Source organism: Myotis nattereri (assembly GCF_964212035.1).
Source record: "Myotis nattereri genome assembly, chromosome: 16".
In the NCBI taxonomy this organism is placed as follows: Eukaryota; Metazoa; Chordata; class Mammalia; order Chiroptera; family Vespertilionidae; genus Myotis; species Myotis nattereri.
The window spans coordinates 36,409,269-36,518,245 of record NC_138091.1 but is presented as its reverse complement, the minus strand read 5'-3'; the positions used below and the strand labels follow the sequence as shown (position 1 = coordinate 36,518,245).

The window sequence follows — 108,977 nt, the reverse complement described above, 5'->3', positions numbered from 1 at the left end:
ATTGCTGACTGTTAACTATCCTGCACCCTCTCCAGTAAAAGAAGTATGTGCCTATCATTTACTTTTTATCCAATCCCAGAGGTTGCCTCGCTTTGCTTTCTCCCACCTCCCTAAGATATCACCAGTGGGTTTTACTAGTATGTAACCCACTTACGTCTCCTCTTTTGATTGCAGCGTATACCGTAAAACGATGCAAAACTGCCCTTCTCCAGAGCATTATTTCAATCTGTCGAGATTCTGCTTCCCAGCAATTGTCCACAGTTTGGCTCAAATAAACTCACAAATTCTTCACAGGTTTGAATGCGTTAACACCCTCCTGGGGCGATATCCAATATTGGAAAGGTCTTGGGCTTGTTTCCTCAGTCCCTCCACCCTGGACCTCAAGGCCATCCCCAGGTCCAACCTGCTTGTGGCTCGAGGGCACCCTGACCCTTTCCTGCATCTCCCAAAATGGTCCCCCTGTTGGAGATAAGTTTCTTTGGGCCTGCTTCCTTTCCACCTGTTTTCTTTCCACCTTTCTTGTTATTGACCAAGGCCATCGCTTTTCTTAGCAAATACTCTAAAACCAGACTAATTCAGCAGTAATCCAGTAGTGAAGGTTTTCTTTTGGTGGTTTTTTTTTTTTTTTAACAAGGAACTTTCAAATCTATAATTTATCTAAGTGTGACCAGAGAATAAAATCTTAAATTAGATGAAGATTCAAATGGTGTGAACAGCAGGAGTGAGAGCCTCCCCAGGGGAGGGGCGGGGAGAGCAGGGAGGCCTCCACCAGGCAGCAGCATCATCTCCTCCTCCTCCTCCTCCTCCTCCTTTTCCTCCTCCTCCTCCTCCTCCAACCACCAGTGTGATTAACGCCATTTGAACTCTGGGGTTTTCCTCTGCCTACAACGTGCTTGCTTTTTCTCCATGCACCAAAATCCTACCGACCCTTCAAACGCTAGCTCAAATTTTACCAACACCTAACCTAATCACCCAACTGGAAGGGATATTTTCAAACTCTAGGAGAAACATAGCAGTTACTCATCTTCTCTCTGAAAGTGGAGAGGGGAGTGGAATTAATATCAATCTTATTTTAAATTTCATTGTTCTCCCCAATTGTTTCCTTGCCCCCTTTCCTGTGAGGTGATTGTATGTCCTCTCCTGTTACTATGTAATCTGGACTGCCCTCCCCCTTCACTCCTCCACTGATATTTGGCCTGGTCATGTGAAAGTAATGTTCCTTTTTCCAGACCCCTCAAAGCACAGGTACATGGATGTGGTATAGGCATGTTTGAACAGAAGCTTTAAGAGGCAGCTAGAGTTTCTACCACTTTTACTTGTGTCTTCCCCCAACAGAATGGCATGCCCCTATGAGACTATTCCTTTAGCTGAGGCCCCAGAATGAAAAAACACAAGGAGGTACATATATGTATAACATGAGCAATAAATAGACATTTATTGTCTGAGTGACTGATAAAAGGGATAATATATATATTTATATTTATATATACACACACATATATATATATATCCCACGTTCAAAGGCTGTTAAATCACAGTTTACCCATATCTTCAGAAAAAAATCACTTCTACTGTCGTGATAAACAACCTGCTTCCCTATTTATAATGGTCTGGCCCTCTAACAACTTCAGCGCAAAATTATAGCTAATTTGCCTACAAACGTCATGTGGTCATAATAATCTGGCCACTCAGTGTGTTTTTGTGTGTGGGTATATATATATATATATTTCTTATACAGTATGTGTGAAGTTTTTTACACAGTGCTTCACAAATAGTGGGCATTCATTAAATGATAGATAGTAGTATTTATTGCATCATCACCATCAATGCTTTTGCTACACATTATTTTATTTCTATATGTAAAATAAACTTTAGCAGCCAAACAAACACTCTTCCCACTGACATTTTTCATTTTCTTTCCTTTAAGATACAGGATAATCGAGAACTGACAGGAACCCAATGCCACTGTGGTCTCTTGATACTGAATGATCACATTTGCCTACATTAAATTGAGATAATGAATGCTAGAAACATTCTTAAGAAGGTCCATCATTTAACTGTATATAATGTGATATTGAGTGTTCATTCCAGATAATTTAATCACCGGGGGTAGCTAATGGCTCACTAATTCAGGCCAAGAAAATACATCCTCTCGCTTCCTCCCTACCCCTCCCTCTTGTTGAGATAGAGGTCCCCTAAGTAATTCAGCACACCATGTCCACCATACAGAAGCATAGAAGGTAGAATGGCATAGGGAAAGAGAACTGGATGAGATTTCAGAAGAGTTGGGTCCTAATCTTAGCCATCCTGTGTGACCTTAAACAAATTCATTAACTTTTCTGGGCTTCAATTGTTTAATGCAATAGTGTCCCAGGCAGGATTGGAAATGAGACTCAGATACCTATAGAATTTATACAAGTCCAAACAGGAAAATAATACATGATCTGGGAGCCAAAGGTTGGAAGCTGAAGTGCTCCTACTTCCCAACATTCCCAGTGACTCCCCCGGGGAATCTGAGCTTCCCACCCTCACAACTGTAGGCTCTGCAGGGTCAGAGGTCCTGGTCTTCCACAGGGAAAACTTCCATCAGAGTACACACCCAGGGTTTCATTAAATTGTAAGCTGTGGCTGCTACCTGAGTACTTTGGACCCAGAGAGGAGCAGGCAAGAAGAGAAGGTACTGTCTTGGCAGGAATAATGAGCTTTAATCATTGGCAGGAAGTAGGGCTGCTACCACACAGCAGGAGCAGGGAGAATACATTTGTCACATGGATATCTCTTGGTACTCCCTTCTGTTAAAAGACAGGGACATCAACCCTAGCCTGAGAAAGTGTTTTAGTTTCCTATTGTTGCTGTAACAAATGACCACAAACTTAGTGGCTTAAAACGCGGCACATTTATTATCTTACAGTTCTGGAGCTAGCCCCATGGGGTGTTAGCAGGGCTGCATTCCTTCTGAAGGCTTGGAGGGAGAGGCTGCTTCCTTGCCTTTTCCAGCTTCAGGGTGCTGCCCTTGTTCTTTGGTTTGCCACCCCCAGCCAGCAATCATGTTACTCCAACCTCTGCTTCCGTTGTCACATTTTCTTCTCTGACTCCTGTCTCCCAGTTTCAGTTATCATCCTGTGATTGATTCCGCTGGGCCTACCTAGATAATCCAGGATAATGTCCCCATTTCAAGATTCTTAATTTAATCACAGCTTCCAAGTCCATTTTGCCATGTAAGGTAATAGATTCACAGGTTCCTTGTATTAGGACATGGTCATCTTTGGTGGAGGCATTGTTCTGCTTACCACAGAAGGACATGGTGACCAGGGCACAGACTCCTCAGGGAAGAAGACCTAGGCCTAGGGTGACCCCACATCTAATGGCTGACCCAGGTGGGCAGATAAATATTTAACATGGGGCAACTCTCATGGTCCCTTTTGGTTCCAGAGTTGCCCTTGTGGTCAGGGGAGGCTGCTGTTGGCCCTGCATCACAGCTTGACGTCTGTTTTGTGCAATCCTGTCTTTCCCTTCCACAGTTATTAGTCCCAAGGACACTGCCTAAATACCTCCCATGCTGAACTCTGCCTCAGAATCTGCTTCTCGGAACCCAGCCTGTATCTTCATGCCTGCATTAAATAATAAAACCTAGCAGTAGGTTTAATAGCTTTCCTACTTTAAAATAGAGGTACATATAAGTGCTAGTTTGAAATATTTGTGACACATGTGCTGGGACATGAAAATATCTATTAGTGACAAAGTCACAGGTAGTGTTAATACTGTATTCATTATCGAAATGCTAGATTCCAATAGAGGTTGTGAAAATAAAGATGATTTTTTTTCTCTCTCTCAGTTTGAGGACCCTCTGGTTAACAGCCCTTCTTTTTCTACATAGTGGGGGTTTAGTTAATAAGTCCATTCAATTGAATGAAGTAAAGGATACAGAGAAATGACATTTCCTTAATACTGGATCAATTAGTCTTAGATTCCGTTCTGTGTGACAAAAAATCAAAGCAGCTGTGGTATACACAAGACAAAATTTAATTTCTCCAGGAGTAGGAATGAAGGTCTATTTTAGGAACTCTGAGGCCTTCTTGGAGCCCATTTCCACCTATTTGATTTCTCTGTCATCCTTAGCTTGCTGCCCCATAGCCCAAAGTGGCTGCTTGAGCTGCTGGCAACACATCCCCAAAAGGAAGAAGCAATAATGAAGTCCTTTTAAGGACAGTACCTGGAAATCACTCTTGACATTTGTGCTAACATCCTATTGACCAGAATTTACACATGGGCACACATAGTTGCCAGCAAGACTGGAAAATTTAGTTTCTATTACAGAGGGCCTTGTGGCCAGCTAACTACCAGCTACAGGGGGAGAAGATGTTGAGTAGTAGCCACAAGAATGCTAAGAAGTCACCCCTGCCCCTGGCTACAAATTTCTCCCAGCTACAAATGAGCAGCCCATCCTTTCTCTTTGAAATACTTTTCTGAAAACACTTTCCATAACTAGGCATTTTCTAGTGAGATGACTATTTCAATATTTTCAATGATAAAGTCAGGGGTCCAGATTCACAATATACTTAGCCTCAAATGTATTTGGTCTGCCTAATTGTCTTCTAGGTAGGGTGCTGAGATGAGTCACCTAGAGTCCTCTTTCAAAGCCAACGTAGAGAAATATCAATACAAAGTAGGAAGTGAGAATTAGCCTTACAGACAGTGCTTCACTCTACAAAAGAAAACATCACCAGATTCCCCTAAATGTCAGTTGCCCCGTTGCAGTTGAAATATGAGTTGGTTTACAATGCAAGTTTATGAAAATCTTAATTATATAACGCGAGGCAGATCCATGCCTTAAATTTCTCTGGACTTAACTCTTGTCATTATTGTTGAGGCTCAAGTTTTTCTTTCTGTCTTCATATTTCCCGAATGCCTCTTACCCACCTCTACTTCCCTGACTGCCCTGGTGCTACCATCACCCCTTGGCTAGGTTTCCTGGGTTCTAGCAAGAAGCAGGATGAACTGCAGATGAAGGTTTCAGTTACACATGACTCAGCGGCACAGCTCTATTGTCAAAAAAGAAGGATGATCCTGGGGCCCAGAAATAGGAACAGGGCATAATGGGTCCATGAGGTCATCCTCTCCTTATATTTGGCTTTTCTCAAACACTGTGGATATCCCTACCTAGGGGAATGTCGGATAATTTGGGGAGCGCTCATAGGGGAGCCCCAAATACAAAACTTGAAAAAGTTAAACAGACATCACTTCACCTAGTCCATGCTATCAGTTGCAAAACCCCACTTTGTGGAAGATGTACTCAGAATTCTAAAAGTGGGATATAATGTACAACATGATGACTGTAGTTAACACTGTTGTATGGTGTATTTGAAAGTTGCTAAGAAAGTAAATCCTAAAAGTTCTCATCATAATAAAAAATTGTAACTGTATGAGGTGATGGATGTTTACTAGATTTATTGTGGTCATCATTTCACAATATACACATGTCAAGTCCTAGACTTTATTTTTTTTTCAAGCTGTTCTTTATTCAGAGTAAATGTCATTATCATTTCTTTTTCTAAATAATACCAAGTTCTAATGACTGTTACTTCTCTGATTTTTTTTTAATCAGAGAAGGAGGTGGTGTATCCTTTCAACAAACATTTAAGTGCCTCCTCTATGCAGGGAATACAGTGATGGCCAAGACCTCAAGTTGCTTACAGAGTAGTGCTTTGTAGGTGACTTAATAATTGATAATGATCTTACCTATTTGGGGTTAGTCCATCTGAAAGGCTATATATTGTGTGATTATAACTGTGTGACATTCTAGAAAAGGCAAAATTATGGAGACAGTCAAAGGTCAGTGGTTATCAGGGGTTGGGGGAGAGGATTTTTAGGGAAATGAAACTATTCTGTATGTTATGTACATTCTGTATGATGGTAGATATGTGTCGTTATATACTTGTCAGAACCCATAGAATGTACAACATCAAGAATGAACTCTGTAGACTGTGGACTTTGGGTGACAATGATGTGTCAGTGCAGGTTCAGGATTGTAACAGAGGCACCACTCTGGTGCTGGGTGTTTGATAGTGGGCAATGCTGTGTGTGGGAGCAGGTGGGGTATACTTTCTACTCAGTTTTGCTGTGAACCTAAAACTACTCTAAAAAGTAGAGTTCATCTTCTGGGAGGTGGGTTTAGGAGCTGGGTAAAAAAGGTGAAGGGACTGAGAAGTACAAGTTGGTTGTTACAGAATAGTCATGGGGATGTGAAGTACAGCTTAGGGAATATAGACAAAAATATTCTAATCACTATGTATGGTGTCAGATGGGTTTGAGACTATCAGGATGACCACTTAGTCAGTTACATAACGTCTAATCACTGGGGTGAACGCCTGAATCTAATATAATGTATGTCACCTGTAATTGAAAAATAAAAAATTATTTAAAGTTAAAAAATAAGAAAAATAAAGTCCATCTTTAAAAATTTTAATTAAAAAAATGGATAACTGCAAAAAAAATTGGTCATTAGATACTGCCTGGGGAGTTTGTAGCATATATTCTTTAAAAATCTAAGTAACAAATTATGCTCTTTAATGTTAAAGGAAAGTCCCCGATGAAGTCAGTGGGTCAGCTAGGAGATTGAATTCTGAGGTAACTGTGTCCTATAACTTTTTTCCTAGATCAAAGACTAGCTATGTTTTTAAATATTAACTAAAACCTATCAGTCCCATGTCCAGCATTCCAAATAAACAATTGCCCTTCAAGGGCCCTTGGGATTTAGCAGCTCAAGAAGTTTACCTATTTCTTTGTCCTAGAACATTTTGAAGCACCAGGCTGCCCAGATTGTTCTGGTAACATGTTGTTGGACCAAGCTTGCTGCATCTGTGTCAGCAACTGGCAGGCCGAAGACACCATGATTTCCTGCTGTTCCTCCGTGAACCAATACAGACAGTGTCCATGCCACCGGCTGACACCACAGAGAAGCCCTCTGGGGCCAAGGCGCTGTGCTCCTGTCGGAATGATTGCTGTGTAGTCTGGCTTCCGGCCATCAGAGAATGAACCGTAAGTCACTCTCTGACAGGCAGTCCTTCCAGAATGATGCAGATGGTCTGTTGTAAACACTGCTTTGGTACAATGTAGTTTTACATGAGTTCCCGGGTCCTGAGTCTTAATTCATAGGTAGCTCTGAGTGCGCTCATGCCTTTCTCCTGTATTCTGGGAGAAATCAAAATGGAGAAATTCAGAACATTGATTATAGCGGTCATTGGCAGGACTGAGAAATTTAGGGTTTGTACTTCACGTTTTTGAAATACAGATGATCCTTATTATTCACGATTACATGTGTGCGAACTCGCTTACTTCCTAAAGTATATTGCGATCGTTGGATCTGTGGAGAGTGGCAAAAAAGCTTGATTGGTCCAAGTGTGCACCTTCCCAACTGAGGTCAAACAAGGCATTCCTTCTGTTTTCTCATTTCAGTTCTCATCCTGTGAACAGGTATCCTTTGCGTGGTCTATTTAGTGCCGCACTTTTTGCATTGTGGGTTATTTTTTTTGGCGATTTCATTGTTTTAAATGGCTATGTGATATTTCTAAGCGCAAGATGGCTTTGATGTGCCTCCCAGGGAAAATGCGTGTGTTAGACTGGAACAGTGTTAGAATGAAAATCATTCAGGCACAAACTACAGGACTGTTGGCTGCGAGCTCAACCTTAATGAATCAATGGTCTGTGGTAAATTAGGTGTTTTAAAACAGAAGCACACCTAAACCAAGGTTATAAATGATCTGGTTGATGAAAAATGTCACCCGAGGCTTAGAGGAATGGAAGCTGGTATTTCCCCTGGGAGCAGTGGCTTACTGTTCTCTAGTTCAGCGTTTTCCGGGACTTTATAGAACAGAACTAATGCGAATAACGGGAATGTGAGTGACGGGAACCATAGTTTGGTAGAGAGGGACAGAGGCCTAGGGCAGAGGTCCTTGGCACGGCAGACGTGGCCCAAGTCAGTGAGCTTGGTCTTATTCCTCACCCTCCCTCTTCCAGTGCTCTTGTCCAGTCACATTATATTCTCTGTAGGCCAATGAATCCCCAAACTCTCTCTCACTTTTGTGCCTTCATAAGCCTGAGTCACTCGCTCATCTCTGCCTGAATAATTCCTATTTGTCCTTGAAGACTTAGCTCAGGCAACCCCTTCTCAGAAGGCCTCCCCTGAGGCCTCCCTCTCAGGGCCAGGTGTTGCCCCTGGGGGCCCCACTTGTCACACTGGAGTGTGATGGATTGTGTACATGCTGAGTATGATGCCCTGGAAGGCCTAGACGGTCTTTTATTCACTTTTGTACCCTCAGCCCAAACATAGTACTTGACACATAGTAGGTGCTTCATAAACAGCTGATGAGTGGCTGGCAGACTGGATGGATAAAAGAACAACTGGATGAATATGTCTGAGAAATAGGGGTTAACTGTGGAATATAGCATAGCTTGGGAGCTCAGTTTATTAGTAACCCAGAAAAGTGTTATTACTTGACAAAAAATACAAAACAAGTACAAACCTAAGGCAAATAAAAGATATTGCAGGCCTGCCTGGGTGGCTGTTGGTTGGAGCATCGTCCTGTACACCAAAAAAGGTTGTGGGTGTGATTCCCAGGTTGGGGAGTGTGCAGGAGCAATAGATCAATGTTTCTCTCTAACATTGGTGTCTTCTCTCTCTCCCCCTTACTCTCTAAAATTCAATAGAAAAAAAACATAGGCTTGAGTGAGGATTAAAAAACAAACACACAAGATATTGCATAAAACATTTTTAGAGACCAGGAATGGAAAAGACCATTCAGCCTGTCTCTTCCGGCTTTCAGAAAATCCTGAATCATTGTGTAGACTGAACAGCCTTTTATTAAATACCACTCACTCCCTTTTAAGTTCACTGTCAAACTTTATTGGATTCTGAGAAGGACCAGGAGGAAATGTGGATGGGGAGCAGCAGGGGGCATCTCTCCCTTGCCTCCTCTTGCCCCTGTCTTTTGATTATAGCTGATCAAGAGTCAAGAGGCCAATAAGAGATCAGCAAACCTAATAATCCTCTGATAATGATTTTTTTTAAACTTACAGACATATTCAAGCTGAATTGAAATTGTGCAATTTCTCCTGCCATTAGCAAGGATACAGCAGAGGTTCACACACAGGCGCACATACACACACATATATACACACACTTCCCTCCCATTCTTGGGTACATCGCTCTTTTCTCTGTGTATGTTGCTTGCTATTTATCTTCTTAACTTCTCCAAAAACCCTTTACCAGCCCCTTGTGCACTTCTTCTGATTGCTTAGGTCATGGATGACTTTTTAATGGGCAGGCACAGGGTCAGCCCAGAAAATGCCTTTTGGTGCATTCAGGATGCCAACTGCCCATGCTTTTCTCATCCTCCTCTTTCCCCTGTACCTCCCTGGCTGCCGGCCTTCCAGGCTCTGTGGTCACCTCATCAGCCTCTCCTGTCATCTGGACTGTGCAGCTGAAATCCTCACTCTGTCCTTTCTTTGGGGACCTTCCTTTGGGGAGAGGGCGAGGCTATGACTGGCACAGTGTTAGAATGAAAAATTCCAAACCGAACTCGAGAGCCTCAGCAGCTCTGCACTGACTGTAGGAACTGTCCTGTTCAGTCCTCTCATCTCACAGATAGGGAAACTGAGGCCTAAGGAGGGAAGGCACTGAGTGACTTAATGGCAGAGCTGGATTCACACTCAGACCTAATTGTTCCCAGTTCAGGGTTTGTTCCTCTGCAGCAAAATGGAAATGGTGCCCTCTGCAAAATGGAATGTTTTGTGAGAACAGGGCTCTGAACTGGGGGAGATTTTGACCCCAGGGACATTTGCCACTGTCTGGACACATTTTGGGTTGTCCCTGCAGTTTTCAGAAGCGGGTTTGGATCATGCCCCGTGCAGGGCCCTGCAGTCCGTCTCACGGATGCGCCTGTGTGACTGCTACCACTGGGGTTGTGACCTCACAGCAGCATGCAGTGGGGGAACTCAAGGCAGACTTTTTGTTTGTTTCGGTTTGGGGTTTATTTTTGTGTTTTGTTTTCAGGTTGTGAATTTTGCATTACTTGAATATAGGGTTTCTCAAGCATGGCACAATTTTGGACCACATAGTTTTTGTCATGTGGCTGGTCCTGTGCATTGTAGGACGTGTAGCAGCATCCCTGGCCTCTACCCAGTCGATGTCAGTGGCACCTGTGTGACTATTTTCCCCATGGAGGAACAGGTGAACTTTTTTTTTTTTGAGATGTAACTCATAGACCATACAATTAAGTAAAACATTTCTATGACTTTGGTTGTCTAAACACATACTCCTTATTCCTCAGCCCCATCCAGGCCTTGTTGATAATTGGTACTTAAATGTTTGACCAATTGATTTGACTCTGGGCTGACCTCTGAGAGGCTTTTACCTGGACTCAGTGTGAAGGTGGGATTCTTGGGAGGCGTGTGTATATGCTGAGGTCCATGCAGGCCAGTCGGGCTGCTCTCCTGGTGAGCACTGGACCTCCGGGTGTCCTGCAGCTGCATGGGGTCATGTGACCAGTTCAGACCAACGAGCTGTGAAAGGAAACGATGGATGTCACTTTTGGGTTAGAGCAGTGGTTCTCAACCTTCCTAATGCCGCGACCCTTTAATACAGTTCTTCATGTTGTGGTGACCCCCAACCATAAAATTATTTTTGTTGCTACCTCATAACTGTAATTCTGCTACTGTTATGAATCGTCATGTAAATATCTGATATGCAGGATGTATTTTCATTGTTACAAATTGAACATGATTAAAGCATAGTGATTAATCACAAAAACAATATGTAATTATATATGTGTTTTCCGATGGTCTTAGGCGACCCCTGTGAAAGGGTTGTTCGACCCCCAAAGGGGTCGCGACCCACAGGTTGAGAACTGCTGGGTTAGAGCATGTGATTACTTGTGGGAGCCCCTCCAGAGTGCGATGAGGGTGGGATTGTCAAGATGGAGCCTCCTTCAGTCAGGTGCCTGAGGGGTTACAATAAGCTCCAAGCTCCCTCCTGACCCTCACAGGATATGTAACATGAGTGGAAAACAAACTTATTTTCAGGCCATTGAAGTTTGGGGGTTATTTGTTATTGCATCATAATCTGGCCTATCCTGATTCTTACAAAGTGCATACACAGAAATCAGCCTGTAGTCACAGGAACCATCCCATTCAAACCAGCCAGTGGAGTCCATTCAAAGGCAGAGATAATCAGGGGTTAAAAAAAAAAAAAAGCTCATAAAGTTAATTAAAAGATGTTTTATTCAGTTAAAAACACCAGCAAACTAAAAAAAACACACACACACACACACAAAACTTGTTTGTGTTATGCTTTAGTTGTTTACAAATTCAGGCGGGTGAAACAGAGCGTGAGCACAGTGTGTGCCCTTTCTCTGTGCTGAGTGGTGTGGGGGATTGGCTGTCACAAAGTCATAGAGGGGCTTTTGTGTCCAACAACAGCATCTCGGGGCCCACGTGCTTTGCTTGCTCATCCACAATAACTGCTTTCTCTTGCAAGTTAGGGCCAGTTGGGTTTGGGATATGAAATCAAAATCATGATCAGAATAAAACAAGAAAAATTGTACTAAACATGGTACATAGAGGGGCCTCTGTCTCTTTAAGGAAGACAAATGTGAAGATCCAAACTAAACCAGAAAGAGTGACCAATGACTGAAGCAATTCTTACCCTAATTCCCTTGGTGCCTTGAAGTATTTGCTTCCAGGTCCCTGAAGGGCAGAGAAATATAAAGCTAAGATCATTGCCCATTGACGATCAAAGACATGGAAAGATAAAGCATTTTGTAGATAAATGCACAAAAGAGAAAAATGAGATTTAACATTTCTGTAGTTAAAAAAATCAATGGCTTAAAATCTAAGCCTTAAAAGCAGAACGGAGGCATACCTGTGCAGGATAACTTTTCATTATGCTTTTTCTTAAATAGTTTGCAAACATCAGATGGAAACTTCGAGTGTTGATTAACTTTTAGGATTCCTTATTGCCAATGCTAATGTAGCTGGTAGAAATTGGCAAAATGCTCAGCTTCTCTGTGGCTGTTGCCTCATTTGTAAAATGAGGGGGGTGAGAGCAGGGGTCTCTGAGCTCTAAAATAATAAAATAAAAATCAGATTCTTTGAAAAGCAGCATCCTGGAGAGAAATGTAGGACTATCATTTTTGTACAATGATAGCCTTTTCTGAGACAACTGACCTCCAAATCTGACATTTTAAAATCTAAAATAAATTTCTTCCAGATAGGATCGTTGCTAGAAAAAAAACTTTCTGGTGCTTTGGAAATGAACACCTTGACAGGGTCAGAAGCTGGTGCACTCTGGGCATGCGCTGTGGACGGCAGCAGCTAGTGGAGAGAAAAAGCGAGTGAGAGTCTCCTTTGGCACCACCCCATCCACCCTCCCTGTCCCAATCCCCGTCCCAGTGCCCCTTCCAGAGGGAACATTGGCCAGTAGGGAGGGTATCTTTCCTGATTTGGGGGTCGGCATATGCATCTATATACATACACTTAAGAAATGTATGGCTTCACTTGTGCTTTTTCTTTACCTCAGTGAGATTATACTTTTTTCATGGAAACCTTTTCATTTTTCATGTGGATCTATTGCATTATCTTTACCTGCTGCATAGCATTTCATGGTTAGATGCACGGTATCATTTGGCCTTTCCTGTATTGACGCGTTTGCTCTGTTTGGGCATTTAGGTTGCTGCTGGTTATTACAATAGGGTGAACACCCCTGGAAATCGAGTGCAAGGATTTTGATAGGGTGGATACCAAGCCGCGGAATTCGGGTCAAGGGGCAGCCACAGTGTCATTGTAATCGATAATACTCAAGTGCTCTCCAAAACCGTGGCTTCAGGTCACACTCCCACCTCCTCAGCAACCCCACCTCCAGTGCCGGAGCTCATTAATCTTCATCATTCACTCTGTTGGCAAGTGGCATCTCTTTGTTGTGCTCTGTTATGGTTGTTGTAGTAGTTGTTGTTTACTTATTTTGTACTAAGTTTAGGCTAACAGAAAAGTTGTGAAATCTCAAAATTCTCATCGACCCTTCTTCACCCAGCTCCTCCTAATATCAGCATCTTATGGAACCATAACACAGGGATCAAAACTAAGACATTAACTTCAGAGCAATGCTGTTAATAAACTGCAGGCTTTATTCAAATGTCACCAATTTCCCCACTCATGTTCTGGTTGTTTCAAGTCTTGTATCCCAAATTACGAGAGCTATTGAACATCTTTTCATATTTTTTTTGGCCATCTGTGTTTTTTTCTGCAAAATGCCTGTTCAAATTCTCTGCCCATTTTCCCTGCTCCTCTTGGATTGTGTGCCTTTTCCTAATGGTTTGTGGAGGTTCTTTATTTTAGAACTCTTCCAATCTCACGCGGCTAATTAGGAGCGGAGCTGGAAGAGAAGGCAAGTCTAACCTATTTGCCTGTTTCCACTACAAACGCCTTCGGGATTCTCTAGCATCTCAGTTGCCTCCTTTCCTGCTTGGTCCGTGCTCAGTGGCCCCCCAGCTGGCAGAGGCCACAGTCTTGTCGGCACCTGTCAGAGAAGCACATGGGGCTGAGGCTGCTACTTCTCATTCCACTCATCATTGCTGGGCTAACGATGCTAGAGGCCATCCGGGGTGGGCCTTTCAGCTTGCTCTCCAGAAAATCTCATCTCCCTTGGCCCTGAGGCAGGCTGCACAGAACACTGGCTGCTGAGGCCCACGAGTGCACCATTTGGCTGACTGTCCCCTCCTTAATTGCTGTCCTGGCACTCATAAAACCTCCTGCACTAGCAGAATGGAAGCTGCAGAAAGGAGCTGTTGGAGACAGTGCAATTCCCAGAACGCCGTCCAGGGTGCTCAGACCCCTCTCAACGCACTCATCCTCTAGCTGCAACTCCGGAAATGGACAGGAAATGGCGAGCAGGATGAGTGCTGCCACGGGGGGTGGGGGTGGGATAGGCAAAGGCATCACTTTTTTTGGCTTCTCTGGTCTCACCCAACCATTGGTTCCTTGAGAAGAAGGGCCATGCCTTGATGCCTTGTTTCTTTGATGTTCTCCTTTTGGCTCTCCTGATCTTGTCCTTTGTAGTTACTCTAGACAAGGATGAAGATGGGGTGGGAACATCATTTGTTCCTAGTATGGTCCCAAACATTTGGCAGAGAGGATGGTGAAGTGTGTTGAATATATGTCCACCTGGAATGTGACCTTATTTGGAAAAAGGATCTTTGCAGATGTAATTAGTTAAGGAACCTCAAGATGAGATCATCTTGGGTTGTCAGGGTGGTTGCTAAATCCAGTGACAAGTGTACTTATAAGACAAAGGGAGGTTGGAGGCACAGAGAGGAGAAGGCTGTGTGAAGATGGAGGCAGAGAGTGGAACTAGGGAGCCACAAGCCGAGGATGCCTGGAGTCCCCAGGAGCTGGAGGAGGAAAAGAGGTCTTCTCCCCTGGAGCCTTCAGAGGGACCAGGCCCTGCTGACACCTGGGTTCCAGACTTCTGGCCTTCAGACTACAAGAAAACAAACTCCTGCCCTAGTCGGCTTGGCTCAATGGATAGAGCATCAGCCTGCGGACTGAAAGGTCCCAGGTTTGATTCTGGCCAAGGGCACATACCTGGGTTGCAGGCTCGATCCCCACTAGGGGGCGTGCAGGAGGCAGCCAATCAATGATTCTCTCTCATCATTGATGTTTCTCTCTCTCCTCCCTTCCTCTCTGAAATCAATAAAGAAATATATATTTAAAAAAAAAAAACAAAGAAAGAAAACAAACTCCTGGTGTTTTAAGCCATCTGGTTTGCGGTGATTTGTTACAGCAGCCACAGGAAACTAATACAGCGGGAACCAACCAGACGCGAACACCCACAATCCTTAAAGGGAGCATCTCCCCCGCTGTTGCCTGAATAGGACAGTGAGGGCCACAGGGAGAGCCGACATGCCTCTGACCAGCACCAGCAAACCTGGATGGGTCACAGTGATATGTGGCGGCCTGTGTGGCAGTTTCTCTTTGCCAGCCTCACTGGTGGCAAGTGGAGAGCCAGACACTGGCTCTTCATCATGGAAATAAGATCGGAGCTTTCTCTGTGGAAAACTGAGGGCAGAGGGTGGGGCTCTCTTTGAGCACCTGTGTAAAGTGTCCACCTCCTCCCAGGACCCTCCAGGACCCTTACAATGTGCTTTCCTGACAAGTTCCCAGGCGAGGCTGTTACTGCTGGGTCAGGAAACACTCTGAGGCCGCTGCCCAATAGCAGTGCTTCTCAAACATTAGTAAGCACACAAATCACATGGGCATTTGGATGCTGACAACCCTTTGTAGTATCTCCCCTGACTCTTCAAGCCTCCATCTCCAGCCACAGCTGGGCGAACCAGGGTTAGGAGTCAAGGGCCCATGGGCTCAACAGCCAAGGACAGGACCCCGAGCAAACACAGTAAATCTAAGCCAAGCAGATCCTCTCTCTTGAGATTCTGAGTGGTATCTGCACAGAGACCATTGCCCAGTGGTGGTGATCTTGGGCAGAGAGGCCATGATATAGAGTTGGTGCCAGGAGCAAAATGAGTGTGCAGAGAGGCAGCTGGCTCAGGGAGGAGAAGGGAGGAAGCAGAGGCAGAGACTATGCAGGCTGGAGAGGCAGAGGACGGCTTTGCTTTCTACAGCTTTCTAATTCCCAATTCCCATGAGCCCCACCTGGGCTGTTTGCCTTTGCGTTCTGAGAAATCCCATCTCTTTCCAATAAGCTCCTCTTTGTGCTTGAGCTACTTTGAGCAGGTTCTTGTTCTTTGAAGCCAAAAGCGCCTTATTAATATGATTATACCCTCTTCCACCCTCTAGGTCAGTGGTTCTCAACCTTCCTAACGCCGCGACCCTTTAATTCCTCATGTGTGGTGCCCCCAACCATAAAATTTTTGTTGCTACTTCATAACTGTAACTTTGCTACTGTTATGAGTCGTAATGTAATTATATATGTGTTTTCCGATGTTCTTAGGCGACCCCTGTGAAAGGGTCATTCGACCCCCAAAGTAGTTGCGACCCACAGGTTGAGAACTGCTGCTGTAGGTACTGTGAGACCCTCTGAGTCAGGAACCACGTCCTGTTTACAGTTCATCTCCAGGACCTTGGACAGGGCCCTGCGATGGGGCTGGAGCGTGAGGACTGAATCCGGGTGGGTACACTGTGCTTAGGAATTAGGGCAGTGATGGCGAACCTTTTGAGCTCGGCGTGTCAGCATTTTGCAAAACCTTAACTCTGGTGCTGTGTCACATAGAGAATTTTTTTGATATTTGCAACCACAGTAAAACAAAGATTTATATTTTTGATATTTATTTTATATATTTAAATGCCATTGAACAAAGAAAAAGCAACCAAAAAAATGAGTTCACGTGTCACCTCTGACACACGTGTCATAGGTTCGCCATCACTGAATTAGGGGAAGGTGAAGGAAGCACCGTCCTGAGTGGAACAGAGGCGTGGCGTGGGGATGAGCATGTGTGGAAGACTACACAGTCAGAGCTGTTCAGAGGTGGAGTTGGCTGATAGGGGAGGCTGACCATGAGCAGCCTTAACTACCAGGCTGGGCAACAGTTGGTTTGACAGGCAGTAGGGAGGCATCGAGGTCTTTCCCCTGGAGGAACAAGAGTAGTTGTGTTCTTTTCTTTAGTGAGGGATCTAATGGTCCAGGTGAGAGGGGGTATCTTGAGCTAAGTCTGTAACGATGGGAAGGATGCAGTGGACCCCAGAGATTTTTCTGGTGTAGAATTGACAGGAAATGGTAACTGGTTGGATATTGTGCTAAGTCCTGAAATGAAGACTATTCCATTAATAAACCAATGTGTGGAAATAAAATTTCAACCTCATTATTAATCAGAAACATGCAGATTGAAAGAGATGCTGCTTTTTATCTTATCAAATTGGCAGAGATGCTGGTGACGGTGTGGTAAAATGGTTGCTTTCATATTTCACAGCATACACAGAGGATAAATGGACACAAACATGACTTGGAAAGTAATTTAGCAAAATAAATTACCACCTTTAAAGATTTTTCATATCCTTAGTTTCCAAGAAGTAAAATTATTAGATCTTACAGAAATCTTCTAAAACATGTAGTTTCCAGCCAAATACATTTTTCACAGTGCTGAAGAAAACAGACCAAACATATACTAAGACAGTATTAAATTTATGTAGTTCTATCTGCTTGGACTAATACTGGCTCTGCCCAGCAGGAAGGAACTCACAGGCAGGCTGGAGTTTCACTGTTTTGCTGTGTCTGTCTCATCTGCTCTGATGCGAGGTGTTTAATTCCCATCCATAGTGCTGGGCACGCAGGCAGTCTATACCAAGGGATGTCTGTTAATCTGTGTTTTAGTTTCCTCTTTTAGCTTCTATATTCAAATGACCACAAACTGGGTGACTTAAAACAATAGACATTGATTCTCTCTGAGCTTATACGCCAGAAGTCTGAAATCAGCATCTCTGAGCTGAAATCAAGGGGCCAGCAGGCCAGTGCTCTTTCCGAGGCTCTAGAGGAGAATCCATTCTCTGCCTCTTCCAGCTTCGGGTAGCTGCTAGCAGTCCTTGGCGTGTGGCCACTCCAATCTCTGCTTCCGTAATCACATTGCCTTCCCCACTTCCTTTCTGCCTCCCTCTTAGAGGACCCTTGTGATCACATTTAGAACTTACTAGAAGAATACAGGACAATCTCCCCATCCCAAGATCTTTCCCTTCATCCCGTCTTCACAGTCCTTTTCCGCCCCCGCCCCCTTCCATATGAGGTAACATTTGCAGGTTCCAGGGACTAGGATGTGGATATTGTTAAGGGGACATTATTTAATTTACCAAAACTAGCTCCAAGGATTGAGCAAGGTGGGTCGAGACCAGATCCACCGCTGGCTCACACTGTCGCAGCTGCAGCCCATGGAGGGTGGCCCGGAAGAGAACATGGGCTGCGATGGGCCAGCATTCTCGGGAGGGCTGCCTCTCTTGCCCGAGTTCAGTTCATTGTCTGGGTCAGAAACTGCAGGCAGCGGCGAGACTGTGCATGGGATGGATTTTGAGAGGCGGAGGACTTTACCCAGAAAAGTCCTTTTCTCTCTGGACCCAGCAGCCTCTACTTTAAGATCAAATATGTGGTGGGAAATTGGGACCCCATGAAACAATCCCATTAAAGGCAGGCGTTTGCATTCTAGAAAGGGCTCTTGTTTATGAAGGATTCTCGGGTCAGTTTCCAGGCTCTTGGTTGCCTTGGCCTTGCCACTGGCCTGCTGTGTGACCTGAGGCAGGCTGCTTTCCCTCTCTGTCTGCAATTCTGAAAAATCCTGCACGGTCTCTGTTCTCAGTTCCGGGGAGTTCTACACGCTCTTCAGAGGCTCAGACCTTACACACTGTCCACCCCTCCCCCCAACTTCTCTGCCATTCAAGTCCTTAAGAAGCTGGGGGAAGCTGCTCAAAGGCATTTCCCAGAACAGCTCCTCGCAGTCCAAGGTTCTCCCAGTAGCAGCTTGTTTCCCTCTCCCGCCCCCCTTCCCGGGGTCCCATCATCCTAGGTGGGCTCAGGAGTGAGCCATGAAACCTGGACTCAGACCTGCATGCCTGGAAGAGCCCTAGAGGCTAGAGAGTAGGTCACAGGAAGCTTTACTTCTGAAAATAAATGCAGGCAGTGGCGAGACTTTGCCCTGGAAAGGAAACCAGTGGTGGGCAGGGATTTGTTCACAAACAAAATGAAAAATGGCTGCTGTGTGTGGGAAGGGGCATCTGTGGGCCTACATGGCCAAAGACTCGGGGTGGTTGGACGATATGGGAAACCCACCTCTGAGCAACGGGCCAAGTGCTGGGGATCTGCGAACCCTTCCTCCTGGTGGCCTGATTCTCTGGGATGGGATAAGGTCAGGGCATGGACTGTCTTCCACCACTGAGGACATTCAGTGATGCCCTGTTAGGGCTACTGCATTTTACAAAATACCAAAATTCTCTCAGGACACCTCCACCTTCTCACAACCAGCTTCTAAAGCAGCGGTTCTCAACCTGTGGGTCGCGAACAATGAAAATACATCCTGCATATCAGATATTACAAAATTACAGTTATGAAGTAGCAACGAAAATAATTTTATGGTTGGGGGTCACCACAGCATGAGGAACTGTATCATTAGGAAGGTTGAGAACCACTGTGAATCTAAAGGGTTAACCCTGAGGCCTCTGAACTCTGCGAATTCGTGCACTGCTGGGGTCTAGCCTGCCTGCCCCCGCCTGCCCCTGGTTGGAGTTGGGGGGCTTCTCGGAGGCAGGGACAGCCAGGGGGAGAGGCCAAGGGCCTTCAAATATCACCCTCATTGTAATTATTCCAAAGTTCCCTAATGGAATGCTCCTGGGTGTGAGCTCGCCTGCTCTTATTGTACCTACCAGCAGGTGGCAGCATAGGAGCTGTCAAACTTGAAGATTCCAGGGGAAAAAAGGCACAAAACCTTCCTGTTTTTGTCAAACCGCAGAGGGACCCCTCTTCCCGACTCTGTGGTGGTGGTGACCCCATGAGCCACCAGGCACCCACCTATACACCACATCCCAGTGGGCATGGGAGGGGAAGACCAAGGGAAGAGGATGGATCCACCTCTGGGAGCGCAGCCCCGAGGAACTGGAAGCTGATTTGGGAAGGGTAACATTTGGGGGCTATCACATTATGGGTGTCACTTCATGAGATAACATGTATAACTAACTGTTGTTAGTGCTCAGCAAATGTTAGCTGTTTATGCACACACCTCACCTCATTTGATCTCTACCACAAGCCCACAGGGAGGTCTTAGCAGCTCATTTTACCAGCGAGGATATGGAGGCACAGTGGGGTGGCCTGAGTTGGAAAGTGTCAACACAGGGCATTGAACCCAGGTCTCAGTGTCTCGGAGTCCAGCCGTGTCCCCTTGCCTAGCTGAGGAGATGCTTGATGCTGACTCACCAACTTTCCTTATCAAACATCACACACAACTACTCAGCGAGAATGGAGGGCTGTCCCTACTGAGGGGCACAGGCAAAGGAGTGGGTAGATGCAGAGTTTCCCGGGGAGACAAGTTTTGCAGCCCAGGCTGTGTGGAGGGGAGGGGGTTGTTGATAGGAGCTGACCCAGCTGCTGGGCTGGGAGGCAGAAGAAGAGTGTTGTTCTGTTTCTGCTGTGTCATTGCTGTGTGATGTTGGGCAAGTCCTGATGCTCCCTGGGCGTTCCTTTCCTCTTTTGTGGATTAGAACAGCTCATGGGTCCTTGCTGGTTCTCACTGTCCAGGGAGTCCAGACTACCAAGCGCTTCATTGACTGAAAAACCAAGCCTGTGCCTATTCTGTTCATGGGGTTCTTGCTGAGATTAAACAAAACCACAGAGATCATTACTGGGCAGCCTGAGCAAAGACAGCCTCAGGGCTGGGACTGGCCACCTGGACCCCTAGGATGGCCTTGGGAGACTATTCCTCCCCTGGCCCATCTTAGGTTTCACCTGTCACAGGTTGGGCTCTTCAGGGAGCAGATAGTGAGATGAGTTCAGAATGCAAAAGGAGAGAAGGAGAAGGAGGAAGCAGGTGAGTGCAGGGGGAGCCATCAGACCGGGATGCAGGCCTGCCACCGTCTCTGCCAGCCCAGCAACCTGGCATCACTCCGCAATGCCTGCCTGTGAGAGGAGGAGCTTTGGGCGGATGGCAGCTCCTGGTGCTGCTGTCTTGCTTCATCATTAGCTGGCTCTCCATGTCCCCATCTCCCTGAAGAGCAACTTGGGCTGGAAAGCTGAGACAGCCCCTGCAGGAGGCTGCTGGCCAGCCATCCTCCTCAAAGAGGGTCTGAATGTTGTGTCTCAGTGTCCTCCTCTCCAGAAAAGGGCCACCCTGCCCTCTGGGGTAGGAAGTCCAGGCATCAGCACCCCCACTCCCACAGGCCCAGGATAGCCTGGAGGGGAAGGCAGGATCTGAAGAGAATAGCGGAATATGTCAGAGCCCAGGTGTATGTGTGTGTGTGTGCATGTGTGTAGTAGGGTGTGCACAGCTATATGGGAGTGTTCAGTATCTATATGCTCGGGTGCACGTGTGTACGTGTGTGTGTGTAGGGTGTGAAGGTGCACATGTGTATGCATGCCTGAGGATACAGTATGGATGTGGGCATGTGTCTACATGCGTATACATGGGTGTACATACTCATGTGCAGTACCTTTGGTCCTCTGGCATTCAGGTGGGGGCTGCCAGTCTGGACACCTCTGACTGGACACCAACTGGGTTTGGTCCAGTCCCTGGGAAGGGGACTGGCAAAGGGAGGCTGAGCCCGAAGCTCAGAGGAGCGTGGCTCTTGGGCAGGGGACCCTGGGTCATCACAGAGCAGCAGCAGCAGCAGCAGAACTATGTGCATTTTGGAGCCCAGGCTCAGCCCCTGAGGTTATTCTCCCCGTTTTGTAGAGGAAATGTTCTTGAGTGTTAGCTTCTGTTGGGTAAAGCAATAAGGACAGAGTCATACTCGCCCTTTTCTTAGCCTGTGGTGTTCAGATGTGGACGGGGCCGGAGCTTCCCCCAGAGAATCCTCTCTTTGGTGCCAGGCATCCGCCCCACTGCAGGGAGCTCAAGTCCAGCATCCTCAGAGCCACCCTGACGGCAGGTTTCTGGGAGAGAGGAGCTCCCTTGTCCCCCAGGCTGGGAGTAGGGGGGTACAGAGAAGCTTGGCTCTGTCCGGCCTGCCTCCTTGGGCCTGGCAGGGGGTGGGGGTGGGGGGAGGAGGATGTAGCCCATCCCTGGCAGGCCCAGTGACGCAAATCAGCAGTAGGGAGGCTGCCTGGCCTGGGGACGAGCCAGGGCCTGGGGAGGCCCCTCTGTCTAGGCCAGATGGCCCCTGGCTCCAGTAGGAGGGACTGTCAACACCTTTGTCAGGGTCCTGGCCCTGGTTCCTCATACTGCCCTTGTCTAGCCCAGGCCTTCAGGTACCAAGGGAACCAGGAAGTAGGGCTTTTTTTTAAAGATGCCCATTAGTTGAACCCCCTCCAGCCCATAACTCCCCACCCCCAGTACCTACCCAGTCCCCTTAGAGTTGCATCTCCACACTCACCAGGCCCTGCAGGACCTCAGGAAGGTGGCCTGGGCATCTTACCTCGCAGTGTCCCCTCTTCCCCTATGGTTCAAGATGGATTAATTCCTCATTCATTCATTCATCCATTCATTCATTCGTTTCTCCAACAAACATAAATGGAGTGTCTACTAAATGCCAGGCCTTGTTCTAGGCCCTGGAATTACTCATCTGAACAAGACAGAGTGGTCTCTGCCCTCATGAAGCTGACAGTCCACTGGGGGAGATGAAAAAACTGGCGAACAGGGTATACAGTAACATGATTGAGGCTGGGGGGCTAGTTTAGAAAGAATAATCATGGAAGGCCTCCCCCAGGAGGGAGCATTTGAGCTGGGACTGGAGGGGAAGGGCTGGCCAGGCCCAATTCTGGGGGAGGAGGAAGGAGGGCAAAGCTCCAGGGAGAGGAGCCAGCTTGTGGGAGGGCCCTGTGTGGGAAGACAGGTGTGGTGGGATCTGCTGTCCACTCCCGAGTGATGGTAGGGTCAGGAATACCGGGCATGGAGGGAAATGGGAAGGAAGGCGGGGCCAGAACTCGAAGGCCTTGTAGGATTTGATTCTGAAAGGCTTTCATGAAGGGACACAATATAAATAGAGTTAACATTCATAGAGCTCATCCTACATGCAGGCATATTGTCAATCACCTTACATAAACCAACACATTCAAACCTCACGAAAACCCTATGGTGGGTCCTATTATTATTCCATTTTACAGATGAGGAAACTGGGGCACAGAGAGGTTAAGCCATTTTCTCAATGACAGTACAGGTCAGTAGTAGAGCAGGAATTTCTGGTGGGCAACTGGCTTTCGAGCCCTAACCATTGTGCCACACTCCGCACAGGCTATGATTCTCTGCAATAACCTCCTCTAGGAAGCCTTCCCTCAACCCAGAGTTTGTGTACTCTGCTGAAGCAACATCTGGACACCATATGGCCTAACAAACTGTGGGAGTGTCCCGTATATAAATGCTGCAGTGTGAGTGTGTACGTGTGTGGCCCCAAGAGATCCCCTTGTCCATGCACCTGTCTTCAGGTGGACATGGCATTATAAGTCCCGTTTTGAAGATAAGACTATTGAGACCCAGAGGGTTAAGAGACTTGTCGATTATCCAGAGTCAATGAAGGAAGCATGGGAAATAGAGCCATGGTCTTAATTCTTCCACTCCAGCTCCAACCCTTCTATCTTCCACTTTAAGACAATTCTCAGGTTGTTTCTTGTCTGTTTTCCACTTCCTATCCACCCCCCAGCTAGACAGCAGCCTCCATGGGTGCCCATCACAGGGTAATGCACGCAGCAGGTGCACACTCAGTGTATGTGCAGACACACCTGGGTGTGGTGCTGTTGTCCAGGATGCAGTGAGCAGGGTCGTTTACTGGAAAGGAGGGAGGTGAGCTGATGCTGGAAGGACGCTGAGGAATGTTTTAGTGAGCCAGGGAGATGATTTGGGGAATCTGTCTGGAATGGGAAGGCATCCCAGCCAAAGGGAACCGCACGTGCAGAAAGAGAGGGAGAGGACACGGTGTAGTCAAGGAGTAGTAATGGTTCAGTTGGACTTGAGCATGCAGAAGAGATGGGCAATGAAGCTGGGATGGGCTGCAGGGACAGGATGGGGCCTGCCAGGCTAAGGAGCTGCGGCTCTGACTTGGGATGGGTGTTGGGGGGGAAGGGATAGAGGAAATCACTGCCTGGCAAGCTCTAGGAGAATATCTTGACCTAGCTGCGTAACTTTGTGTAAGTCGTGTGCCCTCTTTGAGCCTCAGTTTCCCCCTCTGCGTGATTTAGGGTGGTGCCCTATTCTAAGGACCCTCTGGGCCCTGCGTGGACTTATTCCATGGCTGCTTTCTCATCATCCTAACAAACAAAGAGGCTCTGCTGGGTAGATCTGGAAAATCTTTAATGCCCCGATTTCTTTTTGCCACGTGTGTCTTTGCTTTGCGATATTCTGCCCACCCTTTTGGAGGCATATGTCTTAGGGCCTGGTTCACAAGGGAGCCTGGGTCGACATGCTCTTCTTTACCTTAAAACCCTTCCTTTTGTGCAGCCTCCTCCAGGGCAGGTCAGCAGCCTGGGCCTGGGCATAGGCGTGGGTGTGTGCATGGCCCAGCTCTGAGGGTGATGGCATCAGTGGCATCAGCGGCATCTGCTCCTCTGAGGTCCTGGGGGAGGCAAGAGACAGCTCATCAGAGTCCAGGTTGGCATCACTCCAGCCCTCGGAGCTGTCACTGTAGCCAACCAGACTGGTGGCTCCGTCCTCAGATGTGGTGACATTCCTGGCTGTGTCCTCCCTGAGGTTGCCATCTAAGTCCCCTGCCAAAAGGTTGGTGGCCCCCTCAGGCTCCCTGGCTGTGTGGACGTTTGCTGTGTCCTCCTGCTTCTGCTTAGAGCCACCTGGATTAGTGCCACAGAGCCCTGCCACGGGCTGGGCGGGTGTCTTAGCTCTGCCCTGGCCAGTCCAGAAGAGGGTGAGCTCTTGGCGGCAGGTGGCCACGGCCAGGCTGGTGAGCAGGGTGCTGGACACCAAGTAGAGCAGGGCAGGCTGGCCCATCTGCGTGAGGACCATGGCAGCAAACGTGACCAGCAGACCCACGGCGTAAGCCACGGTGCAGGCCATGAAGTAGACCTGGCGTGAGCGCATTTGCACATCAAAGCGATGGCAATAGGCAACCAAGAAGCCTGGGACCACGATGTCGCCGAAGCCGAGGATGGTAAAGTGCTGGTCACACAGAGTCAAGGCCGAGAAGCTCAGCTGGGGCACTTTGAGCACCATGGGCAGCCTCTCGTGGCTCAAGGAATCTGCCGGGCCTGAGGCTACCTCCACCATGATGCTCTCGCCGGTCCTGGTGAAGAGGGGCGTGATGAAGACAAAGAAGACATCGAAGGCCAGCAGGGCCAGCAGGAAGAAGGTGCAGTTCTTGAGTTTGGGCAGCCGCACGCGCTGCAGGACAAAAAGGCAGTAGGCTATGCCCAGCGCATCCTGCAGGAGCCAAGCCCAGCGGTCCTCGTTGCGGTAGGCCACCCAGAGGCCGGTCACCACCGCGCATAGGCCGGCCAGCAGCAGTAGGGGCAGCCGCAGACAGGCCCGGCGGCCAGGCAGGGGCCACTGGTATTGTTGCAGGGGCAGGTAGTGCAGCAGGGGGGCCATGCAGCCGTAGAGGCCGGTGCCCGCGCCCAGGCCGAAGATGGCAATTGTGACATAGACAAAGGAGTCATAGAAGAAGTAGAGGAGCAGCATGATGGAGCAGGACATGGCGACCACTGCTCCCGTCATGGCCAGCGTGAAGTCCACGGGTGTGTCCTCATCGTCTTCCTCTTGCCTCCCCTGGGCTGCCCCTGCTTCCTGCTGATTGTGACCCTCGGGCCCCCCTCCTCCTCGGGCCCGGCGCCGCTGCAGCCGATCGGCCTCGGTCAGGCCAGCCCAGTAGCCACCCATGGCCACGGTGCCCAAGGCCAGGATGAAGATGACCACTATGTTGTAGTCGAGGATGGGCTCTGGAGGCGCGTACAAGGCCACTCGGGCCATGGCGCCCCCGTGGGTGTGGCCGAGGATGTCCAGCATATCAGAGTATCGGAGCAAGGCCACCGGGATGGTGAGGTCTGGCAGGGGCTTGTGGGGGTCCTGGGACGCCAGGGTGGTGTCTGCGCACTGTTGGCCCCTGGCCCGGCTCACGATGAGCAGCCCATGGGCGCCTCGGCCCTGAGCGAGCCAGCCCTTAGCGTAGAAACTGCAGTTGCCCCGCATGACCATGGCGGTGGTCCGGTGGAGGGGCCGCTGGCTGGGGGAGCTGGGCTGGGCTTGATGGGAGAAGTCCTCGCCAGGGCACCAGGGTGCCGAGGTGCCATCATACAGGGGCAGGAGTGGGGCGTGGCGCAGGTCCCGGGGCAGGGTGACATAATCCGAGTTGAACAGCACGCAGTAGTCCTTGCTCCAGTTCTGTGACACCACGTGGACCACGCCATACTCCCCCTGGGCCACTGCGCTGGCGAGAAGGAGGAGGAGGAGGAGGAGGAGGAAACCCAGGCACGCCATCCTCCTCAGCCAGCCCAACCTGATAGCTGCTCACAGCCCAGCTCCCTCTCCCCGGGGGTGGGTGTGGCCCTCTGTCACAGAGCAGTGTGGCCTCCCATCCCAGAAACCAGGGCCACACCTACCCAGTCATAAAGCTGTGCCCCTGGGACCTAGGACACTGCTGCAGAAAACAGGGTCCCTCTCAGGTCCTGTCCCCCAACACCGCCTCTGTGTAGAGGGGTCATTGGGTCCCTGCTTTCTGCCCAACCCCAGGTGGGGCTGAGCCAGGTAATATGAAATCACATGTGGGAGGATGGGGTTGAGGATCCCAGACAGGATTCGGGACCAGCGTCGGCCCCTTACCCGCTGGGTGACCCCGGCAGGTTCCTCTCTCTGCCCCTGTTTCTTCAGCTGCAAAGAAATGAGGACATTGGGTCAGAGAGTTCCTGAGACCCCGAGCTCCACCATATTGTGGACTTTTGTTGAGCTCCCACAAAGTGCCAGATACTTGACCCGTCCTCATTGTGTGCCTGCAAGGAGGTATTCCTAGAGGCTGAGCTGGCCTTCAGATCCTTTCTACCGCGAAGTGACCAGAACTTTTTTGCCAGCCTCCCTTGGACTTAGGAATGGCCATTTCTTGCCAATGGAATTCAGCAGAAATAATGTGAGCCCTTCAGAGGGGCTCCGTGGGCTCCTTGTCCATCTCTTTCCCTCTCTCTCAGGGCAGTCATGGACACGTGTGGGTCATTGACTGTGGAGAAGAGGACATTGTCCTAAGGGAGGGGGTGGAAGGAACTGGGTCCAGGATGTCCGCATGGAGCAGTGGCACGGAGTGCTCATTGTGGACGGTGATCCATTATCTTCCTGAAGCCATTGCCTTATTGTGGTCTCTGTTACGTTAGCTTAACACTCACCTGAACACCCCCGTGTTGTGGGTGGGGAACCTGAGGCTCCCTGAACGCCCCAGGGCTTCTGGCCCTGCAGCTCTGCTCTCTGCCCCAAAGCCTCACCTGCTGCTTGTGTGTGTCCTTCAGGCCCGAACCCCAGTGACATCTCCACCAAAATAGCCCCGCTTCTTAGCATGTCATGATCACAACTCAGGATGTACTGTCTTCAAAGCACATATCACAGTCCTAGGTTTTTGCTTGTTTTTGGGTTTCCTTGTTTATTTTCCGTCTCCTACCGGTTGAGATCTGTGAGGACAGGAACCTTGTCTGTTCTCGGCCGCTGCTCCTGGATTCTGGTATAGACAGTGATGGCAGGGAAATATGCGTGGGATGCACAAGTGAGCGACCCTGTTTTACAGCAGAAGGGACTGAGGCACAGGGCAGCGAGAAGACTTTCCCGAGGCGCCTCATCAGTGGTAGAGACGAGATTCATACCCAGGCTGTGGTATGACCCCCAGCTAACCCCCTGGCCTGTGTGGTGTGCTCAGACCTTGTGGTCAGCCGCTCATCCCCGTTGAGTGGGACTGGGTGGGAGGTGGGGTGACGGAAAAAGTGGATTCATGAAGGGAATCTTTATGAAGTTACCTACAGACTTTACACATTGTGTTGGTTCCTCGTGTTGCCTCAACTAATGATCACAAACTGGGTGGCTTAACACAGGAGTTTATTCTCCCACAGTCTGGAGGCTAGAAGTCTGCTATGGACTAAGTGTTTGTGTGTGCCCTCCCCACTCCCGCCCCAGTTCCTATGTTGAACCTCTAATTCCCAGTGTGATGGTGCTTGGAGGTGAGGCCTTTGGGAGGTAATTGTGTCATGAATGCGATTGGTGCCCCTATAAGAAGAGACAGGAGAGAGATGCTCTCTCCATCCTGTGAGGACATAGCAGAAAGGTGGCCGTTTGCAAACCAGGGAGTGAGCTTGCACCAGGAACTGAATCTGTTGGCACCTTGATCTTGGACTTCCAGAACTGAGAGAAATAAGTGCTTGTTGTTTAAGCCACCCTGTCTATGGTATTAGTTATAGTAGCCCGAGCACACTAAGAAAAGTCCACAATCGAGGTGTCAGCAGGGCCATGCTCCCTTTGAGACTCTGGGTAGAATCCTTCCTCTCTCCTCCTGATTTTGGGGGCGGCTGGCAATCCTTGGTGTTCCTTGGCTTGTAGCTACATCACCCCAATCTCTGCCTGTGTTGCACATGGCCTTCTCCCTCTGTCGCTGTCTCTTGTCTTATAAGGACATCAGTCATATTGGATTAGGACCCAGCCAATGACCTTACCATAACTTGATTACGTCTGCAAAGACCCTATTTCTAAATAAGGTCACATTTACAGATACTGGTGCTAGGACTCCAACATGTCATTTTTGGGAACACAATTCAATGCATAAAACACATTTTATTTTAACTTCCAAGGAATCAGCATACAGTCCCTGACCTTCCTCAAGACCTCTCCTTTAGTTATGTGTCCACCCATTTAATTCTGTGTCACCTTTCTTGTGACACCCACACTGAGGGGACGCTGTCTCCGTCGTCCAGCCTTGGACTCTTTGAGGGGGAGGGGGAGTTTAAAGGACCTTGCAAAATGGTTGACAAGTGGAACTGTATAGACTTTGACAACCTCTTCCCACCCAATTATTTATATCTGTCTCACCCACACCTCACTTGACAGCTATTTTTTTGTCCAACTCAGATGGTGTCTTTCAAACCATTCAACTGAGTTTTCATAAGGAACAACGTCGCTTGTTGTTTGTGTACTTCTGATTCATCCATTAATATAACACTTAATTAGATTACAAACCAGTAATTACAACGACAAGTTAACTGTCAGAAATGCATTAGGGAGTAGAAGCAACCGACTGTGAGTGTAGTCTGGATGGAGCTGGAAAAACATGGAGGAGGTGCCGGCTGCCCCGCTGCTGGGCTCCCCTTGCAAAGGGAGGACTGGTGCTTTGGTCGGGGCAGTTAGAGAAGGGGCACTTGGCTGAGCCGTTCTTTCGGAGTGTAGAGGTGTCTAGACTGGGTGCGCCTCTGCATCCGAGCACCCAGGTGCTGGGCACAGCAGGCTAGCCAGCCCCTTACTGAGCTCTGTGATAATAAAACTCTGCTCCCTCCCACCCCCCAGTTACTGATGCTCAGTCTATTTCCTCACTGGGTCCCCCACTGTCCACTCAGGGTGTCTCAAATCTTGAAAAACCAAGGACCAGCACACCCATTGGGGTGGCTGTTATCAAACACTTGGATCATAACAAGTTTTGACAGAAACGTGGAGAAACTGGAGTCCTCATACGTTGCTGTTGGGAATGTAAAATGGTGTAGCCCTAGTGGAGAAGTTTGGTGGTTCCTCGGGAAGCTGAACAGAGTTACATTTGACCCAGGAGTTGCGCTCCTGGGCATATATACCCAAGAGAATGGAAAGCGGGCGTTCAAAGGAGTGAAGCTCTGATTCAGGCTCCCACAATGTGGATGCACCTTGACAGCACTGCGCTAAGTGAAAGAAGCCAGTCACGAAAGGACAAGTATTGTATGATTCCACTTTTATGAAATATCGAAAACAGGCAAATCTGCAGGGACAGAAAGCAGGTTTGTGGTGGCCAGAGGCTGGGGGGATGAGGAATGGGAGTGAGTGCTTAAGGTATGGTGTTTCCATGAGGAGACAAACAGGCTCTGGAAGTGGGTGGTAGTGAGTGCACTAGTGGCACTGAACTGTGCATTAGGACACGGTCGAGATGGCAAGTTCTGTGTTATGTGTATTTTGCCACAATTAAAAAAAGAACAAAATGAGGCCGGCTGCAGCCCCCTTCAGGGGCACTGGGCGCAAGACAGGCTTGTTGCAGTTCTGGAGGTCTCTAGAGTCATCTCCAAATGGTGATCTCGGTGGTGTTTCCAGTGTACTGAGAGCTTTGAAAGATAATGCACGGCCCAGGCATCTCTTGCCCGCAAGCTGCAGGGCTTGGTGGGATGCAGAGGGTAGGGACTAGGAGACAATGCTTAGAGATGGAGGAGGACTGGGGACGCTGGGAGGCGGGCAGCCGGTGGTCGCTCTGGAGGCTGGACTGGGATCCACCCGAGGCTCATGCTTTGCGGACACCAACTCCTACATCCAGCTTCGTATCTGTTTGTCCACAAACTGGGAAAACCAAAGAATTTCCCGAGGGAGGGCATTGGAGGGGGCAGCAGGCCAGGGAGGGGTGCCCTACAAAGAACTGCTGCATAGGGGTTGGACACAGTGTAGGTTAAGGGAGGCCAGCTGGGGTTCACATCCAGCCATGCCACTGCTGGGTGCTCTTGGGCAGCTCTCTTAACCTCTCTGGGCCTCACTTTCCCCATCTGTTAAGTGGGGATAATAGCACCTGCCTCAAAGGGTGGTGTGAAGAGTAGATGAGGTCAACAAGTGAGGGGCTCAGCGGCGCTTGGTGCCCGGTGAGCACTCGATGAATGACAGTGTCGTTGGTGGTGAAATGCAGAAAGCACCCCCTTCATTTGGACCAAGGGTGGGCTGTTGCGTTTGAAGTCAGGGCTGGATGAGATGATCCTGAGGCCAGTGGCACCCTCGCAGGGCTGGGCAGCATCTGGGTGGATGCAGAGACTCCAGAGGCTTCTGGTGGCCTGGGCTGCACTATTTACAGTTAAGAAGTGGAGGGGTGGAGGGTGTTGGGGAGATAGGGAAGGAAGGCTGGGAGGCAGGACATACACAATCCTCATAGCTCTCACCCAGCTGGACTCAGCAGCTGGACGCTGGTTGGGCCATCTCTGGGCTGGTCCCATTTTCCCCTGGGACACATCCTCAATCGGACCGTCTGAAACACTGAGGCCTCCTTGCTACCCCCCCGCTCCCCGCAGCTGCTTTATCAGTCCTGGTCTCCCCAAATTCAAGCCTAGTGACTTTAGTCAACTGAGGGGGTAAAAAGAGCCCTGGACTTGGAGCCAAAGGACTGTTGATCTCAGGTGAGTCTCCAAGCCTCAGTTTCCTCAGCTGTAAAATGGGCTAGTTCCTACCTCCATTGGCTAGTTGAGGGTTAGATAAATGTTTTAAAGGATTCGGTGGAATGCAAAGAGATCTACAAATGCCCACAATGAAAGAATTATTATCTGGATTCCAAAACCTCCCTCCTTTCCTAATTAGTATATTCCCCAGATCTGACTCCCTCCCCAGTCCTGGTCCTAGGGGTCTGACCCAGCAGCAGCAGGGGACTGAGGAGGCTTGAGGGGAAGCTGAGGATCCCCCCAACCCCCGAAGGATCCTATTATCACATTCAGGGAGGCAGGGAGGGAGAGCCCAAAATGGAAAATCAACCCACACTGTGGTTTCCCTCCACTGCTGATCTGCGCCTAGGAGGGAGGGTCCCCAGGAGAAATGGACTCAGGGAGGGCAGTTTTAGGGGACTGTGGTCTTTGGCTTGAGAGAGGGGCCTGTACCACAGTGACCCCACCCTGCAGCTGCCCAGCCCCTCCCTGAAGTGTAGTGACCTGTGTGTCTGTTGGCCCATAGAACCACCCCCACCCCCAAGGGACCTCTCTTCCCACTCCACCCACAGGCCAAACCTCAGGGCAGAATGACCTTCAGAAATCCTGTTTGGGGCCTGCCTTCACCCTGGTCCCAGAGCCCAGAGCACACACGGGCCGTGGAGGGTTACACTCTGGGCACCTGCCCTGGCATAGGAGCTGCAGTTCTTCGGGGCCCAGATGTTCCCAGCTGTGCTTGAAGCAGCCCCTCTGCCCTTACAGTCTCTGGATGGGAGGGGTCCCAAGGCTCCTCTGGACCAGCCCCTGCCTGTGCAGGGACACCTGTAGCTCCTCTGATGACGGCAGCCTTGGAGGTGGCTCCCACGGCCTTCCAGGTGCTGAGCTCTGAGCTGAGCAGCTGGTGGCTGGCATTGGGGTGCTGCTCATCTGCCCCTCACACCGGGCCTAGGGCCGAGTGCACAGTAGGTGCTCAGAGGGAGCCCATCAACTAAAGCCACCAGGAGGCTCAAGCAGGAAAGGGGGCACCGCCCCTGTCGCCCCCTCAAGGAACCTTATGTATGCAACCCCCTCATAGTCCCCCAGCCCATCCGTGGGAGGCCCCGCCCCCACATCCCGCGTTTCCCAGGAAAGCCTCCCTTTCTCACTTCTCCTTCATGGGGTAGAACGCAGAGTTGAGGAAGATGGTTCTGTGTGGCCATTTGAGACCCATCAGCCACTTACGGTCCCTCCTGCCAGCCAGGACTCTTTCTGGGGCTTCTCCCCCCAGTTACTCTGGAAGCTGTTAACCTGTGTCCCCTGGTCCCCTCCCCATGTCTTCCCCGTCTCTCTACTTAAGGGGACAGAGCTGGAGTTGGCAGAGCAGGGTGCCCACATGGCCTTCAGGGACACCCGCAGCTCCTCCCTGGGCCAGACCCCCACCCACTGCACCTCCCTTCCCTGCAGAGAGCTTCAGGGCGCTCGGTACCCATCATCCTAGCCAGTGCTGGTGTCCGACACCACGCGCCCTGTGTGCAAGTGTGGTCAGAGACCCCGCGGCAAGGCCCAGCTGCCCTGGCCCTGTGTGTGCCGCTGGGAGTTTCATTGTCCCTCCCTCCCCTTTGTCCCCCAGGACACCGCCCACACCGGCTTCCACCGCACCCGGCTGTGACTGGACGCTCTCTCTGGGCCTCCTTGTGGCCCAAGTGGCCATGGGAAGTGCAGGAGGATTAGTGACCCTGGTAGCAGCCTTCACCCCCTGACTGAAGGAGCTGGTAGATAAACATCCCTCGATCCTCGATGGGATGGTGGAGGCGTGTGTCCCACTCGGCTGCCCGAGTGTCCAGCAGGATTAAGTTTCAGCTGCCCAGAGGGGTGATGGCCTGTGTGCACTTACCCTTCCCGCCACCTTCCTTTCCTGGCCCCCACCCTCACCTGCTCCCTGTTTCCACCTGAGCTTCTCCCCTGGGGCTGGGACACTCCATCGCCATGCCTTTGCTCAAGCTGTGCCCCTGCCCACGATGTCCTTTACCTGCATCTTTCACCCACAGCCTGTCTCTCCCTACCACGCACCCCCTGACAAAAGCTGTCCTTATCACCTGGGCCAGCAGGACCCACCTAGTCCTCAACCAGCCCTCAGGGCTCACCTAGCACCCCATCCTTGATGGGTGTGTGTGTTTACCAGACACACAGAGGCCCTGAACCCTCAAAGTGGCCTCCATTTCTCTGCAGACCCTTTCCACCCAGCTCCGGCACAGTGCAGAACTTCACAGATGTTGGTTGAAAAGATAAATATTATTACTTACATCAGCCACCCCCATCTCCCAGCCCTGCACCCCCAAAGCCCTGGCTGTCCAGTGAGGGCTGGGCCAGTCTATGCCTTGGGTGGATGTGATCAGCTGACCCAAGGGCCACTTGTGCTGCTCCAGGCACTGGGGCCTGAGGGTCCTGCCCTTTCTCCTATCTTTGCGTAGCTAACAGTGCTGCCCCAGAGGACATCCAGGGGCAACAAGCTCTCTGTGACCAGCAGAGGGGCTGCCCAGAGGCCAGGTCACTTCAGTCAGCAGGCTGGATGGTCCTCTGCATTCTCCGCCCCTTCACAGGGAGACCGGCTTTGACTGGGGCACACCCCAGCCCCCATCTTCTCACAAAGGTGGAGACACCTGGGGCAGGTTAGAGAAAGGGAGCTTGTGTGGCCGGCAGGGCAGTAAAAGTCCAAGGGTGCAGCAATGCAGGGCATTTCTGGTGGCAGCGCCACAGGGCCAGATGATGTTCTGGTGGCGTGGGAGGATTTCTGGTCACGTAGCCTGATGTCTGATGATGCCACCGATTTCTAACGTCTCCAGGGCTCTGACAGCAAGCCTTGGTTCCCAGCGTTGTTGGAAGGCATTGCTAAGGCCTGGAGGCATTATCTCTGTGGTTGGGATGCTGTTTCAAGAGTTTCCCATGATGCCCCTGGGGCAGCAAATACCCCCACAGTGCATTGGCCACCTTGTGCTCTGGGAGGACACCTCTTGGAGGGACCCCTGTGCTGCTTTGGATGGCCTGGCTCCCCATTCTCACTCCACTCGCCAGGGAGGACTGGGGGCCAGGGGGAGCCAGAGGCCCTGGGCCCAGCCGAGTCCTATAGCTTATTTTCCAATTGCCCCATGGCCCAGACTGTGGCTGCTCTCAGAGGCCAGAACTCCTGCTTAGCTGGGGGTCAGGGAGGGGCCTCCCAGGTCTCAGGGCCAGTATGGGGTGGGGAAGGAGCTGGTCCCCTCCAGACACGGCCTTCCAGCTCAGACCCCTGTGGACTGCTTGATGCTGTGAAAGCTGACACGGGTTGGGGAGGTGGGGATGGACATGGCGCGGGCCACCCGGGCGCGGATCGAGTGCTTGTCCTGCCATCGGTGCCACCTCTTCCGGATGGCAGAGCGGACCTGTGGGCATAGAGCAGACCATAACATTCGAGCCCAGTCACAGGAGGGCCCTCCCTCCCTGAGGGCTGCCACAAGCAGCTGTCAGGCAAACAGCTATGCAGGTGAGCAGTGCACAGGTGTGAGGTGCACAGGGGGCCACAAGAACATTGGGTCTGTTTTCTCAGGTGTCCCGAGGAAGGAATGCCTTTTTCTAACCCACACAGTGTCTTTGCCGTGAAGGACCCCTACCCTCAATCCACATGCATCCCCTGCCCTAGGGCTCAGCTTCCTGGCTTTCAACAACCCATTTCACAGACCCTTTGATAAGGCTGAGTCCCCAGCTCTTCCCCACTCCCAATGTCAACTGCCTAAGCGAGCAAAGGAGTAGGCTTGCCACGGCAGGAGCAGCGTGGGCAGGTGGCCCGGACCCTCCAGGGTATCCCTAAAGGAACCTGGGGGCAGGGAGGAGGCCCAGCATGTGGGGGGCAGAGGGAGGCTGCAGACCATCTCTCCTCCCATCAGGCCTCCTGCCATTCTGAACCCCAGCCGGGGGTCCTTACCTCGCTGTTGAGGAAACAGTAGAACACAGACACGAAGAAACCCTGGGGTGGAGGAGAAGGCGGGTCAAGGGGCTGGGCTCAGTGGCCCCACTCAGTTTCCGGGCAGCCCGTTCCCTCCCCCGTGTCCTGCCCCTCCAGGCCCCCATCTGGGAGAATGCCCACCCCTGGAGGTGTGGGGTGGAGGGTGGGGGGCAGGACCAGAGGGGAAGGTGTTGGTACCTGGAAGGACTCCAGGAAGGAGTTGAAGTAGATGAAGACGACCCGGGAGACCTCGTCCTCCCCGGGGTTGACAAAGAACAGCATGTAGGTGATGCCCAGGAGGGGGAGCAGTACCAGAGTGGCCTTCACAGCCTTCCTGGTGGAGGGCGGGGAAGCCAGAGTCACAGCCCACCCCAGAGGGGGCTGGGGCGGGAGTCAGTCCCCAGTGTCTGAGATGGGGGGCTGGGGTTTCAGGAGGGACTGCCAGGCCTGGGGGAAGACCCTGGGTAAGGACGGGGATCTCTGGAGCCCCCAGGGGTGGGGGACACAGGACCACTTACCTGTACTGAATGGTCTCCGACGTGGTGGACGCCCGAAGTTTGGTCATGAGGATGCGGACGATGTTGAAAAGGAAGATAAAATTGATCTGCAAGCGAGCACACAGTGGGATGGTGTAGGCATGTGTGTGTGCAAGATGTTAGGGACTTAGCCATCTCAGGTCTGGTCCTGGTCCCCCCTGCTACTCTCCCGCCACCTTCACCAGCACTCGAACATTCTAGGCAGAGGGATCCTTGGGGTCCACAGTCGGCTCTGATGGCCCCTCCCGACTGCCCCCCACCCAGGTTCTTACCAGCAGGACCAAGATCATGGGGCCCTGGTAGATGTAGTCGGTGTAAACCCCAGGCCTTTTGCCAAACCAGCACCTAGAAGGCCACAGATAGGAGGTGAGAGGAGGGGGCCATCCGGGTCCAGTTCAGTGGCATAGGGGAGGGGCATTGCTAGGCCAGGGCAGGACTGGGGCTGGAAACCAGGCTCTGGGTGCCGAAATTCCAACCCTGGCCAAAGGTCAAGCCACTTGATCCCACCACGGTGCTCAGTTATCCCATCTGCAGCATGGTCGGCATCCTCTATTATTGGATGTAAAGCTGGAAGCAGGCCGTGTGGAGGGAGATCATGGAAAAGATGTCTGAATGGAGCAGGCTTGGGCCCAACACACCACTGCCCCCTTCAGTCCCCACTGTGTCTCTGGCACAAGCCCCTGGTGGTGCCTTGCCCTGCCCCTGTCACGTAGAAGCCCCCAACAGCTAGCAATCTCCCCGTCTGCAGTGCGACCAGCCTCGAGGCAGAGCTTCCATAGATCCCACTGTCCCAGGAGGCAGACTTGCTTTGCGTTTCCCTGAGCTCCCTCCAGCAAGCTCTAGGAAGGTCAGGGGCATGAGGGGGACAAGGCGCACAGAAAATCCCACCTCCGTGCCTAGAGGATTGTCCTGTGGGCATGCAGCCCCGCAGTGCCTAGATCTCACGATCCTTCCATAAACCAGAACTGAGATCTTTAGGTGGAAAATCTTGACTTTTTAAAGATTGACGACAAATTCAAAAAACATGGTGCAGACCAAACGTGAGCTGTCTGGAGTCAACTCCAGCCCGTGGCCTCGAGTCTGGATTCCTCCTGCTGCAGTGGCAGCATCTTGCCACAAGGTGGGGCTCCAGAGTCACTCAGACCAACTTCTCCAGCTCAGGCATCCTTTTCCCTCTAGGATGCTTACTGGGCAGCTTTGGGGAAAAGTCCTTCCTCTTCTCCCCTGTGCTCACACCCACTCCTGCACACCTGCAGGCACAGACCACCGCCCAGGGGTTACGATGCTCCTGCTCAGGGACTCTGGCCCACAGTGGTGTGTCAGTTACCCGTCTCCCAGAGTCAGGAAGGATCGCCCTGGTAAGTAATGAACATAATTTTCTAGGCTCCTTGTCCATCCCAGTGAGGCTATGGTGGCTTCCCTACTCTACGATGGTGGGGAGAATTGTCACTGATGGAGGCCGCCTGGAACCCCAGTCAGTGGGTTCCTGAAACCACTATCTCAGTGGTTCTCTTATCTCAGGTGCACAGTAGAATCACCTGGGCAGTTAAAAAACATCCCGGTGCCCAGGCCACACTCTGGACCAATTACATCCAAGCCTGGAGGTGTCAAGCGTGGGCACTGGTACTTTTTAAAGCTTCCTGGGTGACTCTAATGGGAGCCAAGGCTGAGAACCCTGAGTGGAAGCCTAGTTGTCAGGGGCAGCTGGGAACACCTGTATCCATTCACTAAGGCGCCTCAGGACTTCAGAGCTGGAAAGGGTCTCTGAGATTGTCTGGATCAGTTGCTATTAAGTCTTAAGATTAATAGAAAACATTTGTACGGCATATACTATGTGCCAAGTACAATCCTAAATGCTTACTATATATTAACTCAAGTCATCCCCGCCACACCCTGTGAGGGAGGCACTATTATTAAGATGCCCATTTTACAGACAAGGAAGCTGAGGCACGCTGTAGTCAGGTTGTACAGGTACTTAGTAATGGAGCCACGATTCAGGCACTGAACAGTCTGGCTCCACAGGCAGCCGGTAACCCTCCTGTGGTTCTGACTGGGAGAGCCCAAGAGAGCAAATTGCCTGGATCTGCCTGTCCAGCCCCCCGCGCCCCCCCCCCCCCCCCCAGGCAGAGCACCCAGGGAGCCTCGGATTGAGCCCAGCCCCTAGCTCCCTCTCTTTATAGATGAAGAAACTGTGGCCCTGACAGGGAAGGTGACTGCTGAAGGCCCTGGAGGAGTGTCAGGCAGAGCTGGGCTGAGAGCTTGGACCTGGGGCGGAGGGCCCCTGAGGCAGTGAAGGAAGGAGCTGACTTACTTCTCATTGTCGTAGTACAGCTTCCCAATGGCCCAGGCCACGATGATGGGGAAAGGCACACCTGGGGAAGAGAGTGCAGTCACAGAGCCACTCAGCGGGGCCTGGAGGATCCCAGCGCATCCCAGGGCCTGGAGGCAGGCAGGGGTCCCCAGGGTAGATCTGGGACCCACTCTTCCAACATACCTCCTTTAAATGCTCCCTCCCCTCCCCCAGCTAGGGGCAGAGGGCTGTGGTGTACATTCTGTCACCCTAACCTGGCCCTGCAGCCAGCTGGCCTGGGTCTGGGTAAGGAGAGGGGAGCCTGGGATTGAGGGGGGGGGGGGGCTAACCCCAGCCAATGAGGATGAACATCCACTTGCGCAGCCGGTCCGTGGAGTACGTGAGCACGATGGCCGTGTGCAGGTAGCAGCCCTCCCCAAACATCCAGAAGAAGTTGGTCACATGGAAGTAGTTGTAGGCAGCTGTCACCAACCTGCACCAGCCCTGCCACCCCGCCCCCACCAGATATGACAGTGAGCGGGGTGGGTTGGGGGGGGTAGAGGGGGACAGGTGGGGGCAGCACCCACATCCCACCCTGGGCCTGGGGCCTCCCCTGGGCAGGATGGGCCACTTCTGTTCTGTGGGCCCCAAGGCCTGGCTCTGGCCCTGCCCCTCCCCCTCCAGGACAGCCCCACCCGGACCCGTCCTCTGAGCCCGGGCCTGCCCCTCCAGGACATACCATGTTGCTCTGGTGGACTTCGGGGCTCATGGTGAGCTGGACCACGAACCACGTGGCATTGCGCAGGATGAAGGCCGAGATGAGGTTCCAGTGGATGATGTTTCTGAGGCAGCGGATGCTCCTAGGGCCAGCAGGGGAGGTGGGTGTTGGGAGCAAGGGGAGGGGAGAGAGGAGGAGGGACAGGCCGCAAGCACCACTCCAGCCCAGACATATGGGTGGGAAACTGAGCCTCAGAGTGGGGCTGACCGGCTAAGTCACACATGGCCCTTCCTACCTGTGACCCGCCCAGACCTCAGCTCTGGGGGCAGAATCTGCCACAGCCAGTGCTCCAGGACCAGGGGCTGCCCTTCTCCCATGGGCATTCCTCCCCTCCCTGTGGTTCCAGGTTCGAGGGTCAGAAAACACACAGGCCTCCAGTGGGACGTCTCCCTGCTGCTCTCAGCCTGATGCTTTGGCCGTCCCCCCGCCCCCTGCCTGCCCCTGGCAGTTACTGGCAAGAGGGCAGAAGTGGCCCTGTCCGAGGTTTCCAGAGACCTGGGACTCTACAGCTGTTACCCCCTCCCACGGAGGCGAGGGGCGGGACTCCTCTGCCCAGCAGCCCCTGCACCTGACTTCTCCCCCTGCTCAAGGCCCAGGGACAGTGCCAGGGACTGCTCACCTGAGCCGCAGGAAGAGGACAAAGGCCACCAGGAGGGCCACCAGGGAGACGCAGTGGCCCAGGTAGTTGATGATGATAGCGACATGGTAGTGCACCTTGTTCTTCTTCTGAGGCCAGAGAGAGGGCAGAGGTGAGGCTCCCGCGCAGCCCCACCCCTGTGCCCACTGGCAAAGACCCAACGGTGGCCGGGACAGAGTGGGCAATGCTAACAGTAGCCCCCCCCCCCCCCGAGCCCCATGTGCCTCACGTTGCCCTGGAGCAGCACTGTGTAATTTGGGACTGTGTCTCCCTGTCTGTCCCTGAATCCCACTCTCTGTCCACTGCTCCGTGCTGTTGGACGAATGTCTGTTAACTGACTCTCCACATCACACAGGGACCCCATTCTGCATGCACAGACGCGTGTGCATGGCTCACAGGGGTGCTCACACACTTCCATTCAGGTCAAACTCTCTGGCCCCGGGGGGTGCAGACACCAACTCTCCAGGACTTCCTTCCTCCCCCCACTTCTGGGTGGAGCCACCACCTCCTCCATCACCCCTCACTCCCTCCTGCTGTAGCTGAAGCCTGCCTCCATCAGCGACGGGGAGAGTGGCTGTGGATTAGCATCCGCAGAATCGGTAGAGACCACAGAACCCCTCTCAGGTTCTATAATTCCCTGTCTAGGCCCCACCCCTGCCCGAAGTGAAGGGGATCCTGTCCCAGGACTGGAACAAAGTCCCCAATGTTACAACTTCATTCATTTCATACATCGATGGTCCCGAGGGATCAAGTCCAGACCCACCCATCTTCCAGATGAGAAAACTGAGACCCACACTCACTCACCCAAGGGACGTGCCTCTGCAGTGGGACCTCTAGCAGCCATCTGAGCCACACCCTCCCTCCCCCCTCCCCGGCCCCGCCCAGGGGCAGCTTCACTGCAGGGCCTCTGAGGTCCCAGGCCCAAGTGCTCAGAGGCTCTGCTCTAGGGGCTGGTTTCCCTGGCAGAAGCTTTCAGGAACCTGGCAGGAAGTCACATTAGCAACTCAGGCTCGGAGGGGCTGAGACCCAGCGAGGTGTAAATGGAGGCAGGCCAGAGAGACAGAGCGAGAGGAAGGGGGCCGTGCACATGGGGAGGGCCTCTGAGCACCTGGCAGCAGGTGCCAAATCTGGAGACTCTATGCACACGTCCAGCCTGGCGCTTAATTACTTTTATTAAATTCTCCACAAATCCGCACGGTGAAGCCCCTGGGTAATAACGTGCGGGAGCCCTGGCCCGGGTGAGTGATGAGCACAGTGTGCAGGGAGCCCCTCCACCACCACCTGCTGTGAGCTCCCCCCCAGCCCCCCAGCAGGCCGTGCCAGGGTGGTTTGGGGTGAGTAGGTACATTTATTAAGTACCTACTGTATGCTGGACACGGAGCCAGGAACTCTACAGATGTCACTGCTTTTCTTTCTCATAACTGCCCTCGGAGACTGTCCTTCTGTCCCTGTTTTTCCAGTTGAAGAGGCTGCATCATTGGCCCAAGCCACCCAGCTGGCAGTCACATTCCAGTGCTGCTTGGTCTTAAAGACCCTGCTTCCCCTGTCCCCTGACCCTGCACTTCTTGGGGGACAGGCAGGGACGGAGAACAGAGGCGCTCTCCCTGCCCTGGGCTTCTGTAGGGAGGATGGGGACTCATGAGGATGAAAGGGGAGAATTGGACCAAACCATTCAAGGGCTGCCCTGCGTGGCTCCTTGGCTTAGAGGCCCAGGCGGGGTTCTAGCCCTCTCTCAGCTGCCACATCAGCCTGATGCCATCTGAGGAGGAGCAAGCCATCTGGGGGTGGGGGTGGGGGGTCACCGTGCAGAGAGCCCGAGAGGGTGTTGGGCAGATGGCAATGTTACCTCAAGAGATGGGCAGAGATGGTCAGCAACACCCTGAAAGGTGGTCCGTGACACCCAGAGAGACACCCAGGATGTGACACTCCAAGAGACCTTAACGACACCCGAGAGACAGTCTGACCTCCCGAGAGAAAGCCACCGCTACCTACAGGAGCCGCTGGGATGCCCGAGAAACGTGTGGACACAGCCCATCCCTGGGGGCCTGACCAGCACCCTGTCCCTGTCCAGTTTGGAGACCTGAGACTGAGGAAGGTGGCGCGGTGTGGCACACTGGGGCTTTTCTGGTGGTGAGGGCTGTGGGCCGGTCTCCTCCCCAGCCTGGCCTCTGGGCGCCCTCACAACTCCCATTTCACAGGCGGCTGGTCTGCCAGTCCATGACCTACAATCAATCCCTCTGGGCGCTGGCGCCTAATTAGGGCTTATCCAGGGCCCAGAGCTGAGAAACCAAACGGGGTGCTCGGTTAATTGCAGTAGCTCCGAGAGGAAATGGGGCGTCCTGGGAGTGGGGAGGGCCCTGGCAAGGCTGGGGGCTGGCTTGTATTTGGACAGGTGCTCCGGTGATTCTTATTCCCAGGCAAGATGGGATGGAGGGTCTCCAGGGTCCCGTCCAATTTAGATCCTTCAGGCACAGGAATTCCCAGGACTGCCTGGTCCAGCCCCTCTCTTCTACACCCCAGAAGCCTGACATTCCTCAGACAGCTTGGCGCATCCTCCCTTCTGCCGCAGGCTTCCAGCTCCATGACACCCTTCTTCAGCACCCACTGAAGGGGTGGGTGGAGATGTAGGGGCAGGGACAGGGGGGCAGGGCAGCAACACCAGGAAGATAGATACACCCATGCATCTGCCAAATCTCAACCTTGAAAGTTTATGCATTGCAGCACTTGGTAGCAACCAGAGACTGAGAATAAAAAATGGGTAAATAAATTACAGTCCATCTGCAGGAGGTGATATTATGCAAATGTAAAAAAGAATGAAGCTGCTCTTTATGTACTGGTGTGGAACAACCACCAAGGTGGATGCTTACATGTAAAAAGCAAGGTGTTGAACAGGGTGTATAATATGCAACGTTTGGGTGAAAACAGAAAAGAATATAGGCACCTAATTACTCGAATATGCAGGGAATGTCTCTGGGAGAACATTTATGAAACTGGCAAAATGGCCCTAGCCGGTTTGGGTCAGTGGATAGAGCATTGGTCTGCAGACTGAAGGGTCTCAGGTTTGATTCCTGGTCAGGGCACATGCCTGGGTTTCAGGCTCCATCCCCAGCCGATCAATGATTCTCTTTCATCATTGAGGTTTCTATCCCCCTCTCCCTTCCTCTCTGAAATCAATAAAAATACACATTTGTAATACCTTAACTAATAAAGAATTAAATATATATATATATATATATATATATATATATATATATATATATTTAAAAAAAGACACTGGCAAAATGGTTGTCTCTGGGAGAGATCCCAGTGACTGGGTTGAGAGGGAGACGTTCTCTGTATGCCCGTCTGTACCTTTGAATTCTATATTATGTGTAAGCAACATCTTTTCAAAAACATTTGCCTATTTAAAAGGCTCTCCAAACGGCTTTTTCGAACGCTAGCTGGCTTGGCTCGTGGATAGAGCGTCAGCCTGCGGACCGAAGGGTCCCAGGTTTGATTCTGGTCAAGGGCATGTACCTCGGTTGCAGGCTTCTCCAGGGCTCGGGCCCTGGTCGTGGCTTGTGCAGGAGGCAACCAATCAATGTGTTTCCCTCCCATCGATATTTCTCTCTGTCGTTCCCTCTCTCTTCCACTCTCTAAAAATCAATGGGAAAATATCTTCGGGTGAGGATTAAATAAATAAAAGGGCTTTTTCAAGCTGCACTGCCCCCACTCCCATCCTCGATTCTGATATAGCCCCTGGCTGCACCTGGATATGTCGCTCAGGCGGGAGAGGTGGAAAATGGATGAAAACCTGTCCCAGTGAGCAGGTGGAAGGAAGGAAGGAAGGAACGAGGACTCCTCGCATCAGCTTGCCCACTGCCTACTGCCCACGTGGCACAGCTTCCCTCCTGGATATCTGAGCTTGAGTTCCCAGGGCCTTGCCATCAGCCTCTGGCTCCCCCACCCTGACCGGCTCCCAGCCAAGTAGCAGGCACGACCTCGGCTGGGGGCCCTGGTAGCCGCATGGCAGCCTCACCTCCTCGCTGAGGATCTCCTGGCACTCTGAGTAGTTCACGCGAGCGGCCCAGCTGCCGTTGGCCAGGCACTCTCTGTAACCGTTGTCTGGACAAAGGAGAGAGAGGCAGAGTGACCCGCGGTTCCTCTCCCAAATAGCAACTAGGGATCTATCTGCCCCTCCCCCTGTCCATCTATCCATCCACCTGGGCCAGCACAGGGCCTGACTGCTGGTGAAGCTGGGGAGAGGGGCTTCCCTACTACCCCAGCTTCCTGCCTCTTTCTGCCCCCTCGTTCCAATAGGGGCCCAGTGTGGACTTCAGCGCCTGACCATGGGGGCAGGGCTCTGCCCACACGTGCTGGCACGGTCATGCCCATGAGACTGGCCCTTGGGCAGTCTTGACCAGCTCACTGGGCTCTTCCCTTGCAAGCCCTTATGTGGTGGCAGATTATGTGGTGGGTGCCCTTCTGAGGACTTTCCCATTTTGGGGTCTCACGTGACAGCAGAAACGAATGGTGAGGTCTGATGAGTCAATCTCACTCCCCAGGCTGGGCATGATATGGCAGAAGGGTATGTGGTGGCAGCTCACGTGGCACAATGAAATGACAGGGTGTCCTATGGTGACTATTGCAGTGAGGTTCTGGTGGGGGGTCCTCACGTGCTCCACGGGGGTGAGGCTCGCAGGGCAGGTTCCGGGGAAGGCCCCCATGGGGGCATTTCCCCATGTTGGGAACATCCCTGGTAGAGGTCTCTTGGGACAGGAAATGACAGGTAGCAGGGGTGTGCTGGGGACCTCACAGGGGGTGGGTCTCACATAACAAGTGTCTCATTATTAGGACCTCTACAGCTGGCTCACAGACTGGCACATGGCAGTGGGGAGAAAAGACAGAAGAGTGGCCCAAGGAGGGGTGGGGTCTGTGCAGCCATCAGCTGGACTACAGCCCAGGACCTGTCACCGTCTAGGGATGGGGAAGAGCTCCATGGTCTGAGGCCTGGATTCCGGCTCTGGGATGACAAGAGCTGCACAAAGGGCCCCCCTGGGCGTGTCACCAGGACTCTGAAACCCAGTAGGGAAGGGACAAGAGAGATCCCAATTTCAAGTCTTCCTCCTTTGCTGGTAAAGGTAGTCCTGTCCCACCCTGTACCCCGTCCAGCATCAGTGGCTCTAAAGATATTTTCTTGACTTAATTCCTCACTCCAGGCAGAACTGGCTGGAAGGGAATTGAGTCCTGAGCCATTTCCGCTGGAGCCTCTGTCCTGCTGCAGGCCTTTCCCCAGTTCCCACTGACCCTTGTGTCATGGGGCAGGAGGACAGCTGGGAGAACTGCCTAAGTCCCAGTCCCTGAGCCTGGGGCCTGGCAGGGGCAGAGTAGTGTGTGGGAGACAGAGGTGGGGGCCCAGGGCCGGTTCAGTGCTGCTGTGCTGCGTGAGGAACTGGGGCCTGCTGGCCTCTGGGGCCCCTCTGCTCATGTGCACCAGGGAGGGCTGGACTAGCGGACCCCCAAGGGGCCGTCCAGCCTGGGAGCTGCCTCTCCGCTGGCAGCATCAGGACCAGAGGGAGATGATGGTGTGGGCGGTGGGGGGAGATGCTACTGCATCACTGAGAGAGGGAGGCAGGGTCTGGCCTCCAGGGCTGCAAAGCTGTGAGGCCTCCTTGCTAACCCTGCTCCCCAGCCCCTCTGCTGAAAGGCCGCTCACGCCTCTGTAGCAGGCCAGTGGGGAAACAGGCTAAATGGGTTTTTTAAGCTCTGCTCAGCTTCTCTGCCAGTGGACCCAAGTCTCAGCGGAGTTGAGCCTTGGGCAGAGGTGGCTACGAAGCTGCTCATTCTCTCCTAATTGCTAAATGAAGGATAAGCTACCAGAGGGCTGAGAGCTTAGTGACAGGGTTTTCAGGGGGGTCTGGGGGGAGGCAAGGAACCAGGGGATTCAGTGTCTCTGCTGTGTCTGCAAAGAAAGGGGCTTGGGGGAGTGGTTCTTGTCTAAGCGAGGCAGAACAAAGCTGTGTTAAGAGCATGGCTCTCCACCCAGACAGTCTGGGTTCAAAATCTGGCCCCGTCCCTCACCAGCCGTGTGACCTTGGGCAAGTCACACAACCTCTCAACTTCCTTACCTGAAAGACCAGAATGATCTTAACAGCTCTGCCGATTGGTTGAGTGAGCATTGTAGTTGACTATGCAGAGTGCTTGGAGCTCCACCGGCAGGTGGCGTGCGCTGTGATTGTTATTATTATTGTCTTGGAGCTGTATTTACGTAAGACTTAGAACGTGTCACTTGTCCCTATCAAAGGGGGTACTGGTGGGGTTAACAAGAGCCATGCTCTTAGCCTAAGCCCCCCATTCACACCCCCCACGTGGGGCCAGGAGCTGGAGTCCCTACCCGGCCGGGTCATCCAGAGGGACCAGGCTTTGGTGGGGAGGCAGGAGGCGATCCTGAAAGAAAACAGGCCTGACAAGCAGGGAGTCGTTGCCAGGGAGGATGCGACCTCCTTGTCTTTGATTGCTGAGCTGAGCAGTCTTCCCGGAGAATCATGGGAAAATGGATATTTTTGGAAATTCTCCCCATGTCTTTGAAGATCAGATGCAGCGGGAAGGAGGGCATTAAGGAGAAGGCCAGGAAGTCCCAGCAGCACCTCATCAGTAAATAAATTAATTAGGGTTTAATGATTAGGTGCAACTCTGGGTTCTCACTCACTATTGATCGCACGGGCATGTTCCTCATTGTTTGGCACTAGGCATCTGGAGAGGGGGATCTGCTGGCCCAACCCCCACGACTAGGGACCATCTCCCCCAGCTCCTCTCCTGGGATCACAGTGGGAAGACAGAGGAGGCCGAAGAGCACCCCACCCAAACCTCCCTCTCACCCTGCAGGTGGAGCAACTGAGGCCCAGTGCGAATGCCGAGGCTCCTTAGCCAGTTACACACGGAGCTGGGGCTGGAACCCAGGACTCCCGGCTTCCATTTAAGGCAGGGCTGGCGAATTGAGTGGCACATGCCCAGGCACGAAGCTCTGAAAACACTCACTTTGGGGCGTGTCAAGTCGTCCTTGGGGACGAGAGTGGAGGAAGCTCACAGGGAGTGGCCAGGGCTGGCTATAATTTGGTGGGGCTTCAGCTAGAGAGAGCCTGGCCAGCCCCACTCAGGCGTATGGACTTGGCCATGGAGGCAATGGGGAGTCATAGAAAAGGTGACTCCAAACAGGGGTGTGATGGGGTCAGATGCAAAACAAAGGTTAGCGATCGGGTATCTTGGACAGGGACAGTGGCACTGGGACTGAGGGCAGGGAGGGCTAGACATGAAAATCACTTTGGAGGTGAAAGGCAGGACCTGGTACCTGAGAGGGAGCGGGACCTCCCTCCAACACACCCCCATAATGCACCAGCCCCAGTGCTGCCTCCTTCCTGTAGGTACACAGCATTGTGGGTGGAGTAGCAGGAGGGCTCTGACTCTCAGTGTGGCCCTGCTTCTAAGCTTTGTGACCCTGGGCAGCTAACAGCCTCTGCCTCCATTTGCTAACTGTGAAATGGGCCTTACTAAATTGGAGGCTGGCCGCCGTGCACCCCAAGCTTTCCTCTGAGGTCCTTCTGCCCTTCCTCTTGCCTGAGGTCCCCCCACACCCCTACCAGTCTTTCTTCTCCTTCTGTGGGTTCCAGGCACATGAAGCTGCTTGGTCTGGCCGTTCCAGCCTCGTGTCTGGCCCCAATGCCTCCCCAGGGCCCTCCAACCCTTTCTTGGCTGCAGCCCCCAACCCTAACCTTAGTCCAGCTGGTAAAGGAGAGAGGGGCAGGAGATGGAACTTGGGAGCTTTGAGCTAATGAAGTATTAGAAGCCATGTCATCCATCCCTCGCCATCCTCAGAAAGGGGGCAGAGGGCCATAAGGGGGGTGGGGGGAGAGAGGGTGTGCTAAAGGTCACATAGCCTGTCTCAGAGTGAACCACCTGATGTCTGTGGCTGCCCTGTACCCTTTTGGGGCTCTGAGCTCAGGCCCACCAGACCCAAGGGCCCACCTGGGATCCCCCCTCCCCTTGGACAGGTCAGGACTCTGGCCTGCAGGTGTTGCTGTCTTAATAGGCAGGGGCTGTGAGTCATTGACAGGGGAGAGCAAATTAATTCTGAGGGTGACAGGTGACATAGCAAGGAGCTGCAAAGCCTGGAGGTGGAGGCTTAGGGCCTCAGGGGAGCAAGGTGTTTACAAAGGGATCAAATATCTGAACACTGGGTTAGTCCTCCCCTACCCCCATGCCACCTGTGGGCCCCTATGCGAGGCCAACATGGCTGCAGATCATGACTCGGAGTCCTCCGCCTCCAGGCTCATAACCTGGGCTGGCCTCATAACAGCTCTCAGCTCAGGGTTCTCATCCCAAAGTTGGGCCTGTTCTGAGGATTCCCGCCCTCCCTCATGGGGTTGTTGGAGGCTCAAGTTGACTTTGTCAACTGCAGAAGGAAGTGTCACACAGACCTGCATGCAAGTCCAGCTTCACCTCTTCCCACCTGGTGACCTTGGGCAAGTTTCTAACCTCTCTGAGCCTCAGAGGCCTCAGCTGCATAATGAACACTATCCAGTTATATACAGTGTCTTCCAGGGGTATTGTGAGAATCCGCAATGTGAACACACAGTGCCCAGGAGAGCAGAGCTGGCCTTGGTAAATGGTGGCTGCTGTATCCACGAGAGGTATTGTTATTACCGTTTTTGTCATTATTATTTCCCCCGTCTCCACCAAGTCGGTCCTCCACAGGCCCCCTTACTTGTGGTGTTGTAGCGGACACCGTAGAAATAGGCAGGGCAGGGTCGAACCACCAGCTGCCCCGCGGGGCTCTGGGGCCAGCAGGTGCCAATGAGGTCCACGGATGCATTGCACTGCAGTCCTGGGGGCAGAGACAGCTGGTGAGGCAGAGCAAGATCCCCACTCCAGTGTCCTCCCCACCTCCCGAAAGGCCCACACACACCAACGGGGGACAGGACAGGAGCGCTGGCCCTGGTGCAGAGACCGCTCATCCTATGCAGGGGAAGACACCAGGGAAGGAATCTGAATCTGATGCGATGGCACTAGGGAGCCAGAGTAGATTCCAGAGCAGAGGAGGAACAGAGATGGCAGGAGGTGATGTTAAAAGCTGAGGTCCTGACTGGCATTTAGCGGAAGGCTGGACATGCTTCAGGACCCTCTGCTCTGTAACCTGAGGACACTTTTCTCGGCACGTCACTTGGGGCAGACCTGAGCTCTCAGACTTCACAGAGTGGAAAGGAACCAGCCAACCCCTGACCCAGTCCCCCTTACACGTCTTCAGAACCAAACCATGTCTGCTCTAGCCCTGCAGGGAGGAACCAGCTAAATGAAGTTGGCCTGCCTTGCAGCTGGCCTGATGAGCACATTTACTGACCACACACTGCTTGCACTGTCGTCTGCGCTGTGCCCTGAGAGGACGGACGGAGAAGGGACCACGGGGAGAAAAGGCAGGGAGACACCATCCAGGGGAGCAGAAAGGACACTGAACCAGGAGTCTGGAACCCTGACTTCAGACCGGGCTGTGTTACTAATTTGCTGTGTGACCGTAGGCAAGTCACTTGCCCTCTCTGGACCTGAGTGTCTTTACAGTAAAATGAAGTGGTTGGATCTGATCAGAAATTCTTAATCGCAGTTCATGGAAGCTTTCAGGGTTCATAGAGACTCTGAGATTAAGTGAAAAACTTGGTCTATATGTACATTTTGCTTGGGAAAGGGACCTTGGCTTTCATTAGATTCTAAAGGGGCCTGTGACTTTTAAAAGGATGTAAGCAGATGAATTAGAAAGTGGAGTGTGTGTGTTGGGACAGAGTTGAAGCCACAGTAATACCTCTGGTCTCCAATGGGCAGGGGCTGGACTGAGCACATTTCTGGCCCCCCCTCCTTTCTCTGCCTTTTGATGCCTATCTCTTGCATAGGGCTGGCACAGTGTGCCCCGGGTGCCTTGCATAATGGGAGGGGTTAATAACCTGGGGTGGCACATGCATGCACAGACAAGCCAGGGAGAGCCATGAACCAATGTGGGGTCTGCCTCTTTAGGTCTGGGCATCAGCAGCTGCCAAGCCCTGGCTGGGCCCACCTGCCATCTCCTCCCCAGCCTAGCTCGGCCCCAGTCTCTCAGGAAACAGCACTGGATTAGAGTGGCGTCCTGTCCCTGCTGGATGCAGGGCAGTGCTGAGCAGCACTTGGACCAAATGCTGGTTTTTCCTTTCTAATCAAAGCTATTCACAGGGTGTTCGTGCAAATCAGGGCTCAAGGGGTAGAGGCCTTGAGGCCAAGTGGTTTAATTGAAAGAGAAAGAAATCTGGACTGGGGCTTTATGGCTATGAGGAGACGGTGGGCCAGGTGGCTGGGGTGGGCCAGTCCTGGCACTGTGCCACAGCACAGCGTCCCTGAATTGCTTCACGGAGTGAGGAAAGCATGTTAAGATTTTAATGTCATGGTCATGTCGATAGTGCTGAGCCCGGAAGAGGGAGTAACTGGAGGCATGTGGCCATGGGAATGGAGGGGTAATATTATGAACCATGCTCTGCTTCTGGAACTTTCCTTCATATGTTTTGTTGGATCCTCACCCACCCTACAATGGCATTATCCCCTTTGGGCGGATGAGCAAACCGAGGCCCAGGGAAGCAAGTGACTTGCCTGAGGTCATGAGTCAATGAGTGAAAGAACCAAGACACAGAGTCACGTGTTTTTGACCCTAAATCCAGTGCTCTTTCTGTGACACCACATTTTGTGCCAGTAAAGGGAAGGGGAACAGTCCACGGGGCATTGGGGAATGAGTAACATTTATTGAGGACTGACTGTGTGAAGGGCACTTTATATATACACCATCTGATTTAACGGCACCATCGGACCTTCCTCAGTAGGTTGTCCATTTACTCATTCATTCAAGTACCTCCTGAGCTAGGTACTGGGAAGATTAAATGGGATGTCATCTGTATGTCACGTGTGGCAGCACCTGGGACTCGCCTAACACACCCTCACAGTCAGTCGCGTTGCCCCTCCCTCTCTGCCTTCTCCCTCTCTTTCCTGCCTTGGACATTTCCCCAGAGTCCCTACCAGGAAGAACAGAGGGCAGGGCAGGGCTGAGCACCGGCCACAGCCAGGACCAGGCCAGAGCCAAGGCAGGGACCGGCCACGGAGCAGATGGCCCTTTTGGCCTTGAGGACCAGGCACCAGCCAATGCCCCGAGCCCTGGCACCACCCACAGCTGGTCTAGGGTTTGGGGGTGAGAATGGGCAGGGCCGTCGCTGTTTGCCCCTGGACTGTGGATTCTGTAGCACCTACTCTGTGGGTCTCACACCACCTGCCAGCATGGGTGCTAATTCTCTCTGTCTTACAGATAAGGAAACGGCGGCCCAAGCAGTCACATGGCCTAGCCAAAGTCACACAGACACCGAGAGGCATAAGTGGGTTTTGAATGTTGGTGTTTAATGTCTGCGAGGCTCTTCCCACTGCACCACAGCTGGCCCCAGCCTGGGCAGCCGGCCCTCATAGCACTTGGTTGCACCCAAACAGACAGATCTGTTCAGCAATGAGAAATACTATGGAGAAAAAATAAGCTGGATGAGGAGATAGACAGGAGCTCTATTTTAATTGGTTGTGTCTAAAGCGCACTTAAGGAGAAACCTAAAGGAAACGAGGGAGGGAGGCATGTGCATATCTGGGGAACAGTGTTCAAGACAGAGGGAACAGCAAGGACAACGGTCCTGAGGCAGGCGTGTGCTTGGTGTGCCTAACGTGCTGACACTGCTGTCACTTGGGGGTGGGGAGCGGGGCAGAGTCAAGTGGACCAATGCAACACTGGTCCTGTATCTTCCTCCCTCCCCACATGTGCACAGAGAAGATGCATGGGACTCCACACTCTCATGGCTCATGGGGGCAGTGTGGTCAGACTACCCCCAAACGCTTGTGAATGGAGGGAAGAGGCGTAGCATGGGTGGCTCCCACCTGCCTCTGAGGAAACCCTTGCTGAGTCAGGTTCGTGGAGGGGCCTGCTTTAATGAGCAGATAAGAACCCTTTGAAGGTAGCTATTCAATGCTTGTGCATGATAGGGCACTGGTGTCTTCTTCCAAGCAGGTAGCACAGTTCCCTTCCCACCAGGCTCAGGGTGCAGATGTGCTCAGCAGGTCCTTCCGAGGGAGCCTGGAGCCTGGCTCCCGCCCCAGTTATGTCGGGTCTCTCATCAGGGGTTTCTGAGTAACCAGAGTAGGTGGGCACTTGGCAGCAGCCCTGAGGCTGGGAAGCCCAGCCTCCTGTTTGGTTTAAGCCCAGGAGCAGGACTCAGCCAAGGCTGTTCAGAGAGGGAGGCAGCTTCTGAAACACACACACACACACACGCACGCTTGCCATTCAGAGGAAGGTGCTGCTGGGATGAACGGGCAGGGGCTCTGCCTGTGTCACCAGCCTGGAGAGGGTGGCAGAGGGCAGGCAGCGAGTCCTGCTCCTCTACCACCTTGTGGTTGAGCTGCCTCCTCTTTGTCTGGGCAGAGAAGAAAGATACCTTTGTAGTGTGATTCATCAGGACAAATGGGTGGGCTTCCTGTCCTATAGGTCTGTGGGCTCTTCATTTTTGCATTCCCAATACCTAGCACAGTGCCAGGCACATAGTAGGTCTGGAGGACAATTAGGGGCCATGTGCAAACCCAGTGTGAGCATGGGAAATTGCAGGGGCGACTTTGCCTCCCAGGATGATGGACCACACTAGGCCCTGGGCACCATGCCTCTCTGGGCAGCCACATAACGTGGTGGTGGCAAAGTCTAGAGTCGGGCCCACTTGCTTCTAATCTTAGAGTGGCTGCTTAGTAACTGTATGTGCTTGGGCAAGTGATCAAAGCTCTCTGAGCCTTCTGTAAAATGGGGATAAAAATACTTCCTGGCTATGCTGTTTGATGATTGAATGAGATTAGAGCACTTAGAATGGTGTCTACACTTAGTGGACGCAAAATAAATATAAGCTATCATTAATTATTGTTATTATTCATGACCTTAAGACAGGGCTTGGGACTGATGACATGGGTTCTTGTCAATAACATGATTGCATTTGTCATTAGTTAATAATTCCATTACTTTCTGGCATTGTCATATTCATGACATGATTTTATGAGTTGCCAAGTCTATGATCTGCCACATGATGGCTCCGGGGACCCACCCTCTCCCTATTCCTGGCATGTGAGAAGACCCCCAAAGGCCCCAGTTCAGTGCTAGCTGCCCCGGCCAGACGCCCATCCATCTGTCCCCACCCCTCAATCCACCCTCACCATCTGTCTACCAGTACCCATTGGTCTGGGTAGGTCTTGGTTCCAAAGACAAATAGCGCATTATCAGAGGCCATTGTAGAGGGTGATGGATTGTGTGCCATGAAGCCCCGCATGCTGGGCCAAGATGGAGGTAATGGCACAGAGTACAAATCATCGGCGCATGAATGGCATTCATCACGGCCTGTTGCCTCCAAGGACAGGTGATACCTGCAGTGGCTCAGGGATGTCACTTCTCCTGAACACAACAAGCAAATTAATGGAGCCTGACCTGGCCCTCATGTATGTGGGGCTACGGGCAGGGCCTTTCATCTCAAGCCCAGCCTCTGAGCAGGTGGCCTCCCTCCCAGTCTCCCTCCACTAGCACTCCAGACTCTTGCTCAAGAACTTCCCCGTTCCCCATGACCCAGCTTAGCCAACTTTGCAGCCAGATGGAAAATTCACCAAACTCAGCTGCTGGTCTTCAGTCAACTCTAGCTTTGACTCAGAGCATTGGGTCTTCTCTGCCAGTCCACACTCAGAGTTTCTCAGAGACTCACCTTGAACCTCCTCCTTCAGAAAGCCTTCCTGGATTCATACCCCTCCTGATCTAATTTCCCTGCCACCTGCATTGTAGTGAGCGATTCATGGCAAGTGCCTTCCCCTCACCCCAGCTACAGAGTAGGCCTTTCGGACTGAATGGAGGAGAGACCTAAAGAGGGAAATAAATCACCACAGATTGAGCTTCCCTTAGACTCGCAGGTGCAGGGAGACCTCCCACCTGCCCAGCAGCAGCATCGCAGGAGCTGGGGTGAGGGCTCAGGGGTCACACCCCAAGTTAGAAAAGGCATGGTCTTGACAAGGCAAAGCCAAAGACCTAAATTCCCCATGTAACTCTCCTATGCCTAAGTTCCCTCAGATGAGTCTTAAACTCTTGTGAACATGAAATAAGACCATTATTCAAAAGCCCTTTGTAAAAAAAAAAAAAAGTTATAGAAGTATTCGTCATATTTGCAGTTATGCAGTATTTTCACTGAGGCATTATCGAGCTTGGTGTTGAAGACGTATCTGGAAGCCAGCCTGCCTGGTCTCAAATCTTGGCTCTGGCCCTTGCTCGTTTTTCTCTGTGCTCCGTTTCCCTATGTGTACAGTGAGGATTACAGCACCTACCCGGGTTAATATAGCTCAGATACCTCTGGCAGCGTCTGGCACAGAGTTAGCCCTCTACACAGAACACAGCCTTTCTCCTCCCCGATGCCCGAGCCACAGCTCAGCCCCACGCTGTTGCCCACCCCAAAGCAGGGCAGATAACTACCCAGCACACTGCCACAAGCCCTCCCCCCTCCCCCTCCCCCCCCCCCCCGCCCCGCCCCGTGTGTGTGTTTGTGTGTGTGTGTGTGTGTGCGCGCGCGGCAGACACCGTTACCTAGTCACAGTCCTCTGGAGAGAGGAATTGCTTGGACCTTAGGGAAGAAATCTCTGCTGTTCCTGCCTTAGGGCATGGCTCTGTGCAAGAATCCTGGTGGGGCAGGTGATGGGCTGTGGCAGGTGGCGGGGCTGGACTCTTGCAGGAGCAGAGTGAGGGTACTCACCAGAGACGTTGCTGGCCGGGGACAGGCTCTCGCAGTGCTGGTCCTGGAGGAAGGCAGAGACGGGGTTCAGCCCCAGGAGGAGAAGGGCCTGTGGGCACAGGGGGATGAGGGACATGGTTAGACTGCCATGAGCAGTCCAGCCTGCAGCTTCTTGCCTACCCTCTTCTCCCCTCATCCATGTGTCTTCCCAAATCCCCCCCCACACACACACACACATACACAACCCCCTCCCCGACCTACCTCGCCCCATCCTCCCTGCCTGATCTAGAGCCGCCTTGCTCTTGGAGGGGGCTGGAAAGGAGGCTGGTAAGAGCAGGGGCCCAGATCCCCAGGGCAGGTAAATTTTCTCCCTGAGAGCTAGAGAACCCCCAGTGAGAAGGAAGGCCCCAACTAAACAATCTGCCTAGGAAAGCTGCGTCCATCCACATGGATCCCAAGCATGGCCCAACTGTGCCCCAACACCCTGGGCCCCACAGCTCATAGGTCCTCATTCTGCACCTCCCCCCCCTCCCTTTGGAGCTGCGAGCTCTCCTGGCCTCTTGTTCAGTCAGCTGCTTCCCGGCCTCATCCCTGCCCAGCTAGTGACCAGCCCCTACAACTTGTGCCTCACCATTTATCAAGCCTTTTTACATCTGTGATGGCACTTAATTCTCCCTGGGGCAGGGGTGGTTGTCCCTTTTCACAATTGAGAAAATTAAGGCCCAGAGAGATGAAGAAACAAATGCGCCTGGAAAGGCAGCTGCCCAGTTCTAGGGAGAACCGGCACCCCTCACATTCCCCAGGGACTCGGCGTCGCTCTGATTCCGGAATTCCAGCCCACTGGGAGGAGAGTGGTGTGGACCCCACAGCTGGAGGGCTGCCCCTTCTTCAGTAACACCCCACACAATTGTTGTGTCCCCTCCCTCAAGGTCACCACCCTTCCTGTGGATTTAAAGTCAAAAGAGACCTGGCGTCCAGCCCGTTTCACTGTGTTGCCATGGACAGGTTACTTGCCCTCTCTGTGCCTGTTTTCTCTGCAGCTTTTATTGAAGACTTGCACAGGGCAGACCCTGTGATCTTCACAGCGGGAAAATGAGGTGGGAGGCGGAGGGGCTTGTCTGAGTCCCACTGAGCAAATGGCTAGCTTAGAGGAGGGGCAGGGGGGTGGGTGCACAGCCCTCACTCACAGGCCGGGAACAGGGTGAGGAGAGCGAAGCATCGCCTCGGGTACAAATTTTAAGGGGGCACCAGAAAATTTAGTCTCAAGATAAATAATATTTTAATGCAATATTAAAAGAACTCTAAATTAATGCAAAAATCCATGATGAACAAAATATTCAAAACCTTTTTTTTTTTTAAGACAAGATCAGTAACAGTGCGGGGCTATATTGGCACCTGAGATAAAAGGAAAGATCAGTAATAATATTAAAATAGCATTTATCTGATTACTGAGATTTGGGGCACCTTACATTTTGCACTTGAGGAGAATGCTTCATTGGCCTCACCCTAATCCTGGTCCTGCCCTGCTCCCGTGCCTTCTGCCCAAGCTAGACTCCACCATCCCCCATCCCACCCTCCCCAAGGCTGTACTAGTACCTCCTCCCTTCCCCCGCACTCCTCTCCACTCGCCCCTTCTGGACCTCAGGACCTTCCCCCAGTCCAGAGGCAAACTGACTTGCCCTTTTCCAGAGGCGAACTTTCCATGCTCACCTGTCTCAAATGTCCTTTCCTGCCCTGTCCCCCTCTGCCCCTCCCAGTGCCACCCACTTCTGGGTAGCTGCTCCTTCCCACACCTGTCCAATGACAAAGGCAGGCCGTGCTCCCCTCTCTCCTACCCTACATTCCAAGGTGGACTCGAGTGCTCCCCACTCCCGGTCAGAGTCTGTCCTGCCACCACCTCCTTCAGGAAGCCACCCCCGCCCCTTGACCCTCATATATCACATACGTTGTCCCCTCAGTGCCCTGCCTGAGTCCTTAGTGGGCTTGTTGACTATGCACTCACGGGCACACTCCTTTTTCACATCATAGGGGTCTCTGTGCTCTTACTGAGTCAAGCTCCTAAGCACCCCCACCCAGTCCTGCACCCCCATCTGGTGCCCAGACCCCGGCTGCTCAGCAAACGGCGCTGGGTTAGCTAATTCACTCCTGGGACTCGGGAGATATTACAACGAACCCATTCAATTCTCAGGCCCCAAGGAACTTCCAACACTTTATTAATCAGTAATTAAACTTCGCAGTCGCCAGAGAGATGGCGAAATATCTTTCCTCTCATTTTCCAAGTGAAAACGCAGAATTGGAGAGAAGAGGAAGCCACCAGGCCAGCCAGAGGCTTCTGCTGGCAGAGCAGAGAGCAGTCCTCGGGGACAAACCTGCACTGCTCAGCTCAACAGTCAGCAGGAACCCAGCTCTGCTCTGTCCCCGGCTGCTCAGTCAGCTCAGGGGGCCAGGGGCTCCTTCTAGAAGGAGAATAGGACTCCCTGCCACCTCCCTCCCAATATGCACACACGCACACAGAGAATGGAAGTGGGGCTCCAAGAGGCAGCTCAGCCATAGGCAAATTAAAGAAACAGAAACACTCTATTCCAGATTATCAGTCATGCTGCCTGACATTCCACCATTATCCTTCTGACCCTGAAGTTGCTCTTTGTGCTTCAGTCTTCAGATCCCCTTAAAATACCGCATTTCATTCCCATGGAATTGCTTATCAATCAGTGCATGGATCCTGCGGGTGTCTGCACACCTGTGCTCTTGCAGGCCTTTGCCCCTCCTCAGCCTGGCCCACCCTTCGCCTGGTGAGCCCTGGTGGCCTCAAAAGCCAGCCCCACAGCCCCTCCGCTTGGCAGCACTTTCCCTCACCCTCCAAAGTGGAGCAACTCAGTCATCCCCTCCCTTTTGTACATGCGCTGGGTCCTGGTGCTCATGACACCAGCAGAGGGGGACCCTGGACTAGCCCCAGATGCATGAAACAGCCTCGAGACAAAGCACTCACGCCCCAGGGTTCTAATTAGATGGAAAATACACCAGCCACACGTCTTAGCCTCGCGTCTTAATGTCTCAGGTTCATTGAGGAAAAGAGCAATCCAGATTCATCATGAAACCAAACCAAATGCCCCAGGACAAAGGGCTAGCCTGTCCTTGGCTGGCTGCCTACAACCCTGACCCTTACATCTCCTTCTTGGGTATGATGGGTCGCAGAGTCATTTTCTACCAGGAGAGGGCTGGCTTTGCATTATGCAAAGAAAAGGGCTTCTTAATATTCCCGAACCAACCTTTCCGCTCAGGAAAGGTCAGCTCTGCACAGAACGTGTGTCTGTGCCACGTCAAGCTCTGCGGAAGGGTTTGAAGAGGCTTCTGGCTGATTCCTGAATCACACTTCCATGAAAAATCGGGAGTATTTCCTGTGTATTTCCTCCCACCATCCATTGCTCTCCTTTTCAACATTCACTGCAGTTTTCTATCTCCATCAACAGGCAATTGCCGCATTGTAGGAACAGGCCCCAGAGTTTCAAGGATGCTGTTTATTTCTTTCTGAAGCTGAGAGTTTCTTAATGGAGGGTCCTCAAGCACACAAGGGTAGGGGCACGAAACCCTGTAAGTAAATGCACAAGCAGTGTGTAATGACAACCATTTTCCAGGGGAGGGTGCCCAGCATCTGCCACTTCTCAAGGAGGCCTCACAACCCCCAAATCCCCGGAGCATATGGCAAATGGGGTCACATCGGAGGCCCGGGCCTCACCAACCGTACCTGTCATCCTCTCTGACGGCGACCCCAAAGTGGTTTGACCTGGGAACTGCCACTCTCTCGGATGCCTCCATCTGCTTCCCTCCCCCGCCCCCAACATCAGCCCTCGCCACTTTTTCTCCTTTCAGAACAATTGTTAAAATATATTTTTATTGACTTCAGAGAGGAAGGGAGAGGGAGAGAGATATAGAAACATCAATGATGAGAGAGAATCATCCATCAGCTGCCTCCTGCATGCCCCCTACTGAGGATGGAGCCCGAAACCTGGGCATGTGTCCCTGATCAGAAATTGAATCGTGACCTCCTAGTAGTTCATAGGTGGATGCTCAACCACCGAGCCACACCAGCCGGACTCAGAACAATTTTTGACACACCAAGCCTTCAGGACTTCGTAAGGTTTACCATTCTCCAAAAATGGCACCAAGGATCTGAGGCTGGTGGAGTGCTAGGCTCACTCACCTGTACCAAGGAGCACTGCGCTGCAGAAAGCAGACGGGGAGGCCTCATGCTTCCCGTTTCATACGGGTTTCACAGTTGAGGTGCTCCAGGTCACTGAGCTGTTTTCAGCTGTTGAGTGAGGACTGGACACAGTAAGCAGGCAATCCGTGTCTGTTTTTTTAAGTGGATGAAAGATGGAGGAGGGGATGGCTCAGGTCAGGACAGGGCATGGGAGCAGGGATGGGTAGAGGAGGGTGCAGGGCTGGGCATAGAGGGTGGGGTGGAAGGGGCACAGTGTGTCAGCTGCCTGCTCCGGCTGCTGGCCTTGCCCCCACCCCCAGGCCAGCGCAGAGCAGGAATTGAAGCTGCCATCCCAAATCCCAGGGTGACTTTGGCATAAAGGTTAATCACACCCAGAAAATGCTTATTAGAGACCATAAATAACTACATTGCTGAAGCTCAGTTTGGTCTTTAAAGGCACAAAGTGCAGTTTCCCTTGATGGGATGATTTGGTAATTAACCTTACAGGGAGGGCTCTAAAGGGAAAAGAGGGAGCTGGAGGCAGGGGGAGCTGCCTCCTAAACGTTCATGAGGAGCCAGGAGAAGGGGTCCTGCCTTCCCTCCCCTTCACAACAACGTCTGCTGCTCAGCTTGGGAGAGCCCCCCAAGCCCCCGTCCCCTAGGCCCAGGAAGACCTCTGACAGCGCGGCCGCTGCATCGTTTGAGAGTGACCTCCCAGCAAAGTCCCTTCCCCTTCGGCTGAGCTCTGAGTCCAGACCTGCTGTGGACTGTGTGCCTTCAGGGGAGTTAACTGGCCCCTCTGGGCAAGGAGGCCTTTCCTACTCCATCACAGGGATGTGGGCCACCTAGGGGGAAAGCAGGAGTAAGATGCTTCTGAAGCTTAAAGTCCCCTACAAGTGTCCATGTGGTCATTACCACAACTTGGTGGCTGTGGGCCCCAGAATCTTCCTGTTACAGAGGTTGGGAGCACAGCAGGCTTCCCACAGGAAAGGGAGGGGTGCAGGCCAGACCAGCCCTCCCACCCCCCATTCAGTCAGGCTGTTCTGCCTTCTCTGTAAGCTTTCCAGTGGGAAGGGCTTTTTTTTTTTTTTTCCAGCTTAAAAGGAAAGTAGTTTTGTTTTTTTAAACCATTCCATTTAGCGATCTCACTAAGACTCTTGCTGGGCTGATTCTACATTCAAGGAGTTGAAATATTCAGTTTCATAGCAACTTTCAAATATGCAACACAATATCGTTAACTATGGTCACCACGTTGCACATTACATCCCCCAAACTGTTCAGCTTAACACTGGAAGTTTGTATTTTTTCACCTTCACCCATTCTCGCCTGCCCTCCCTCCTGACCCCAGCAACCAGCGAGTCCTCTGTTCTATGAGTTCCATTTTTTACAAATTCCATATATAAGAGGTCATATAGCATTTGTCTTTCCCTGTCTGACTTATTTCACTTAGCATACTGCCCTCAAGCTCCATCCATATGGTTGCAAGAAGCAAGATTTCATTCTTTTTTGTGGCTAAATAATATGCCAATGTATATATACCACATTTTCTTTATCCACCTATCCATCAATGGACACCGGTTGTTGCCATGTCTTGGCTATTGTGAATAATGCTGCAATAAGTATGGGGGTCAGGATACCAGTTCGAGATGGTGATTTTGTTTCCTTTGGATACATACCCGGAAGTGAGATTGCTGGATTATATGGTATTGAGTTGTATGAGTTCCTTACATATTTTGGACATTAACCCCTTATCAGATATGTGCTTTGTAAGGTATAGCCTGATTCAAGCAAAGCCAAGAGAAGAAAATCTAAATAGGAAAAGAGGAAAGGTCATAAATCAAGATTTCATCAAAAAGCTGGCCCCCCTGTTACATTTAAAAACCAGGTTGCAGAAATAAAACATGAGCAGTCAGTTCTCTGAAACCTGTCTGTGCCTACAGGAGATACACCTGTAGTTACAGAATGACGATTCGGGAAGGGCAGGGCCCACAGGGAGTTGTGCAGTTTCTGCTCCGCACAGAGGTGCCAGCCAAGGTGTCAGTGGGGGTTAGAATTACAGGCTGTGCACCAGCGGAGCTGGGCCCTGAGGGGGGTGCCTTTTCACCAGCCAGAGTAAAACTAGACTGGGGACAAAGGACAGCGATGCCTTTTCTCAGCGCTCTTGACTGCCCAGGACTTCTGAGCACCCTCTTCCTACCCGTCCTGCCCCGGCCAGCCACCACCCCCCCCCCCACACACACACACACCACAGCCTTTTCCCATAACAGCCACAACCTGCCCCATCTCAAGGCAAAGAGCCTGCACTTCCCCCAAAGTGGGTGAGCAGTGAAAGACTATTCTAGGCAGACGAGAAATAATTTATTATTACATTTAATTGACTTAAGTTACTGTTGTGCAGAGAGGAAAAATGGGAATGAAAATCTCCTGCCTACAGTTCAGGGAGGGGAACATGCGTGGTGTTCCCCGCCTCCAGGCCTTCTTCCTGGGCTCAGGGTGTGCCCCGCCCCGGCCCCTGCTACTTCACTCCTCTGCTCCCCTAATGAGGCTCCCCAGCAGAGCTGAAAGCAGCAGGCTGCCTGTTTCACCCCCTGAGGAGCAGAGGACCTGGGGAACCCCGGCTCTGGAATGCACACACCCCATTCCAGGATCCCAGATATACTATACGCTTGGGTCATAAGCTCCCTGAAGGCAGGGTCTGGGTTTGGCTTTGTCCTCAGTGGAGCCTGGCATAGAGTAGGTCCCGATGCATGTTTGTTGAATGAATAAATGAACGGCCGACACAGTAATGAGCAGATTGGCTTTCACTTTCTACCCCCTTTGACCAAGGGGTCCCCTCATGATTCCCACCAGGACGTTTGGTGGGTTAATTTCGTACTCCTGCATCTCCTTCCCGGCCACCAGGGGCTCTCTCTTGCTCTTGGTCTCCATTTCCCGCATGGATCCCCACCCTGGACTCCAGCGGGGTGTGCTGAAGGAGAAAAGTGTCTGGGGGTGCGAAGTGCAGGGCTGCGATGCTGTTCTGACTCTGACAAACTTGCTCTGTGACCATGGACAAGTCACTCCCCTGCCCCTCCCACCCGTTTCCTGGTCTGTAAAACGAGGAGGGCAGGGTGTTCCCTACGCTCCTTCCCAGGTCTAACTACGTCTGGCTCCAGGATTGACAGGGGGGTAGAAACAGGGGGGTAGAAACAGACTTCTGACTTTGGGGTCAGAGAGACCCACACTGGAATCTTTTATCTGCCTCTTCCTCCCTATGTGATCTTGGGCAAATCATTGGACATCTCAGAGTCTCAATTTTCCCATCTGTAAATGGGGCTAATAGGCACGAAGTACTTATACCTTAAAGCTCTTGGGGCGATTCAACAATATGGTGCAGTTAAAACAGCATGGGGCCAGCACAGAGTGAGCAGTGAACGAATGGTAGTGATGACTGGTCTGTACAAGTTGCTTTCCTCCTGACTTGGCCTTCTCCCCACAAGCGCTCCATGACGGGTCCCCTGCCCACCCAGGACACCGACTTCCCATCACCACTCTGTTCCCAGCAGCCACCAGCAAAAATGGCCCGTGCATGACTGTCAATGATGCAGATTTGCTGGCACAGGGAGGGGTGGTGGGCAGCGCCCTGGGGCACTGCTGACCTCCCTCCCACCCCCATCTAGCCTCCTTTTCTGCCTCTCACCCACTCATTTCCTCCCCTCCAGTTAGGATTCTCTCAATATCTTCTCATAGTCTGTGCCTTCTTGGCCTCCTTGACCCTTTCCTACCTACCTTCCTCTCTCCTGGTCTTAATCTCTACGCCTCTCCGTCTTGCCTCTTTCTCTTCTCTTCGTTCCCCCTCTCTTTCCCTCCCTTCCTTCCTCTAAATCCCAGCTTTTACTGAAGACTTGCCACCGTGCCAGGCCCCATGATTTTTCTCATTTAATCCTCAGCCCCAAGGAGTTGGAGCCCGTAGTATCTTCCCATCGTCCAGATGTTCCAGCCCTGGGATTGAGCCCCTGCCTCCCTCCCACCCCCACCCCCACCCCTACCCCCAGCGTGGATCCTCCAAAAGAGAAGGTGTAGCTTTCTTTTCCCTCTTGACCTTTGGCTCTGGGCTGCAGCCTGGCTCCCTGAGAGCTGGCAGTGGGAATGGGAGGGTTGGGGGGTGGGAGGCAGCAGCAGGGCCCTGTCAGCGGGCACACAGGAAGGGTTGAGTTTGGTTCTGGTGGGAGTGGAGCCTGGCTGGGGCTCTGATCTGTCCTCTGCCCCCGGGGCTGCTCAGCAGGGGCTGAGTGTGGCTCCCAGAAACTGGGGAACCATCCCTGAGGGGGGGCACCTGCTACTCTGGGAGACAGCCGAGGTGTGTGCAGGGGACAGCGCGAGGAGACACCAGCCACGCAGGTGCCAGTATCAGCTGTGCTCTCACCTCAGCCCGCTCTCTGACACGTGTAAAGTGAGGGGATTTCACTGTGGGCCAAACGGGGTGTCCTTTGAGAAGTTGCCTATGGAAGGGGATGCGGAGCAGGCTGGGAAGGCAGAGTGAGATCATCTGGAAACTTCTGATTTCATCTAATTCACAGGCAAAGAAACAGACAGGGCCATGGCAAATTAGATTCTATTCGAAAATAGGAGTTTGGAGGCTGCTTTTTCTGGAGAAGCAACCGCCTTCCGAGGCCATGGGGGTTGGCGTAAAGGGGACTGCCAGGCCACCAAACCCCACTGAGCAGTGAGATTTAGGGCAGAGATTAGCAATGACCACGTAATTGTCCGTAAGATAGGCCATGGCCCTGTCTCTTTCTTTGCCTGTGAATTAGATGAAATCAGAAGTTTCCAGAGAGCGCTTGGCGTCCGGGAGATAGAAAATTCTGTCTCAGGCTCAACTCTAGAGATTCTGGCCCCCCAGGTCTGAGAGGAAACTCGGACTGTAGTGTTTAATGCTCTCCAGGTGATTCTGAAGGGTCACCAGGTGGAGGGTAACTGAACCAACCCAGTGCTTGTTAACAGGGCAGTTTTGTCCCCAGGGGACATGTGGCAATGTCTGGAGGTGTTTTTGGTTCCATGACTGGGATGGTGCTACTGGCATCTCGTGGACAGAGGCCCGGATGCTGCTCGACACCCTAGAATGCACAGCACAGCCACACAGCAAAGAACCACCCAGCCCCACGTGTCAACAGTGCTGAGACTGGGCTGGAGGGTTTTGCAGCTTCCTCCCAGCTCTGAAAACACCCACCACCTGTCCATCATGGGGGTTGAAAAGGAGGAAGGAAGGTGGGGAAAGGAGGGGAACTCTGGAAAGAATGGGAGAACAAGAGAAAGGGGCCTTCAAGACAGGAAGGGGCCCTGGATCGAACTCTGTCTAGCAAAGTCCATGGCCTTGAACCAACCATGTGCCCACCTCCTGGCCTCAGTCTGAGGATGAGTTCTGGTGGGAATGACTTCTCCTGGCCAGTTGGGCAGTCCTTCCCCTCACTGAGCTCCTCTGGGGGTGGGGGCATGCAATGCTGCCTGTTGCCAGGGCCAGCTCCTCAGAGGCCAGGGGCAGAGCTGGTCCGGGAGCCCTGAAGCCGATGGGGGTCCCTTATCTCTGGGGAGAACAAGGGCTAGAACCAATATGGGGCTGAGCCCTGTGAGCTTTGGGCCGAGCCCACCCTGTCTCACCAGAGCCTTCGGACCACTGAGTGTCATGAGTCTTCTCCTACCTCTGTGACAAGGTGCAGCTTGATGAGTGAGAATGAGGAGGGGGAATGGAATGAGGAGGGGGAATGGAATGAGGAGGGGGAAGGGCTCTGAGTAAACCAAAGGTTGCTGCCCCCCTGGCTATTCTGATCCCTCTACCCCCACCCCACCCCATTCTTCCTGCTTCAGTCAGCCAGCCCAGCCCAGCCCAGGCTGCCAGAAAGAACCTTTCCATCCTCCAGTCCTCACAGCAGGAGGTGCAGAGCATGGCCTGTGGCCAGACCTCAGGAAAAGTGAATCAGGAATCCCCGGCATTGAATTCTGGCCCCAAGGGAGGGCTTTAGACCAATGCTGCTCAGAGGGTGGTCAGGACTGGTGCAGGCTGCAACTGGTACTGAGTAAGCTAGTGTTTGGAAACTTTGATAGGAGTTTGTCCACACATGTTGTTAATAGACTCATCTCATTGAACGGGGTCTAGACCAAGCATGTCAAATTCATGGCCTGCAGGCCACATGCCTCATTTATTTGGCCTGAGTTAACCTTTGAGTTTGACATGCTTGGTCTACTAGAACAATTCAGATGTCGTCCAACTCTCCAGGTGAATCCTGTGGGGCAGGCTGCACAGGCATCACGCACAGTAGGCCCACCTGTCCACCTGTCCATCTGCTGCAGGTTGGAAGATTCCACGTGATCCTTCCCCACAGCTGGGTTGAGGAGCCCTACTTTAGCTGAAGGAGAGAGATCGATGGCTGGCTCGTCAGGCAAGGCCCCATGGAGGAGGAGGGTCTTGAGAGTGGTGGTTAGGTTCAGTGTCAAAGGGAGGAGTGGGGGGAGGGACCTCCCCAGTGAAAGCAGCAGGTCCCACTGGCCACATAGGCTCTCCTCCCCCTTTATTTTCTGTTCCTTCTGAACTCTGTTGGGGGTGTTCTGCCCTGGGGATGGTGGGAGGGTGTGGGCTCAGGGGGGAGCTCCTTCCCACAGATATGCACCAGCAGCCCCCACACCAGGGGTCCATGTGGGGTCCGGTTAGTAAACATCTCCATGGTAACGGGCCCACTGTCTTTCTGGGGCTCTTTGGTAGCCCAGGAAGGCTCCACTAGCAGGTTAGGGATGGGGAGGTGAATCTTCTAAGAAATGGAGAGGGGGAGGCAGTTCCAGGGAATGCTATCGCTGGCTTCAAAACCAGGGACACATGTTCTCTCTGTGTTAGGAAGAGAGTTCAAAGCAAGAATGAACAAAAAGACGCACGGGTCTTTTTCTTGCCATCACTTCTCTGCCCCTCACTCCATCTCCCTCTCCCTCTCCCTCTCCCCTTCCCTCTCCCTCTCGCCCTCCTCTTTATACTTCTCTCTCTCTAACTTTAGCCAGTGGTTTCCATCTTGGCACCACCTTTGGTTTCTCTGTGTCTGCCTGTCACTGTCTGTCTCTCTGCATGATGCCCACACTTCATATAATAACATCGTCCACCCTGAGCAGGCCCACGGGCACTCAGCTGGGCTCCCAGCGCAGGGGGCCTGGACCTGTGACGGCTGGGCCTTATACAGCCCAGGGCTTTTCTTCAGTCCTCCAGGGTAGCCAAACCCCTCCTGAGCCCCATTTTCATCCCAGCCTGCACAACCCAGCCCTTCATCCCCAAGCCTCCCTCCTTCTCCCCACTTAACTCTGTCCCCACCTTGGCGGGGCTGCTGTTCCTCTAGAAATAGCTGGTATTCCTGGAAACCATTCCTGCCAAGGAGGCTAGGGTGGAGGAAGGGGGATAATCCCTGCTGTAAATGGGGTGGGGAGGGGGAGGGTAGTCCATGCATCCATCTCTCACTCTAGCCTGTCACCCTAGGCAGGCTGCCTTCCATGTACCTGCCAGGGATACTGAACAATACCTTGTCCCAACCCTCCCAAAGGTCTCGACCTCCCAGCACTTAAAGGTTCAACTGTGTCCCATTGTGCCTCGCCATGGGTGGCTTCCAGATTGTAGCCAGTCAGTCAGCGTAGAACAACCCCCACCTCCTAATTCTGCAGCTTGGGAAGCAGATGGACCAGTCAGGCCAGTTTCTGTCCTGGGCTCTGACCTAGGTGCCCTGGCTCATAGCCAGATTGGCAGGAGGTTGGGAATGATTGACAGGTGGAGGGGGGCAGGTGCCACAATTCTCACCTTTAAACACCTCCCTGGGGCTGCTCTCTGAGGCCCAGTGAGCAAGGGGTGGGATCCTGAAATTGCCTGTGTTTCTAGGGCGGAAAGAGTAGCCACAAAGATCCCAGAAATGGTTTCATGGCTGCTGGGTGACAGATGTCAAAGAAAGCGTTTGGCTAAAGAATTTGAGTTGGATGTTCTGTGTACAAGGAACCACTTCCTAGAACTGCCCCTCAACATGCCCACTTCCCAGAAAACCCAGTGCATGTCCATATCCCCCAATCTTCTTCCCTCCTTCCTCCCTTCTGCTTTCCAGCTTCTCAGTTTTGTTGAAGCAGACACCACTTACTCTAAAATGAAATGGTTAATAATCTGTTGCTTATGTAGACAGACAAAACAGTATGGTGATTACCAGAGGGAAAGGGGGTAGGGGAGGTAGGAGAGGGTCAAGGGGGATAAATGGTGATGAAAGGAGACTTGACTTGGGGTGGTGAACACACAATACGTATACAGATGATGTGTTATAGAATTGTATCCTTGAAGCCTGTATACTCTTATTGACCAACGTCACCCCGATAAATTCAGTATAAATAAGAAAACAATCTGTTGCTTAATAGAATCCAGCTAGTTGTTTTCAAAATAATTATTTGCACCAGTGAGTTAGTCATCTTGTATTATCCTCCTTACATGTCTCTTTTTATTGTCAAATGTTCTCACATATCAGAGATGTTCGGAGGGCCAGTTGCAGGTACATCCGTCCTTTGACCTTTGAGCTCAGCTGACAGCAGGGGGCCCCATCCTTTCTCCCCAGGGACTGTCCAAAGGACCTGGGGCAGGAGATTCTACACTACCACCCACTCCTTCTTCCACTATCCCCTCACAACTCCTCCTTGTGATGGTTTTTTAAAATTTGGTAAATTTTGATAAAATTTAGTAAGATTGATTACGTGACTAGCTAATATTTATTAAGCAGCTACTATGTGCCAGACACTGTGCGATTGTGCTTAATTTCACGCCTGACATTTCATGAAGTTATTCTAATTATTCCATAAAGTAGGTTCTATTTCCCCCCTTTTTGCAGATGAAGAAACCGAGGTTTAGAGTGATAACCTAATTTGCCCAGAGCTTCATAGTAGAGTCAGAATTCGAGCCTAGATCTGCTTCACCTGATGTTTTCATTTGTATAAGGAGATGCTGACTGTCACATTGAATGGAGTGAGTGGTGGCTGGTCAAGAGAACAAGTCCAAAGACCAGCATTTAAAAAGGACTTGATCGCCCTGGCTGGTTTGGCTCAGTGGATGGAGTGTTGGCCTGTGGACTGAAGGGTCCCGGGTTCAATTCCAGTCAAGGGCACATGCCTGGGTTGCAGGCTCGATCCCCAGTGGGGGGTGTGCGGGAGATAGCTGATCAGTGATTCTCTCTCATCATTGATGTTTCTATCTCTCTCTCCCTCTTCCTTCCTCTCTGAAATCAATAAAAATATTTTTTAAAAAATAAAAATAAATAGGACTTGATGGTGTTCCTTCCAAGGGACTCTGCTGATAGGAGCCCCCGAGAATCTAAGTTTACAGGAGTCATTTGTCACTAACAAATTCATTTTGAATATAACACTGGAGCTAGAATCACCACTTGGCCTTAGCTCCAAAATGGTCTCACTCATCCAGACTCCTGTGCAGCTGAACCCTGCTGGCTGCGGATGCTCTCCAAGGAGCCAAACATTAGAGAGAGTGCAGCATGGGTTTTCCACCTGAGCTCGTCCTCACTGCCCTGGGTCAGCATCTTGCTTTTCCATAAATCTATGCCCTCTTGATAACTGGACCGGCCCGAGTCATGCCCTTCCAGGGCTGGCCATATCAAATGGGAACGGCATGGCCTGGCTGTCAGCCCCCTCTCCTGCTTTACTTCTGGTGGTAGCTAGGCCAGTGGTCCTCACACCCCATGGCAGCCCATGACCCCTCAATGAGTTCACTTATTTTCCCTTGGTATCCCTCCTGCCAATGCTCCCCTCAAAAACCCGGTTTGTCAAAGCAACAGTTTGGAAATGGCCCAAATGTGCACCGATGTAGGGATGCAAAGGACATTCATGCACAGGGAATATGCAGATGCTGACAGTCTCCCTCTGGAAGCTCAGGAATAACATGGGACAGACTCAGGCTGTGACACAGTAAGTGAGAGGGCGTGTCCGATGGCCAAACCTGCACTTGAAAAAGGGCCTGCAGGGATTTTTTAAAAAATAGGTTTTTAAAAATTGATTTTTTTTTTAGAAATAGGGAAAGGGATAGAGAGATGCAAATATCGATGAAAGAGAAGCATCCATCAGCTGCCTCCTGCAAGCTCCCTACTGGGGATTGAGCCTGGCAACCCAGGCATGTGCCCTGACCAAAATCGAACTGTGACCTGGTTCATAGGTCGATGCAGGGATTATTTGTAAATGGTAACAGCTGTGTTAGGAGGGGTAGGTTGCAATAATTTTATCCTCTTTTCCAAACTTTATATAATGAAGTTAGATTGCTTTTATAATGACAACAGCAATAAAACCAGCTCCCTCTTCAAAACTCACTCTCCTTTAATAACCCACCCTTCACACTCACCAGAACCCACAGTTTTTGAGCTACACTGGGGTCTCCCTTAGAGGAGCTGTGGCTGGTGAGTAGGTGACTCAAGGGTGCTCCATAGCCCCTCCCCTGGGGATAGAGGTAATATTTCACCTATCTCCTCCTTCACATCCACAAACATACAAGCATACCTCATTTTTCCCTCATTCACACACAACCACTCTCTCATGCACACACACACACACACACACATTTCTCTCATGCACACTCACCGCCCCCCCCCCCCCCCCCCCCACACACACACAGCACGTTTCCCACACACTCGTGTGTTCTTGCCCCAACACTCTTCCCCAGTTCTCTGTACCCAGTTCAGGGCCCCCAAGTGGATTCTTTCCCAACACTGTTTGACTTGGTGGGGACAGAGCTGGATTTTGGATTAACGCCCCTAGATTCATACTTTGATGCTGACGAAATTACCTGCGCTCTCATTAGGCAGAAGGTGAAATGTAAGTAGCTTATAATGTTTTTCTGATAAAAGCTAACAAAACAAAACCTTAGAGCCACAGTGCCTGGGTTTGAATTCTGGCTCCAACACTCAGTGGCTGTGTCACTTTGACTAAATTACATAGCCTCTCTGTGCCTCAGTAATAATTCCTACTTCCAAGGGCTGTTATGAGGACCAAGTGACTTTTTTTTTTTTTTTTTTTTTGCAAAGCAGATAGAACAATACCCAGTAAGTTCTACATGGTACATAAATGAAAGAAAGAAAAGTGACTACTTAAATGCAACCAGCATTAGCTGCCCATTCATTCACTGCCTCTCACTTATTCGGTATTTATCGAGCACTTACTGAATTCATTACCATCACTTAACCATCTAGTAGGAAAAACACATAGGCACCAACAGAAAAACATGTTTTCTTTTAGAAAAAAGTGATCATTCTAAGTAGAGATTTGCACACGATTCTAACAAAGGCCAAAGGAAGAACATTTACGATTTCGCAAGTAAACTTAAAAAGGAACAAAAAGAAAAACCCCTACAGTTCAATCCTTTGAATCCATTTAAAACATCAAATTTGGTCTGATTTGTGAATTTAGACACACTAGCCTTTTGGAGACTATTGCCATTCAATGCCATCTCTTCAACCTCTCTGGATGCTTTTCTTCCTGCCTCTCTCTCCCTGTCTTCTTGATCACCCAGAAAATAATCCTGGGTTCACCCCCAGCCCTCAGTTAATGGATGGTGAAGGGGATATGGGTTCCATTGAACCAACCCTCAGTCATTTTCTTTACTTTTTAAATATATTTTTTTTTATTTCAGAGAGATAGAAACATCAATGACGAGAGAGATTCCTTGATCAGCTGCCTCCCGATCGCCCCGTGCTGGGGATGGAGCAGCAACCCAAGCATATGCCCTGACTAGACTAGAACTGTGATCTCCTGGTTCATGGGTCGACACTCAGCCACTGAGCCACGCTGGCTGGGCAACCCTCAGTCATTTTAAAAAAACAACATAACTATTTGGGAGAAGGGGGAAGAGGATGGAAGACCCAGTAACTCGTAAGATATCACTGATGAAATGGTAGCAGTTACATTTTAAAATCTTGGTGGTGTCACTCAAACCACTTTGTGACTTGGTATAGGTACAGTTGGTTTAATAACTGATGGAAATGAAGTCACTCCCCTCCCCCCATTCAATTCTTGTGAATGTAACCGCTTTTAAATGCACTGAACCCAGTCAAGCTGGCTCAGACCGGGGACCCTGCGGAGCTTCCCGGCCGGCCGCAGCGCGGAGGCCCACCCGCCTCTCCCTCCGTCTGCTGCTTACGTGCCCACACCCTGCACTCCGGACCACTTTGGAAAACGCCGGGCAATGGCAAGTGGCTGTCACTAGCCGCGAGCCTGACTGTCGACCCCAGCCTTTTCCGACGCACACCGCCCGAGGGCTGCCCCCAACTGCCCCCGAACTTCAGCCGGCAATCGCTGGACTTGCGGTCTGGCGACTTTCCTAAACTCCGGGCGCCAGAATCGCATCGCCAGACCCGGGGCAGGAGCGAGCCGGCGCGGGCAACTGCGCAGCTCGGGGACCGCGGGTGCAAAGGCTGCGCTCCCGCAGGGCGCCGGCGCCGCGGAGGAACTGAGCCCTGGAACCCTGCGCCGGGTGCACCGTCTCCTCCCCGGAGACTGCGATATTGCTCAAAGGCTCGGAGGCAGGGGGGACAGTTATTGCCTCAGATTTGTAGCTCTTCGCGGAGGGAAGGGGCAGGAAGGGACAGGGCGGGGTGTGCGGAGTGGGGGAGTAATGCAAGGGTGCTCGGGCCGGTAGGCGGGTGGGGAGCCCATCTCCAGAGCCCCCAGTCTCGGCCCCAGGTCTGCAATGGGAGGGGCAGGAGGTGGAACCAAGCTTGCACTTGCAAAGCCTAAAGCGATTTCTCCTCGCAGAGCTGGTTACCCGGGTGGGCGGACCCCCTCCTCCGACAACATCCCGGCAGCTTCGCCACCACGATTCCTTTTGTCACCGGGGTTCTCCCCCATCCGCCCAACGCCGGCTTCAAAGGTCCAGAGAGAGGGATTTGGGCTGCCCCTCAAACCCCGGCCGCGCCCAGACCTGTGCTCAGCCCTGTCCAGAGATCCCCCCATCACACCCACAATCCACCCACGTCCCGCGCCGGCCCAAGGCTGGGGGCGGCCGCCTCGAGGGCTGACCGGCTCTGGCTTACCTTGATGAGCCGGAGCCGCGGGCGCCGTCCCATCCTCGGATCCTCGGGCTCGCTCCGTCACCGTCCTGAACGCCTGGGTCCCTCGGACATCCCAGAGGAGCGCGCGCCGGTGGCGGGCGGGGTGAGCGGCTGGGCTCCTCTGTTGCCGCCCGGCCGGGCCCGGCGGGCTCTCGCTCTCCCCTTCCTACGAAAGTCCGGCTCCCGTTTAGCTCTCGCCCGCCCGGAGCCCGCCTCGCCTCCGCCGCCTCCCCCTTGGTCCGCCCAGCCACTCGCCTCGGCTCCCCGCCCCCTCTCCGCGGCGTCCCTCCCCTCCCCTCTCTGCCTCTCCCCTCCACTTCAGTCCCTGCTCTGTGCTGCGCCCCTCCGTTCCCTCCCCGCCTCCTTGTCCTCTCCTCTTCCCTGGGCCTGCACCGAGCGCCCTAGCCGCGCTGACCCCCTTTCCCTGCGCCCCGGTTTGCAGCAATCGGCGGGACTCGCTGGCAGCGGTGGCGGCCGCCGCAGTCTAGGGAGAAGCCAGGGATTGGGGCGGGAGGGGGTGGGGTGGGGTGAGGAAGAGGACGGGAAAGGAGGCGGCCTCCCACCTCCCGCCCGACTTTCAGTAGGGGCCTGGGGAGTCCAAGGAGTTTGGGGGACTCTGGCGTATCTAAGAGAGACAGGCTTTGGAGGCTGGAGAACAGCGCAGCCCCGACTGAGCAGAGCCTCCTCGGAAACCAGGTGAAGAAATGGGAATTGCGTTTGGGCCGTTCCCGCCCCGCAGCCGGCCAGGACAGGGTCCCCGCCAGCCCTCCCTCCAGCCGGGGGCTTTGGGCCCTATTCTCTGCGCCTTTGGCATTGACGCGCCGGGTGCGTGCAGAGACGCAAAAGCTCTGCGAGGGTAACCCTTCTCATTCATTCATTTTAATTCATTCGTTTATTCATCCCTTCATTCTGCAAACTAAGCGCCTGCCCAGGGGCTGAACCTGGTAACCCCAAGAGAGGGGAGAGGGGGAGACCGCAGTGACCTGCAAGACTAGTCGGCGTCTGAACGCTGCGGAGGGGGCAGCGGGCGCGCAATGCGTTATAGCTGGGGAAAGCAGCTAGGAATCCAGGGGCAGGCGGGGAGAAGGCCACAGCGCCCCCTTTCGGCCGAGCCTCCAGGTTGGGGTCAGCCGCCTGGCCAGACCTTGGGTCTTCATCCCCTGGCTAATTAGCTCCCAAGTGCACCCCCAGCTCTGGAGAGCAGCTCACGTCTCCTCCAGCCCTTAAACGTTCCCCTCCAGCGCTTCCAGCTGGACAGAACTGACTTCTCCTACCGTTTTCCTTCCGTAGCCACTCCTGGCGGAGCACGGTTCCAGAGTGGTGGCTTTGAAATCAAACTCTGAACCTAACTGCCTTGGCTTCTGTGCCCTGCTGTGCTCACCCTCATCCTCCCTTCCATCCACTTCTCAGCACATTGGGCCGCAGCCAGTGCGTTCATGGGTCCAACTGATTCTTCATTTAGAAAGGGAGTTATTTTAAGAGATTGTTTGATCCAATATGCAATTTACTCATGAGGACACTGAGGCCCACAGACGGTGGTGTCTAAAGTCACAGAGCTGATAAGCCTAGTTTTCAGCCTCCTGATTCCCAGCTCCACCTGCCCTGATGAGGTTTGGGGTTCTGAAATGGGGAGGGACGTTGCCCTGGAAGCCAGCTGGTCACACTGGCTTAGGCACAGAGGGTGGCACTTTCTAGATGAAGCACTCAGTCTAGAGTCTTGCAAAACCCCCATCTGGTTAGTGCCCCAGAGTTGGCTTGCTGAATTTGGCACTGACTCACCCCAACCAATCCCAGAAGAGATGGGTGCACTAACCAGATTGCCAATTTATTGTTCTCGACAAAATTGGCAGGTGGTCTAGTGTAGTGCAGGTTCTGGAGTCAGCCTGAATGTGAGGCTTGGCTCTTCTGCTTACAAGCTGTGTGAGCCTGGGAAATTATTTAACAGTGCTTCAATTTTCTGATCTTTAAATATGTTTTTTTAAAAAAATGACTTTAGAGGAAGAGCAAGGGAAAGGGAGAGAGAGAGAGATACATCGATGAGGTAGAAACATCAACATTGAGATCAGCCGCCTCCTGCATGCTCCCCTCCCCACTGGGGATCGAGCCTGCAACACCAGCGTGTGCTCAGACCTGGAACTGAACAGGTGACCTCTTGGTGCATGGATCAACGCTCAACCACTGACCACACTGGCTGGGCCAATTTTCTTGTCTTTCAAATGGGGTTAGGAATACCTACCACATAGGTAGGTTTAAATGAATTATTATTTTTAAATGGCTTAGACTGGTGCCTGGTCCATAACAAGGGCGTAAAGAAGGTTAACTATAGTCACCATCCCTATCATCATCATCATTATCAAGGTGACCAGATGCTCAAATGGATGCGCAGTACGGTCCCTCCCTCTAGGCCAGTGGTTCTCAACCTTCTGGCCCTTTAAATACAGTTCCTCATGTTGTGACCCAACCATAAAATTATTTTCATTGCTACTTCATAACTGTAATGTTGCTACTGTTATGAATCGTAATGTAAATATCTGATATGCAGGATGGTCTTAGGCGACCCCTGTGAAAGGGTCGTTCGACCGCCAAAGGGGTCTCGACCCACAGGTTGAGAACCGCTGCTCTAGGCAATTATTTGTGGAAAGCAGAATTCCTGATGAGAAGGTCACAGCAGCAGGAGATTGTGGAATCAGAGGAGAGAAAGCTGGCGGGTCCTCAGGGAGGTTTGCCCAGACACTGCAGAGGCATCGCTCCCCAGCCCTGCCTGAGACCTTGGAGCTGGCTCTCCTGGACCAGCAGCTCTAGATTTCATGTTTTTCTCTGCTTATTAAACATCATCAACTTTTGTCTTTCTGAGCCCCTTAATCTTCCTCTGTCTTGATCTTTAAATATTCTAATGCCATCGATCAGGCTGTAATCAAGTCTTGCTCTTGCTGCCTTTTTGGCCTGAGATTCAGACCTTCCCTTTCTAAAGAAGTAGCTACAGATGGCACATTTTATCCTCTTTCTCCCCCTTGAGCTGAAAGGAGGAAGGCTACTGTATCACTTCATGACCTACTTATTTATGGTTTTGGCCTTGACTGCCTCAGGGGGGTTATGAGAGCCTCGTGTTTAACACCCCTTCTGAGAAAGGGTTCCATATCTCCTTTCATTGGTCCTGAAACTGCATCCTTCCACCTTCAAGATCCCAGCTCTCATCTGCTCAGATGCCACTGCCAAGGCCTTCCATGTTTACCCCCCCTTCAAACTCCCTCCTCCTCCAGCCCCTCCAGCCTGCTGGCTTAGGGTGATCTCCTCAGGGCAACCTGTCCACACCCTCCTCAGGGCAGTCTTCTGCTCCATTCCAGCATTCTCTTCCCAGATTGACCCTTCCCCCCAAACTCTATTCTGACCTCCCCCCCTCCCCCCCAGCCGGCCTTCTCCTCTTCCTGTTTAGGCCCAGACTACTAACAGCTTTCATTCCCTTAACCTGCCAGATTTGGGAAAATATGAGAAATCTGAACAGGAATAAAAGACAATTCCATGTGCTTCAGATGTGATAACAAGCAGTGATGGGTGGGACCCGGCAAGGGAGGGCTGAGTCTGCGGGATTCCGTTGGCTTTAACCATGAGTATTCTAGTGAGGTCGGCGATCTGGAACCATACTTCTCAGCCTACTTGTGCCAAAGAAAAGGCTATTGATGTTTAAATTCTAATCTATTGCAGAATGATACTATCGCAAAATACAGTGGGGATGAATTATTAGAAAAATGACATAAAAAGAAAGACATACAAATAAAAGTCCAGTTTTTAAAACTATTAGGTCTAATGGACATAAAACACTGTCAAATTGCTTAAAAATGTCTGACTGCTCACTCAGATTCTGTGCTTACCTTATCACGAACTGGCAGCAAATAGTTTGCAGACAGGTCATGCTTGGACTAACACTGGTCTAGAATGCTTCTGAGGTATGAGGTCAGGGAAGTGGCAGCTTATAAAACTGCATGAATATCAGGGGAGATGGTGTCAATTACTCCATTCATCTGTGCATTTATTCGACAAACATTTAATGAGCAGCAACTATGTGCCAGTCACTGTTGGATGCTAAGGCTAATAAAGACTAATAAAACAGGGCCCTAGCTCTCAAGATGTTCACAGACTGGAAGAAGAGACAGCCGCTTTAATGAATAATTAAAAGCCAGTAAAATTAGGTCAATAATAGACTGTGGGCATGGAGGCAGAAATAATTAATTCTGCCTGGGGTCGACAAAAAAGGTTCTACCTTTTGTTCTGGGGTCCGGAGGCAGATCTTTAATCCCACATGGCCAACTGGCATTCCATAAATAAGTTAACTTGTGTAAAATGCTTAGCACCGTTCCTGGCACATACTGAGTGCTTCCAAAGTATTGGCTGTTTTTATTATTAAATCTAATACATTGTCAATCATCATTCGTCTAGATCTACCAAGCACTAAGCTGAACTTGGCTTGGGGCTGTGGGGTTATAGGTAGCTTGGCTGAGGGAAGAAGGCAAACTGGCCTTAACCCAGCCCCTTTGTCAGAGGGAAGATCTTGTGGAGGAGGTGGGAGTTGGGTATTGAAGAAGGGGGTATGAACAGATGAAAACAGAGGGAGCCCTTCAAGGCAGGAGGGTCCCTTAGAGACACACAGCCAGAGGAACAAGTATGGGGCCAAGGGAGGAGACTGGTCTGATGGGGACACGTGATGGGTGTGCAGTGACTGGGAAGGCCCAGGAGAGGTGGAGGCAGACAGTGCTGGGCTGAGGATCTCCTTGGATAAGGGGCTTGAAATTATTCATTCTCTCATTTAGAACAACAGATAATAGCAATGCCAATTAAGGTTTGTATGACAGATGGTAATATGCAAAGCTCTTTCACAAACATTTTCTCATTTAATCCTTATAACAACCCCGTGAAGGAGGTATTAATAACCTCACGTTACAGATGAGAAAGCTGAGCTCAGAAGCTGATCCTTTGTCCAAGGTCACACAGCTGTCTTTGGCACAGGACGCGTTGCAACCTGATGTCCGCAGGTCCCGCTCCAGATATTTCCCAGGGTACCACTGAAAGGTGAACTGAGCTGAGACCCCCAGGGGGCTGGGATGCCACCCAGGATGCCTTGACTCCAGGAAAATGGTGTTCTAGTCTTTCCTTCCCCCCCCCCCCCCCTAGTGGATGGACAAAGGGAGGAGCAGAGACAAGCCCAGGACAGAGTTCGGTAGTGACAGCAGGCAGGGGTGGGCCACTCAGCCACAGAGGGCTCCTTGGGTGACCTACAGGCTTCTCCTTCTCCTCTACTCAAGTCTGAGTCTGTATCAATAGTGGGCAAGTGTGCTTACCCTGGGCACAACGACCATATTTTTGCATTTATTAAGTGTGGTTGAGAGGGCGACTGAAGGTGCTTATTTTTAAGAAAACTCTGAGAGGTTGACACCCTGGGAATGTCCTGGAAGTGAAAACAGATCAAAGGTGCCAGCCAGATGTGCAGAGTCTGAAGGAAAGGCACACACTCGTGCGCCTTTACAGAGAACTAGCATCCCTCTAGACTAGAACCCCTCGTTCTCAACCTGGTGCTTCTGCCCCCAGAGAACGTTTAGCAATGTCTAGAGACATTTCTGGTTGTAACAATGAGGGAAGAGTCGGTAGAGGTTAGTAATACCACTAAACATCCCATAATGCACAGGGCAGCCTCCTCAGCAAAGAGTTACCTGTTTCAACATATCCATAGTGCTGAGGTTGAGGCACCATGACCTCGTTAGGGCAATAGATCGGTACCATGGACAGCAGAAATCCAGGCTTTCCATGCGGCTTTGATGCAAATCTAGATTTTCTATTCTGCCTGCAAATCACAGAAAATCAAGGGCTCTCCACTCTACATGTCCCGAACGCCATCATTTCCAAAACACAGAGACCTCAGGGAAGCCACTGGGGTAACACCAATGTGGGGGTGTCCTGCTTAAGGACCCTGATCCCTGCTGGTAGTTGGTAGAGCCAGGACTTGAGGACCCTGGGGTCTTCTATGAACATTCCTCACTCCCCCAACCCCCAAGGCAAGCACTCAGCCCTCCCCCTTCCCCCTTTTTATAGATATAGTTTGTCCCTTTTCTGCTGGTCTAGTTGGTAGGTGCTATTGTTTCCCTTTCCCAGGTGGGCACACTGAAGTCTAGAGGTTAAATACACAATGTGCCTGTCTGTGTCTCTGAATTGCTGCGAGCTGCTCCTGTAGGGCGGGGACTGCTTCCCATTCATCTCAGCGGTCCCAGCCTCTGGCAAAGTCCTGGTCTCAGCAGATGCCAAGTGAAATGTTTGCAGTTCATTTTACCAGTGGATTCGACCCCAGGCTCCTGCCTCCAGGGCTGCGCACTCTGTAGGCACCCATCCTCTTCTGGATCTTTCTCATCACCAGTGAGGCACCTCCCCACTTCTGATGTTTGGCCTCACCCAGCCATGGATGGGACACTCCCCCCCCCGCCCCAAATAAGCAGTTACAGCTTTTTAAAAGAAATATGTTTTTCTTGATTTCAGAGAGGAAGGGAGAGGGAGGGAGAGATAGAAACATCAATGATGAGAGAGAATAATTGATTGGCTGCCTCCTGCATGCCCCACACTGGGGATCGAGCCCACAACCCAGGCATGTGCCCTGATCAGGAATCAAACCCGGACCTCCTGGTTCATAGGCAATGCTCAACTGCTGAGCCTCAGCCCAATCTTTTCACCCTTTCCCTCCTTTTCCCTCTGGCATTCAAAAAGACTCAGGGCAGAATGGATTCTCCCTCCAGATTCCTGGCAATGTCTTCACTGCTCCCAGAGAAGCCATGCAAACTGGTACCCCTGAGCTTCACTGCCACTTAAAATTCACAGATCAAGACAAAGAGAGACTGAGAGACACATCAACCAGCGGCAATTTAAAGAAACCCAAACACCAAACCTGTAAATAAACAGTTGGAAATATGAATTATGATTAGATGTTTAAAAGTGTGATAATGGCATTCTGGTGACGTATTTAAAATGAGTCCTCACCTTCTAGAGACACAAACTGAATGTTTACCGATAAAGTGACGTGGTGCTGGGATTTGCTTTGACATAATATGGGAAGGGGGGAAGTGAGTAGGAATATCAATGAAAGAAGATTGGCCATGACTTGTTAACTGAATCTGGGTGATGGGTACATGGGGGTTTATGGTAACATTTTGTCTATTATTATGCATTTAAAAATTCAGAGCATATGAATGCTGCCTGGGACCACTTAGGAAGCACATAGGCCAGGGTTTTATTGTATGTGAGACCCCCAAGATTCCAAAGAGACACCTCAGGGATTGAAGCTAGTGGTGGAGGAGGAAGTAGTGATGGGGAGACTGAGGGGGGAGCTCTGGTTTGTGTGAACCAGTTTACAGATTGTAGTTCTAGAGAAGCTCTCATTTTGGGATCTCATCTTCCAGAAGAGGAAGCAATTTTTCCAAGAGCAGGTGGGCAGACTCTGCACTGTACCAAACTGCCTTCCTCAGGCCTGGCAAGGCCCTGCAGTCCCTGCAAGGCTCAGTGGACCGGAGGCCTAGGTCCTGTGAGCCACAGCAGGGTTGGGGACTGGGCCGTGCCATCCCTGCCTTGAGGTGCCTGTGGGTATGCTGCCTCCCGTGGGCCACTCATTGCCTGATTTCCAAAGCCAGGCCTGTGGCTCAGAGCCAGCTTTGCCCGCTGCCATCTGGCCAGCCCCCAGTGGCTCAGCTGGATGGGGGCCAGCACCTCCGGCATGCCTGAGCCGTAGAAGTGCTGACCAGGCTCGGCCCACTGGCCACAGAGCGGCAGCTCATTTCAGAAGAGGAAGGCCTCATGCTTGCCCCTTCCTGAGTCCCTTCTGCATGACAAGACTGGCCTGAGACTGGCCACATGGCTCCATCCCCATGTGGTCAGGCAAGCGGGAGACAAGGACTGAAGTTATTGAGTCCCACGTGCAGGCCTGGTTGGGGAGGAGCACAGAGGGCTTCTGAGTCATGGGGCAGAGGAGGTGAGAGAGGGGGAATACCTATGAGATAGTTGGGGGATCCGTTCGCAGGATATAGAGCCTAGTAAGACTCATGAGGGCACAAGGGAGAGAGGCATGTCATTAATGAAGGAGGTCATTATGGCTGTGTAGGGGACCTCCCATTTGCCCTCTACATCTACCCTCCACCGTTCCCTACCTGCTCTGTGCCCCAGGGCTGACCTGTGTGATTGCATGAATGGGCTTCCTCACCCTCCCACTTCCTGGTGGGTCCAGCCAATAGGAAGACCCAGCTGTAGATCAGCAGAAGGGAGGAGAGTGAGTTGGGGAACTTATCCCACCAGCTCTCTCTCTCTCTCTCTGAGGGGTGGCCATGGGCTGGCTGTGTCCCTTTGCTCTCATGGCAACCTCTCTCCATGACTGTCCTTCAGGGTTTTGCTAACTTCCTTCTTCCTGGTCCCCTTGGCTCTAAAAACAGTTAGCTTTCACTGGCCTCAGAATACTGCATGGCACCTTGTGGTCTCCTCAGTCTGTATAAACCTTTATAAACAGTCCCTTTAGTAAACCCTTCTCAAATGGTTGGATTGAAGTGGGCCATCTGTTTCCTGTGAAGACCTTGGTTGATGCAGGCTGCTCAAAGCTGAGCTTGCAAATACGAGTACACAATGAATCTTTTCTTGCGTGTGACCCCAGTGAACTGGAGGGACATGAGGCCTCCCCAGGGAGCCTGGCTGAACAGACAGGACAAGGGGTGAAGGCAGGATGTGAAGCAACCCGAAACAAATGAGCAGAGACCCCGACAGAGGGCAGCCTGCTAGACCCATGGCTGGTAGAGGTGTCAGGAGGACCCCTGGGGGTCTCCCCAAACCTCACTGGAAGGATACGGTTATGGGGCAGGGGAGAGCAGGAGGCAGAGGGCTCCAAGGCAAAGCAGCAATGCCAAGCTCTGTCTGCGCCTCTCCAGCTATGAACTGCATGACTCCAGGGGTGCCCTGGGGCCTCGACCTGTGGCTGCTGAGCTCCCAAGGATGGGCTCCATTGGCTGGACAAGAACCTCCTGCCAACATACCTTGCCTGCCTTTCTCTGGGTTCTCCGTGTAAACATCCGGTGGAAGCCAAAATGAGTCCTGGACACCCCCAGCTCCTTGCCATGGAGCCTTCCTGCAGCTCTGCCGGCTGCCTGGTGCCCGCCCTTCTCCAAAGCAGCTAGACCCCCTCTCTGGACTCCAGGCCCACTTCTTCCCTGCATCAGGCCCCACCTTACGTAGGGCTGTGTCCCCAAACCTGCCTTCCAGTCCTGGCCCAGCTGTCCACTCCCTGTGTGACTTTGGGCAGGTTGCATCTTCTCTCCGTCTCAGTTATTCCATCTGTGAAATGGTAGTGGTGGTGGGTGGCATATCAGGGAACTCTCCTGTCCCTTTTAGATGTGCATAAATTCACGGACCTCTGTCCTTTGTCCCACTGATAGATCTTGCAAGAGAAGATAGCATGCTTCATTCATTCATCTTGTATTCCCCACGGCACCTGGCAGAGGGCCCCACCATAAGGGCTGGCTGGCTGGCTGGCTGGCTGGGTAGATGGGTGGGTGGGTGGGTGGGTGACAAATCTCCCTGGAATGGAGAAAGGCAATTGATTCCATGGCCCTACGTTGATAGAAATGTCCCCTGGGAACTGCTCAGTGTCCGCCCACTTCCTGACTAATCCCGCATGTCCTCATTTATAACCTGGTCTCCTGAGCAGACTATGCCCTGAAAGTTGCACGGGGAGCCAGCAATAATAATTCTCCTTAAAGGAACAGAGAAACCATCGACCACAGTTACCTCCGGCTGTGAGCCTGAAGGCTCAGGAGCAAGAGCAAGTGTTCATTGTATTTCCTTTTGTTGTCTTTGGATTTGTTTTTCACATAAGTTACTTTTATAATATAAAAGAAGTCTTTTTGGGGGAAAAGTCGTAATTCTTTTATAACAAAACATTTTTAAAGTCATGATATTTACTTACTTATTCCAAGAAAGGGAACATAAAGGACACTCCCTTGTCAATTTATATCCTTTGATGCATTTGGAATTTTGCACCATGGGAGTTCATCATCTATTACAAAATAAATGCAAATGTAAGGCATCGCTAACCGGTGTATAGATGTTCTTACAGAGAAATGAGGCACTTTTACATGCAGTAGCTCACTTCATCCTCACCACAGCCCTCAGGAGTGACGATGATCCCGATTCTCCGAGGAGGAAAGCAAGACCCATAGAGGAACAAAGGTTTGCTCCAGGTCCCTCCGCTGGTGTGACGTGGCATTGAGACCCACACCCAGGTTTTCTAATCCTGAAGCAAGTTGCCAAATATGCTTCCAACAGAGAAAAGCAAATTGGCATTTTGATGTATGACTCAGTCTCTGGAAGGTTGGTTTATTGTGAGTCAGCGTTGCCAAGCTCCATCCCGTTGGAGGTAGCTGGAATAACATAATTCCAGATGCTGCAGAGCTGGGTCCGAGACCCCCCCCCCCCCCCCCCGCCCGAACTGCAGACACGAGGGCACCTCGCCTGGATCCTAGACGCCTCAACTTTGTCTTTGGAAATTTTACCTTAAATCTCACTGCCTCTAGGAAGCCTTCACCAGTGCCTCAGGCGGCCCTGTGGGCTTCCCCTTGCCACTCGAAACAGCCTGCCCCAAGTCTGCTTTCCCCACTACACGCTAAGCACGATGTCTTGTTCACCACTACAATCCAGCACACCTGGCCCAGAGCCTGGCGCAAAGCAGGAGCTCGATAGATACTTAGCAAATGGATAAATAAACCGATGCCCAGGCTCCTGCTCCTGCCAGGACACCCTACTTGTACTCCTTGTGACATCCTGCATCTGTGCCAATCACCGGTGCACAGGGGGTGCGTGTAGCGGGTACTTACCGGGGATGGGCAACCTGAGGAGTCTGTGCTTGCCAACTCCAAGTCCCTCTCATTTGAGGACATGCTGTGGGCAAAGTAGCTGCTCATCTTGTCCCCCCCGGCTGCCCACCCCCAGTTCTAATTTCCCACGTGGGGGCTCTGGTAGGCAGAGGAGACACTGTCCTTCTCTGAGGTGCCGCTCCCAGGGTGGAGTGGAGGTGGCAGTGGAGGGGACAGGGCGTGGAGGCCCCAAGTGGCTTCCAGCCTCCCCTGGGCAGCGTGACGTCTGGCATTAACTCGCAGAGCTATGTCCACTTTGCTCATTGCTACGCTTCCACCATCTCTCACCTCTCCCTGTGCACATCCCTGCCTCGCCCCGCCCACCTCCTGAGCTGCTTCTCCCAGAATGACAGGAGGAGACCAAAGGACACCCCGGTTCCATTCTCTCTGGACCTTGTTCAGATTTTCAGTGAGCTGCAGCTCCGCTCACCCCCTGAGCCCCACCCCAGGCACCGCTGCCCCTGCCCGCCTTCCCTCCAACATCCCCTCCCTGACAGCCCCACCTCTCTTCCACCCTCCCTCATTCTTCCTCTGCCCCTCCCCCCACTCAGCAGCAGGATTTTTGCTCCACTGGCAATTTCAGCATTTCTAAACCCTGGGAAAGCCCGGGCCCACTAATGAGCTACAGCAGGGTCTCCAGGCCGTGGTGCTGCATTTATTAATCTTTCACTCTGGCAGGTCCGTCATTGACTTCCCAAACCCTTTCTCATCATCATTTCGGCAATCCGATGGAGCCATTTATTGGGCCCCCGTGTGGCCCAGGCTTCACAGGAGAGGTGGTGGTGCTGGGGATGTGGCCCTTTTTGTGTGGAGCTGTAATCTTGCAAGAGCAGCTGCAACGTCAAGGTCTCCAGGTGTGAGAGGAGAGGTGGTTGCTGTGTAGCCAGCACAGCTGGAGAATGGTCTGGGTCATGCCACCAGCCAGCTGTGTGACCTTGGGCTAGTGCCTTCATCTCTCTGGACCTTGGTACTTCTATTTGAAAAATAAGGGGTTGAATAAGGTCAGCATTTTCCAAACTGCAGTTTTATAATTCATTATAAGATGGTGAAATGGGTTTAGTGAGTCAGAAGCAGAATTCAGAAAAGCCACAGATCAGAATCAGTGCACTGCACACAGGAGAGGTGAGAAAGTATTACATAGACAAACTTCTTTCAGTTGTGGGGACATGTGTACATGTGTGTTTGCATGTGGGTGCACATGTAGATAGAGTCCTGTGTGTGGTTGAGTGTGTATGTGTATGCATTGTGTGCATGTGTGTTTATGTGTGTTTTATGCATCTGTGTGTCTCTTTGTGTGTGTGTGTGGGGGGGGGGGGGTCACAATATAGAGTGGATTTCTTACCAGGGATCACAGTCAAATATTTTGGAAAACACTGGTGTAGATGGTCCCTAAGGCACTTCTGGCTTTGATGCTGCGTGATTCCAATGCTGTGAGACGAGGGGAGGGACCCTGAGGGACTCATTCTAGCCAGGGGACAGGAGAGGCTTCACAAAAGAGACAGTGGAATTTGTATTTTCAAAGATGAGTAGAATTTCAACCAACAGAGAAACGTGGCGTGGGGACGGAGCAGGGAAGAGGAAACTGCATTCCAGGCAGAGGCACCACTGAGCGAAGGACCAGAGATGGGACTGTGCTTGGTCTGCTCGGAGAACAGGGAGTCCTGCGAGCCTGGAGCAGGACATGCCGGGAGGTGCGGAGGCTGGAAAGGTGGGCAGGGCCACAGTTTATGGGGGCCCTTGACTTCCACGTGGAAGCTCCTCATAGGGGTGGTAGGGAGCCAGGTGAGGCTTTCAACACCCTAACATAGTAGGCCCCTCATGAGGGACCCTAGACTCCACGCTCCTCCACCTCCAGGAAAGGGCTTTGTAGTCTCATTTATACTAAGATGTGGCTGACTGGCAAGACTTCCCGAACGACCTGTGTTATAGGAATGGTTGGTGTTTTGCTGTTGGAAAGTGGCTCTGAAAGAGGAATTTTGGAATTTTTCGAGCTGGACCGGACCTTAAAAATAACTTATAAGTGATTTTTTTCCAGGGGAATAATTAGCACTTAGGGTCTGACAAAGGATTGCGGCTCTGGATGTGCCGCCTGATGGTCTGTGAGGAGGGGTTGTGCATTCATGTGTTGGCATTTCAGGGACCTTAATGTGTGTGAGGACATTTGGGACAAAATACTGGAAGTTGAGTCCACATGTCTGAGAATCTAATACATAAACAGATGGGCTCATTGATCGCTCCTTCTGCAGACGAGGAAGCTATAAACCAGGGAGAAGTGACCAGACCAAGGTGACAAGTGGGCTGGCACCCATTCCTAGCCCACTGTACTCCCGAATGATGGTGTGCTGCTAGGGGGGTTGGTGGGAGAAGGGATAGTATTCTGGGAGACCAACCAGAGAGATTGCTGGAAGGTGGCTTCCTACTCAAAAAGCCGGTAGGATTAAAATAAAACAGTTCAGCCTGGCTCCCCTCCCCCACAAAAGGCAGCTCCACCCCATGCTGCTGGATAATCCCTTGACTGTCTCATCAATTAAAGCTAGGTTAACCCTGACATTGACCCCAGCACCCAGGCAGGACCTGGACCCCAGACTCATTTCCTTCCCGGCACCAGCAGGGACTGGATGCTGAGCAGGGAGAGGTGAACCCAACTATTTTTAGCCCAAGAATTGGTTGCCAGGGACAGAAGCTAGTTCCCTGCCTGATATCAGGGGCGTGCCAGTGATGCTGTTTGCAGGGCCTGATTGTGGGGTTGTCAGCACTGCCGGCCGGGGTTCAGTCACCCTGTCATCGGAATTGAGCTATCTGCCAATTCCTTGGGCCAGGGGAAGGGCGTGGGGTGGAGAGGGGCGGGCCCTGTGCCCTGGGGCTATGCACTCTCCCGGTGACATTGCATTGAGAGTCCTTGAGCCCTGGAGGGGGGCAGAGAGGATAAGAGGGCTGGAGGCTGGACTGAGGACCTAGCAGGAGGGGCTGGAGCCGCTGGGGCCACAGTTTTCAAGACTTTCTTGTGTCGGGAAGATTGAGGAAGCTTCTGGTATCCGGGGAAAGGGGTTGGGGAAGGATGGCTTGGACTCGTGGCATCTTAGGGGAAGGCTGGACTCAGGCCTACTTTCCTTATTTAGAAACCTGGAGTAATGATGCAGAACCACCTTATGGGAATGCTAAATGAGCAAAGGAAGGTTGAATGCCGCCGGCCATGGGTTCAACTTTCCTGAGACGAGCTAAAATTGGCTTGATCGTTAAAGCAAAACTCTGTGATCAGGCACCTAGGTCTATGTTATTCTTTACAATTATTTTTTAAGTTATATCTATATATTTTTAATAGATGCCACAGAACTTGCACATGATGCAAAAGTCATCCTGAAAACGTCCCTCCCTGCCCTGCTCTCACCGCCTCAGTCCTCTCTCCAGAGGCTCCAAGGTTGTCCGTTTCTTGGTGCCCTCCCAGAGTCTGTTTAGTCACATAAACAAGCAATCTTGGCTGCATATTCTTTTGGTTTTGTACAAACATGCTTATATAATCGATGGCTACTCTCCCCTCCAGGACACTAGTAGTCAGCCCCCAACACAAAAGAACAAGAGGAAACACAGTCCTCTACCCACCAGGCTCAGGGCAGGACCCTGGTCCGGGGCATCAGCCCTTTCACCAAACCTGCAGCCATCAGTGACATCAACAAGGTGGTAAGGTGGGAACAGAAGTGACCACCCTGACATCTGCTGAGCCAAAGGGATGGATTAGCTATGGCCTCTCCCCACCTGAGTCCTTTCCCTGCTTGACTGTGAACACAAATGCAGAGAGAAAACCCAGCACTCATGACAACTGGCGTGGTGTTGAGGAAGAGACAGGACAGGTTCAGGGGGACCTGGAAGCCTGGTGACACCCTCCCACCCAGACAAGCCCAGCTGCTGAACACTTCAGGGCTCCTCCCTAGACCCCAGCTTACTTCTCTGTAAAATGAAGGTGCTGTACTAAATTCCATTGGTGAATGTGCACTGAGCACTTACTACATGGCACGTGGTAGGGAAACGAACTTGAGCAACACAAGGTTCCTGCCCTCAAGGAGCTACCTGTCTAGCGGGACACAGGCACAACCAACTCCACGCAGTCAGGGCAGAATAGAGTGTTGTGTGAGGTCCACGGGGCAGATGAACAACTGGTTAATTCCCCCTGAGGCGGGTAGGGAAATACCACAGAGAGCCTGAGGGCATCTGAAGTGGGCTTCAAAGGATGGGTAGGAGTTTTCAGAGGGAACTCGGTGACCCTGCCAGTATCTCCAGTGCCGAAATTCTATTCCCTCATCTACCTCGGCATTTCCAAACTGCATCCTACAACACACTCTAGTATCCTCAAGGTGTGAATTCAATGCCCTCAAGAAAAAGTTTCCCTGATGCAAGAGGTTTGGGAAGCAATGAGTTCAAATTAAACAGGTTTCCTTGCTGCAGAACTCCGCAGAGCCTCACTGTGCTCATTGCATTGTGAATGTCGAGGAAGGGGCCAGACACTAAGGGTCTCCCTTCCTCCCTCTTCTCATCTTGAAGAGTTGAGGAGTCCAGCTGGGAAAGGCTCTCCCGGGGCAGGTCTAGGTGAGTGCGGGCTCTGGCATCTCCACAAAGGCCTGGGCTGCCTCCCAGCTCCTTGCCTGCCAGGCAGCTGCAGCAGCTGACTATCCATCCACCCAGGAGGCCTGTAGGCGCCCAGTCATTCCTAGAGGGCTCTTGTCCTGCTTCCCTCCCACCTATACCCAGGCTGGAGGCCCCATGCATGCTGAACAGGCCTGCCCCTCAGCAAGGCCCAGGCTGGGGAGCTGGGGGCTAGATGGAATCCCGAGGAAGGTGAATGCTTCTTTCGCCCTGGCCATATGTAGCTGCCTGCGTCAGGACAGGCTGCCTCTGCTGTCCCTGCCCCCATGCTGCACCTGCCAGGGTGGGCATTTGTGGGCAGCACGGACGGGGCCTCTGCAATCAAGGTTCTTACCTGGAAACCCCATCGCACCTCAAGAGAGAGCAGAGTTGGACAGGAAGGGAAGTCCAGACCAGGGAACCCAGACTGACGCCTCATTTCCCTCCCTTCCTTCTTTCTCTCCCCTGTCCTCTTCTCCTCTCCCTTCCCCTCCCTCCCTGTCTGTTCCCACCTCCCTTGGACATGCACCGAGTGCTCATTACATACAGAATTCCGCTCTGTCCCTCCAGACTGGAACTTGATGCCCACCACACTGGATGCACTAGCAGAGGAGAGAGGGGCAGGCTGCTTTGCTCCTAGGATAAACTAGCTGGCATTTAAGTGCCCAGAGAGGAGGCATGAAGGAGCAGGGCCCAGGTGGGCCCAGAGAAGGGAAGCAAACATTACTCAGAGCTTACTAGCACTGTGCATGTGCTAGGGGCTATTACATGCACTACGTAATTTCCTTGGCTCCAAAATGCAGTGAACGTAGTGTCATTATCCACGTTTTTATCCACAAGGGACCCGAGGCTCAGAGGGGTTATGCAGGGTGCCCAGGGTCACACAGGAGTGATAGGAGACCAGAGGCTTTTGATCCAAAGTGCCTGCTTGGAGGAGAGACATGGAAACAGGTGTTGAAGGAACTCATGGGTCTGACTGCGGGAGAGGCTGGTGAACTGGGGCTGAGGGGCAAGAGGGAGTCTGTGGGCACTGGCCTGGCTGGAGCTGGCAGAGGTGAACTGGGAGGAGAGAAGGGGTGCTGAGCAAAGCTGCTGGCAAGAGGAGAGTGTGGGACTGGCTTCCCAGAAGTGGTTCCTCAAAGACCCCATGACAGAAAGATTTCTGGCCACGGGAGTGGAAGGGACGCTGAGGAATCCTTAAAAAAGGCACTGAGACCATAAGCTCTCTGATTTATCTGCTGCACGTTATGTAGTGGGTATTGATTTTTTCTTAATACAATTTCATTCTGATGTTTTAAAAAAGAAAGGTGAGAACAAATGTGTGTGGAGACAGGGAGCTCGGCAGCAAAAGGTTCTCCCTGGCCACCCAGGGGTTCCTCCTGGAGGAGGGGTGGGGCCTGCACTGGGGGCGGCAGGGGGCTGGGCATGAGGAAGACACGGTGTTAGAAAGTGCCCAGACTTCAGTCCCTGCCTGCTCCCTTCCCTCCCACAATCCCCTCTGGGTTGGAGCAGACACCACTTCCATCGGGCGTGACTCTGCTCAGACACCTGCACTTGACCTTGGAGGCCTTTCCTGCACTTCCTGACCACTGACTGCCTGGGTGTCCACATCACCTCTCTGAGGCTCAGCTTTGCTGCAAACGGGATGATGCCACTCTGTGAATGCTCTGCCTACTCCACCTGAACGCTGTGATTACAGAAAACAAAAGCACTTTGCAGAACCTAGAAGTTCCCCCGCAAAGGCAAGGGGGGCTGTTGATTCCCAGCCCTCTGCTGGGCAGGCCTCCTCCCCAGTCGCATGCCTCCCTCACTCGCACTGTCCTGTTCCCCTGCCCACATCTTCCCCATTTTCTGTTCCTGAAATCAGGTGGCACCAGGGAGGCAGGACTGTGCCCTGGAGATTGGTTTCTCTTTGACCACATGTCCCCAAGTCAGATAGCTGTCCCCACAGCGCCTACGTCAGAAGGGGAGTTGATTTCTCAGGAACTGCCACACTCGGGACATTTTTATTTTATAAAAAAAATTTAAATTGTGGTAATAGATACATAACAAAATTTGCCATCTTAACTACCTTTAAGTGTACAGTTCAGTAGTAACAAGTACATTCATGATGTTGTGCAACCATCACCACCATCCACTCTGGAACCCCCTTTCATCCTGCAAAACTAAAGTTCTGTCCCCATTAAGCAATAACTCCCCATGCTCCCCCCTCCCCCTCCGAACCCAGGCACTGGCAACCACTATTCTACTTTCTGTCTTTTTGAATTTGATTACTCGAGGTTGCTCTTAAGAGTTGAATCAGACAATTTTTGTTTTTGTGTGACTGGCTTATTTCACTTTGCACATTGTCCTTGAGGTCTATCCGTTCTATTGTATCTGTTAACACTGCATTTGTACTAGTATAGTCCCAACAGTCATTTCTGTTGTCCCTTGACTTGCCCTTCCTAGAGTTGAAGGTCTTCACTCATTTGACAAAATTGTGATACAGGATTAACACATGCCGACGAGAATGCCAGCTGCTGGGATGGGGGCTTGGGGCAAGGACACAGTTTATGCTCCTCTCTGCCCTACAACACCTTTCCAGGGCAGTGGTAGTTCATACTCTGCTCAATAAGTAGTTATTCAGTGATCGAAGAGGCATGCTAGTCTACCATCTTCGGTGTTTTAATTTGTGAACACCCCACCAATCACCCAACCCACCTTCTCTCATGCCTTTCACCTGGCTGGCTTCCAACTGCAGACACTTTGTCCCCAAGCCCCTCCTGTGTCCCCTGAAAGGCCTTTTGCTCAGTTTGTTCTCAACCCTGTTTTCTTGCTGTTCCGCACTGCAGGAGGAAGACAAGAGCTGGAGAAGGGGGGTCAGGGTTCGGCTTTTGGCTCTTGATTGGGGTTGGGAAAGGATAGGTGAGTGTGGGGGTGGGGATCAGAGAGTCGGATGTGCTATTCTGGGAGACCTCCTTTCCACCAAACCACCTCCTCTCTGCCTTCTGCTCCTGAGGACTGAGTGTACACATATAGAAAGCGTACCTAAATGCACCTGGCCGTGTCTCTGAGTCTCCTAAGGGAACCTGTTAAAGTAGAAATAATATTGATGGCAAGTAAATGGTGTTTGTAGCATTTTTATCATACAGTAGATTCCATCCTTTCACTATACTTTTCTAACTTAGTTGACCTACATGCAAGTACATGTTTTTAATGTTGTCTGTCTTCTGTGCTCTTCCTGTAAGTTTGCTATTAAAATACATTAAACTAAGAAAAAAAATAGAAATAAACTTTAAAAACACACAGATTCCTGGCCCCCTCCCCCCACATTTACAGAATCCGAATTTCTGAGGATGAGGAACCAGAACTCTTAATTGCTAATAAGCTCCCCTGATAATTCTGATATAACCAGCTTGGAGCTGGGAACCACCAGCATAAAGAGGAAAAAGTCCATGGAGGTGGACAGCCCTAGATCTAATGTCAGTTCTAGCACTTATTTACTGTGCAACCTTACAAAATTAATTTACCTCTCTGAGCCTCATATCCACACCTACCTTATAAGGTGGTGGTAAGAAATACATAAAATGGGGGCACTGTGCCTGGAATTCCCAGAACCCTAATAAGTGGGGAGTTGATTTTACAGCTACTATTACATAATTAATTTATTATTGTTGTTATTGTTATTGCTACTCACACACCTCACAAGCCCATGCTGAAGTTCTAAAGAGTGCTGTTGCCAGGCAAGGCCCCTGGAGAGAGTGTCTCTAGTTGAAAGCCAAACAGATAAAAGGCAGCAATGGAGCTATTTGCTAGATGCTGGGCTCAATGACAGTAAAAGCTCCAGGGAGACCAGAGAGATGAAAGGAAGGGACTCGCCATGTTGGTGATATTACCCTGTGCAGTGACAGCTGCCAAGTGCACTCACCCCAGGTAACTCTAGGCGCTGCCACCCAGCAGCTTTTGTGGCAGCAGCAGAGGCTTCGAGAAGCTTCAGGGCAGGAGAATCACTTGGGGGACGTTCCTCTGGGCCGGAGCAGGGTACAGCTGGCACCACTCCAGAGCCCCTGCTCCTGGCAGGCAAAGGAGGGGGTCTTGGAGCAAAGCCCATGGTGACAGAAGGACAGGAGGCCATACCGGACTGAAGAGAGATTTTTAAGTACAAGTCTCAAGACTTGGCTGCCAATGTAGCCTCTTCCAGACTGGGCTGAGGGCTTCCCCACGTTTCCACCTCTGTTGCAGCATTTACCACTCTGCCCTGATTGTTGGCTTGTCTGCCTCTCCCACGGGGTGGGAGTGACTTGTCAAACCTCATCTTGCATTGCTGTCGCCTCAGGCCTGCACTCCTGCTGCACTGGCCTCCTTTCTCTTCCTAAACCCACTGAGCTGCTTCTAGCCCCAGGCCATTTGCACTTGCTATGCTGTCTCTTCAGTCTCCAGGTCTTAGAGGGCCCTCCCTACTACCCCGTATCCGAAGTAGGCCACCCAGCTGTTCTGCATGACAACACCTGCGTATTTTCTTTAGAGCACCTATAAATCTAGAATCATCTTGCTTATTGACTATGTACTTGATTATTGTCTATCTCCTGTGGAGGGGAACATATAAGCTCTGTGGAGGTAGGACTATCTGCCCTATTCATTCTTCATGTCCAGAATCCAGACCCCAGTGCCTGATACAGAGTGGGAGGTCGATGCATATTGTTGAATAGTCTCATTATCTAGTTGAATAGTTTCATTGCAAGTCTTAAGATCTAGCACAGTGCCAGGAACCAAGAGCTGCCTAACAAATGATCGCTGAATAAATAGATGACACCCTCTCAGCCGTTTCTGAATGATTATTACCAAGAATTCTTCTAGGAGTGATCCTAGGACTAGAAATCTACTTATTCAACAGTGTTTATTGAACAATTACTATATACCAGGCACTGAGCTAGGCTCAGGGGGCACAGCAGAAATCAGAATCCCTTAATGGTCTACTTATAGAGGAGAGGAGGTAAGTTGGGGAGAGGGATTTTCTGGGAGGTGCATAGAGATGCTCTCAATATCCACGTTTCTTCCCATCCTTATATCTGACTCCTGGGATGTTCCAACATGCCACCACCATTGTGATTTGCTTTGCAGGCTTGGGGTTTGCTGGATTTAAATGTTGGAGAAGCAGGATTCATAGGCAGGGTCAAAGCAGCCAAAGCTCAGCCACAGAGCTTCTCCCTTCCCCCCCCCGTCCCTGTCTCTCTCCTTCAGCCCATCTACAACCTAGACAGCCTGCAATCAGGCACCTTCACTATGAAGACTGATGGTACACAAAAGGGGGTGGAGAAAGCTTCTGCTATGCCTGACTTTTGTGGTAGGAATTTAGAGTCCTCGGTAACTAGATCAGCACAGCTCTGTTACGCTACGCCCATCAGCCAGGCTGAGGCAAAAGACTCCTAGGAGGGCCTGGAGTGGGTCCTGGGGGCCTAGGACAGCCAGCTGGATGAGGTGCCCCGGAGCCCTAGGGGTGGGCTTTCCAGCCAACGTGCTGTTGTTGAAATTGGGTTTTCCAGGTTCTCACTTTTTATTCTACACTGTGCCCAGCACATGGGAGGTGCTCAGTATAGACTGGCTGAAGGACTGAAGGACTCAATGAATGGATGAATGGATGGATGGGTTGTTTTATATATTTGGAGGGAAAAAAAACCAAAGACATCCTCCTGATTTCCTGTGGTGTGGTTAGCTCCACAGACCAGACCTCAGAAATTTATTAATAAACCAAATGATCAATAAGACACCACCCAGAAGTACATAACACACTACAGAGCAGTGACCAAATTGGCTTTGGGAACAGCAAACTGTACCAGACAAATTTAATTTCCTCTGCAGTGATAGAGTGACGGGCCTCATTGGTGAGGGTGAGAAGGAGCTGTCATCTGTCTTGATTTCAGGGCGGCTGTTGGTTCAATCTTACATGACATTCTCGTCAACTTGCCAAGGAAACACTGCCTGTTTCAGCTTCCTCCGGGGGTGGACAACCAGCCTGAGGCTTCCCGCCCAAGGCCCTGTCCCCATGTCAACTCCACATGGGCTCTGGGCTGTGCATGTCTTCACATAGGGGACCCTCCCGGGTGCTCACACACTGAAAACATAGAGAGGTTCAGATGCAGACATGCATGCACACGTATGTGGGTAAGAACATATGTGCACAAGGCCACATGAATACACACATGTACTTGCAAGCATGTGTGTATCATATGGAGATCAGCATGCCAGGTATGGGTCATATGTAAGCCTCAGCATTTGAGTCTGAGAACAGGGTGGGGCTGAATTGCTAATCATGTGTTAGATGACTGATCTTCCTAAGTGCTGTCTGATAGAAACAGAATTCAAGCCACATACATAATTTTAAACTTTCTAGCAGCCACATCTAAAAAGTAAAAGAAACAAATGAAATTGATTTTAGACATATTTTTGCTTGTGGCTGTCTTTATTAACTCAGTATATCCTAAACATGGTCATTTCAACATGTAATCAATAAAAACTTATTGAGATATTTCATTCTTTTTTTATTTTGTACAAAGTCTTCAAAATCCAGTGTGTACTTAACACTTACAGCACATCTCAATGTGGATGTTAAATTCAGACACAAGTATTTTTCATGTGAAAAGGTAGATTCGCATATCCAAATGGTCCCAAGCATATTTAAAAGTTTTCAGTAATTGAATTGAGTGTCAGTGCCACATTCCAAGTGCTCCATAGCCATGGGGGCAATTGGCTACCAGTCTGGATAGCAGGGTTGAAGCCCCAGCAAGCTTAGGAGCAGCAAAGGTGGTTCAGGGTAGGGGCGAGCATGAGTCTCCAGGATGTGAGCAGGGCTGTTGAGGACAGGACATGGTGGACTCATTCATTGGGTCGCCAGGAGTTGGAGCCAATTCAATGGCACTTAACACCGAGGTAATGGCTCATCTCTGCTCCAGGATGTTTGTGGCTGCGGTTCAGATGACTACGATGGCTGGGAGCTGAAACCGATTGGAGGGTAGCCTGGCATGTCTCTCTCTGCTCAGTCTCTCCACGTGGCACCTTGGGCTTCCTTATGGCATGACAGCCCCAGGGTAGTTGTCTTACATGGCAGCTTAAGGGCCCAAGACCCTAGGCTCAGAAACTGCAAGGTTGTTGTGATCTTGCCTTAGAAGTCCGAAGCATTGCTTCAGTCACATTTTACAAGTCAAGCAAATTCACTTGGGAAAGCTCAGATTCAAGGGGAGGGAGGGACGGAGTTTATCTCTCTATAGGAGAAGAGTGTGCATTCATAGAAAAGGAGGGAATGGACAGCAGTCCCCTTGGGATCAAGCTAACCCTGCCCACCACCCGGGGCCAGCAGCTGTGTGTTTTATCAGCTCTCCCACATTTGTCAGCCCAACAACCTTTCCTTCTGCAGAGGCCACAGTCTCAGTGACATGCTGAAATGCTTGTCTTACCTATTTAGCCAGAACAAAAACCCCTCAAGGATTGAGAGCATCTCTCTTATGCCTCCTTGCCCCGGGCCTTGACATTTTGGGTTCTTACTTTCCTAAATCGGTGGCCCTGGCCTGATTCCATTGACCTTCCACTGCTGGCCACCCACTGCTCCTAGAAACATCTTTATTGAGTATCCTGGTCCCTGGGGGTAGAAAGATAACTCATGGACTCACCACCACAGCTCGAGTTGCTGAGACAGACGGAAGAGGAAGACGATGTGTGGGGTGGACATTGTGGGAGGAGAATGACTGTGGGAAATGTGACCATGGTAGGTCTGTCTGATCTGCTGGTGGCCATCTGAGTTTATGCTCTTGACGTGGACACATGCCATCTCTGCCTACAAGGCCCCCACTCCTGCATTTCCATTCAGTGTTGCCCTTGCCTTACAATACAAACTGCGCTAGAGAATTACATTGCTCCTGGGAAGGGAGGTGGGGGAGCAGAGAGGTCGAGATAAACAACATAAAAGGAGATGGAAATAGCAGTATCTTTAGAGAAACTATTTGTCAAAATATTTCTAAATAACGATGGCTGGAATAGGTCTACGTTCAAGTCCTCGTGTAGAAATACAGGCCCTTGCGCTGAGAGGGTGATGTATCCGATGTATTCTTCTGGCCCCTGGCAGAATGCAGAGGCACAATGAGACTGGCCATGCAGAGCAGAAACTGCTGATGGAAAAGACGATTTCTGCTCGGGAGGGCAGGGGCTTGCCTCTATCTGGATCTCTTTCATTGCTCCACAAAGAGCCCTTTCTTCTTCCCAGGCCGCACTAAATAATCACAGCCAGGGACTTCTTCTCGCCCCATTTCTGAGCCTCTTCAAGTGTCACCTGGTTAGCAATAAAATTCATACCTGGAATAGTGTCTTTGACCTTGGCCCAGTCTGCACGTTGCCTGGCATTTTGGTGGGATTCTGGGAGAAATAGCTTGGTTTGGAAATGTGATGGAGATTGAGGGCTCCCTGAAATGTTGGCAGGCCGTACCTAGAGGTTGGATTTTCGTAACGTGTGTAAGTTTTTACTATCAGGTGCTGTTAGATTGGAAAGTGTATTGTCCAGAAGGAATTGCATAAGCTCCCCTCCCTGTACATCCACCGACCACCGTGTTTCTCTGGCATTTCTCGCTTCCACCATCAGAACCGTACCCTGGGGAGCGGGTTTGCTTGGGGTTCTGCCTGCCCGCCTCCCCACTGCCAGGTCTTGGGTCCCCAGGGCCGTTTGCCTTGTTCTTGGTCTCTGTGTTCGTCTGAGTATGCCTCGCTGCCCTGGCCTTAACATTTTGGGTCCTTTGCTTCTAGAATCAGCGCTCCTGCCCTGGTCCCCATCAGCCTTTGGCCACCCATTGCCTGAGTGATGCCGTGTCTCACAGAGCAGATGGTACAGCTTGGAAATGGGGGCTGGATTCAAATCCAGGCTCCATCACTCAGTAGCAATGGGACCGGGCAGGGTATTTAAGAAGCTAGAACTTGTGTTTCCTCATCTCTGAAACAGGATTCAGAAAACCTCCTTGCAAGGTTAATGTGAGGATTACCCCTTTTGCAGGGCGAGGGCCTGGCCTGGGGAAAGCATTCAATCAACTGCAGCTCCCATTACCCCCTCACCTTTACTGCTGATGGTGGCCGTGGGGAATCGCTCCGTGTGCTTTAGCTGTGGGCTGCTGGCCAAGGCCTTGTAAACGAGCTCACTTAGCTGCACAACCCGAGGGAGCCGATTGAGAGGGGACTGGGAGAAGCCATCTAAGTTATGGAGCTCCTACCACATTTGGGAATTTTGCTGGGAACTCACTGAATCCTCAGAGATGCCTGGGAGGGAGGCCCAATTATTGTGCTCATTTTACAGAAGATGGAGTAGGGACTCAGGCAGAAGGAAGGTGTAGGCTGAAAAGCTGGGACCCACACCCACGACTGGGCCTGGGCCCAGGTGAAGGGTGCATTCCCACAGAACCAAGAAGATAACAGGTGACTTGATGCTGAATCTATAGACCCCTGAAATCCTCAGCCTGGGAACAGATCAGAAGCAGAGTCTGGGGTGGGGACGACCCTGCAGGTGGAGGCTGGGGTAGGGAAGTATCAGGGCTGCAGAGAGATGGACAGGTCTATTTCACTGTGACTGGCACAAGTCTTGATACACATCAACACGTTACCCCACCTGCCAACTCAGCACGGGTTCCCTGAACAGGGCACCCAGGCAGGAGGAGGGAGCGGAAGACAGTGGTGCAGGTCAGTAGAAAGGGGCCCTCGGCCTCTAAGAACCCCACACTGGAGTCTGTCCAGTCTCTCAGCACCTGCTTCCCAACCCCCCTTCCTGCTTCCTTCCACTTGCAGCCACCTCCCCAGTAACTCTGACTTCTCTCATTAACACTCAGTGTCCTCATCTTCTGAAATCACTCCTTCCCTCCTTCCACTGGGATCCAAGACTCAGAGGGGCTACTCATTGGCCTGGGCACCCACAGCAAGTCCACTGCCAGGCCCTGTTGCTGGCATCCTGAGTTCTGTTCCCTGCCACACCATGCTGGTCGGGCTGCTGACTCCTCCGTCTGAGGGCAGGAGTCAAGGACTGTTCTTTCTCCTCCCCCAGAGGGGAGATGGTACAGGCCCTTAAATGACAATGTTTGTCCTCCCAGTTTTAGGCAAGAGTCCCATGACTGGCTTTCATAGGACCTTTCACAGCCCGGCCACTCAGGGGAATGCGCACTATCTCCAATCTCCCCGAGCTGTGAAACCAAAATACAGAAACAAAGGCCCGTCCTCAGGGGCCCTTAATCTCTCGGCCAATCATGGTCAAGGAGCCCTCTTTCCCTGATCACACATGCCAGGCTCAGGTTTAAAGCTGAGGGCACAGCACACAAAGAGGGCAGCAGAGCAGGTGGAGACAGAGCTATTGTGTTGCCTATTTAGTCTTGGGGTCCCAGCCTGGCCTCCTAGGAGGGGCAGGGGGCCTATTTTACTGGGGTTGGCAGAAGTCCTACACATCCAGACTTGTTAATCCACCAGCCAACTCAGCCCGGGTCTCCCAGGCCAGGGGCACCCATGCTAGGAGGAAGGAGCAGGAGACAGTAGAGGTGGTGGGAGGGTAACACAACAGAGTAACAGAGGGGTAAACATCCAGGTTTCACACCCAATGATACCTCCCCCATGTCCTGAGATGGCGGTGGGGCTAGGTGATGGGTAGAGTTGCCGTAGTCTCTGCCCCTGCTCCACAAAAGCAGACCCCAAGCCCTGGCTCTCCTGTCCCGCTGCCCTGTGACTGGGCAGGCTGCTCCAGGGAGACCCTTGGGAGTTCCCTGGTGAGCACCTGGTCTCCTGGTTTGGGATTAGGTGCTCTGCTCTGGCATTTGCTGTTGACGAGGATGTGACCATAGGAGACCCATCCTTGGTGCTGAATAAGTCTCAGACATGATGACACTCACTCCTCACCCTCATTAACCAGTGACACCTGGTCTCATGCAGCTGCATGTGACAATATGCTGAGTACACCCACCCAAACCCCTGGACAAGAAGCTTCCGTGGGGAAGAGGAGAGGGAGAGGCCAGACTTCTGGTGGAACGAGGTCTCATCCAGCCCTGCCGTCCCTCCTGGCCAGCAGTTGCTAGAAGAACAGGTAGAGAGACAATATAACCGACAGGCTGACACTGGGCTTTGGTATTGGGTGACTTTGGGTTCACATCCTGGCTCTGCCACTTGCTGCGGCTAACCTGACCCCTCTGAGCTGCCACGTCTCTGTCTGTAGGAAGGTGAGAATAAGAACAGGGTCATAGAGTTTTCAGTAGATCAAGTGAGGTCCAGCTGAACAGCCATCACACAGGGATGTAACAGGGTATTACTAAGTGGGAATTACTACGAAGGCACATGGGGCGGAGCACAGAGAGTGTCAGACAAATGCTGCCTAGCAAGGATGAGAACATTCTGGGCTGATGGCACTGCTTCCGATAACCAGGGAAGCCTCTCACTTCATTGCTGTCCTTGGAAAGACCCTCAGAGTGTCTCTGGAATTGCGGGCACCTCACCTACCTGCAGAGAAAGGGAGCCGGGGAAGGGACTTGCTCACGAGCCCAGGACCCGGGCTCCCAGCAGGCCCCCAGCAGCAGCAGTGCAGTCCCTTGCTGTGCCCAAGGCAGGACACATTCCCTCCCTCGGAGGAGCTGGAAACTGCTGGGTGCCTCTCCCAGACTCTGTAATGACGTCTGGAGCAGATGGCAGGGGTGGGTGTTCCTGGCTGGGCTGACAGAGCCTCATTTGCCTGGAAATTCCCTCCAGTTCCAGGGAATTCCTTCCAGATGTTCTCACCCACAGCCCTGCTGAGCAGGAGCAGGGGGGAGGTGAAGAGTCAGAGAAGGAAAGCTGAGCCAGCCTATACATAGACAAAGAAATAAGCCACCATCGGGCCAGTCCAATAGCCTTATTGCGCTCAAGTGCCTGCTCACCACCACTTATACTAATCCATGCCTCCACTCTCAGGTAGCCGTTCCTTTGGGTGAGCCATTCCATCTCAGGGAGTTCTCTTTCAGACCGTAATTTCCCTGGGAGGGACAACACATAAATCCTTGCCACTCACTCAAACTGTGGTCCAGCAACACCGGCATCACTTATTAGATTCTCTGGCCCCACCCCAGGTCTAATAAATGAGAACCTGCACTTTAACAAGATGCTGCTGCACTAAATCACTGTTGCCCCTTAATTTCTAGAATAGCCGCATGAGGTCAGGGGCTTCTGTTTGCTTTGTCACTACTCTGTCATCAGTGCTTAAGTAGTTGAGTTCTTTCCCAGAAGGTTGGTGTAAAGTTCTGGCACAGAACTCATTAAAAGCTTTTTGAATAAATGAATTAACACTAATTAGAGCCTAGTTCTTTACAGCCCCAAGGGAAAGCAAGGAACACAGGAGAGGCAAGCTTTGATATGGGAGGAAGGAGAACACTACCAGGGCCCAAAGTAATCGGAGGAGAGGAGGGCTGGGAAGGAGGAGAGTGTGTGCAAAAAGTGCGGTGGCCCCAAAATAAGCTGTATAGTTACTCCCTGAATTAGAAGTGAAAACAGGAATTGGGAGATGAGACAAGGCCCTTCTCTGAGAGGTCCTCTTCCTCTCCTTCCAACCTGACCCCTCCTTCAGCAGCCCCCTCACATCCCTGGCGCCTCAGATGCCTGTGGGGCCCCTGAGCTGCACGCACTCTCTCGTGTGAAGCTGTTTGGCCCCCTACCCCGAGGTACAGGCTGCTCCCGCCTTGTCCCCCAGAGGGGGCTTGGCTAATGCAGGTGAGTCCTTGGAGGTGGCAGGTCCCGGCACTGACCATGTTCCTTCCCAGACCACTTGGGCTTCTGGCCAGCCCCACTCCCAGCAGAGCATTCAGTCAAGCAGGCAGGCCCAGGTCTCCATGGCTTGGGTCACCTGGGGCCACAGGTGACTGCTCAAGTTGTACCCTGGTCTCTACCCAGTGGCTCAGCAGGAGAATCATAGCGATTGTCCAGCTGATCCCTCCATCAACAAACAGTTGGAGAAACTAAGGCCCAAAGAGATAAAGGAACACAGCCAAGTTCACACAGGTGGGAATGGCAGACGAATGCCCAGGGCTCCGCCTCTTGCACTGGTTGGTGTTCTCTCCATCCCCCCTGTGGACAGCTCACATGTTCCTCCTCTGGGTGCCCTAGCATCTGTGCCTGGCAACTAGTAGGTAGAATCACTGTGGAATGAATGAGTGAGAAGCAGAGAGCCCCACGGGCACCAAGAGAATGACAAGGGGAGTAAAGGCCACCGTTTCTCCAGCTCTTCCTCCCTGCAAGGCACTGGGCTGCGCACTTTACACTGGTTATTTCTTTTCACCTTTACATCAACCCTATGGGAAAGGCTCTACAATCATCCCCGTTTACAGATGAAGAAACCGGGGCGCAGGGTGACTAAGACATAAACCTTAGTTCTGCTGGAGCGGGGATCTCAACACACTTCTGCCTAAACCTCGAAAGCCCCCAGCCCCCAGCAGGGTGCTTCGCTGCTCTTTTCTTTGAAAGAGGCCGCTGCTGCCCAGATGAGTCCGGCACAGGCTCTGAGCCAGGTGAGGTTTTAATTCACTTCGATGGCAAGCAGAGTGTGTCCCCAATGGCTCATGGAGGAGCCTGAGGCTTCAAGGAATTCTCTCCGAATCCTCCTCCCCACCTGGGATGCCCCAGGTCCCCCGCACGCTCAGTGGCAGCTTCTGTGTAAATGCCAGCTCTTCTGCAGGGCTCCGTGGACCCTCCGGTCCCTCTCCCTCCGCTCTCCTGCTTTATTTCTCTCCACAGCAGAAGGATTGCCTGACGTTATTGCACAGCTGTGAGCTGTGTTTGCTCTTCAGTGTCTCCCATAGGATGTGACCTTCATGAGAGCAGGGACCCTGGCTGGTTTCCTGCTCCGCCCGCAGGGCCCGGCACGGACTAGGTACTCGGTGCATATTGACAGAATGAATGGATCCTCACAATGTGGTGCCTAAAACAGAGTTTTTCTAAATCACTGCCTACAAGTTCGTAGTGTTTCAGTGACCGATGTGCCTCTAGGAATTTGTTAATGAGAGTAAAAAGTCAACATTTGCCAGAGGTTTACTTTATTTTAATTTTATAAATCGTTATTGTTGAAAGTCTTACATATGTCCCCTTCCACCCCCCACCATTGATCCCTTCTGGCCTGCCCCCTCCCCCCCCTTCAAGCCTTCACCACCCTATTGTCTGTGTCCCAACAGGACATATATGCATACAAGGTCTTTGGTTGATTACCTCCCACCCACCCACCCTCCCCCGCCTTCCCTGGGAGATTCTGCACTCTGTCCCATGCTTCCATGTCTGTCAGAGGTTTACTTGAAAGAATTCACAGTGGATCCATTGCTCATCCATGGACCACTTACTAAGTCCCTCCCTGGGTGTTAGGTAGTATGCTAGGTCCTGGGCTTACATCAGACAAGCCATGCCTCACCCCATCCCAGGAGTTGTATTTAGTAAGGGGAGATTGACACTAAATAATTCCCACAAATAAATACCGAAACTGCATTGTAAACTGATCAGGGCCATGACCTGGGCTGCTGGGGCGAGCGCAGATTTGAGGATCGTCCCCTGGCAAAGGTCACTCGTACTTGTCTGCATTCTCGTGGGTCTTCCTGGGTGGCAACGAGGGTGCTGGAGTAGCCAGTGGCATGCCCCAGAGCTGTGGATGCCCAAGGGGGTGGGCTTAGCAAGGACAACATCTATCAAGTCAGCTCCGGGGAGAGCAGGCTAGTAAGTGCTGACGGGGTGACTTCCTCTGGGGAAGGATGGACCCCCCTGGGCTGGAGGCTCAGCCTCACAGCATTAGGGGGTTTTATTAATCACTTAAAAGGCCCCTCTGAGTCCCAGCTCCAGGAGCCTTCTGCTCCAACTCTAAGCATGATAACAAGACCTGCTCCCCTGCAGGTGAAGGACTGAGCAAGAAGTCACATGTGAGCGATGCAGGTCAGCGCCTGGCTTGCAGGAGTGACCTGTGAGGGTCTTGAAATGTGGGACAAGACGGAGATCCCTGGAGGAGGGGGTGCAGTGAAGGCCACAGAGGGGAAAGCACAGATAGAGACTGGGATTGTCCCATCTGGAGGGCAGATGGCTCAGGTGCCTCCATTTTCAATCTGTAAAATGGGTCACTGGCTCGTCATTTTCACACGAAGGGCTGGACAAGGAGAAATGGACTTCAAATAAAGCAGAGAGACTTGCAGTCAGGCAGGAGGAAGAACTTCTTGAGTCCCAGAGCAAGTAAATAATGGACTAAGCCAGAGGGAGGAGTAGACTGTGTTAGAAACAGGGCTACTCCACCACAGGACAACCACTGAGGTTTCTCTGGCAGCAGGGACCTCGCTCCCTGGGATGAGGGGGATTCCACCCCTTCTTTCACTCCAATTTTCCCTGACAGAGGTATACAGTCAGTTCGTATTCTCTCTCCCCCTCTCTCTCCTGGCTGTGCATGAACCGTAGGGCCAGACAGAAAGGACGCGCCCTCCAGGCTCAGAGGCGTGACTCCTCTTGGACTCACCCTCTGGCTTCCTCAATAGCCTCTGGCTTCTTACTGACTGCTGGACTTGTGGTCCAAAGGAGCCAGTTGGCTCCCTGGGACAAGGAAAGGCACAAGGACGCTCGGCGACAGGGCAACAGTAGCAACATCAGGCCAAACTGATGACGTGTTCGAGAGACGCGGTAGAACACTACACAGCAGATAACAAGGTGACCTACTTTATGTCACAGCAACCTAGCATTACTATATACACACTCACAAAATACTATATCTTTTTCAAAGACCCATGCATGTATGTGAAAACAATATTTAAGTGTGGACAGATGACATCAACTTCATATAACAGTTGTTACTTCTGAAAGCAAGGTGGGTGTGACTGTGTAACAATTTAGGAGAATGGCCCGTGTGGTTTAAAATAAAGCACAGGCACTCCAACTGTGGGGCAGAAAAGCGAGGCCAACCTCCTCCTGCCGGGGCGGCATTGGTGCCCACTCCCACCTGACTGCACAGCTCGCTGCAGGCCGCAAGCACTGCCCCCTCCCTCATCTTAGGTGATGCCCACGTAATGCCGTGACAGGCAGGGCAGGTGTGATTATTATCCTCATTTTGCAGAGGCCACAGGATCAGAAAGGTTAAGGGACTTGCCCATGGTCGCAAAGCCAAGAAGCGGCAGACTGGGACCCTTGGGGCTTCCAAACTGACCAAGCACAGTGGGGTGGATGGCCAGGGTCCAAGCGGCCATCTATTCCCCAGGAACTCCTCAGACTTGGCAGGGTTTGCACATGGTGTTCTTCCGGGCAGACAGCTTCTCCTCAGCCTGCTCTGAGTCTCCAAGCAGACGTGGGATATGCTCCTTATTCCCTTCCTCTGCTCCCACCTTCTCCTCCTGAACCCCAGAGGTGATGCCCTTGTAACTGTCTCGTGGTACTAGATGCCGCACCCAGACAGCAGTAACCCAAGTACTTTGGCTTCTCTTCTCAGAGATTTCTCTTCCTGGGGTGCCAGCCCGGCTGTCTCCCTGTCCATCCAGCCTCAAGCTTCCTTTTCCCTCACCCGATGAATCCCAGTCCTGCTGCATCTGCTTCTCTTGATTGGTCTCCCCGATCACTGATTGGCTCCCCTTTTCGGACTCCTCCCACATCTCTGGACCCTCCTACCCAACTTCCGCCAGAGGCTGCCTCAGGTTGTCCTTAGCAAACTTCTAGGTCATGGTTCTCCAGATGTCAGCGCTCTGCTGATGACACAAAAACCCTCCCGAGGAGCCCGTTAAACACCCAGATGCCAGGGCCCCGGGCCCAGAGATGCTGATTCAGGAGGCCTGTGGTGGGGCCTAGGAATTGGTAGTTTATGAAAACAAATCTTAGATGATGCTGATATTCAGCGAAATTTGAAAATCACTCGAGTCTAAACCTTTGAGTCAAAAAATCAGGAAAACCAAGGCCCAAAGAGGCCAAGTTACATGTCCAAGGTCACACAGTTAATAAACTGAAAGCAAATATTTCGAAGCTACTGGTCCCCCCGTGACACGCTCCCTATGCTGAAGACACACATGACACAGAGGCACTCCCCCCCGCCCCCTCTCCCCCCCACATACATACACCCTCCTGAACTAACTCTAGGCTCCCTGGGGTTGACTACAATCTGGCCCCTTTGCTTCTAGGCCACAGAGCCCGGTCTGGGACAGAGTAGTCCCTGTGGAGTGGGGGAAGGTCGGCTGTTCCTTGATGAAAGCTATTGCCCCGCCGGGGCCAGGGCCTGGCATCATTCTGCTGCCCAGTCAGAGCCCAGGTCACACACCAGGCGGTGATGCAACTTGAGCTGCCCCTCCCTGTCCCAGCTGTCCCAGGAGGTTCCAGGGGCCTGGCCTCACAGCCACCCTCCCCAAGATTCAGGTGTCACACAGCTGGGCGCCACGCCAGGCTCCTGGTTCCCAGGCTCCCTCTCCCTCCCTCGAGGCTGTGGGAATCCAGGAGATTGCAGGCGTCTCTCGTGGAAGGCTCGGACGGCTGTGAGGGGTGCTGAGGCAGTGGGGCCTCCTCTGGTCCCAGAGAGACCCTTTTCTCTCTACGAGCAAGCCCTGATGGGCAGGCCAAGTCTTCCAGGCCCTGCCATTCTGGATTGCCTGCCATCCCCAGGCTCTTCGCTGCCAACCCTGTGCCCCTCCTGCCTTTGCCCTTGTCCTGATTCATCTTGACACATCTGCTGACAGTCACCCCTTCCTAAAAACTGCAGTTCTGAAGTTTCTAGTATCCAGGGGAATTCCGAGAGCCAGTCCCTCTGCTTCTCCTGATTGGGATCACATCCCCACTTCACTGGTACCCACGGGGGAGTGGAGAGGGGGGATCAACAGAGATAGAAATGAGGGCATTTCTGACACTCACACCAAGAAGAATGGATAAAATACCAAGCACTGGCTGAGGGAAGCAACTGGAACTCACCTGCATTGCTTCTTGGGAATGCAAAATGATATAGCCACTTTAGAAAACGGTTTGGCCAAAAAGTCATCAGAGGCTATAACGAAGCTCTGAAACCCTGCCTGCTGGAGAAGAGGCTGGGGAAGCAATAGGACAGGCCGCAGAGGAGGTATCATTAGTCCAGTTACAGAGGAGGCCATTGAGGCTCACGGAAGTTGCTCAAGGTAACACAGTGGTAAGAGACAGAGCCTGGTTGGGACCCTAGTATTTCTGACTTGCTAGTAGTTTCTATCTAATTTGCCCCACTATGGGATAGGAGCACAAGGATTTCTCTCTTAGCAAGTCTCATCTGCTTAGATAAAGCTTTTCATGGTCTTAGACATCGCCTTTGCTCTGCACCTCAAAACCATGGGGGTACTGATAGCCCAGCAAGCCTTAGGGGTTCAGATTTGCTGTCAGATGGATGTGGGACAGTGTCCAGGCTGGAGAGGGGACCCAGGGACTGTTACTCTATCTCCCTGAATCTCAGTTTCCCCATCTTCCATGTGAGTTGATAATGGTAACGATCTCCTAGGGTCATTTGTGTGGATTACAGGAGACGATGAATGGAAGGTGCTTAGCATATAGCAGGTGCTCTGGCAGAACTCAGGGAGCAACCTCTGATCTTGATGAAAGACGAACCCAGGGCCAGGCATCTTCTGTCACCATGTCAGCTGTCTGATGTCCCCAGTCTCCCAGGCTCTGACCTTCTCCCTCCTCCCAAGCTCAGTTCTGCCTACTCCATTCTGTCTAAACTTTCCCAAATGCCACTCTTTGGTTCTTGTTTTCTCAGGCTCTGTGTCTTTATCTAGGTGACATTTTTCTTTGCTTCCACAGGGACTGTTAGGAGAACAGGAGTGAAAATAACAACAGGGCCTGTGGTCAGGCTTCCCCGAAAAGCAGGAGGAGGTTTTGGCCTAGAGGCACCCAGAGGGAGTCCCACCGGGATAGAGGGCTAGGGAGGGGGAGGGATTGAGCTGTGGCCAGTTCTGCAGCTGAGTCAAAGGAGGCCTCCCTCTCTAGGAAAACTCCACTGAGTTTTGAATCTCACATGCGATGCGTCAATGAAACCCAGCTCTGGTATTCCTGACAAATCCCAAGCCTTCCACGTAGGAACTTGGGGAGCAGGTTAAAACACCTTCTAGCACTTTCTGTCCGCATGGGCCTGTGCTGACAGACTCAGTCAGATCAATCCTAAGCATCCACTGGCTGGGTGAAGAGACCAGCCACCAAGATGACAGCAGAGGGTCCCCCCACAGCCAGGCTCTCCTGAGGCTCCAGGCCCTCAGCCTTGCGTTGCTGTGGTTGGTGGACTCGCTTGTCTTCACAAGGCGGGTGAGGATTGTCTCCATGGAACCTGGTGCCTGTGGTACATCAATCAGTGCCTCAGTGAGGGTCGAGTGAAGGGACAGAGACCCCTGCTCTCTTGAGAAATGAAGGGTAGGACTTCTGAGAGGAGGTGAGTTGAGGGCAGAAGATATCTCTGTTTAAAACTTGACCCCCCCAGTCTGCCCAGCTCACCACACCCTCCCCGTTCTCCAGGAACTGGCCATCACCAGGCATGCGCACCAGGGCGCTCCCAGCTCACCCCCCTCCACCCCCACCACCCTCCCCACCAGTGAACTGGAGCAAAGAGCACCTGTTAGCCAGTCAGATTCTTTCTGCCAGGAATTTGAACTTTTTACCTGAGAGGACAGCAGGTGAGAGGAAAAGTGGTGACCTGTCTTTTTACGCTGTCCACAGTGAGTCCTCGGGGGGCTCAGCTTCCGGTTATCCTCCCACAAGGCCTAGGATGACAGAACAGCCACTCTCTGGGAAATGGCCAGTGGGTTGTCATGACAGTGGAAGGGGGAACAAGGCTGTCCAGAAACAGACCCAGAAACAATGGTGCAAAAGCAAATAGTTTACCCAGGAGGTGCAGGGTAAGGAGTGGGTAAATGCAACAGCGAAGGAAGGCAGATAATAACAGATGCCTCTGGGGGGAGGAACTCAATCCTACAGGAAATCCCAGGGAACTGGTGGGGAAGACAAGGGACAGGGTGAGCCCACCTGAGGGGTGAGAGAGCTGGGGGATTAATATCTCAACTCCCCAGTAATTGATGAGGGCTGATGGGATGATGGTGCGCCACTCCCTGGCATGTCCAGCCTGTCTTTCGTGGTCTGAAAAAGAGCTCAGGGACAGAAATGCAGACACTGTAGGTAGAAGTTAGCCCGGAAGATCAAAGGGGATGGGTGGAACTGACGGAGTCTGCCCAATGGTGGGTCACACACGGTTCTTCAGGCTTCCACTCACATGTCATTGGCCAAAGCAATTCATAGCTGCCATGTACCTAGATAGGGAGACACTAGAATACTTGTGCACAGCCCACTGCCAGCCACAGGGACCCAGTCCAGAATCTCACTGCTCGTGTAGAGAGCAGCTGAACTGAACCTGCCATGAGACACCACAAATTTTGTCCCCTGGCTACATCTGGTCTCCTCCGGAAACACTTCTAGCTCCTTCCCTCCCCTCACTTCTCCTATGGTCCATTTTGGGTTTCCTCTCTCTTCTCTCTCTCTTCTCAGTAACAGTCATTTCCCAGTGTGCCCTCAGCCTCCCATCACAGCTGCCCCAGGGAGGTTGCTTAGTTATTCCTGTTCACCTCTCAGTTTAAATAACTGAACACTTTGTCATTTGCTAACTGCACAGGCAGCTGTCATTTCTTCTCACTTCATGTGATGGGCACTCTCTTCAGTTCCACAGATGAGGAAACTGAGGCACAGAGGAAATAGATGGCCTGCTCAAGGATTCACAGTTCATGGCAGACCTGGGATTTGAAAGTCAGGTCTCCTGGCTCCGAGTCCAGTGCTCAACCTTCCCCAACATGTGGCTTTTCTGAGGTCGACTCCCGGCTCGACCCTACCATCCTAGGGCCACCAATGCCACCTCCCTCTCAACAGCTTAACTGGCAAACACTGTTATTTCACAACTCCACGCCTTTGCATGAGCTGCTCTCTCTTCCTTGAAAGCCCTCCTCCATCTCCACCAACCAGAGGGTCCCCCAGAAGTTGTCCCTCTTCGCCAGGCAGGAAGTGTTGGCCGGTGAATTTCCTCTACCTGTGGCTACCATCACTTAGATGCCAATTCCATGGCTCACCGCCTAAAATGCAGCCTAAACCTCCTTCCTTCTCCCCATCAGCTCACTCCATTAGTTTCAGTACCTGCACCAGTGAAGCTCCACGTGGCTGTCAATGCTGGCAGCTGGCAGCCAGCTAAAGGAGGCAGAGTCCTCCCTGGAACCCCCACATCTAGCTGGCAGATGGGGAAAGAGTAGGGAGAAGGCACACCCTCTCAACTGCCTCAGCCTGGGATGACAGTCACCTCCGCTACTACTCCACTGGCAAGAACCAGTGGCATCCTCACCCCCCGCCCCCCTCCACCCATGCAGGAATGCCACAGCAGTGAGCCAGGGACCAAGAGGAGGTTTTAGGAAGCGCTCTGCCATGCGACTCAGTGAGGCACTTGGGTTTTATTCTAGAAGTGACTAGATAAGAAGCTACTGGAAAGGTTGAAAACAGAGAAGTGAAATGATCTGTGGCTGCGGGAAGGAGAGACTAGGGGTGGGGCTAGAGGGAAGAGTCACCCAATCACTGGGCTAGTTCAGTGCTACAGGTGGAATTTGAGCTCAACCGGTCTGACGCCAGAGTGTCACCCCTGGGACTGCCGCCTCCTGAAGGCATCACGGATGTCAGCCCTGACCCGACAATGAAGTGGACACCTGCCCACCCATCTCCTGGCCTCCTGGAGACAGTACAGCAACGGAGGCAGAGAACAGGCTTCAGAGTAAGTCAGGCCTGGGGTTGAACCCCGGCTCTGCACTTAGCCTCAGTTTCCTACAAAATGGTGATAATCGTGTCACATAGCTGGTAGAGTGGTGTGAGCCTTCCACGAGACACTGCATATGAAGTGTGGGGTTGGGGCACTGTGACTGTCTGCACTGGAGAATCCAGGGGCATCCTGCTAGGTGTAGTTCTAGTCGCCTTGGGAAGGGGATCCCCGATCCCTACTGTTTGGCTTTCCTTTTCCTAGAGGTCTGGGATCCTGTCTCCTGGGCTTAAGGCTTTGCTTCCCGATACCATGCAGAGTCCCCTGAGAGAGGCAGCACAGTCCCTGTCAATGCCCTCTGGGGAAAGAGCTTCAGTGACCCCCCCCCCCCCCAGAGCCCTGCTTGAATGAGGGTGTCAGGGCCCAGTCCACCCGGAGAGGACTGC

General features: G+C 52.0%; 2 protein-coding genes across 2 annotated transcripts; both read right to left on the bottom strand.

Annotated features, from left to right (window-relative positions):
- Window positions 1–24,062: 24,062 nt before the first annotated feature.
- On the bottom strand, window positions 24,063–26,108 carry SPPL2C (signal peptide peptidase like 2C; the record flags this gene model as incomplete). The annotated part of the gene is made up of 1 exon (XM_081110229.1): window positions 24,063–26,108. The coding sequence occupies one exon, from the start codon at window positions 26,106–26,108 to the stop codon at window positions 24,063–24,065; it is 2,046 nt and encodes a 681-aa protein (XP_080966355.1).
- A 7,140-nt stretch (window positions 26,109–33,248) lies between these two features.
- CRHR1 (corticotropin releasing hormone receptor 1) lies at window positions 33,249–71,481 on the bottom strand. The gene is made up of 13 exons (XM_081109993.1): window positions 71,260–71,481; window positions 54,022–54,109; window positions 47,934–48,053; window positions 43,212–43,297; window positions 39,176–39,282; window positions 38,518–38,638; window positions 38,129–38,282; window positions 37,800–37,860; window positions 35,761–35,833; window positions 35,471–35,556; window positions 35,151–35,286; window positions 34,932–34,973; window positions 33,249–34,392 (listed from the first exon to the last, which is right to left on the bottom strand). Exons 1-13 carry the CDS (start codon window positions 71,290–71,292, stop codon window positions 34,252–34,254), a joined length of 1,248 nt encoding a protein of 415 aa, XP_080966119.1. The 5' UTR covers window positions 71,293–71,481; the 3' UTR covers window positions 33,249–34,251.
- Window positions 71,482–108,977: the final 37,496 nt, after the last annotated feature.

Excerpts from the sequence above, each read along its gene's own strand:
- CRHR1 (XM_081109993.1), bottom strand. The coding sequence starts at position 71,292 with ATGGGACGGCGCCCGCGGCTCCGGCTCATCAAG. Across the intron at positions 43,298-47,933 it reads TGTCCGCTACAACACCACAA|ACAACGGTTACAGAGAGTGC; the intron begins GTAAGGGGGCCT and ends TCCTTTGTCCAG. Across the intron at positions 39,283-43,211 it reads AGGAGATCCTCAGCGAGGAG|AAGAAGAACAAGGTGCACTA; the intron begins GTGAGGCTGCCA and ends CTCTGGCCTCAG.